This window comes from Populus alba, chromosome 14 (assembly GCF_005239225.2).
Source record: "Populus alba chromosome 14, ASM523922v2, whole genome shotgun sequence".
Lineage (NCBI taxonomy): Eukaryota > Viridiplantae > Streptophyta > Magnoliopsida > Malpighiales > Salicaceae > Populus > Populus alba.
Window position 1 is genome coordinate 2,924,167 of NC_133297.1, and position 142,903 is coordinate 3,067,069.

At 34.4% G+C, this 142,903-nt stretch overlaps 13 protein-coding genes across 19 annotated transcripts; 8 read left to right on the forward strand and 5 right to left on the reverse strand.

Annotated features, from left to right (window-relative positions):
• The first annotated feature begins 5,574 nt into the window (after window positions 1-5,574).
• LOC118034190 (protein NRT1/ PTR FAMILY 4.5) lies at window positions 5,575-9,895 on the forward strand. Its single transcript, XM_035039415.2, has 6 exons — window positions 5,575-5,675; window positions 5,883-5,961; window positions 6,106-6,323; window positions 8,130-8,567; window positions 8,683-8,807; window positions 8,896-9,895. The coding sequence occupies exons 1-6, from the start codon at window positions 5,673-5,675 to the stop codon at window positions 9,767-9,769; spliced, it is 1,737 nt and encodes a 578-aa protein (XP_034895306.1). The 5' UTR covers window positions 5,575-5,672; the 3' UTR covers window positions 9,770-9,895.
• Window positions 9,896-11,589: 1,694 nt separating this feature from the next.
• Window positions 11,590-13,360, reverse strand: LOC140954487 (protein TUNICAMYCIN INDUCED 1). Of its 2 annotated transcripts, none has more exons than XM_073404228.1 (3): window positions 13,144-13,360; window positions 12,777-13,058; window positions 11,590-12,643 (listed from the first exon to the last, which is right to left on the reverse strand). In XM_073404228.1, exons 1-3 carry the CDS (start codon window positions 13,267-13,269, stop codon window positions 11,891-11,893), a joined length of 1,161 nt encoding a protein of 386 aa, XP_073260329.1. In that variant the 5' UTR covers window positions 13,270-13,360; the 3' UTR covers window positions 11,590-11,890. The 2 variants fall into 2 exon arrangements, with proteins under 2 accessions (XP_073260329.1, XP_073260328.1); XM_073404227.1 differs by having other exon boundaries at window positions 12,741-13,058.
• Window positions 13,361-15,983: 2,623 nt separating this feature from the next.
• Window positions 15,984-19,270, reverse strand: LOC118034179 (thylakoidal processing peptidase 1, chloroplastic). Its single transcript, XM_073404534.1, has 6 exons — window positions 18,205-19,270; window positions 17,649-17,717; window positions 17,482-17,550; window positions 17,223-17,309; window positions 17,029-17,096; window positions 15,984-16,775 (listed from the first exon to the last, which is right to left on the reverse strand). Exons 1-6 carry the CDS (start codon window positions 18,943-18,945, stop codon window positions 16,661-16,663), a joined length of 1,149 nt encoding a protein of 382 aa, XP_073260635.1. The 5' UTR covers window positions 18,946-19,270; the 3' UTR covers window positions 15,984-16,660.
• Window positions 19,271-31,553: 12,283 nt separating this feature from the next.
• On the forward strand, window positions 31,554-35,948 carry LOC118034068 (lysine histidine transporter-like 8). The gene is made up of 5 exons (XM_035039242.2): window positions 31,554-32,333; window positions 33,643-33,776; window positions 34,079-34,506; window positions 34,606-34,737; window positions 35,189-35,948. The coding sequence occupies exons 1-5, from the start codon at window positions 31,951-31,953 to the stop codon at window positions 35,675-35,677; spliced, it is 1,566 nt and encodes a 521-aa protein (XP_034895133.1). The 5' UTR covers window positions 31,554-31,950; the 3' UTR covers window positions 35,678-35,948.
• A 2,201-nt stretch (window positions 35,949-38,149) lies between these two features.
• LOC118034201 (uncharacterized) lies at window positions 38,150-39,471 on the reverse strand. The gene has a single exon (XM_035039431.2). The coding sequence runs from the start codon at window positions 39,215-39,217 to the stop codon at window positions 38,432-38,434; it is 786 nt and encodes a 261-aa protein (XP_034895322.1). The 5' UTR covers window positions 39,218-39,471; the 3' UTR covers window positions 38,150-38,431.
• Window positions 39,472-48,135: 8,664 nt separating this feature from the next.
• On the reverse strand, window positions 48,136-50,785 carry LOC118034172 (pollen-specific leucine-rich repeat extensin-like protein 4). The gene has a single exon (XM_035039403.2). The coding sequence runs from the start codon at window positions 50,783-50,785 to the stop codon at window positions 48,590-48,592; it is 2,196 nt and encodes a 731-aa protein (XP_034895294.1). The 3' UTR covers window positions 48,136-48,589.
• A 6,638-nt stretch (window positions 50,786-57,423) lies between these two features.
• On the forward strand, window positions 57,424-61,784 carry LOC118034074 (B3 domain-containing protein Os01g0723500). Of its 4 annotated transcripts, none has more exons than XR_004684977.2 (7): window positions 57,424-57,737; window positions 58,057-58,633; window positions 58,932-59,104; window positions 59,303-59,819; window positions 60,209-60,366; window positions 60,626-61,014; window positions 61,405-61,784. XR_004684977.2 is itself a non-coding variant. In XM_035039254.2 (7 exons), exons 1-6 carry the CDS (start codon window positions 57,642-57,644, stop codon window positions 60,953-60,955), a joined length of 1,851 nt encoding a protein of 616 aa, XP_034895145.1. In that variant the 5' UTR covers window positions 57,424-57,641; the 3' UTR covers window position 60,956; window positions 61,405-61,784. The 4 variants fall into 4 exon arrangements, 3 of the variants coding, with proteins under 3 accessions (XP_034895145.1, XP_034895146.1, XP_073260737.1); XM_035039254.2 differs by having other exon boundaries at window positions 60,626-60,956; XM_035039255.2 differs by lacking the exon at window positions 61,405-61,784 and adding an exon at window positions 61,092-61,273 and having other exon boundaries at window positions 60,626-60,956.
• A 1,605-nt stretch (window positions 61,785-63,389) lies between these two features.
• Window positions 63,390-66,232, forward strand: LOC118034073 (B3 domain-containing protein REM16). Of its 3 annotated transcripts, none has more exons than XM_035039252.2 (5): window positions 63,390-63,532; window positions 63,759-63,890; window positions 64,524-65,079; window positions 65,403-65,644; window positions 65,734-66,232. In XM_035039252.2, the coding sequence occupies exons 2-5, from the start codon at window positions 63,777-63,779 to the stop codon at window positions 65,986-65,988; spliced, it is 1,167 nt and encodes a 388-aa protein (XP_034895143.1). In that variant the 5' UTR covers window positions 63,390-63,532; window positions 63,759-63,776; the 3' UTR covers window positions 65,989-66,232. The 3 variants fall into 3 exon arrangements, with proteins under 3 accessions (XP_034895143.1, XP_034895142.1, XP_034895144.1); XM_035039251.2 differs by having other exon boundaries at window positions 63,395-63,532; window positions 63,751-63,890; XM_035039253.2 differs by lacking the exon at window positions 63,390-63,532 and having other exon boundaries at window positions 63,548-63,890; window positions 65,403-65,563.
• Window positions 66,233-66,770: 538 nt separating this feature from the next.
• On the forward strand, window positions 66,771-67,541 carry LOC118034072 (uncharacterized). The gene is made up of 2 exons (XM_035039248.2): window positions 66,771-66,927; window positions 67,002-67,541. Exons 1-2 carry the CDS (start codon window positions 66,816-66,818, stop codon window positions 67,388-67,390), a joined length of 501 nt encoding a protein of 166 aa, XP_034895139.1. The 5' UTR covers window positions 66,771-66,815; the 3' UTR covers window positions 67,391-67,541.
• A 216-nt stretch (window positions 67,542-67,757) lies between these two features.
• On the reverse strand, window positions 67,758-70,601 carry LOC118034071 (uncharacterized). The gene is made up of 7 exons (XM_035039247.2): window positions 70,388-70,601; window positions 70,205-70,274; window positions 70,037-70,096; window positions 69,442-69,556; window positions 68,799-68,914; window positions 68,519-68,643; window positions 67,758-68,115 (listed from the first exon to the last, which is right to left on the reverse strand). Exons 1-7 carry the CDS (start codon window positions 70,462-70,464, stop codon window positions 67,992-67,994), a joined length of 687 nt encoding a protein of 228 aa, XP_034895138.1. The 5' UTR covers window positions 70,465-70,601; the 3' UTR covers window positions 67,758-67,991.
• A 10,495-nt stretch (window positions 70,602-81,096) lies between these two features.
• Window positions 81,097-84,769, forward strand: LOC118034204 (probable transcription factor KAN4). The gene is made up of 6 exons (XM_035039433.2): window positions 81,097-82,306; window positions 82,466-82,542; window positions 82,771-82,807; window positions 83,052-83,217; window positions 84,310-84,406; window positions 84,539-84,769. The coding sequence occupies exons 1-6, from the start codon at window positions 81,832-81,834 to the stop codon at window positions 84,710-84,712; spliced, it is 1,026 nt and encodes a 341-aa protein (XP_034895324.1). The 5' UTR covers window positions 81,097-81,831; the 3' UTR covers window positions 84,713-84,769.
• A 14,870-nt stretch (window positions 84,770-99,639) lies between these two features.
• Window positions 99,640-101,901, forward strand: LOC118034206 (xanthotoxin 5-hydroxylase CYP82C4-like). Its single transcript, XM_035039435.2, has 2 exons — window positions 99,640-100,671; window positions 100,990-101,901. Exons 1-2 carry the CDS (start codon window positions 99,718-99,720, stop codon window positions 101,614-101,616), a joined length of 1,581 nt encoding a protein of 526 aa, XP_034895326.1. The 5' UTR covers window positions 99,640-99,717; the 3' UTR covers window positions 101,617-101,901.
• A 31,480-nt stretch (window positions 101,902-133,381) lies between these two features.
• LOC118034205 (cytochrome P450 CYP82D47-like) lies at window positions 133,382-135,767 on the forward strand. The gene is made up of 2 exons (XM_035039434.2): window positions 133,382-134,365; window positions 135,073-135,767. Exons 1-2 carry the CDS (start codon window positions 133,406-133,408, stop codon window positions 135,700-135,702), a joined length of 1,590 nt encoding a protein of 529 aa, XP_034895325.1. The 5' UTR covers window positions 133,382-133,405; the 3' UTR covers window positions 135,703-135,767.
• Window positions 135,768-142,903: the final 7,136 nt, after the last annotated feature.

A 142,903-nucleotide genomic window follows, 5' to 3' on the forward strand; every position in this document is an offset into this window, starting at 1 on the left:
ATTCCTAGAATAACATTTCACTATTATAAGTGTTTTAGAACGGTTGTTTTATGAACGGAAGTAACTCAAGATGACATAAGCATCAAGTCATCAACCTTTTCTCTCATAATTTTTCAAGGTTAGATTATTTTAGTGATGTAATATGAAAAAAAGCTGATCCGTAAAATCCATAAGTTCGTAAAAAAACAAAGAAAAAAGAAAAAGAAAAAGAAAAAGAAAAACCACATAGCAAATGTATTACGAGAAAATAACAAGTGAGCACCCCGGTGAAGGCAAGGCACCATGGCAAAGGCAAAATACAATAATGAAATAAACAGCAATGCTTGTTATGGTTTTACACGCGAGTCTATTAGGACTGGTTCCCATGTTCTGTTTTACTGTGATGAAGATTTAACAACCATGCAAGGGACTGAACACTTGGCCACCGAAGAGAATCACCTCGGACTTGTCTTCTCTGATGAGGAAAAAGAAACGAGTGATCAGCTACAGAGTCCATCTTATCAACGAAAGCCGTCTTCTGAAGCAGCTGTAACTTCTGTGCTGCCTTCATTTACTACTTCGATGAAGGATTTATGGTATATGCTCGAAACATAAAGGTTCCCACCCCTGGAATCATCATCTCTGTGTCAAATCTGCCTCACCAGAGAAAAGCAACAGCAACTCTAATCCCTTCAGAGCTTTAAAAGCTTCAAAACCAAAGAAAATCTTAAACTTTGGAATCCTTAACTCTCAACACAAAATGTTAAGAAAATAGGATAATTATTTCCCTATAAAATTCCTATAAAAACTGGTTATATTTCAATCAATATTAATATTATTTTCTCATCACCATTAATATTGTGTAAAAAACTTTTCTATAAATATAAATGTTATATAAGAAGCATTTTTCCTTACTTATATATTCAAGAGAAAAAAACTTTTCATCTTTACAGGAAAGTAACAAGATTCAAGGTACAAAGACTATAAATATATTCTGAATATCAATGTAAAGGGTTTGTAATATTTATTTTTTAATCATATATTCTTAGAGTATTTATCACATGAAAACTGAAACAAAAATTATTGTTCTGGAATTTAAAGTTCTTTCTTTTATAATTTTCATTTAAAATTATTAACTTTATCATTTTAATATGCTAAATCTTACTGGAAAAAAAACTGTTTTGCTGATACCAAAATTTCTACCATTAATTATATATTTTATGGACAATGAAGAAGGAAATATTAAGATAAACATTTAATTAACTATTATCCAAACAATCAAAAACCTTATTCTTCATCATGTTGGTTCTAGAAAATCATCATCATTCAAAAGATAAAAAGCCATGGTCTTTAGTAGTTGATAAATCAAAATTCTCAATCCAAGCTCCTTTGAGGGAGGGCATTTGTCAGCACAAGCCTTGTGGTATTGTCAACCGATCCAGGAGGAAGGACCTCCATAACAATGCCATTAGTCTCCTAAGCAGCCCACTTATTCACTTGTTTTGGCACTTCAGCAGCCTTTATCACCACCATCAACACGACGGCTGTTGGCTTCCCTATTGAATTTACAGATTTCATAATTAACAGATGATTATTATAAGTTCCATTAACAGAAAAAATGTAACATAAGATTTGTCCATAAACGGATCGAGTAAGGGAGCTGAGCGGAGATTTAGACGTGGACTCAAGGAAGGAGGGTACCTGATCGAGTGTGAAGGCCTTGGACCCGGAAACGATGAGGCTGAGTAACATGCCTTTACGATACGACCCATTTATCATCGCACAGATGGCCTATATAGATTTCGAGGCCTTCTTCTTGTGTTCGGTGTGTTTTAAAGTCCAAATGTGGCATCTGTTTTGTTTTGTTTTTTCCTTCTACGGTGAGCCCTATGCCATTAATCCAATTTAAAGATTATACTATTATAGTGTCCATCTTGGGCTCCAAATTTTCTTCGACACTTTTGTCTGCTGATTATGGAATTGTGGGCTTATTTAAAAAAAAAAAAAATTATATTTTCATGTTAACTTAAAAAAACATTAAAAAAAATTTAAAATTTATAAAAACTCTAGTTGAAACGATATCCCAAACATTCTCTAAGATATATTTAAATTTGTTAAGATAGCTTAATGTATAGTAAATTAAAATGAATTATAATACTTAATTTTTTATTAATTTAACGTTGAAACATGAAATTAAAACAATATGAGTTAACTGGGTTAACTCGCTAAACACGCGGCCAGGATTATGATATTGGGATAATTCCATAAAAATCGTATCAAAAAAAGTTATGAAACTTAATTCTAATAAATCGATATTAAATGATGAAGTTTTTTAAAAAAATCTAAATTAAAAAAAAAGGAAAAAATAAATCACTTCTAGTGAATGATTATGGAATCAAGGTGGACTTTGTGGTAATGATAGTATTTATTTTTTAAAGTATTTTTATTTAAAAACATATTAAAAAATTATTATTTTTTATATTTGCATATCAAAACAACTCATAAAACATAAAAAAAAATAATTTAAAACAAAATAAATTCAAATTTTTTAAAAACTCCAGTTGAAACAATGTCTCAAACACCTTCTAAGATGCATTATGGTGTTTAAATTTGTTAAGATAGTTTGATAAACAACAAACTAAAATAGATTATGATGTTCAATTTTTCATTAATCTAACGTTGAAATATAAAATTTGAAAAAAATTAATTAAAAAAAAATATAAAAAAAAATTTGAGTTAACTAAGTTAATCCGTTGCAACCAGAGTCATGATGATGAGATAATTTTATAAAAGTATATCAAAATAAATTATGAAATTTAATGTTAAATAAACTCTAAATAAAAAAAAGAAAAAAAATAAATCACTTCTAGTGAAGTGAATGATTTGTGAAGACGGAACACGAATTCCCCTCCCCTAGTGTTGTTGTAATAATATTTAGTATTTTTTTAATTTTAATTTGAAAGAAAATTTGAGATTTGATGATAATTGAGGGCCCATCCACCAAAAACTCGAATACCCTGTAATAATAATAATAAACAAAAGATACCAGCACACTCAATTAAATTATAGTAGCTCGACATTCATATTAAAAAAATAATAAGATTGTTGTATTTCAAAGTTTATTTTGTAGAGGTATGGCTGCTTTCAACGTGATAAACGACACTCGAGTCAAAGAATCTCTTTGGCTACCCCACAAATCAGTTTGACTCGGACTTCGCATTGCTGTGCCTATGTGAGCAACTTGTCGAAAGGTAGTCTATATAATACTGTCCGTTACAAATCGAATTATTTTATTTGCCTTCAACCACCTCCTCGACTGAATTCTGTCGAGAGACTAATCTTACCGCCTCTCGGGATAGACCATACTCCCTGTTTGGTTCATTTTTTCTTTTTTGTCGTTTTAGTAACTTCTACTTTTCAAAGAGCCCTCATCTTATATTTTTTAAGGTGTTTTTTCAACGTTGATATTAAAAATAAAAAATATATTATTTTATTTTTTAAAAATTGAAAGGTATTTTTTTTAAATAGCGTGCATTAAATTATCAAATACAAAATTATATTATCACTAAACTACTAATTAAACCTGCTGTCATCACAATTTCACAAGTAAGGAATCCTTCTTGATTAATCTATCCTAAAGATGACAAACTATGTCAAGGCTGTGGAGGGAAGATACCGCTGCAGAAGAGACCATGACATGTTTTCTACTACAGTTTAAGGATTGGAACAAGAACAAGAACCAAATGCCAAAACTTCATTTTCATAGAAATGTTATGTTTCTTCCTAAAGCCTCACACAACTTCACACGAAACATATTAAATCCTTGAGTCTCTGTCTCCTTCAAATTCAGAAACATTGACCGAAATATAATTATATGAAGATGCTCTGTTGTCAAATGCGAGTAGTTTTATTATGATCGATCAATTGGTTGATTTTCGTTGTTGTTATTCACAAAGTCTTCTACTCGTGAGCCTCGATTAATTCTCTCTTTCTTTTGGCTGGAGCCCAGAATGTATCGAATTCTTTTTTCAAGTTTTATGTAACGAGTTAACTTTTTTTAAAAGATTAAATTTTTTTTTGATATTTATAAGTTTTTTTAAAAAAAAAACAAATAGCTCTAAATTATTGGGATTTTGTTTATTAAATTCAATATTTTTTTTAAATTATTTTGAAATTAACTTAAAAACAATCTAATTAGGTTATAAACTAATTAACATAACTAATTAAAACTAAAAACAAATTAAAATTTTCAAATCTAAATAGAAAACACATTCAAAAATAAAGAAAATTCAACTAGTTAGTTAATTTTGCAAGGAATTGAGTCGGTAAAATAAATTCATAAAATTTCAGCTTGATTCAATAATTAAATTAAAAATTATATCTATTATAGAATTTATTTGACATGTCTGTAATTTTTATTAGATTTAAATTTATTGATATACATCATCCTATTCCCTTTTAAAAACTATAAATTTGATAATGGATGAATCGCATTACAATTAATTATTTGGAAATCATCGAATCAGATATTCAATTCTGGTGATCAATATTTGATATATTTCCATGACAACATGAAGATCGACGCCACTAATCAATAAATCTGGCTAAAATGCATCAATGATTATGACAATGTATACGAAGGTGATCAATGCATTCTCTAGAAACCAAATATAAAAGACAGTAAATATCTCTTGCTTCGAAAACACCCTTTATGATCAAGACTCCTCTAGTGTCGATTTTCCCAAGAATGTTCATCCAACATAAGATTTCAACCTTGGATCAAGGAGCCAATCCTTTCCATATACCATTGAAAAGTTGCATAGATTAATTTTTCCCAAAGATAATATCGTACTGCCACGTACGCTTGGAATAGACTAAATAAACCCTTTTAGAATTAGATTTACAGACTAGTTTATCATCAACTTCACAATCTAGTACCACACAAGACAGTTTATTGAATAAATTCTCAAATGACCTGGTCTCTGTTCTTCTGTTCTTCTCAAGTTTCGGATATCGCACTCAAATTTGTTAAATACATCGATTAAAAGGAGAGTTTTGTTGAAATAAACCAGACTTTCACGAGAAGGGAAGATATATTAGATGCATAGATGAGCCCGGTAATTGTCACATGTTAAAAAGGAATGGAGAATAGAGGAGCTTATCTATAAAATATATCCATGACCTAAGAATTCTAAGTTTTTAAGTTAGAGGTGGCCGTATCCTTCTTTATATACGTGTAGCAAGGTCCTCGTAAATTCCATAAAAACGTAAAAGCCAATAAATCTCTGTCAGGATCCAGACAACTCACTCACTCACACACACACACACACACACACACACACACACACACATAATCAATTACAAGAGGATGGTTTGCGGAATATTAAAACACTCAAATCCCTCACGAACAGGAACGTGCCAACAAATTCAGGAGAGGCATTAAACAATACAGGTTGCCAGGTAGCAAATTAGTCAAAGTATAGGAAGAGATAGGGAGGTATCATAAGAAACAAAACCTACCTAAAATGTTGCTCATGCTACTGTAAGCCTTTTGATTCCTTCTCAACAAATTATATCTTTCAACTTGTCTGTCTGTCTCTCTCTCTGTATAAATATACATCTAAGTGTATGGTTTTAGATCATACCATCTCTTCTCAAGCAACATTTCCTCCACGCAAAAGGGACTCAACAAAATGGTAAAGCCAGCTGAATTATTTCAAGTCCTGTGTATATATACAACCTTTCTTCAACGATCCGATAGCCAACGGATTGTCTTTCTAATGGCTAATTAAACCGTCTAGTTCATTTGTTTTTTGCTCACTTTTCCCTTTCATTCTAGTATTGCATATTGTACTCTCTTTGGAAGCTTATTTATAGAGTTTTTTATTATTTTTCCTAAACAGGGCATCTCAAGAGATGTTAAAATCGAACCCAAGCCAGAAAGAAGGCTAGGAGGAAACAGAGCTGCATTCTTTGTATACAGTAAGAATGTTGTTAATTGCTACAAGCATGTGTGTGTCTACTTCTGTGTGTGTGTGTGAGCGCGTGCCATGCATATGTGCATAAAAGTGGATTTGATTCCCAGATTATGAGCTAAATGATGTTAGTTTTGGTGAATTTGCGCAGCTATGGAGGGACTAGAAAACATGGCATTCGTCTGTATGGTTGCGAGCCTGATGACTTATTTCTCTGGGTACATGAACTTCAGCCTAACCAAATCTGCCACTACACTTACCAACTTCGTTGGTACTTCTTTCCTAATGGCGCTGTTCGGAGGGTTCATATGTGATACCTACTGGACAAGATTCAAGACTTGTGTCTTGTTTGGATGCGTGGAGTTCTTGGTATGTTTATCAATTAATCTCCTAATCATGGCCATGCATTTCTAATCAATTATGCTATCATTGGAAAATCATGAAGTGTCAAACTTCTAGTTAAGAATCATGAATTATTCTGTATCATTTGGCCTATTTTATTGGAAAAAAGGCTTCCATGCATCTGCCACGATTTCCAAACTTGATAGAGTATGATGCAGACAACAGGCCATGCATGTCATTAAACGAAAATTGTGTAAATATGTATATTTTATCTCGTTTATAATTGTTATAATCAAGTTTATATTACATTTCATTAAGTAAACCAAGCTATCAATCATCTAGATAAATTAACTAAATTTAACAAGGTGAATATTTTTCTTTTTAAAAAAATCTTGGGTATCCAGGTTATTTTCTAAAAAATTTCAAAATATAAATCAAAAAATCCATTCAAGTATATTTATGTAAATAAAAACAATCATTAACAATAACCAAAAAAAAATTGAAAAAATTAAGAGATGGATGTAAGTCAGGATATTTAATATCACAATATGAGTTATTTACATGGTTGTATTTGATGAACTTATTTATAAAAATCAATTCATAGCAGAAATTGACACACACATAAAATTTATTAAATAAAATAAATTAAAAAATTTCATACAAGGCTGCACATATTAAAAAATTTATAAAAATATAAATGTTTTTTATTTTAAAAAATAAGTTTAATCTATATAAAATATATATATATATATATATAAAAAATAAACCACACTAACCTCATAAAAATATTAAACACTCTCTATATAATTAAAAAATAATTGTTATTTCAAAAAGACTAAATATACCAAAAGAATCACAAAGAAAGGGTATTAATCAAAACACAAATGCAAAAATTATTTTGAAAAATACATATAAAAAAGTAGTAAATTTTTTTTTAAAAGTAGAGAATAAAATGGGTGGACAACTCATTGTCCACCCCATTCTTTGTCAAAATAAAAAAGACAATTCATCATCCATCTCAGCAAACGATGTATTGTCTGTTAATTCTAAAATTTGGTCACTGGTGTAGCTGGAAAAACAAGATTTTTTTAATCAAAAACACCTAGAAAACATCATTGAAACCTTGTTAAACCAATCTATGACTTCCAAATACACAAAAAAAACACTTCAAAATCCAAAATCAACCTTAAACTAGAAACCTTTTCGAGCTCAGATTTGTTTTTATAGGTGTTTTCAAGGTTAAAAAAAAAAAACTAATCTTAATTATATAGAACCTTTTGATATAAAAATAGATTATTTTTGATAACTTAAATCTTCTCTAATAATAACTTTCTTTTTCTAAGATGGAATTTGGTGATCTCTTCTCCACCCAAAAAAAACTAAAAAAAAAAAAAATTAATAATAAAATGTATATTTTTAGAATTATAAGGATCTGTCACCTAGCAGATAAAAAAAAAGGAGGATAAAAATAAAATTTTGAAACAAACTTCAAAGCCATCATTTATGTTAACTTTATTTTTTACTTTAGTCTTTTATTTTTTAATTCAACCCTCACCCCTAAAAAATATATAATTAGGTTTGCTTTTAAAAGCTAAATAATGAAAATGAAAAATTCAAAAATAAAGTCATAATTTTTAAAAAATCTCAATATTACATTCCACAGTGAGGAAAAACAATAAAAGCGTCTACAGTCAAAGAGCCGCGTCTTTTTTTATATTATATGCAATACACACACACACACACAAATGCAAATTATGATGACGGATAGATTTTTTTGTTATATTTCTTAAAGATTGGAGAAAAGATGGTGTTTAAAAATGTTGTGTTTTCCAGGGATATGCCCTCCTAACGGTTCAAGCACACTTCCACCAACTAAGACCAATTCCTTGCAAAGGCGTTTCATCTGATCAGTGTGAGGCTGCTGATGGTATCCAATCTGCAATACTTTTCACCGGTCTTTACCTTATTGCATTTGGTACTAGTGGCATCAAAGCAGCTCTGCCATCTTTAGGAGCTGACCAATTCGACGAGAACGACCCCAAGGAGGCAATTCAACTGTCTAGTTTCTTCAACTGGTTCTTGCTTAGCCTCACCATTGGAGCTATAATAGGAGTCACTGTTATTGTATGGTTAAGTGCTAGCCAAGGCTGGGATTTGGGGTTTGGTGTGTGTGCCATAGCAGTCTTTTTCGCCATTATCTGTGTAAGCATGGGCAAGTCCTTGTATCGGAACAATGTACCTAAGGGAAGCCCCCTCGCACGCGTTGCACAGGTAATTTTAACTTCCTAAAAGAGCTTGTATTGATCGAGATTGTACCTTCCCTCTGATCATTAGTCTTGGTGTGTTAGATAAATGAACTTCTCCTTTAATTTGTTCATAAATGTAGGTATTTGTGGCTGCAATCCGGAATCGCGACCTTCCAATTCCAGAGAGGGCTGAGGAATTACATGAAATTCATGACAAAGAAGCGGGGGTGAAACAAGAAATTCTTCCGAGGACTGGCCAATTCAGGTATAAAAATATAAAATGGTCAACTTTGTTGCAACAAATCATAACCACAACGGGATACTAAAGCACATGTATTTCTGCCATATTCCAGGTTCTTGGACCGGGCAGCAATCGCGAACACTACTGACTGTGCATCAACATCAATCAACCCTTGGAAGCTGTGCACAGTGACACAAGTTGAAGAAACAAAGATCTTGCTTCGCATGCTTCCAGTTATACTTAGCACAGTTTTCATGAACACATGCTTAGCTCAGCTCCAAACTTTTTCGGTCCAACAAAGCACCACCATGGACACACGCGTCTTTGGCTTTAAAGTCCCTGGCCCCTCACTACCAGTAATCCCCCTACTGTTCATTTTTGTTATGATCCCAATATACGAACGCTTCTTTGTACCACTTGCTCGAAAGATCACAGGGATTCCAACTGGAATTCGACACCTTCAGCGCGTTGGAGTCGGGCTAGTGCTCTCAGCCATCTCCATGGCAGTTTCTGGAGTTGTGGAAACATGGCGCAAATCGGTGGCTATTGAACACAACATGGTTGATTCTACTGAGCCCCTGCCAATGAATTTCTTATGGCTTGGTTTCCAATTCGCCATTTTTGGAGCAGCTGATATGTTCACATTAGTTGGACTGCTAGAATTTTTCTATGCAGAGAGCTCGGCCGGAATGAAATCGCTGGGCACAGCTATCTCATGGTGTTCAGTGGCATTTGGCTACTTCTTGAGCTCTGTGGTGGTGCAGGTGGTAAACAAAGTTACTGGTGGATGGCTGGCTAGCGACAATTTAAATAGAGACAAGTTGAACTACTTTTACTGGCTATTAGCAGGCATCAGCACAGTGAATTTTGGAGTTTACTTGACGTGTGCATCTTGGTATAGATACAAGGACAGGGGGGCAATGAAGCAAATAGAAAACGGCGGTGAAGACGATGCCAAGGGAAATGTTCAAATGGTAGAAATTTAGAAATACAAGGTCTCATTTAATTCAAAAAAACAAAGAAAGAAAATAAGCATTTGTCATATTTGTGTGAGGAATGATGATTTCTTTCTAATGTTGTCTTGTGCATGTTGCCTTTGCTGATGTAATTAGTCTTTTGCACTGTGATTGTACCTGTGTTTTGCCAATAAAAACACAAAAATCATTAAAAAAAAAAAAAGTATGCTTTTGTTGAGATGCATGGTGTTGCCAAACAATACCTTAATTTATAGAATATTTAACTTGAACCTGTTAATTGTTTAAAAACATAATAATATTAGTTTTTGAGATGGAGATTACTGTATTGAAACAAAATTTTCGATTTTATATTTTTTTACTTCGATTTCTTTAAAGAATTAAAGTATTAGTCTGTTTTCGGACAGCCGAGATTTTTATTTTTTCATAACATTGGTCATTTTATATCTTGGCTAAGCATAAGGAGGGTTCCAAAATTTTAATGCCCCTTTTGGATACTTGTTAGCACCAACAAAATTCAAAAGAATCCGAACAAGGAAAGGAAACATTGAAAAAATTTAGTGAACATGCCAATTATGGTTATCCATGGAGATGTTAGGCCCAGGTAGGGAGAGCATGCGGTGGTCGGAGGGGAGAATGAGGGGGTACACGAGGCCTAAATTCAGAGTGTGCATGCATCGATTCTCACCGAAGATTTGTAAATCATAATGATTAAGAAAAAACAGAAAAGTTAGGGAACTACAGTTCCAGATAAGTACTTGTGAATATTAAATTAAATCTCTACCAAACTATCTCGAACTCCTCTTCTTCAATCTGATCATTTAAGAGTCAGAATCGGTGAACCACCCCCTTACGAAAGGGTCCATTGGTAGGATTCTACCGGCCTAGGCCACTTCAATTTGTGGCCCGATATGAACAGCAGAATTTTTCAGTAGCCGAAAGCATAGCAAAAAAATTATGCAGCCTGTAGCGGAAACATGACTCAATCCCCAAAAAAACTTGTGTTATTAGATCACTAGATCAATCTACAGGTTATCGAATTAATAATTTTTATCGAAACAAGATCTTTTCATTTTTATGTTTAAATTTTGTAGAGCTGACTAATCAAGTTCAACCTATTCAGTAAAGGCACGAATTAAGACAAGACGAGTAAAACTAGAAAATTCTCCTCATTCCATAAGCATAAGCAACTGGATAAGGATGTTGGGAAGCATGGCCAAATTTCCTTTTCAGAAAGTTTTTTAATTAAAAAATATTTTAAAATAATATTTTTTATTTTTTAAAATTTATTTTTAATATCAATATGTCAAAATAATTTAAAAATAAAAATATAATAATTTGAAGGGAAAAAATCAAGTTTTAATAAAAAACAGAATACTTGGCAGCCCAAAGATTCAAAACCTAATCGTCCCTGGGGATAGTTTCTGCAGAAAAAAACGTAAGTGGTCAACTATCTCGGAGGCCAGAAGTCAGAACCTCTCAGTGCTGATTCTGCTTCATGTGTAGTCAGTCAGAAACCTTGCCAACTTCTAACTTTATTGTTGATAAATTATTTATACGAACATGGGAGATCAATGGCATTCAATTAGCATGGTGATCAACTCCTACAGCTGCGGCCGAAATTGCTTTCCTCCCTTTGTATACAACAAAATGACAGGGGATCCGTTAAAAGTGTAAAAACTTCGATCCATGAAGATTAAACGGTCAAGATGATGCTGTATTCTCAGTGGGAGGACAATGCTGAAATTCAGTTAAATCAATGCAACAACTCGGTAGGAACAAGAGTAGCATTCCAGCAATTATTATTTCCGATAAGAAATTAAAGATTACTCTTCTACACAAAGCAATAAAATTCTCAGAGTGTTGAGCAATCATCGTGAGACGTAACTTTCCATGGTATACAACAGAACAGGCAAGGGGGGCATACTCCTAAAAGCCAGAGTCACAAAGCCAAAGCAAAATAACGGCAACACTGCTCTAATTCAAAGCCAGGACTGCAAAATGAAGCGGTTTGTGCAAAAACTGGACGTTGGTGATCCTATTTACATCATCAATTGAAGCTAAGCACAAATAACAGCTCGTTGCTTTGTTATGTAAACATTCTAAAATTACACTATTTACAAAAGTTCTGTCCTACCATTTCACATCCAGTGTTAGAGCCTCAGGAGGTACAAGAACAGATGGGAAATTTGTGAAGGAAATATTAGACATTAAATTACTCCAAGATGCAGAATCAACAGCGATAAAAGGCCTAACCTTCTTAACAATTACGGGTTTTAGCTTCTCACCCTCAACTCTTGCTATTACCTCAAACCAAACCCGTTCAACAGTAGGCCTCGTTCTCCACTCTGCCAACACTTCTTGAACAGTCTCGTTGCTCCCGAAACTCTTCTCCAGTTCTAATTGAAAACGAATCAGTGTTGATGCTTTAGCAGTTGCTCTAAGAAAGCTCGACAATCCATTTCGAGCAATTCTGTCACCAAGAAAACTTCTCAAAACTTGTTCCAGCCTAGCAATACTGGAACTTAAAAAGTGCATGGTGCTAGCCCGATTCTTGTACACATTCCTATCGTAACACTTATCAGATACCAACTCGATAGTCTTCTTTGATAACAATCTCGTTTCAATTTCAGCATCAGGGTCCCAATTCTTGTTGGCAACAAGCGATGCAGATCCAATAATTCTTATAGGTAATAACGGCGGGCAGATCGAATCCCCGAAAGGGTAGAAACCATGTCCCCCCTTATTATTATTAATATCACTTCCATTCAAAGCCAAACTAAGATCAAAATCTTGAAAAAGAGAAACCTCTTTAGCTCCTTTCACTTCTACAGTGATTCCTTCTCCCACTATTATTCGTTTCAGACCACCATATGAAGCATTCATCTAGAATTAACAGAACCAAAACCAACAACAAAACAAAACCCAGTTGAAAATAAAAAAAGAATCAGAAATATTTAAAAAGGTGAGCAGAGCTAGTTACCGGCAATAGCAAAGAGAAATTGTCATGGCCACTAACCCACAAATCAAAAGGACCTTGGAGTTTCAAAGTGTCAAGTACAGGCATGGAACCGAATTCCTTAATCAAGTCTCCAAAATGAATACTTGATTTTGGTTTGCTCAACTTCTTCCGAGAATCTACTTCATCAGGGAATATAAGTAGCATGTAACTTTTACCAACTCGGATCTTAAACTCATACCTCTGAGAACTAAAAATCCTAACTTTACTCACTCCCAGCTTCGAAATCTCAATTCCATCCAAATCCCAGTCTTGCTTCACCGATATCTCCTTCAAAACGTCCTGTAAAATCATTGCCAAGTTAAACAAAATCCATGAGAATAAAATAATATATATATATAAAGTGTACAGTTGAGAAACATAATACCTTAAGGAATTGAGTGTTGTTGTCATTAAGGTGATTAGGAGTAAATGATATAGTTAATGGTAGAATTTGGAAGATGAGTAAGGGGAGGAGAGGGGAGAGGAAACGACGACGACGAAGGCCACTCATCGGGTTTTTTTTTTTTTCTTCTTCAACCTTAATGGACTTAGACACGTGTGAAATCCGGACTGTGTGGATCTCCCTTCCCTCTTTCCTTTCTTGCATTGCAGGTGTTTTATCGAAGAAAAAGAGGATATGGAGATCAAAATGACGATTGTACCCCGAAATTCAGTGGATTTGCATTTTTTTCTTGAAAAATAATTTTTTATTAATAAAAAATAATCAGTGCATAACAACCTGTATTTCTATTTCTTAAAAATGTTTTTTTCTGATCTTGAAGATTATTTGTGGATTTGGATTCTCATTTTAAACCTTGCTTTAAGGTTTTTTTATTTATTAAATTTATTTTAAAAAATTATAATTTATAAATAAATATTTTTATGATTTAGATCACGAGTTTGAAAAATTAACATGAGGTAATATTTTTTTTGTTTTGCTCTTTTTTTCTAATCCCTCCCCTCTTTTTTAAAAAATAATTGACACCTTTTTAATGCCTTATTTTATAATTGATGTTTCAATCAATATTTCTCTTCTATGATTTTTTTTTATTTTTCTTATTTATCCATCTTTAAATAAATTTATTTCAAGAAAAAATTGTATATATTTACTTTTAAAAGATATAAAAATATTTATTTTTAGATAATGTTTGTAAACTTCAAGTCAAAAAAAAAATGATATGAAAAGTGCTAGTATAAACACCAGTGAGAAATCTGTAATGCTATTATGGCACAGGAATAAGCCATAAATAACTGAAAATGAAAAATAAATATATTAAAGTTGCTCCAAAGAGATAATAAAATAATTAGATGTTTTAAACAAAAATGAAATAACTAGAAATCAACTAATCTTATATTAAAAATTCATAACTCTTGATTGAATTGTTAGAAAAATATGAACATTTGCGTGGAGACTTCTAATATATTTTCTTAGTTTTAGTTAAAATTTTAGAATTTTTGAAGAAATTAAAATTTATTTTAAAAAATTACAATTTAACCAATTTTGCACTATTACTCATAACTTTAAATATAATTAACAAATTGAGTTGAAACTTTGTGTAGAGAACGCATGTGAATATGCTAGGCATTACAATGTTTCTAATCATTTAATGTTTATTTTTTTCTTATTTTGTTTTCTTATCTTTGTTTTTATTTTAATTGATACTTTTTTAATGGTTTTTATAATAATTTTTTTTATGTTTCAAATAATATTTTTCCTCTATGATTATTTTTTTATTTAGCCATTTTTAGACAAAGGTTTTTTTAAAAAACAATTGTGTGTATTTAATTTTTAAAGAAACTATTCTAATTGATCTATATATATATATATATATATATAGTTGAATTTTATTTTTTAAAATAAGAAAAAATTATTTTTAGATAATAGTTTTAACATGTTTGGGATATTTCTTTTCTTTTATTTTATTCATTTAGTTTTATATGGGTGTCTATTTTTATTATTTTTTTATTTAATAAATAAATTCAGTAAATATAACTTGGTAAATATCTTATGTTGCAGAATTAAATATTTTAATCTATATTCATGTCTTGATTTTTTAAGTTTCACTTTTAATTGCCGTAAATGATTTATTTTAGAGTTGTTTACACAAATAGTTACCAATTTATTTAATTAAAAGTTTATTCTTTTTTCACTTACACATAAAAATTTTTTGTTTTAAAAAAGGCATTAAAAAAGCTCGCATATTAATTTTTTTTTTTAAAAAAAAAAGTATTTGGCCCTCAGCAAAAAAACGGATCAAATAATTAAATAATAGCTATCATGACTTCAATTTTGTTTCTAAGAAATAGGGTGGCCTTTGTTGCAAATTTTGTTCTCCTATTAGTTTTCATGTTTTGAGATTCGGATCGTTCTATATTTAAACTGTTGCATTAAAAAAAACAATTGTTTTTTTAACTCTCTGTTTTTTTTTTTTTTCAAATTAAGTTAACCACCAACTTGCGTGTTCACGATCTAGTTTTATCATGGATATCAACATTAAAGTTGAAATTAGGTTATGAATCTACTCGGAACACTTTTATAATATATGAAGCAAGAAATCATGCACTTAAATTCCAAGGGAATGTTTTCCTTTATATATATATATATATATATATATATATATATATATATATATATATATATATATATATATATATATATATATATAAAACTCCATCAACGATTTATAATTAAGTTCTAATTTTTTTATTTTTTAAAAATATTTTTAATTCATAAAATTCAATATTTTGCCATCAATAATCTATTCATTACATCATTCAAATATTTCAAACACCATCAAACTTCACCACCTTCATCTTGACCACAAACATATCCACCACCTCCACCATTTCTTGTCCTTTTTTTACTGCTATCAACCCTGGTAAGAAAAACCTAATTAGAGTGATTTTGTTTTGGAAGTAGAAGCTAACTGCAGCTGAGTCAGAACTCAGAAGATGCAAAAATGACCACCAAAAACAACCGATGGTTCAGCACCAGTCTCTCCCTGCATCCTGGAGCAGCATCGAGGGGAAGAGAGAACATCAATTCCACGGTAGATTTAGAGGGGTTCATCAAATGCGTACAGGAAACAACTGACCAACCCACGCTAACAAGCTTAAACAAGGGCAATAAAAGATACCATCAAACAAGAGAGATTCAGGGTATGATTTTCAATACCACAAACCCGGCTGCAATAAAAGATAATTGAAACAAACCGGAGGAAAAGATGAAATAACACCACAGTAGATTTTTCAGTCTAAATCAGCCTTCTTTAAAGGCAAAATTTATCAAGCGTTCAAGCAACTGAAGAAAAATATTAGAAACAATCTGAAATAATGAAGCTCTGTTTATTGACCAGCAATATGTATGATCAACTCCAGGAGGTTCTCCAGTGCAAGCTGGATTGCAAGGCCTCCAAATGACCAAAATCCTGCTGCACTTCCCTGCCCCCAACAACCACATCTTCAAGAGGAACCGCATCAAGAACCATGGCACCAAAGGAAACCAATACCAGGAGCTTTCCATAATTCGTCAACCTCAGGCATAAAAAGACAATACACGCACTGAAGTGGGCACAGCAATAGTTGCAGAAATCCATGCAGGTCGCTTGGTGCATTGCTGAATTCCCCAGGAAACAAGAACAATAAATAAAGATACAAAGCAATGAACATGTCTATTACTTCTTCCACTTGACTTTTGTTTTGGAAATATGATTTACAAGAAAGAATGTGTCATAAACCACGGTTAGGTCATCAACAAAGAAATGAACAGATGGATGAGATGATGATCCATCATCTGATACATTCAAGATAAGCAGAACCGTGATGATAGCAGTGAGGTAATCACAATTGCTCAACCAGGAGCCAAAAATATTAGTTATCAGAGATCCTTGCGAAGACCAGTGTCAAGAGATTGCATTCTTTGCCACGTGTGGATCGTAAATGGTGTCGGATACTTTGGTGGGAGGCCAATAGCGAAATACTGACCTACCAACAATGTTCTTGATAGGAAGCGGGCCCCTGAAAAGAGTTTGAAACACCAACGTTAAGAGTTTGTGTTTTCAGAATAAACATCAATAGAAATTGTGCTGATTTACATTTATATTCCTTTGTGTTACTTCAGATGATACAGACATTGCCAAATGCATGTTTGTGATATTTGCGAAAAGCACCATCAAATTGTCGACACCCAAAAGAGAATATTTTTTTTCTTTCCAAACCTATTATAGCATGTTCTCAAACCAAATCAGCATTAGAAAGATTCTCAACTTACCAGTTGTGAGAGTCAAAACTATTATTTCGATTGTCCCCCATCACAAAGACATAACCTTCAGGGACAAGCTGCAAAAGAAACCAAAGTAATTTCGTTAGCTAATATGGGAGCACTTGGCCAAGTGAAACAAATATATATAGATGAACATGGTACAAATGTGCAAAATACAACCATAAATCAACAAAATCCATTACCACTAATTCCATCTCATAAGCAAGTGGCTCCTTGATGAATTCTTCATCCTGAACAACACCATTCACATATAATTTGCCCTCTCGAACCTATAAATAGTCCACAAATAACACAAGAAGTCAGCAGCAGGGATGATGCTTTATGTTTTTGGCTGAAACTTGCCAGCATCTAATGAAAATGGGAGGAAAAGGAAGAAAGAAGACAAAGAACAAACACCTCCATTCCTAATAGGATCAGTTATATATTCATATAGAGGCTTACTTCAACATAGTCTCCAGCCTTTGCCACAATTCGCTTTATGAATACATCGCCTGAACTGAAACCAAACTCCTGCAAATTACATATAAAACACAAGTTAGCGATCTATGATTTAATAGGAAATAACAAAATCTTATACAAATTCATCAAAAACTTAATCTAGTTTATACCTGCAAGATTGGAGGAGCTTTAAAAATGACTATATCTGAGACTTCAGGATTTCTGAAAACGTATGAAACCTATGACAAGAAAGAAGGGGAAAAAACAATATCAATATCATGAAAGAAAGAAAGAGAGTTTATCTAGCTTAACAAGTCTCAAATTTTCACCAGAATTTTCATAAATGAACAAATATCATATCCTACTTCAAAAGCGTATATGAAAACAAATAAATGCATCAACAATCAATACCAACACAAGAGTCTCGCTTGGTTTTTGAGCATTATAAATTTCGTTTCAACTCTACATAGGACAGTGTTTCGATATCAACTCCATTTCCTACTTTTTAAATATACCTCAAAATATCATCAAATTAGTCACCACATTAGCTAACCATGGATCAGAATTATCAATCAATCATCCAAACATGGTGACAGAGGTCAAAAAGGATAGCCAGATATGATCTAAGGCCATCACTCTCGAAAGGGTCTTTAAAACATACACAATTTCACATGAATACACCAAAAATAAACACGAAAATATGCTAAAGTGTGTGTTCGCTCTCACCTTCTCTGCTAAAATACGGTCGCCCACGTCCAGAGTAGGAGACATAGAACTTGAAGGAATGGATCGAGGCTCGGCCAAGGTGGACCTGAACAACAAACTAACAGTAGCAGCAGTAAACATAGCCTTGGCATCCTCCGAGCAAACATTAAAAACCCTTGAAAACCAACTTCCTGTCCTCTCAAACTCCTTCCCATTAATCTGGAAGCTCACACTAGTACTGCTCTTGCACTCACTCACCTTCTCCACAGACTTCACTGTCCCTGTCCCTGTCCCTGTCCCTCCTCTATCCACCTCAGGACTCCTCGATCCAAGAACCGCCTCATTACACGGAAGCCACCTCGATCCTTGCAAGAACGGAAGGATCGAGACGGCTTTAAATGGTGAAATTCCACAAGCACCCATGTTAGAACAAGAAACCCCAGCCGTTGACTTCATTAGAGAAACTAATCCAACCGCAATCGCACTCCCTTTACAATTATCTCCAAAAATCTCACCAGCCATCGTACTATACATCGCCGCCGAATTACTATAATTCCTCTTCAGGTTTCGGCGGCGAAAATCTGTTCCCGTTCTCGGGCCAGGGGGTTCAATATCAGAATTGTGTGTTGTGGTGGTTGTTGCTGGTGAAGCAAATATCCGTGACCGGATAAAACATTCGTTGAGATACCGACAGTTACCGACACGAACACCTAGGTTTTGGGCAACGTAGCCGGAGAAAGAAAAGGTAACTCTGATCGCCATGATAGCAATTTCGAATAACAAGATAAAGATTTGGTAAATAGTGACTTCGGGTACTAAGAGGGTTGATGATCTAGGTAAGCCTAGCAAGAAATAGACAACATTTCTACCGGAAAAATCAGTGAACTGAAGATGTGAGTTACGAATTGAGAGGCTGAGCTAGTTTGTGAGGTCAAAATTGAGCGTGATTGAGATTCGAATCGGAGGATTGGGGTATGGCAATGGGAGGAGATGGAGACCCTGAGCTCTGAGAGAGAGGCTCAGGAGAGAGGGGATGGGGTTTGGTGAAGGGAACGCAAGCAATGACTAGAGGAAAATTGAAAAACGCCAGTTACTTGGAAGGTTTGGGTTTTAATAGGCGGCGGCTGTGGAGGAGTAATGAAAGTGGACTTTTCTTGTACTTTATTTACGGAGCTACCACTGTGTGTTTGATGAGGGGTAGTTTAGGTTTTTAAGGTATGGGGTAGTTGGATTTTGGTTGGGTATTATTTTTTTCAATCCTCCCCTTTAAAAATATTAAAATAGGAGATACATGGTCTTGTTTATTTGCTTTAAAGTTTTTTTTAAGTGAATTTTAAAAAAATAAATTATTTTTTGATATTTTATAGTGTTTAGTTATGTTATGAAAAATAAACTGGAAAATAACTTATTAATATTTTATTTTTTTCAAGTTTATTAAAATAATAAAAAATAAATCTTACAAATTAAAAAGTCGAATGATAATGAAATTAAAAATATATATAATTTCATTAATTATCTTAAATAAAATAAATAATAATCAAAATAATAAAGGTCAAATCTAAAAAAAAAAAAATATATGAAGAAATTAAAATAATAACAATTAACATTTCATAAATTATTTTAAATAAAATAAGTAATAATCAAAAGAATAGGGATCAAATTTGATAGATAAAAATTTTCAATTAAAAAATAATAAGAAAAAAAGCAAATAACAATTATAAAAATGATGACAAAAGTTAATATAAAAATTAAATTCTAAGCAATGAAATTGAAAAAAAAAATATTTGAAACAAATATATATATATATATATATATATATATATAACAATTAAAAGTTTGAGAATCAAATTTGATATAATCAGCAAATAATATGACATTTTTATATTTTTCATAATTTTCAGAAAATGTTTTTTCGTTTACCAACTTTTATAATAGCAAATAAACACAAAAAAATTTAAATATTTTTTTTAAAAAAATCACTTTTCAAAAACAAATGCTTCCATAATCAAATATAAAAATTACTTTAACTTTTTTTCTTGTAGGGCTAGGGCATGGTTTTTAACATGATTATGTATATACTCCAGCCATAAATAATTATTGTTAGTGATCTTATTTAAACTTATTAGAAACTTTCAAAAAAAAAAAAAAATAACAACAACAACTACTACTTATGAGGTAAGAAAGAGCGAGGGGTTTAATAAATCCATTGTGTATAATTTATTCATAACAGGGATATGATAAATCTTGTTTCATGTTAACTGTGTTGTTTTATAGAATATATTGTGTCGTATCAGCTTTTTTTTTTAGTATTTTTAGTTAATTTACGCTGATTTTGTTATTGTTTTTATAATTTATAATTTTTAAGTGACTGTTTATTTATTTACCATGAAAAAAAATTCAAAAAAATTATGTTATTAATAAAAATATTGATTTGTAATGAAACATGCTTGCTTCAATTTCTTTAATTTTTTTTAAATGCATGTTTTTCCAATTCGGTTTCTTGTGAGTTTTTATTTTACATGTTTGAGATTTTATAATTCTTAACATAAAATTTATTTATTTTCTGATGTTTCCTTAGCTTTTGAAAAAAAAAAACTTAGTTATAAAACTAAAAATATAAACTTTTTTATCTAATATTTTCATCTTCTTTCTGTCTTTTTAACATATATTGGATAATTATTTAATTTTTTTATTTTAGTTATATAATTTTTTTGTTGGTCACTATGGTCGGTGCTTAATAAATTAAGGTGATTGGTAGTAGATATTTTCAAAAAGTTCATTTCCATAAATTTTAAATCTCTCTTGTGTTTACATAAATATTATATATATATATAAAAAGATACTCCAAAAATACGTATGAAATAAATAATAGAAATTATGAGTTCAAAACTTGAATGACTCATGAGACATTTACAGCCTGTGAGTCATGTTTATAAAATGAGCGTCTAAAAAATTATTTTTTTCGTATTGAATTGATGAAGGATAAATATCGTTAACATATATATTTAACAAGGGATAAGTACATCTTGTATAGACATTAATAATATGAAAATGTGGTAAATTATTAAAAGATATTTTATACATCCAAGAAGCTAGAGAAAGTAGAATCTAAAATGTATTAAATTAGTAACCATGGGAGTTGAGCTATTTTCATAGATTGGCCCATGAAGGCTATATTATTTCACATTGAGTCCATGGGGTACAAATTATCAAATACATATTTTTTTAAGGGTTTGTGATCGATTTTATAAACATTTAATTTTATTATAAAATGAAATAAAAATAATTAAAAAAACAAAAAATTTACTAAACTCATTGAAATCCATGATTTAGGTTGCATAGTAACTAATATCGATCTAATTTGATATCGTCTCAATATTTTTTAAAAAATATATCATAATTTTTTTTGAAGATATGTCATGTTTTTTTATTGATCATTCAAGTTGTCTCTTGACCCATTAAATTAAATGATTTACTTTGAGTCAGTTCTTAGACAGTTTAATTCAAAACTCAAGCTAAATAAAAAATCAAATTAATAAATTTTAAAATTAAACTGTTTAATTGGATTTAATAATACTATTAAATAAAACTTCAAATTCCTTTAAAAAAAAAAAAAACTGACCTCCAATGAAGTATAATAAAATGTACCAGTAAATTTAAATCTCTGTGTTGGTTCGTATAAAAAAATGAAGAAAGAAATCTCTATATTGGTTGAGAGACAACGTTTTTTCAACTCTTTCTTGCTCAGATACTTTTCTTTCAAAGACCCCCAATCTCCTGGTCACCGAATGGAGGGCAAACTCGTCACTTGACGATGATTCCGACTTCCGAGGATAAACCACATAAAAAAAGGAAGCCAGGCTGGTCGTCGAGCAATTTGGTACAAGATGGAGGGCATTCCACTATCTTTTGTTTTGACTTTTACCGAACATGCGCTTGCCTCTTTGCTTCCTTCCCAGCTCCCATGACCTTCCTCCTTTGTGGCCGCCTCACATTCGAAATTGCAATTACCGAGAGACAAAAGCAACCCTCATTTTTTCTCGCAAGGCAGGCGGTGCTTCTAAATTTTAGCGAAAAAGAATTTTCTTCCCAGATTATTAATTCTCGAGCCAGGAGAAATTATGAAAGGTAAATCATAAATGTGAAAATTTATCATAGCTCAAAACGCTGCATCTCTACCAAAGTGCTGTTTATTTTCGTAGTTAAAATTTCTTGTTTTGTGATTATTTTTTTAAAAACATTTACTTGAAATTTTAAAAAAATAAATAAATATTATTTTTATATATTAAAAAAAAACTTTGAAAACCAACTGCTATTATCATTCACACCCCGAGAGCCCTAACCCTGAGCAAGAGATGTTGCGTTAAATAATACCTAATACCTATAATAATAATAATAATAATAATATATTGTACCACCTTTTTTCTTAACCTCCAAATAATATCTTTAGACATGAAATATTAATAATAGTAATAATAATAGTATTGCAACAAATTTTTAAAAATATACGAAAACTTATCCAACAACTCTACAGTGTCAATAAATTGCAACTCAAATTACCTTGGTATCATTTATTCTTAAAAAGTTTCAATTTCAAAACTTTTTTTGAAAAAAGAAAACTCTTATGTTCTCTAACTAGCAATTAAAAATTTAAGCTATGACTATGTTTTAAATTGAAACTCCTTCAAAACTTTCCTATTTATTTTTGTACTAACAAAAAAATAATTTTTTTAAAATTAATAAATTTTTAGTGTTGTTAGATTTTTTGAACATGCTAATATCAAAAATAATTCTAAAAAAAATAAAAAAAAATTATTTTGATATATCTTTTTTTAAAAATACTTTAAAAAATAAAATCTACCATACTTTTAAAAAGGAAGCGTTTAGGAACGCGTGTCCCACCAAATTTGAATTTTTTTTATTTTTTTACTAAAATATAATACGGTTTGTATTTTTTGGATCGTTTTGATGTGCTGATGTTAAAAATAATTTTTAAAAAATAAAAAAATTATTGACATGTATTTCGGCATGAAAAGTTATTTGAAAAATAACTGTAATCACACTGACAAACACGCTCAAAGTATATGAAAAGCAGTGGCAGACGTGCAAATAAGAAGGAAGGTCAGGGGCAAGAAGATGTCTATAACTCCTGGACAAGAGGCGTCTTCTATAACCAGCAAGTCAAACCCACGGTGACCGCTTGCCACGCGATCCAACGAGTAAAACGTAAGCGCATACATCAGCCCAAATTTGCCCCTGTCGTTCATTTCAAAAAGCAGAACTAGTTAATAAAAAATACCAATAATTCTAATTAACTTAGTTCCTATCATTGAATCTAACAATTAGATTGTTGTTCATGCAAATTAGGGATTTTTCTTCTTTTTTTATGATTGCAGAGAGACTGGGGATTTTACAGGGCAGGAGAAGGAGGAAGGTCTAGAATACGCTACTTCAGGGGATAGTAGGGGGTGGTTGAAATGACTGTTGTGGGCTTTAAGGAAATTGATTTTGGTGACGTGGTGGTTGTTTATTGGGTGGATGATGGGAAGGAAAGTAAACGTCATTAAACCAGTCCGGCTTGAAAATTAATCCGGTCCAAGCCTTACTTAAGACGCATTTGTTAAAAATTAACTTGAACTTGGTGAATAATTCTCTGATTAAAATTTTATTTGATTTTAAAAAAATAAAATAATATTATTTTAATTTAAAATTAATCTGAATTAACTTATCTTGTTAAATAGCTTGAGTTTAAACTGATAAAGAGCCCAACAAATTTATTAACAAAAAAAATCATTTTTTTGTTTATGTTTTTTGTTTCATAGACGAATACAAAATCTAATAATTTTGAGGTAAAAGTAAAAATTATATTATGTTTTGATAGAAAAAAACTATAAAGAGATGGGAGTTAAATAATAACAAAAATATATATTTATAATAGTTCTTTAATTTTCTTATATATATTATTATAAAGTAGAATTTATTCTTGAATATATATAGTAAGTTTCTAACCTACCATCCGGGCAAGATTTCCACATCAGACTTGTGATTTTTACATGAAATCTTTTCATCTGGAAATTAAAAAAAAAAAATGTGTAAAACACGTGACTAATTTCAATGATCCGGCTTGAAAATGATAGATTAAAAATTTAATAAAATAAAATTTACTTAATTAGCGATACAAAGACAAGTTATAAAGTTGCCTGAACACATTGACTCACTAGCCCTAAAGTATATAATATCATACAAATATATCTTTAATTCAAAACTCGTATACGTTATAGGTTTATTTTTTCTTCGGTCAATTATCTATCTTTATTAAATGTTACATTAATTCTTATGAAATTTTAATATGGAAATTTTGTAAATCATTTTCCATGAATCAATATACATACAAAACAACTCAAATTTTTTTTATTTATTTACGTGAGTGTCCGGGCCAACTTGCGTGCACCACGACTAATCCCACGACTCACTGAATATCCTGCAAACCCAGTAAGCATGTAAGGCACCGCGGGGGTGACAGGAGTCCACGGTGAGGTTTGAAGCCAGGATGCAGAGGAAGGGAACAGGTCCCTTCAACCGCTGGGCCAAGACCTCAAGTGTAAAAGCCTGCGAAGGAAGTGGAAGTTTTTAAATATTTTATTTTTAAAAAAATTAATTTTTTTATATTTTGATATAATAATATTAAAAATAAATTTTAAAAAATAAAAAATATTATTTTAATATATTTTAAAATAATATATATTTAAAAAAATAATCATTTCTATACTACTCAACACGTAAAATAACTGCTTGTGTGCTTAATTTTACCGATAACAAGCCGTTGTTTGTGTGCTGGGAGCAATTTAATTAATAAAAAAATCTCCTCTCTGTTCTCTAGAGGAGCAGCTGTCTATCACGACGGTAGACAGGACAAGAAATTAACGATATCTGGCTTGGTTCAATGTATCTCAGTCCGTTCAAAAATCGTTGCCATTTGGTCAACAGAAAAACGGAAATTGTTGAGCACTTTGGGAAATGTGGAGAGAAGTTTATAAAGATAATGGATAAGTTCACAAAACGACAGTACTATAAAATGCATTTGGATCACTGGCCACGAATTTCGTGTTAATTATAAAATGATATTATTTTTTATAAAATTAAACAAGTGTTTCGTACGTGCTATGTCGTAGAAGGATAAAAAAGATATATTACTTGAGACAATTTAAATTAAATTAATTAAAATATAATCTAGGATATAATACCAAAGCAGCTTGTAAGAAAAAAAACTAGAGGAAATTATAAAATTTAAGGCGTAATAACCTAGTGTTATAAATGAAAAAAAAAAAAACTTCAAAACATGCATTTTTAAAGAAGAAAACTCAAGTCACCTCAGGGTAATTTGATAAACTTTTTTTTTTTTATTTGAGAAAACCCCACCCTCCGGAAAGTGCACTTTGTGAGCTCAAATAAGCGAGTAAAACCCCGACTGTCTCGGACTTTTACAAGAAATGCACGTCCTAACTCGAACTCGAAACCTACTGTGCAGATCTCAAGCCCTTTGCCACCACGCTACACCCCTTGAGGGTAATTTGATAAACCGATAACCCGCAATATGATATCAAGATAAAAAAAATAATTTCAAGAGAATGACATAATAAAAAAAACCAAAGTTTTAAAAAAAATCAAAAACCCATGAGTCAAATTAGGTTGGCTTTACCAACTTGTTATTGGAATAACAAAACAAAAAGAGAAGCTAAAAAATGACAAAGTTCAAAGACAGATAATTTAATGCAAAATGATGAAGTTAAAAAAAGAATAAAGTCATAAAAAATTAAGGGAAAAAACAAGTCAACTTAACTGAATTGCCACTTGTAACATGAGATCGAGATAAAAAAAATTAAGCTTCCAAAAGAGTGACCTAGTAAAAAGACCGAAGTTAAATAAAAAAAAACAATGAGTAAGAAAATGCAAGCTAACCTGGATTAATTTGATTAACCTGCACTAATGATAACCCAGCAGAAATAAAAGTGAAAAAATTATATAGCTCAAGGGCCAATAATTTAATGTCAAGGTATAAAATTGTTAAAATAATATTAAAAAAATAAAAAAATGATAAAAAAGTTATTAAAAGAACGATGACCAAAACTAGATAAAAAAAACTAAATTAAATTAAATATTGAGGAATAAAATTAAAAAAAAAAGATAAATCAAGAAAATGTTAAGAATATAGCAATCAAAAGAACGAGGACTAATAATGAATTAAAAATGCAATAAAATTAAAAGGGATGAAATTTTAAAAATAATAAAAAAAAAGTATAAAGCACATAAATAAAGCAATTAAAAGTAGAGGGACCAAGTCGAATTAAAAAAATCAAATTGAATAAAATACCGATGGATGAAATTGAAAACATTCCAAACTTCAAAAAGCATCAAGTACTAGATAAATAACAATTAAAACAAAAAAGATCAAAATCGATAAGATTATAAACCAGATGATATAATTATTTTTTTAGAAGTTCATGTTTTTTTTCCAAGAAATAAGAGGGAAAGAAAATATCTCTATCATATCCCAACCAGATCTTCTCACACATCATATCACTAGAAAGAGAATGACGCGCCGCTTCATACACCACAATATAGGTCCTTCACACGCCACCAAAAGGATAGAGAAGTCCATCCATGTATGTATATTTTTTTCTCTTTCAAGGAAAAGATGAAAAATCCCCTCACCAAAAATGTATTTTTTTTGCTTTGTGGGCAAAATAATCATTGCGCTGTAAGAAAAAAAAGCTTGTCCAGATCATTTTGTTCCAAATCAATTTTACAATGATGAATATATCCTAATAAAAAAGACAGCTTTACCTTTAATTGCAAGTTTAATCAGTTTTTCTGCCAATAATAAAATTATATTTACACTATTACAATTCATATATTATTTAAATATAATCAAATCAATATTTAAAATGATTTGAAATTTTTTAAGTCAAACCAAACTTCATTGTCAAATCAAATTTATCCATTAAATCCGATCGAGTTTAATAGCGGAGTAACTATTGATTTAGTAAGAGGGGAGATTCCTTTCTCTAACTTCTTACGCAAGCATGGACGTCGCTAATTGAAGCACTATTTTCATAATATTTTGAATATTTAATGACACACCAAACGAGGTCAGGAATCAGATTGTTGGACTGTCATCTATCAAACACGTTTTTTTCACACGACTACACCCCTTCAACATAAATAAAGTAAAACACAAAACTGAAGTTGATAGTCTTACGAAATTAATTAAATGATTAATGTTGAACTCTCGAGCCTTAGCACTTAAGATTTGGAGAAATTGTTTCAATTTTTAGGAATGTTTGGACACTAGTAACCTTCGAAAGAGTCCACCAATCGAGGAAAACAGAGTCTTCAAAACAAAGCCCACCGTCCTGCATCTACCACCGATCTTAATTTCAAAACCTAACTTAGAAGAAAAAATTAGAATTATAAATTAGAAGGATCAATATGAATTCTCTTAATTTTCATAAAATTAAAAATATATAGTTTTGATATTTTTTTTAAATCAACAAATTGATGACACGGATTTTATTTGAATTACATCCAAGTTAATCGAATCACCAAATTATTCTGAATTTTTAATCAGGGCGACCAAGTTTTGTTTTTATTATTATTATTATTTTAACCCATACCGGTTCAGAATTCTGGGTTAATTTCCCGGGCTGGTATGGGTTTTAAAACAATCCTCACGTCCCCAGACAAGCAAATGAATGCCATCCCAGCTATTAACAATCCTGTTGAAATGTATGGGCCTATATAGGCCTGTAGAAAGCAGCAAAGCTATCACACAGCCGATTAATACATTCATGGATAATAATAAGTTGGGCTTGAACTTTGAAACCCTTAATAGAGTGGGCATGTAAATGGGCTGCGAGTTCTAGAGTAGAGCCCAAGAAAAAAACTCAAGTTTGCCTTCAAGGATAAACAAGCATGATTTTCCATGAGCTAAGATTACCATGTTTAGGGCTTGTAGCCTTTTGATTTGTCCTTCTCGCGAGCTAAGCTACAAGGATATATATTGTTTGATTGATTTGATTTATCTCGTTAAGAAATAAATCTTATATAATTTTATGATATCTGTGTGTTTATGCCTATTGAATTAATCCATGGATTTCTCTAAAAACAAATCTAACAAGATTTAATTAATTCCTGGACTTCTTTAAAGCTCTAATAGATAAATAACTCATAAGAAATTCCCACAAACCCTGCACCATACAACTTTCGGTTGACCAAAATGATTAGTTATAGGCAACGGTTTAAAAGGGACCTCAATTTAAAAATAAATGGAGTCGGAAGAACAACCGGAACAGCAGCGCCGATTCAACTTTCGGCGAGCAAGCCCTGGTGCGCTGTGGTCCATCTCTTTGCTTCGGAAAATAATAATCATCCGTTACAGAATATTAGAAAGCTCTAAAAAACCTATAAATTTAATATTTTTTAAAATTAAAAATATTTTTTAAAAACATGTAAAGATAAAAATAGAAGTTATGCCAAAAATCCTCTAAATTTCAATGATAATTGCCATCGAGAAAAAAAAAATAATTGAAAGGACTATATAGAACAGTATTATGTTGACTAAGCATGCAAAACGAACAAAAAAAAAAAAAAAAAAAAAAACGAAATGATATGCTGTTCGACATGCTAGTTTTTCATCATTAATCAAAGACGGTCATTAGATATAACTTCTAGATTGATTTGAAAAAAAAATACTCGGATTATCAAGTTAAATAATCCAAATCATTTTTTTTTATTTTTATAGTGATGTTATTTTTTTATATTTTTTTAAATTTAATTAATTCAGTTTGAAATGAGTTTTATCAAATTATTAATACTATGTTTGGAAAACGGGATAACGTGTATTCAATAATTTTAATTTTTTTAATGAAAAATTAATTTTTTTTATATGTTTTGTATTTTTTTAATACTTCAGTTTTAAAAATAATTTTTTAAAAATAAAAAAATATCATTTTAATATATTTTAACACAAAAAATATTTTAAAAAATAATTATAATTACTTTCTCAAACAGTCTATAAAGAGGTAAATTAAATTTATTCAACCAATCAATATTTTTTATAATTTAACCTCAAATCTAATTTAAATTACTTTCAAATCATCGAATCACGTCGATTTTAATGATAATGATAGAAGCTAAGCATGGGATGAACTTCTCCAGTGTGATGTTACCAAAAATGTCAAAAAAAAAAAAAAATCCACTGAAAATGGAGATCTCTTCTATTTTGCAAAATTTCAAATTTTTTTACAATTTTTTTTTTTAAATTAAGTTCAGTTTGTACTTTTTGAATCATTTTGATATGCTGATATTAAAAATAATTTTAAAAAAATAAAAAAACATTATTAACATACTTTTCAGCATGAAAAACTATTTAAAAAGCAACCGTTACCACATTACCAAACACTCTCTGTCCCGGACTTCAAATTCTGTAGACAGACACCATGCGTGGTTAACAAATATGGCAAGGCTAATAATCGCATGGGCGCACAAGCCACGCGAGATGAGTGGCACGTGGTGGTGTCGAACAAACCTGACACTGTGTGAGTGTGTGTCCCTACTTTTTTTCAAAGTTACCGCCGCGCAGTAATCGATGACTGTGGGACCCTTCAATGTTCCTCTTCCTTACTTTATTGAGTGGTCTCGGATCTTTATAACTTATCCCACGCGCGCGGCGTTCCTTTTTCGTATGAATTTCAAGACCTTTTCTTTTTAAATTAATGGAATGTGTAATTTTATATTTTTAAAATTAAAATACCTCTTTCAATACTCTTTGTTTATAAGATTAAGATTAAAATTCTCACGTATATTAAAATTTTCTTTAAAATAATAAATTTTTTGAGAATATAAAACACATATTTTTACCTGTAAGATATATAACAACTTAAATCAAATTTTGTTTATCAATACTTACATATCGAAATCTAAAACAAATTATTTTATTTATACATAAAAATCATCCTAGAATCTTATGGTACAGGGTCCATAAAAAAAATATAAAATTAGATGATTTTTTATAGTATTGCATGAATTTCAATTTATCACATATTGTTTGAATAAGCTAGAAAAACCATAATTTTCAGACCCTACTTGGATTCCGTGTTTTGATCGGGTCGCTAGATCAAACTTTTAAAAAATAAAATTAAAATAGTTTTGTTTTAATAGAAAAACAAAAGTCAATGGTTTTTTACTGGATCTTGCTGGGTCAACGGGGTCACACCGGGTTTTCTTTCTTTTATTTTTTCTTCAACTTGATCTGGTTTCAGTCCTGGATTAATCAGGTTTCATGTTGACCCGTCAGGTCTAGTCATTTCTTAAAACTAAAAGAAAAACTATCTAAAACATTAAGGTGATATTAAAGCATAGGTATAGACAAAGACAAAAAAAAATTGTTTTATTAAGTATATCAAATCAAATATATAAAAAAATTCTTAAAAATATTTACAAATAAAATCTAATCTTAATTAATATATAAATTGATGGCAGAATAGCTTAAATATCATAGAAAAATCACAATAATCTTCCTTAACAAGTAAAAAATAATAGTAAAACCTTGAAAATTAGTCTGCTAATAGCCAAATAACACTTTTAGCCTTTAGGGTTATCTAGCAATCGGTACAAAACCAGATACTTTGACATCCCAATACCAACGCGCCACGCATCCATTATTCAAGCCCAGACAACGGAAAATCCGGGGCAAGGGCTGGGACCCACTCTAAAATGATCATTCATCAAACACTCTGATTGAAATGATCGATGCACTCTTTGACCTACCCCCATGCCCCACCCCATACTAGTCATACACTCATACCAAACCCGGCCGGCATAAGTTAAGGCTCTGTTTGTCTACGTGATATTATATCGTGTGATTTGGGATATACTTCATTTACAATTTAAAAATGTCTTTTTAATTAATATACACTGTAGATTTATATTGATTTGCCTAAAAGTTTTTTTTAGAATTTTGGCTTTGAGAAGCTGTAAATACTTTTTTTTTAATCAAAACATAAAAGTTATCATACACTAACTTCTTGATTGGTTTACTTATTATACGGACTAATTTTCATATAAAATTAGATAAAAATTAAGCTGGTAAAATCTATGCAATTCAGTTAACCTTCTCAAAATTCAAGAAAAATGATTTGTTTTCTTTTCAGAACTAGATTCAATGTTTTTTTTTAATTTTAAATAATATTATTTTAAATTGAAGAGGTTAACCCACCGGACAAATAATAGACGGGTTTTTATAATCATCCCCCACCATCCATTACACTTTCCCTCTCCTCTCCCCTCACTATATATAATAGTATATATCTCATCAGCATTGCATCGCTTATCCCTCAGACACTCACACAAACACAAAAAAATAAAACCCATCAATCGAAATCAAAACCAGTCAACTTCACGCCTGTAAGTTCAGAAACCTTGTTCACGTTACCCGAGAAACACGTATCACAACCAACCTTTTTACAACCATCCTGCTCCGTTCGTTTCCACTTCCATGCAAAATCAACGGCTGCGATCATAAATTTTCAAACTTTCATGCTCTCTGTTTACACCCCCTCACATTCCTCCTCACAGCCACTCGGGTTCAGACACAACTGAAAAAGATAAACATACGTAAAGTAACAAAGAAAGCAAAATCTCGTACACACACTTTACTTCTATTTCAACGCAAAGAGGGTCGAGTGTGCACCGAGAGAGTATTCAAGAATGGAGGAGAGACCAGAGACGGAGTTGATATCCATTCCAGCAACGCCACGTGCATCGACGCCGGAGATACTGACTCCGTCAGGTCAAAGGTCACCAAGGCCAGCTTCAAAGGAAGCGAAATCATCGACAGCATGGACACCGACATCGTTTATCTCGCCGAGGTTTTTGAGTCCAATAGGGACGCCAATGAAGAGGGTGTTGATTAACATGAAGGGTTATTTAGAGGAAGTGGGTCATTTGACTAAGCTAAATCCGCAAGATGCTTGGCTTCCTATCACCGAGTCTCGTAATGGGAATGCTCATTATGCGGCGTTTCATAACTTGAATGCCGGTGTTGGGTTTCAAGCCCTTGTTTTGCCTGTTGCCTTTGCTTTTCTTGGCTGGTAATCACTACTCCTTGATCTTTTGCTTTACATTTTGTATGTCTGAAGAGCATATATAGAAGTACTAAACTATACTTCTTGCTTGATGCATTTATTATGTTGAAGTACTTAACTAATAATGCATCTGATGGACACTGGTTTCTAGTTATGTTCATGGGTTGATTCTTGCTTTCAGTCTATGCCCTACACGCCCTCAAATTGCTCATCTTGATCATGTTTTCAGCTTTGGACTTCATTTCTTTTTCCTTCTGTTGATGCGTTCGAGTTTCTAGTACCACTACCCAATTATATCCTAAACATTTTGTTGATTTTTACCCTATTTCGATTTCTTTCAGTTGTGTATATAAAATGTGAGGTGTGAGTTTTTCTCTTTTTATTTCAAAAAATGAGAAAGTGTGACTGTACTCTGCAGCACTGGCTTCACATGGTGGTCAGAAGAATTTTGCTAAAAGTTTATGGACTGTGGGTCTACAAAGTGATCTTCTTTTATCTTTTTATAATGTTCTTGAAGATTTGTTTTTGAATAGAAGATATTAGAAACATACTAGAAAGCTGAAGCTGGTCATTCATGTTTTGGTTTTATGCATATTCAATTATTCTAGAGAGGGGATACCACATTTGTTATTGGGCCGCTCATAATTCTGTTTTTTACCTTCGGCCAATTTCAGAGGTCCCCTTTATATTTGATTGTTGCTTTTGTAGCTTTTTGCCCATTCATGATCAAGATTGTTGATATTTTAAATTGTGCAGTTCTCAACATTGAAACCTATCACTTCCATCGAAGCTTGATGACCAAAAAAAATACAGAAACAGTGTTAAAATTATGCTTTTTAATATATTACTACCTTTAGCTCTGAAATATCTTGGTTCTGACCAGAGCCGGGATGCGTTCAGTTTGACACCTGGCTTTGACTGATTTTAGAGGGAGTAGAAAGGACCAGTCAAGTACTTTAGACACTGTAAAGAGACTGATTTGAGCATGTTTGCAGCTCCTAGAAAGTTATAAGGTGAAGAGGAGCTAAAATGACCAAATTTACCACTCTGATTTTGGTCCTTGCAATTGATTGTTTGGTTACTTAATTCAGCATTTTCTATCCTACCAACAAAGCTAGGTAAAAGAGGAGTTAAATGCTCAAATTCAGAGGCAAAATTAAAACAGAAAAAGATTCGCAGCGCTTCTGCTGCCGTATTCCTTAATTGGAGCTTCTAGAAAATTTGAAAATATGAGAATGGAAATTGGATTAGTTGCTTAGAGGCACAGAAGCAACTGAATTTGGTTGATTTACCTTCTTTTTTTCTGTTTCTCCAGGAGTTGGGGAATACTGTCCTTAACCATAGCCTACTGCTGGCAACTTTACACTCTATGGATTCTGGTTCAGCTGCATGAAGCTGTTCCCGGGAAGAGATACAACAGATATGTGGAACTTGCACAAGCTGCATTCGGTGAGAATCATGTCACGCTCAGTTGAAAATCTGATGCATGCCCAATAAACTGTTAAATTCGTAAGCTCAGAAATAATGAAGCACGGGTATAGATTCAGACATTCAATCATAAAGTAAATTGTAAGAGTGTTACTTGAACTATAACCTGCTGAAATTGATTGGAATCAATATTTCACAGTGCTTGATTGGCATCTCTGTTTATTTTGTCAATTGTAGTTCAATGGCATGGTGATTGAAGCTGGAGAAGTTTTTGTCTTTTGCAATTTCTGTTCTATATTGAATCTGTATTGTTGTGGTTGCAGGGGAAAGATTAGGCCTCTGGCTTGCGCTCTTCCCAACAGTTTATTTGTCAGCTGGAACCGCAACAGCTTTGATTCTTATAGGAGGGGAGACAATGAAATTATTCTTCCAAATAGTTTGTGGGCCACTCTGTTCATCAAATCCCCTAACAACAGTTGAGTGGTACCTGGTTTTCACTTCTCTATGCATCGTTCTGTCCCAGCTCCCAAATCTGAATTCAATTGCGGGACTTTCACTTATCGGTGCCATAACAGCTATCACCTACTCTACCATGGTGTGGGTTCTTTCTGTTAGCCAACAAAGGCCACCTTCAATCTCTTATGAACCCCTTTCTTTGCCATCCTTTAGTGCTTCTGTCTTTTCAGTCATGAATGCTCTTGGGATTGTTGCCTTTGCTTTCAGAGGGCACAATCTAGCCATGGAGATTCAGGTATGCACTCTGAGTTTCGAAGCAATGATTTTGTATGAAAAAATCATTATCATTTCAGGGTTTATTTTTATCTGAAGGAGTTTATTTGATTTTCTTCAGGCAACAATGCCATCAACATTTAAGCACCCAGCTCATGTGCCCATGTGGAAAGGAGCCAAAGTTGCCTATTTCTTTATTGCTCTGTGCCTGTTTCCAGTCGCCATTGGAGGCTTTTGGGCTTATGGAAACCTTGTGAGTTCATCATCGTGACACATTTTATTCCCTCTTTTACTTTAGTGGTTGACCAGTGAAAAATGTAAAGGGAGCAAAACAATAAACATTCAGGAAAATAAAAGCAAAATAAAATTAAGCTGTGCTGTAAATCTCACAAGATTGTTCTGACTAAAGGTTTGGCTGCAAGTATTTAAAGGTTTGGCTGCAAGTATTGTGTTAGGATAGCCTTCACTTACCAATTCCTGATAGAATGGCTATGGCTTGGATTTCGTCAGAAACTAAAATCTCACCATTACCATACAATCAAGTTTTTCTCAATTGCCTTGGGGAATCTAGTACCTCAACAACTGTTCATAACTTGTCTGTCCTGTGTTTTGTTCATGACTTTTCCGTTGCTTGATTCCACTCTGCCTGCATTCCCTTGCATCCATTCTCTGTAGTTTTGAATCATGTCTGTTCTCTTGTTTAGATGCCTTCAGGAGGAATTCTCAATGCCCTGTATGGGTTTCACAGCCACGACATTCCTCGAGGACTTCTTGCAATGACTTTTCTTCTCGTGGTGTTCAATTGCCTAAGCAGCTTCCAGATATATTCAATGCCTGTTTTTGACAGTTTTGAAGCTAGCTATACCACCCGGACAAACCGACCATGCTCCATTTGGGTTCGATCCGGCTTCCGGGTGTTCTATGGATTCATCTCTTTCTTCATTGGGGTAGCACTCCCTTTCCTCTCCAGTCTTGCTGGTCTCTTAGGAGGATTAACACTTCCAGTCACATTCGCTTACCCTTGCTTCATGTGGGTTCTCATAAAAAAACCTTCCAAATACAGTTTCAATTGGTACTTCAACTGGATCCTTGGTTGGTTAGGTATTGCTTTTAGCTTGGCCTTCTCCATTGGAGGTGTCTGGAGCATGGTGAACAGTGGACTTAAATTAAAATTCTTCAAGCCACCAAATTAAGAATCCTATGCAGGGGCAGCAATGAAACCTTGTAAACATTATATAGGTTTACGTTGTATGTTGTTTTTGTACCTGCTGATGCTGAGAAATCTACACTTAAATGTATGGATATGTTGCTTTTGGAAGTTGAATGGGGGTAAGCTTATCCTGATCAATTGCCTGTGCAAGATTTTACCTGGCTTTACTAGGGGTTATCTACTTGTCTTTGATTCAATACTGTCTTGTCTTCAAAAGAATGTAGAGAAATATCAAAATATGATTGTGTTTGTTATACCTTGGAATTGGACTGCACTTTTTTCTTTCTGATTGTTAAGCCAAACTTCTCAATAAATTTAACAAGAGGAGCAACAAGATCTAGGTATCGGATGCAGCAATGATAGCCTATAGGCGAGTATAGTGAATGTGACCCATCGATTCTGAACTTGTTCCAAAGTGGATGTGGATGTTGACTGACTAGTCTGGTCTAGTTAACTACAAGAATTATTTTTTAAAAAAATCATCTTTGTTGTGTTTAAGATGGATTCAGATTAACTCGTCGACTTGTGTATTGATTTATGATAGATTTGGATTGACTTGTCGACTTGTGTATTGATCTAAGATAGATTCGACTTGACCCGTCGACTACTTGCGATGCTAATGACTAGATGTATACCTTGACAGCTGCGCAATGTTGATCCCTCCTTTATCATCAAATCTCCACTTTTTTGAAAATGCAGTGTTTGTGTATTTTAGAATGCAAGCAAGCATTCAAAATAATCAGAAAGCTCTGGTATCCAAAGGGTCAAAAGGTCTTCAAAGGAAATGATTCGAGGCATAATTGATTTTGCACATTACAGCGACTGTGGAGGTTAAAATACTTCGTGTCTAGGAAAATAACAAAAAGCTTGAAGTGAAACGCGACTAAAACATCATGCTGCATGGGGTTCCATTGTCACGCATGCCAAACCACCGATCTCGATAATAATAGCATGAGGTCTCTTCCAGACCGAGAGATGTTGCTGTCCACTCCGAGGAACAACGGTTCCTCGAAGCTTCATGCTTGTAATGGGGCAAGGCAGGCCTCAGCTTTGTGTACTCCATAAGCTAAACATGATCATGGTCAGGGTCCACGTTTCCAAAGTAGGTCAAATAGCAAGGAAACAGCGGGCTTATACCATGTGGTGACCTTGCTACACCACCAATATGGAAACTTAGTAGGTGTTTGCACATGCCACTTAATTGGCTTCAATTTAAAGCTAGAACTAAACATTCATGATGACAGAAATGGCATGATGACGCATGGTGCAATATTGAATTATTTGCAGCACTAATTCAAAAGTCCTTACCTGTTTTTTTGCGGTGGGTTATGATAAAGCTTGTGCCCTAAAAATTCAAAATTTATTAACGGTAAAGTACTTGATTGGGCCCAACTTAATAATGCTTCTCATGTTCCTTAATCCGTTCCTTAATGCTATGATTCGGATTTAGCTCCCTTGCATGTGTTTTTATCTTGTAATTGAAAAAATAAGTATAATTGGGATTTTTGTTTTTTAAAAATAAAAATCTATTATAAAATTGCATGGACAGACAAATTCATATATATTCATCCTCGTTCTTCCAATCACATGTTTTTATCATTCCATGTTTTTCTATTCTAAAACACCAACCATGTGGCCATATTTGGGTGGCATTTGGTTAGTGATAATATAACCTATCATGTTAAATGAATCTAAATGGTTGATTTTAAAATTATTTTTTTAGATTTTTTTTTATAAAAAACAATAACTATTAATTTTAATACAATTTAAAAGGATTTTAACCACTCACTAACATAACATGATTAAATAGTATCATTGTCATTGATTGAATTTATCTACATGATAGATCATGTTCCCTGATTTGAGGGGGATCCAAATCTAATCCCAAAGAGATCATTTATTTAGTTAGGTGACAGCCGACAACATGCACAAAAACCTTTGACCTTCGGTAACCCATCTAGACATGTTCCATGAATTCATCGAATTAATTACCATCCACTACTTTGTGAAAATGATGCTGCTAATTCAGTGCTAATTATGCCATTCAACATTTCTGCGAGCTGGTTAGGTTTTGACTCGTGAATGAAAACGGATGCCTGTCAAACTAATTAGCACAAGCATTAACCTTGAACTGTCAATAACGGGCCATGTCTAGCAGCTCTATTGCTACCCCCATTAATGAGCATAATCAGGCATTTTCAAAACAAACACGGGAAGGAACCAGAAAAAGAAGAGCCAGACGAAAGATGAACTGGATGTTTTGGCTTGATAGTGGAGGCAACCCAGCACACAGGATGAAGTTGGGTGTTTCTTGGATAGACGAGTGGCTAAAATATCGAAAATCGAGATAATACCAGAGTCTAGACATTCTTCGAAAACCGGAACTCAGTTTTCATGCGTCATGTCAGATTCTTCTGTTACTTGTTCACGACAATCCAAGACAAGCACGGATAAATAAACAACAAAAAAGCATATTTTTTCTATATTTTCTTCGAAAGATTTGTTCGAGCAAGAACCCAAAAGCTTTACAAAGACCTTAAGAAATCACTTACACAAGAGGTATGCTTCGAACTTCTTCATCTTCTATACCATAACCCTATAGTCTATACGGTCTTGCTCAGTAAACAAAAAACACAACTTGAAATTAACATAAGTTGCAGCAATCAATAAAACTAAACCTCCGAGAACATCAAAAGGGAACATGTTTTTTTCTTTTTGTGAAAAGAAAAGACCAGTATCAGTTCAAACCTTTTCCTGCTGGAGCAGACATAACAAGATCAGGCCAAGAACCAAAGTAATTTTCAGTATCTGCTGTAAATCCAGCTTGAAGCCCCCCTCCTTCAACATGATCGCAATCAAGTTGCCAGGGATGGCATCCAGAAGTACCGCCATTAACAAGAACATTATCCATTACAGGACAGGACCAAGATCCTCTTCCACCAAATCCAATACCCACTTCACTAGGCCCGAATCCAAAACCTGAAGCGTATCCGTACCCGCCAAGACCAGTAAACCCATGCTGATCGTTAGAGTTCATGAGCGAAATGAAGTTTCCATCTTCAGAAGGTAATCCGTCATTCAGATTTAACCCGGCCGGCACCTCAGTTTTCACAGCTGCTAAACCAGAGTCAGTAGTCGAGGATAAAACCACGGGCATGGATTCTGGTTCATGAGTGGTGGTGAAAGCAGTCAAAGTTGCAGAATTCGAGGAAGTAGAATTAGAAGATGAGGTAGATATTGATGAAGAATTATTTGAAGTTGAGCGAGAGCGCTTGGAATTCTTGCGTGTACCGCCACCAACAGGGACATCACGGAGAGTTCCACCTTGTGTCCAGTAACGGCGGCATGACTTGCAGAAATGGCGAGGTTGAGAGAGGTTATAGTTGTTGTAGTAGCAAAACTTCGTGGTGGTGGAGTTACACCTTGGACAAGGCAGTGGCTCAGTCGTTTTTGGTGGTTGGTGTGCAGTCCCCATGGTGTTTTGGGCTTCTGTTGGGTGTCCCTGGCTTATTTCTGATGGCATTCTTGGTCTCTCTCTGGCCTTTCTTTCTCTTGTTGGAGAAAAATTCTATCCTGAATTGTTCTCGAGGGTTTTGCTTTCGTTGTTAGGTTGAGGCGATGTTCTAAAAGGTTTTCTCGACAGGCGGTGGGTTCTGCACTGTGTACGATGTTTTTGACGGCTTGACGCGTGGTTTCGCGTGGGTCGTTTGTTTCTTCTGAAATAATAAAAAAATAAGAAAAGAGAGAGAGACTGAAGTGGGATTTGGTGTGAGGGTTTTTGAATGGTTAGGTGGTTCTGTTAACGTGTTGGAATTTAATTTGCAGGGAATTGTATTCTGATGGACGAATCAAGATTGCTTCTCTGCCTTTTGATTTCTCGAGGCAGCGCATAAAAAACAAAATTCCTGGTCGAGTTTAGATTTTTAACGAAATTGGAGTTCCTTAACAGTATGTTTGAATATTCTTCTCTTGGTTTAAAAATTTTAATGAAATTTTACATTTTGAATTATTTTCAATTTTGATAGTTAAATTTTAAATAGATTCTAATCTCTATAAATTATATAACAATAAATCAAAGGTTAACTAATACAGATGAGAGTGAAAGAAAACAGGCAAGCATATAATACATAAATTTGACAAGTAAAAAGAGTTGCAAATATAGACCTGAATTCATAATTTTATTCTCTCTAGAAAAATATTGATAAAGTGTGTTTCATTGTGAGGTTTACAAAACCTTAATTGAGTCAGGAATCATACATCAACTATAAAACACAATAAAAAATTTAAAATCACAAAAAAAAATTATGAAAAAAAAAAAAAAAAACATAGAACAAGGAAAATAAGAAAATTAGGCCACACAGGGACAATGGGGCAGATTTTTGATATCTCGAGGAAAAAACCAATGAACAGTGCCGAATAAGTTATTGTTGTGAAAACAACTTTCAAAAATTTTTGTAAATATTTTAGTATGATTGAATGATTGGATAAAAATATCATAGTCTTTATAGACTATCATTCTAGTCTAGAATGACTAGATTTTTTATTGGATCTCAGCTTAGACTTGTCTTACTGGTTCATAAATATATATTAGACTATCTACTAATTTTTATATAATATATCATCATCTTATTGTAACAGGTTTATATATAACTATTCAAAAGCACATGTTATATCAAGTCCGACTACATCTAAACCTTTTGATTAACCACACTAAAAAATAAAAGTTAATGATAAAACAAATTGTTTCTTTCAAAATACTTACATGACAATGTTTTTATTAGAGACATTTAAATGAATAAAGATGAAAGTGATAAAATTAATATTAAAAAATAAAATTATTTAAATTTTATCTCTTCTAAATATGTAAATTTAATCAATTTATTAATTGAATTAAAATTAAATATTATTATCAAATTTAATTGCAGTGGAAAATTAATATAGAAAATTAATCACAAACCGTCCATAATAATTTCTTATCAGAGTGATGTTGGCAGTAAACTAGCCAGGCATTAACTCGATCCCACTAAAGAGACCTGGCTATATTGTTAGATCAAATTAAACTAAGATGTCCTGCAACATTGCTCCAGATATTTAGATCTTGTATACAGCGAACGGGATCCATCCAACAGTGCTGTAAAGGGCTTTAAATGACGTCAAGACAATGTACACTTGTATTTACGAGGCAGATCAACTTCGTTTAATAGACTGTTTTTTTTTTTTTTTTTGGGTCTAGATCTTTAAGGAAGGATCAACTAAAATATTAATTTGATAATAATTAAACTAAAAAGGAATAACATCTCAAACTTGATAGGATATTTTAAATAAAAAAGTAAATTATTAATAAATATTTGATATTATATAAATATATATTTTATAAAGAAATCAATTTAAAACACGTGTATTAATTTATATCAAGCGAAACAAATTTAAAAATATTTTTTAATTAAAAAAACTTTAATTATAATTGTTATCTTCAAGTTTTTATATTTTTTTTTAAAAATTATAATGATTTTATTATTAATTTTCTTAGTATATACAATTAAACTATAATTAAATAGGCACTTACAACTAGTAAAAATAATGATATTTTGATAAGCATATATATCAATTTAAAAATATATTTCCAAGACTAACATTCTTTATTAGTATCATTATGCATGTAAGACTGATAATATTTTTAATACCAATACCAGATAACTCATCGTCATTTTAATAAATATATTTTTTATTGTTTAATATCAGTGTTAGTGTTTGCATGAAAAAGTTTGTAATTACAGTTTTTTAAAATTAATTTTTGAAAAAGCGATAAATGATATTTTTTTCATAACCACAAGTTTTTTAAAAAAGTTTTCAACTGCGAGAATATGGTGCGTTGACTAAGTGCGCGTGTAGTGTCTTAGTAGTTTTCAAAAGTTTTGTTTTTTGTTTTTTAATGCTAGTTTTAGTGTGTTTTTAGTATCAAACAACATTTACAGTTATTACTTTAAAAGTAATTTTTAAAAAAGCTATAAATGATAATTTTTTTACCAACAAAAGTTTTTTTAATTTTTTTTTTGATAGAATACATGTAAGACCATGATGTGTTGACCGTATGCTTTGTTTTTTGTATTACTATGTATATTACTTATTAAGAATATTTTTTATTGAAAAATTCATCAAAAAAATTTTCCTAAAATTTTTATCTCTGCTTTATAGTATCAAAACTATAAAAAAACATTAATTTTATATTTTTTAATATATTTAGATTAAAAATAAATTTTAAAAAATAAAAAATATTATTTAAATAACTTTTTTTGAAAAAACATGAGGATAAAATAACTATAAAAAGCAAAACACTTTAGAAAACCATGACGGAGATAAAAAACAAAACACTTTAGAAAACCATCTAGGTGATGGCCTAGTGGTAAGAGCTTGGGATCAAGAGGTTTGCTTCCTCTGTGGTTTCAGGTTCGAGCCCTAGGTTGCTCATATGATGGTCAATGGAGGCTTACATGGTCGTTGACTTCAGGGCTCGTGGGATTAGTCGAGGTACGCGCAAACTGGCCCGAACACCTACGTTAAACTTAAAAAAAAAAAAAAAAAAAAAAGAAAGAAAGTACACACAGGAACATCCTCCAAAACGGACCATGACCTGAGAAGGTGAGGGATAGAGGGTCCGAGAAGGCCATCTATCGGGAATGGAGAAGGACAAATTATAGATGAGAGAGAAGTTTTTTAGATTTAGAAAAAACGAAAACCGACAGCATCATTGGAGCTGGGCAGCGTGGGAAGCAATAACTGGGCTTTGCCTGCTCGAAGCCTTCTTACGCACTGTACAGAATCAAGATTCTCTCGGAGGACTACTGACACTGACACTTTCCTGTTGCCTGATTTATCGGGTAGCGTGATATCTGCTCCTTTGATTTTGCTCTCCTACCATTCCATGCTCCAGAGCGGCAGAGCCCTGACTCCCTGCACACATTTGTTCATGTCTCCTTTTCTTGGATTACTAGGGGCAACTTAGCTACATCTTGTTTTTTGTGTTTGGACCTCGGGTCAATTATCAGTTTTTCAAACAAGTTGTTTATAGATTTTTAAAATAATTTTATTTTAAAATAATTTTTTTTTATATTCTATCATTATTTTAATAGTTTAATATCAAAAATAATTTTTTAAAAATAAAAAATATTATTTTGATATATTTTCAAGTAAAAAGCAACCACAATCATATTATATAGTATTTTTTATATAAAAAATAGTTTTTTTATTTAAAAACATATTAAAATAATTTTTTTAATTATTTTTATACGGATACATTAAAACCTTAAAACAAACACACTAAAAAAAATCAATATAATATACTTTCAGGTTAACAATTGTTAAAATATACTTTTTTAAAAACTATAGTTAAATTTTTTTTGTTAATTTTTTTTTTAAAAAATCTCAATTCCTAATCCTATCACCATGCCAGACACATTTTTAGATGAGTTAATTTGTATATTGATGACTTAATTTAAATTATGATTTAAAAAAATAAAAAATATTATTTTATTAAAAAAAAATTAAAAATAAAACTTGGTTTGTACTACATTAATTAGAGTGGGCCCTATAATTTATTCAAAAACAAGCAAGTTGTAATATTTTTGGAAAACTTATGTGCTACATTTTGATTACCGTTTATAATTTTTTTTTATTTTTGTTAGATTTATTTTACTAAATTTTTTTTTTAAAATATTAATAATATCATTATTGAAACTTTAGCGTGTTTTCAGCATCATTTTTTTTACTTGTTATTTTTTTTCTTTTCTTGCCTCCAAAATATGGCTAGAGTTACATGTCTTGTCTTTGAGCTACTCATGTGATTTACTTTAATAGTGATCATTATTACTGATCTTTTCTTATATAATTAGATTCATTTAATAAAAAAAAAAATTACAATATTAATAATATTATCATTATAGTTCCGGTGTACCTGCAGACTCTTTTAATTCGCTGTTTCTCACCTCTCTTCTCTTCCTCGCATTTTATTGAACATCATGTCAAACAACGCATGTCACATTGTGACTTGCAAATCGAATATGTCATGTGCTGATTTTTTAAAATGTGTTATTTTTTTAAAAATAATTTTTTCACTGCATTATCTTAATATATTTTTATTATTATATTAGAATCCAAAAAAAACTCGTTCTATCTAAGATCTGAACGTACCTAGCAGGCCAGACCCCGGCTCGGTACTTGGCATGGTGGAGTGACACGTTACAATTTCCACGTGACTAGCAAGGGAGCCGCTGGAGCCTCAAGTCGGTAAAACAGCAGTTAGCCGAATAAGGTAACTGAGTCTAAGGCTACATCTCTTCCCTGTCTCTGTCAAAATTACCTCGACGAGATAACATAAAGTTAGCCACCGGCTTCCCTTTTCAAACTTGTTTTGGCGGTCTCCCAGGCAGAATAATTAATGGGTCCTCGTTGGAATAAACGAAGCAATCCATGCCGACACAATCCAATTTTCTCCAGTAAAAGACCGTGTTTGGCATTGTATTATTGTTTACTTTTTTTTTTTTAAATATCTTTTACTTAAAAATAAACTAAAATATTAATTTTTACAAACTATTTTTAATATTAACATGTTAAAATAATTTAAAAATACTAGAAAAATTAATTTTAAATAAAAAAATAAAACATTTTGGATTGTTGCTTTTTAAATATTTTTTATAAATTAATTTTTAAAATGACTTGCTTTTTATTTTTTATTTTTTATTTTTTTAAACTACTCGTTTTAAAAATACACCAAAAAAGTTACTAGACTCTCAACCAGTCACTTGGATTATTACTGGGATCTTGGATTGTTGCTTCTTTTTTTTTCCCAGTTCCCATCACGTATTTTTTTAGTAAATCAGCGCAAACATTAAATAGAAAAAAATAAATATTGTACTGTTTGATAATACCGTTTAATTTTATTTTTTATAGTGTCTTTCAATTATTTTTATAATAAAAAACAATAAATTTATATTTTTAAAGTGTTTTTAAATAGTTTTGTTACAGTATATATATATATATATATATATATATAGTGCCAATAATTTATATCATATCAGTGGCTTGTTTGTTAAGTTCCTACATTGACATCGGCGACCCGCATCTCTATCAGGTCAAGGTCTAATCCGATTTTCATGAGACTGCTTTATATTTAAATTAAATTGTAATTCTTTTTCGTACATAAAAGAAACAGTAGATTCTAAATATAATTAAAAAAATGAAGACTGGTTTAACTGTTTATGAAAACAAGATAGGTTAATATACATCGCATTAATATTAAATTAATTTTTATGTTTTTTTATTATATAAAAAAATAAAAAAATAATTTGACCCAATAAATTTCATATATTTCAGTTGAGAATATAATGTTAAATTAACTTTTATATAATTTATTTAAAATTTTAGCTCAGCAAAGGATTTTGAAGTTCGAACCATTATTCCACCTCTAATGACATGACATGCTGATTTTTTTTCACTGTCTAGATATTTTTATATACTTTTTAATTTTTTTATCCTACCCGCAATGATAAGGCTGGAAAAAAACCAGTTTCATGGTATAAAAGAAAAGGGGCTGAAATTAGAAATGTGAAAATTCAGCCGTTTATGGTTGAAGATAGTCGACGTCTTGAAGTGCCTGTCTCGGAGAGGCTGCCGAGGAGAGATATTTTTCCAAGTTAGACACGTAGGTGGTCCAGTACCACCGAAGACTGACGAGGCACCTGTAAGAGCTGTCTTGATCAATCCTGGTCGAGGCATGTAAATATGAGATCCGCCTGGGGTCGCTGTTTTGTTGAGTCCACTCAGTATTAGGAGCGTTCACAGAAATGATAGAAGAATCTGTCCGGGGTGCGGATGGTGATTGAAGAAAAACATGGAAGCTAATATTTCAAACCTATTAGATTTTTCAGTACTTCCAAACAATCTGGTGGACCTGTTTCGTTGAATTAATACAATTCTTACTGTTCCCAATTTCCAAATGTTGTGTGGTTTTCTATATATATCGAGATTGAGGTTTTCGAGTAAAAATTTAACTTGAAAATCAATAATAACTACACTCTCAGATATACCTTGATATGGTAACTTCTTCTTCCTGAAAAAATATACTTATAGCAGCCCTATTTTGCTCGAAAATCGACTGGCGGTTAATTGTTTTTATTAAAATGGTGGTTTTTCTTTTTTAAATGTTAACCCAATTGATTTTGATAAGATAAATAAGACTCTATCCAAATTATTATTATTATTTTTAATTTAATGAAACATCGGGTTAGAAACAGGCTCTATATTAACCCGACGACTGGCAACGTCCAACAAATATGCATGCATCTGGCTACTGGTCAAATTTGCCCTCTTGTGTGTTTTTCTTCACAATCACGCATGGTGTTACGTTCGGGGAAGTTTTCAACTCTGCACTGCCATCTGACATTAAATTTTCTCACCCATCTATCTAAAATAGAGATGGCCTGTTCCAGGGCAGGGGGCGGTTTGACTTATTGGCCATGTTGTCATCTTGGACTCAAGGAGTGGCTCCACCAAAGCCAGGTAGGATGTGACCAGCAGCACCGGCACTGGTATTTTGGTCTTAGAGAGCAGAAAAAAAAATGGTTTTTGCCTGTCAAATACCCTGCAGAAATTACAGTGACTAGGAGAATAGACTACAATCTACTGTTAGAAAAACAGAACAGCACAGCACAGCACACTCCGATGCCCACGACAGACAGCTTAATTCTTCTCGGAAGGTGCATTGCAAATACCCGTTCGGACATCCAATGGCTAATCTGTGTCTTTTTCTGTAATTGCCTTGCATGGTGGTCTGGGTTATCGTAATTAATTATTAATATTGATATAAAAAACAAAAATAATGTTGTTTTACTGTTTACTTCGAAACAGATCACGATTAACATACTGTCTGTTCATCATGGCATCTGATTTTTTTTTTTATTATTGATTTTGGAGGTTATTATTAGCTGCCAATTTTTTTTGTTTTTCTTTTTATTTTTGTTGGAACTAGCCACAGTTTATGATTGCTTTGAAAAGTTTTTATCTGTTGCCAAGGTTTGTGTTTACAAATAAGCTCTCATTTTTTTTTTAATATAACATTCATGTTTAAGTGCTGATATTTCATTTGATTTGTATTTTGATCCTTGATAATTGAGAGAGAGAGGAGAGAATTGAGGAGATAATGCCTTTTGCAGTCATAATATTTATATTTAAGTTTCCATTTTTTAATCCAAAGGCATATGGGCCTGGCCCTAGCCCATGCCCATTTCTTTTTTCTATTTTTAAAATCCTAAATTTGATTTCTCATCTGATCAAATAATTAAAATAATACTTTTTTAAAAATAACTAGAGTATTTTGATGCTAATATGCACATATTGTTTCATGAAAACAATATTTTATATATATAATGAAATATTGAATTAAAAGACTAACGGCTTGAGATATGATTATTGAAGAAAATTTATATGATATAAAATAAACACATATATTTGAATTTAATTCTTTGACTATATTATCACATTTCTTGATGGTGGTCAACCAATTGTACAACAATTTAGTTATTTGACCATTTTATAAAATATATTGATCTTATCAATCTTTTTTAAATTAATAAAATTAAATTTTAGAAACCCATAAAATTATATTACTAGTTACAAGTAAAAAACAATTATCGTAGATGATAAGTGTTGTACAAACATTATCTTTGCAATACAAGGTATATTGAATAAATGAATTTACCAGTTAAGAAAAAGTTTTTCAATTTAAATAAATAAAAAAAAGGCTATGGATGCTACAATACGTGATTTATGAATTTACTGGCCCTTTCAATTTTTTTATTTTTTTTTTATTTTAGGATATTCCAAAATCAATTTATCTTCGATTAGAATGAAAATGGGAAAATTTAAATGTGGAGTTTTTTTAAAAAATTTGTAACCCCTCCTATAATCCATATGGAAAATTTAAATTAAAAAAAAAAGACTCAAAAGGCTATGGATGCTACGATACGTGTTTTATGAATTTATTGGCCCTTTCAATTTTGGGGCACTAAATTTTCTATTCAATGATAATTCAAGGACCGACTCGAAAAATAGATATTAATTCAACTGGATTTTGACTAGGGTCAACCTGATATTTACTTAACCTACGTGAATTAATTGAGTTTGACTGCATAAACATTTTTTTTATTCATCTTAACATCTAACAGGGAACAAACTTTAAATCGTTACACCAACTATGTCTTCAATGTCTTATTGGATGCTTCGGCATTAAAATAGGGTGTGATTTTTCAAGTGGGTCGGTGACTAGGCCCGTAACAAATAAACTTCTTTAGGCTCGTTGTCGTTGTCTAATGGAAAAAAGGCTACAGTAAAAAGACGTCAATGGATTAAATTATTTATAAACAATTTTGCAAATTTCCTGTTGTTTGCGTATTTGAAAATTAAGAAAAATCCCAAGTTGAATCCTGTAGATTGTAGAAGATTGATAGCAATCATTAGACATGGAGAGGGGGTTGAAGATTAAGAGTTAAAACATAATATCAGCAACGTTAAACTAAGTTATGCACCATCGTCTCACTTATGATCTTAATTCTGATACTCGTTGCCTGAGATAGAATTCAAGCAGTGTATTATGATAACTCAGACCACAAGAGAAAACCAGAATTGAAATTGCTTGACATCTTTGCTTGATACAATTTGATAATTCTCTATCAACTGCTTAAACTAATTTAAGGAAAAAGATGGGAGAAGAGGGCAATTACATTTTATAGACTACCAGAGTTAAAACTACGGACTAACAAAAGTGGCCATATGATGTAAAACTATCATAAAAGGTGTTTTTTTTTTTTTAAAAAAAAGAAAGTTGAAATGGGTTCAAGTGTTTTTAGTATCCTGAAAACGTTGGTGGAGGTGGCGATGAGTATGAGAAGCCGAGATTTGGTGGAACAACGACCTTTGGAGGTGGTGGAGAGACCATAGGAGGAGGTGGGGAATGGACAAGTGGTGATGGTGGGGGAGAGTGGACAGGTGGTGGTGGGGAATGAACAGGTGGAGGTGGAGAGTGTACCGGAGGAGGTGGTGAATGAATTTGTGGCGGTGGAGAGTGAACTGGAGGAGGCGGGGAATGGATTAGTGGAGGAGGGGACGAAAGAAAATGGTCGACAGGTGATTTGTCAGAAGGATTATCAGCAGGTGCTGGAACTGGAGCTGCTGTTGGTGGAGAATGAACTGGCGGCAGAGGTGAGTGAACCAGTGGAGGTGCTAAATGAGCTGTTGGTGGCGAAGAGTAAGCAGGAGGAGGTGGGGAATAGACTAATGGAGGTGGAGATGAAGTAGAATGGTCGACAGGTGATTTGTCAGAAGGATTATCAGTAGGTGCTGGTGCTGGAACTGGAGCTGCTGTTGGTGGAGAATGAACTGGCGGCAGAGGTGAGTGAACCAGTGAAGGTGTTAAATGAGCTGTTGGTGGCGAAGAGTAAGCAGGAGGAGGTGGGGAATTGACTAATGGAGGTGGAGATGAAGTAGAATGGCTGATTGGTGATTCTTCACGAGGATCATCAGTAGGTGCTGGTGCTGGAACTGGAGCTGCTGTTGGTGGAGAATGAACTGGCGGCAGAGGTGAATGAACCAGTGGAGGTGCTAAATGAGCTGTTGGTTGTGAAGAGTAAGCAGGAGGAGGTGGGGAATAGACTAATGGAGGTGGAGATGAAGGAGAATGGCTGGTTGTTGATTCTTCATGTGGATCATCAGTAGGTGCTGGTGCAGGAGCTGGAGCTGGTTTTGGATGCAATTTTAATTTAGGTGGACAAGGTGCTGGCTTTGGTACCTTTGGCGGATGTGCCTTAGGTGATGGTGACGGTTGTGCAGGTGGCTTTGGCAAGGACGAACTGGATTGTGATCCTCCACACATTGCCTTGTTGCAATCAACAGGTTTCCTCACAACTGGGTGGCATATTTTCGGTGATTTCTGTTTAGGCCTGTCTGGTAAACAATTGCTTGTGTCATCCATGGCAATGTCCTTTCTCTTTGGTGGGCTGCACGCTTGTGCCTCGCCATTGAAATAGTTATATGAGAATGTGAAGTTCACCAAGTTAGGCAATTTACATATTCCTTGAGGAACAAAACCTGTAAGCAGGTTGTGGGAAACATCAAGGCGCTCGACCTGACTCAGACCTTCGAAACACCGTGGCAATACCCCACTGAATAAATTTGAGCCAACATCAAGAACTGTTGCATTTCCAAGTTTTCCAATCTCGGACGGTAAACAACCTGAAAGGCTGTTGTTCAAGAAAATAAATTCGTTCAATGTGCTGCCCATCTTGCCAATGCTACTTGGAATGCAGCCTGTTAGCTTGTTATTGGCAATCACCACAACAGAAGCAGGGGATGATCCAAGAGTTTCAGGAATTGTTGACGTGAACCTATTGTTGTTCAAGAACAACGCATCAAGATCCTTTTCGAAAACCTCAGGTGGCAATCCACCCTCAAAATCATTATATCTAATATCAAGGTACTTAAGTGAAGGCAATGACATAACAACTTCTGGGAATGGTCCAACGAGACGGTTGTTGCTCACATCTAGCTCATGGAGAAGAGTTAGCCTCGAGAAACTTTTAGGAATAATCCCGCTGAACCTGTTGGAATTGACGTGAAATAGAGCAATGTCTGTCAATAGACCCAACTCCACAGGAAGATAGCCGACGATGTCAAAATGGTTGAGATCAATTCCAGCTACAACGTTTTGTTTCGGGTCATCAAGAGCCGGAGCACAAAAGACACCATTGTAATCACAAACTCTTAGCCCTTCCCAGTTTCCTGTGATATTGAGAGGGTCTGAACGTATAGCTTTTTTCCATGCTTGAAGTGCAATGTATGCTTTTCTAAGCCTTGGATTAGGAAAGGTAATGTTAAGCTCAATTTTCAATTCGAAGTAATCTGGCAAATTCACATTCTTTTTAAGGGACGATGGTTGGCGTCGAGCAATGAACGAGGCTTCGGAAAGAGACAGAGCTACGGAGAGAGATGAGAAGGAAGACAAAAGGAGGAGACAGATTACTAAGAAGCAGGTAGAGGCCTGCATTTTTTCTAACTTCTGTATTGCGACGCCACCATAGGTTGCTTATAGGTGAAATAGAAACGTTTTAGGGGTGATATTTAGAGGCTCCTCAGCAATCTGTCTAGAGATAATTACAGCAATAAAAAAAAGAGAGGTGGATTTACCATGCACCATATGATTGTTCCGATGTTGTTAGCTTGTTGGATTTTGATGCCATCTCCTAAATTTTAGAAAAAAGGTGGATTTACCATGCACCACATGCTGCTGTCTTGATTGGCAGCTTTGCCTGTATTTAGGCCAAGATTCAAGTGTTGTTTCTGACTTTGTATTGCCTGTTTGATTTTGAGGGTGAGTCTAATTATAGAGAAGGTTGGCATTGAAATGATCAGCATCAGGATTTTTAGCTGCCCAATTTTATACCTGGCAGTTGTGACTCATTAACTAGCAACGATCAAGGTGTGCTTTTTTCTTGAAAATAATTTCTGATATATTATTTTTTAAATTTTTTCATGTTTGTTTACTTGCTATTAAAAAAATTAATCAACGGAAAACACTTTTCAGTTAATAAAAAATATTTTCAGTCAAAGAAAAATCTGATTTAGTTTTCAGAAAAGTGTTTTCCTTTTATTTTTTTTTAAATTATAAAAAATTTAGAAATATCATATTATTTGCTGATTATATCAAATTTGATCATCAAACTTTTGATTGCTATATATATTTTGTTTTGAATATTTGTTTTTCAATTTCATTTTCATTCAACCTTTTAATTTGTAAGATTTGTTTCTTATTATTTTAATAAACTTGAAAAAAATAAAATATCAATAAGTTATTTTTCAGCTTATTTTTCATGACATAACCAAATACTGAAAATTATTTTTCAACTTATTTTTCATTACATTATCAAATATCAAAAAATAATTCACTTATTTGATAGTGTAATAGGATTATATCCTTCCATAAATATGAGTTAAATTATAATTTGTGGGATTAAACTAAATATGAAGGGGAAAAAAAGAGGAGGGGACAAAGTCTAAATGCAAGAAAAGAAGGGCTAATGTGCAATTAACCCAAAAATTTGCACATTGAACCCATTTCTTCTCTCTTGGCTGACGGATTGGGGGGCAAATTTGGAGGTTAGGGATTTTTCTTCATCTATTTTGAATTCTTCTACAAAATCTTGAACAAATTTCCACGGTTAAGAATAGATTTAAATAATAAAAAAAATCTCTAAGCGGTGAAACAAGAGAAACAATTGTGTAAATTAGAAATTTAGTGTGAGAAAGTGTTGGGTAGAGTGGAGGTGAAGAAGGAGAAGGTTAAAGGATGTGTGATTCTGAATGATGATTTAATGATAATTTACACGATAAATTAGTGGGTTTATTAGTGTTAATTGCATAAAAAAATAATGAAAGAAATCCCTTGCCTAGAACTTTGGGGGTTTAAGCCAAGCTTAAATTGAGGGGGAGGGGAGTTTTATTTGATATAATCGACCATGTAATTGTTGTGTAGGGAGGGTAAAAAAAATAAATGGAGACTTGTTAATTCAAAAAAAAAAAAAGATTTGCACCCCAATATTAGGAGAGGTTTCGGCCTAGAACATGAATGTCATAAGAGTAGGGATTGTTTTGGTGCAAGTGTGGGGTGATTATGGTGTTGGTGAGATAGTAATGATAATCCAGGGGTGATTTTGTAATTTAGATGTATTATATTAAGTTGGAAAATGAGGGGGGGGGAATAACTTTTTATGAAATTGATAATAATTAAATGATATTAATTTATATTAAATAAGTTTGAATTGAACAAGTGATACATAATTAGTTGGGTACTGATTATTTATTGTTAATTTGATTTATTTAGTTCATATTTTAATGTAATATTGAATTTTTATACAAATAATAATTGGTTATTAGATTTTGAATTCATTTTTAATTACCAAATTTAAATTTTAAATTGGTAGTTATATTATTTATAAATATTGTTATCAATATTCTAGATAGGTTTCCTTGAGTAATTAATGATTGTTATTTAATGTATCAAGATTTACCCCAATAATTGTATAATTAATTACACATTTTTAAATATGAAGAATATTAGTGAATGTAGAATTAGATGTTTATATGTGAAGTGTAAAAATAAAAAGTTTCACTAATTAGATGTTGTAATGATGCATTATAAAAAAAGATTTGCAAATAAATATTTATATTGGTTAACATATGAATAACCTTATCCTTACAAACTATTAGAAAGGATTGCTTCCTTCCATTAACCATGCAAAGTGTATAGTAAAAGCATGTTTTATTTTTAAGTATTTTTTTTAAATAATAGTTAATTACATGTGACAATATTTAACTAATGATTTATTTTAAAGGTTACACAACTTAGGCGTGAGCCAACTCCAATGGAGTCATGTGTGAAAACACATATACGAAGGGAAGATAGACAAAAAATGATGCAACAATTCATGGACAGCCGAACAAAGGTGTTTGTTGTATGTAAACTTTAAAACTTATATATTTTTTTTGTTGACATCTTTAACTTTTTTTTTTCCTGTAATAACAATATAATACTAACATGCATGTCAAACACAGAGAGGATCCTTCAACCTATTCAGAATACAATCTGGATTTATAGTTGGAGGCTGTAGCAATTGGTGGACCCTGATAGAAATCATGTTTATGGTATTTTCATGACAATGACCTGAAAATATAAGATTGAGATGTGGTGTCTCAACTGTAAGCACCCAACAATCCGGCCCAAGACAACCATCATCATCCGATGAGAAGTTGGTTGAACAACGAGTTAATGATTTGAGGACCAAAATGAAGGTAAAGTATGAGGAACAAAAAAAGCAGTTGGAAAAGATTGAGACATTCTTTTCTAGTCACTATCCTCCCCTTTACGGACCCTACAAGATCCCCCTCACCTTCATATGCAGCTGGAGCTTGTAATTGATTTGTATATACATTTGTAGTTGATTCTTGCATTATATAAAATTTGTTCTTCAATTTAAATTAGATATTTGATGTTGTTTAATGCTATTATGAAATTGTTTGATAACATTTTTTAACAAGTACTTATTTAAATACCGACAAGATTATTGCCAGGAAATGATCGAACTTTTCATCGGAGAATTAGAGAGTTTTTAATTGTTTTGGTGTGCATCAATGGAAATTCTGTTAGTAAATGTTCAACCTTTTCATTGGAGAATTATAAAAAGTTATTAATTGTTTTGATCCATACCAATGGATTTTTCATTGGTAAATAATCATTATTTTTCTCGGTGAATTAAAGAGAGTTGTTAATGACTAAAATATTATGTTGGTGTTTTGCTATTTTATAATTGTGAGCATGAAAATCATTGTTTAATATGAGTAAATTCAAATCATTGTAATTTTTTTTTCAAACAAATAGCATTTGCAATTCTAGTAACGCAACTTACTAATTCATACTAGCATCAACAATTTAGGAACCTATAACTAGAGCACTCACCAGGCAAAATCCTTATAAACTGTAAACTGTAATCTGTTACTGTTTCGAGGGATGTGCCCTTTATGGTTATTCTGTGCTTTTCAATTATTCTCGGAGGCTTGCTTCTTACATAGCCATCCCTGTCATTACTATTCTTGGCAAGCAATGAATGTGGTCCATCAAATGCGTCGAGCAGATCGAAGATTGAACATATTCCAAGTCCCTTTATCAAGTTCTGTAAGAGTTTGCTTCTGCTGTTGGTGCTCGAGGTCTGAAAACTTGAGAACCGACTTTCCGACATGGTTATGGAGCTCCCAATTACCTGTTTTTTTTTTCCTTCAGAATTACGACGCCCGGTTTTTTGGCAAAACTTGTGTTTGGTATAGTTTCTCTGCTTTCGTTTTTAATTTTAAAAAAATATTAAATTAATATTTTTTTTAGTATTTTTTTTATGATTTTGATGTATTAATAAAAAAATTTATTTTAATTTATATTAAAATAAAAACCTATTTTGAAAAACATTTTCCATGTTAAACACTCTCTTTATTTCATATATATGTGTGTGTGTGTGTGTGTGTGTGTGTGTGTGTGTGTTATATCAAATAGTGTCTTTTGCATACCAGATTATATTGAAGAAAGTAACACTGAATTTTATTTTTCTCATATAGTGAATATAGTAATTTTTTAATAATAGCAAAATGAAATTGAAAAGCTTTACTATCAAAGACTTGATTAAAACGGCGGGTAAACCATCAAGTAGGTGGCATTGTGGTAAGAACTTGGGATAAAGAGATTTGCTTCTCCTAGAGTTTCAGGTTCGAGCTAGTCTTGTGGTTACTAATATTGATGGTCACTGGAGACCTACCTTGTCATTAACTCAAGGATCCGCAGTAAAGATTAGCTGAGATATGCGCGAGCTAGTCTAGACACCCTATATAAATAATAATAATAATAAAAAACCGTGGGTGATGCTCGGGAACCACTGATGCTTAGCTTATCACTTCCGCGCCATGTGTTAACGTGAATACACTCTCCATAATATCAATCAATGATCTCGATACATAATTGTAAAACTTAGTTCAAGAACTAATTTGAAAAAAACCTTAAATTATTAGGAGTCAATTTGTAAATCACTATATCAATTGGATTGATATTTTATTTAAGACAATATCATTTTGACATTCCAATAAGAAATTTCTTAGAATTGACATGTTTAAATTTAATAAGCATTTAAAAATGTGGTAGCTTATGCTTTTGAATGTGTGTTAAAAGTATATTTTACTTAAAAAACATCAAATTGATGTTTTTAGTGTTTTTTTGACAGTTTTGATGTGTTATTGTAAAAAATAAAAAATTATTTTAGTGTATTTCTATGAGTAAAAAACATTTTTTAAAAGTACTATACACAATAATACTAAATACATTCTTAAACCGTGTCATTAAAATCCTGATTGAATTAATCATGTTACACCGAATCAGTTAAATTTTAAGTTAAAAGACTCAACATGAGTCAAATTTTAAGTTAATAGTTTCAATCTTGGGCCAAGTTAAATTAACAGAAACAAAGCCTTGTGAGCAAAACACTATTGTTGTAAACACTGTTTATTATCTCATAAATCATTGTGGATTATAATAGTAATTTTTTTTTTTTTTAAATTAATTTGGTCCTTGATATTTTTTCTTGCATAATTGAGCCATTCTAAGCTCAAATTAGCACTCAATTACATTTTTTTTTGGAAGAAAAGGTTGGATTGAAAGAGGACCAAAATGAAAATCATAGGTAAAATAGGCAATGACTTTGAATTTCATATAAAAAATTTACTTTGATCTCTTATCATTTTTAGTTTATTTAGTTGTTAAAAAAATATTTTTTGTACCAAAATTCACTACTTTATCTTTCAATCATTTTTTGTGAGAAAAGAAAGAGAAAAAGAGGATACCAAACTCTAGAGTAAAGAGAGAAAGTGACCACTAATGATGATTATAGTCACCAAAAAAATTGAAATCAGTGTCAATAATTTTTTTTTCATAAAGATAGTCTTATCTAAGTCTTTTGTTTTTTTCTCCTTACTCGAGGAGGCATATCTGATTGTGAGAAGTATCTAGGTTGATTTTGATTTTTAAGCTATTTGTTTTTTGGTCTTTTAGGCTATGGACAAGTTTAGCAAGGCATTTCAGATATTTTCTAAATATTTATGATAAAAAAAGGTTTTTAAGCTAAAAAACTGAAGCCTTGTTTTTCAAAAGAATAAAGGTTGTTGTATTTTGTAGAAAGTAAACAACACATCATGTGTTGTATTTTTTTAAAAAAATATAGGGCAAGCGAAGACATGCTCATGCACTCAAGTTGGGCTAAAAGCCCCCCACACTTGGGCTGTTTTCTTTTTAATGTCCAGGCTTCTTTTATGTGTTTTTATTTATTTTATATTTGGGTTAAAAATTTGATAATTTTTTCTTTTTTGAATACGATTGAGTTCATAAGTTAGCTTGCAAGTTTAATAAGTTAATTCGTAGCATCTAGACTATCACTTTTTTTTTTAATGATTTTTTTACCTATTATTTTTTCAAATACAATTTCATCATTTGTTATTGATGATTTGTTTTTTTTTTTTTAGCTCAAATCTAAAAAAATATAAATTCATCATTTGTTATTAATGATGTACTTTTACTATATCGGCACCATGTTCATGATTTTTTGTAATTTTTTAAAAAATATTTGATATAAAAAAATTATTATGTGTTTTATTGTCGTATAATTAAATAAAAAATAATTTTGAATAAATTTTTTTATTAAATCTGATGATGTACATGACTTACGCTGCGAGCTTGATTGGTTGACTTAATTCACTTAAGTTTTTTTTTTAAAAAATAAATATTATTTTTTATCGATTTTATCCTTTAACGTTGAGTTAATTTAAAATAGTATTTTTTAATTTGTGTTGTTTACAAGATTATCCCTATAAATTTACAAGTCAATTTATATTAATCTAGGTAAATTAAACATTTTTTTTTATCTCAATATTAGATAAAAAATATTTAAATCAGAATTAAAACCTAAATTATTTTTAATTGTATCTAAAAGAAAACTTACCCCGACTACCTGAATTTTTTTTTTGTGTATCTAAAAGAAAACTTACCCCGACTCGCAATCTTGCGCAGGCCAATGTAAGTTTAATAACTAAGTCTGGTCGTGGCAAAGGCACTCCAATTCGAAATACGACCATGCCATTTCCTACCCTGTTTTCCCCGCAATCAAACTAAAAGAACATCTCTCTCTCTCTCTCTCTCTCTCTAAAAATGACTTTTGTGTTTGGTTCCTAACAATAATTTACTTAGATTTCAATTTTTTTTATTGTAAATTAATTATCAATGGTTTTTCTTGTTTGATGTTGTAATTTCGAGAGAAGCAGAAATGACCAAAGAGAATCAATCGGAGAAGATGGTGAATGTTGTCAGGCGTCCATGCTTCTTTGTGATTTTCTCTTCTAATTTAAGCTCAGAGCGACTGGTAATTTTTTTTTTTTTTCATTTCACATGCTCCATTTCCCCCATAAATGAAATTCCCATATTTCTTTTTGGATTTCCTTTCATAGTTCGTTGAATCAAACTAGGGTTTAGACCCTACTTGAGTTTCGGATTGCTACTCCCTGGTGGGAAAAAAGAAAAGAGTTCATTTTCTGCTATTCAATGCACGCATTAGTTCTTGCTAATATTTTTCTTTTATGTGTATGATTGAAGTAGTAGTTTTTTACTGGTTGAAGATTTTGGATTTGCTTGATATCAGTTTAATTACAGGATTAACGCTATCCAAATTGTTCACATGGCAGAGAATCCCTGTCAGTTTCATCAAGCATATGGAAGGGAAAACGCCGGGATCAGCTTCTTTGTTGGGCCCTAGTGGGGATGTTTGGACAGCTGACTTAACTCAGGAGAATGACGATGTGTTATTCAGTAATGGGTGGTCGGAATTTGCGAGAGATCATTTCTTGGAATGCGGTGACCTTTTGGTTTTTAGGTATCATGGCGAGTTGTGTTTCTCTGTGCAAGTGTTTGATCAAAGTGCGTGTGAGAAAGAGGCTGCGTTTCATTCCAAATGCAGCCAAGGTTGTAGTGAATTTTGTGGAAGTACAGGGAAGAAGAGAGAAAGAGAGGAGGATGCTGCATCATTAGAGAAAGATTTTGTTTGTGCACGGAAAAAGGTTAGAGAGGGCTCTTCTGAATTCCATTCAGCATACATAGAAAAGAACCGGGAAGCTCATATCAGCGCCTGTGATGTGGGAGGGTGCCAGCATGATGGGGTCCTTACAACTGAAGAAAGTTTATCTCGAGAAACAAATCAATGTGGGAATCCAGCCAATTGTTTTGCCACTCCCTCTCAATCAAAAGCATGCTCTGAAAAGCAAGGTAAGGATGAAAACTTTCAGTCGTGGGTCCTTTGCAGATAAGAATCTGTTTCATCTTTTTTTGCGTTTCTGCTTGGACGAGTAGGCATGGGAGCCAACTATGTTTCTATCAAACTTTGGTTTGAATCCAAGTTTGCATTAAAAATTAATGGAACTGAATACTATTATAGATATTTGCGCAAACATGTCTTATTCTGGTTCCTTTGTGATTTCAAAAATAATTCAATGAAGTTAGATTTTCATGAAATGTCCAAACATCTTCCATGTCCTAATCAATGGGTTACTATGTCTTAAAACAGAGGTACCCATCTGGAAAAGATTTGGCAAAGATGATGACTTGAAGCTGCATGACAGAGGTCATGTGTCAATTTTTTCAGAACGTGAGAAAAGAGTTGCTGAATCTTTTATCTCTTGCTTTCCGTACTTCGTGAGGATCATGAAACGGTTTAACGTCAGTGGTTCATACACTCTGGTAAGCTTTTTCCTTATTTTTATCTTTCTGGATTTTTGACCGCAAGACATCATTCTTAGATTCTGTATATTAATGTTCCTAGAGAATCGCAGATTGGATTGGACCATGCTAGGACTCCTTCGCATCCATTTTGCATGTAGTCGAACAAAAACAGGGCATTTTCCTAATTATCTTTTGATGTCTGTTTCTATGCTGCAGAATATACCATATCAATTTTCAATGGCACATCTTCCTAATTGCAGAACAGAAATTATCCTTCGTACTATCAAAGGAGCGTGTTGGAGTGTGAATTCTGTACCAGCTACAAGAGTGCATACAAGCCATACCTTATGTGGAGGATGGATGGCCTTTGTTCGTAGCAATGACATCAATGTGGGAGATGTTTGTATTTTTGAACTTGTGCGCAAATATGAATTGCGTGTTTTTATTCTTCGAGTTGGAAAGGAGGGCCCAGATATGGAAACAGGAAAAGTAGTTTTTAGTGGGGAAAACACTGGGTGTCCTGCCATTGCACATAAAACTGAAAGTTTTCCAAAGAAATCGAGAAGAAACTGCTTGAAGGTCCATTCTAAACTCATTAAAAAAGCAGAAATATGTGATAAAAAAGAGTTTGAGAAGAGTCAAGCAACTGGCATTTTAAGGCATGGAAATGCAACAAAGGATTCTGCCAGTGCTGTGCTCTTCTCTATGTCACGAATTGGAGATGGAAAGAAGCGTAAGGGCACTGATGTTCTTATTCTTGGTCTTCCAATTAAAGAATCTCCTTTCTAAATATATGCGCTGCCTTGCATCTAGCCCAGATTTTCATTTGTTTTTTTGCCCTTCTCTCAGTGAATTTCTGGTGAAGTTGGCTCATCTTTGCTAAGCATAACTTGTGAAACAAAGTTTAGTTCCATCTAAGTTTGCACGCATGCTTTTATTTATGCACATTAGAATCTCCTTTCTAATTATATGTAGCGTTCACCTTTAGAATTTATCATGTTTAACAGAAACTTGGGATATTCTTCTCTTTAATCTTCAGAAGGATCTTGGTAGTTTTATATCAACTTGCCTTATCTAATCGTTCCATTTGTAACATAAAGTGGATTCTTAATTATAAAACAGAGGCATCAATTCAGAATGGAAAGGGTGTAGAAGCTGAAGCTGGTCTGAGAAGGTTGGTAGCACTGGATGAAGAAAGAGCAGCCAAGGCCTTTACGTCTGGTTTTCCTAATTTTGTTAGAATCATGAGGAAGTTCAATGTTAGTGGTTCATATACTTTGGTGAGTGTTCTCCTTTTTTCCTTGCATCTTTCAATGTTTTTTACTGACTGACATATTAGTGATTAATGATGAAATCTAAGGGTGCACCATTACTTTAAGTACTCAAGCTTAGCAAAAACCAAACAAAAACGACTATCCCAAAAACCTAAATGAAATCACAATCATTTGACAAAACAAGACCACAGCATTCAAGAGTATCTCCTGTTTTGCTATCTTTTGTCAAGATTGATGTTTGACAATCTCTGTTGCCATCGTGCAGAAAATCCCCCACCAGTTTTCAGCAGCATATCTTCCGAACTGTAAGGCCGAGGTCATCCTTTGTAATTTACAAGGGCAATGCTGGACTGTGAATTCTCTCCCAGACTCAAAAGGTAGAGCAGTGCACACTTTTTGTGGAGGGTGGATGGCCTTTGTTCGTGACAACAATATCAAGATAGGGGATATCTGCATGTTTGAGCTTGTTGGCAAGTGTCAAATGCGGGTACAGATATCTGGGGTTGGACATGACGTGGTCAATCATCAAATTGGAAATCCAGCATCCAATGACTTACCTCTTCTGGCAGTGCCTCGCAATGATCCTCCCTCATGAGGTACATGGAAGAGTCCAGCCTTCGCTGAACATATATGAATTTTATGTGTCTATTTTTGGTGAGCATTACAATGCCCGTGTCTCCCTGCTTGTGAGATTTTTTTTATATGAATTTTATGTCGGATTTTCCAACCAGGTATACATACCGAGTAAAATTCACTCTTAAAAAGAACGCCATCTATGAGTTTCTGAATGCCATTGCCGGGTGTTGAATTGAAGAAACCCATTGCAATTTCATTCATCCCGTAGTAGAAATATGATGAAAAACAAAAGCAATCTGTACAATAGGTTTTATATGCCATCCCAGATGTTGCCCTCTCCCTCTCCTTTTCTCCCTCTCACACGCACGCACACACTTCTTAATGTTGTATAAATAGTTTATGGACAATCAACTTGTCCAACGACACGGTGAAGCTTTTTATTCGTTCAATTTCGTATACTATGTACAGGCTGAGCTTCTTTTTGCACGTGTTTACCAAAGTGTGATACTCGTGTTTGAGCCAAGGGGCAGTACTCGAAGGTGGCTGAAGGAAGCGGAGACGTTCTTCAAGGCTCGGTCTGTTATCGGCGTTTTTGGGGATTCAAGACTCTGCCGCCACTAATTTTTCATGTAACAGGGAGTCGTCCTTGTAACTGCAGTGTACATGCTATGTTTTCTGGTTAGTTTTGTTTATCTGTAGCTTGCACTTGCAGCTTAGCATGCAGTGGAAACAATTAGAGTGTAGGATGGAACTGTAAGATCAGGCCCTTTGCTCAAACAACTTGGCTGATAATTAATTCTTTGCGGACATGAATGAATGAAGACGATGGAACCTAACTTGCTTGGAACGATATATCTATGCCTATAGTAAAAGGCCTTCAATATTAGAACTCATCCTGGCTGGCCTGGTGATGCTCTACACGTGTCTAGAGTGATTGAGGTAAAAGCTAGACCCTATTTTTTCTCGTTCCTTTATTTGGTTACAAGGTACTCTTTAAGTGTAATGATAATGGAGATGTGACGCTATCATGATAAGAACATCATAGAGATGGAAGAATGTCTCCACTTGAAAATAAAAATAGAAATGTTATTTCCTTTAAATATAAACACTATAAAAGTCTATTGAATATAAGAGAAAAAAACTTGGGAAAAATATTTATTTTCCTAAAAGTTTCATGCTTCATTCTCTCTGAATTATAATGAACTTGTTCTTGAATTCAAAACTCAAACAACAGCAGTACTCCACGAACATTCTTTATGTGTAAGTTGTTATATCATGAGTTTTTAATATTATTGTGAGAGCCATCTCATCATATATTTTTAATAAATTATTGTGTGTATCTGTCTATCATGAATTTCTAAAACAATGTACGGGTCGTTTTATCGCAAGTTTCCCACCAAGATTTTTAATAACATTTGATACAAATAAAAATAACACACTTGTTAGATCAATAACACATAACAACTAACAAATGAAATCGTTTGGCTCTATTGCACATGCTCTACAAACTAACAAAAATCACTAGGAATTATTTAGTCCATGCATTTTAATTTCATTTACAAATTGGTCCTTATTCAAAAGTTTTTTGGTCCTGGTATTTTTAAAAATTTATCGTATAGTCTCTATGATAAAAAAAAATTTGTAATTAGATTCATGTCTAATTAATCTTAATCTTCATCACATAGGTTTTTTTTTTTTTTTTTTTCCATGTAATGCTTGCATGATCATTAATGGATAGATCTTAAACCAAACCTGATTCTACCGATGAAATTAAATGGATTTGATATATAATTTATTAATTTGCCAATTACATAGATCAAATATAAATTTATCTCAATTTGGTTTGATAATAATTTGATTTGAAATTAATATTAATATTAAATTATTTCTAGTAACTATAATATTTTAAAATGTAAAAAAAAGTTTAAATATAAAAGACAAGAAATAACATGGCCCAAGGTTTAGATTTAGGGTTTATTTACCTAAAATGCTAAATAATATCTTACACTTCTGTTCTCTTTTTTTCTTTCTATATTTATGGCTATTTTTTCACATGATAAGTTTTATTTTCATCGTTTTTCAAGTCCGAAATTATTCTTTTAAAATATGTTGAAAACATATTAAAAAATTAATTAACAAGTTGTTATTATTAATTTATAACGTCTTGATGCAATCTATTTTTTTCCCATTAAAACTTTATTCTTTATAAAACACTGGGATTTTGTTTCATGTTAGCCAGGTTGTATTAAAGTAGTATTTTAATTATTTTTATTTAACTAATTATAATTTACCTATTATATTATAACCGTAAAAATTATATAATTAAATATAGAAATACAATGAATCATTATTATATGTCCAATTAAATTTTATTATGTTGAATTAGTGGCGATGGCGACGGCATTATTAAAACCCGAAGAGTCCAGTAAGGCCCAAGGGTGCGAGCGTGCGACGCATGTTGGCTCTTCGTTTCATGAGCCTGTCTTGTCATTGCAAGTCTCTCCGCACTGACTTCTTGTCCGCAGTTATGTTCTAACAAAACTGTCTCCTTCGCTGTCCTTCTGTGTCTCTCCTCCTCCTTCCTTTTATTGAAAAGGTAATTCCTTTCCTTCTTCTTTACCCAAAATAATCAGAAGCACTTATCACGGAAAACAGTAGTAGTCGGTGCAACCTCAAAAAGTCCATCAATGTTGTTTGTATGCAGTAAAAGAAAGTACTTATGAACAAATTTACTGCCTCTCTTAATTTTGGAGATTTGTTGTTGTTGAATTGCTGTCGTTGTTCAGCTCATTCTTGTTAGCTTCTAATTTCTAGAACTGCAGTAAGTTCAGCAAGTGAAAATGGGGGAAGAAACATGTGAAGATTGCAGAGGCTGGGAAGAGGAACTATACTGGACTCATTTCCAGTGCACCCATTTTTTTCAAATTCTCAGTGCTGGCTTTGATCATCTGCTTGTAAGTGTTCTTTGCTATGATCCCATTTTATTTTTATGGGTTTAGGCTTCCGGGGCTCTCTCTGATTTCGTGTTGTGTTTTTGTTTTAGGCTTTCAGGGGTGGTTCTGTATTCTGCTTTATTAAAAGAACTTTATGGTTTATCTGGTTTTTTATCGCAATACTTGCATGAAAATGAGTTGGAAAGTCTTGAAATGAGCAACATAGTCTGCTCTTGCCATTATGCACCCAACTCAACAAAATTTTACTCATAAAAAAACGTTCCTTTACTTGATTTCGGTGTCCCTTGCCAAAAGCATGTAATCCTGCATGCTGATAAGCGTAACCTGATTCTGTCCCTTAATTGAACCAGGTTGTGGATATTCTTTTCCCTCTAGCCTCCGTGACTGTTTTCTTAGCTTCCTTGTAGACTTCATACGCAGATTTTAGCACTTGGATTCTTGGGCTATCCCATTGTGGCCTTAATAAATTTGAAGTTGTAGAAACGTAAATGTTCATGTGATGTTATTTTACAACTAATATTTTTAACTTTCACCAAGGATATGGAAAGGTTTGTGATCATGGCCGACACTTTTTTTTTATTCATTATGCTAAATTATGTTTGACCACATTGCCTCTTTTTGTTTAAATTGCAGCCGATCCCTGAAAAATTTTCTAATCATTTGAAGAACAAACTGCTTGAAAACGTGACTCTTAAAGGTCCTAGTGGCAGCACATGGCAAGTTGAACTGACTACAGATGATAACACCATGTTTTTCAAACATGGTTGGGAAGAATTTGTGAAGGACCATTTTCTGGAGGAAAAGGATTTATTGATCTTTAAGTACAATGGGGAGTCATATTTTGACGTTCTAATTTTTGATGGACAAAGCTTCTGTGAGAAAGCAGCATCGTATTTTGTCAGAAAATGTGGGCACCGAGAAGGCGACAGTTTTGTCCAAACAAAGAGGAAAGCTGTACAAGATTCTGTTGAAGTTACTGATGCCTGCCCCCATAATGGTCTTGGAGGCACTCCAGAGAAATCTGCAGATGGTTACATTTACGAAACTCCTGTAAGAAACAGTGCTGTCTCAAAAGCTATTAACAAAAAGACTCGGAGGGAAATCAAGTTTAGTAGGCCTATCCAAACTAGGAAGAGAGTGAGATATGAAGGACCTTCTTCTACTGCCGAGGAAATAGAAACCAAACCTGGTAAGTCCTAGTTTACTGCCCTTTGGCACTCACTAGACTTGTTCGCATAGCAATCTACTGGTGTTCTGGGTATAAGAAGTATTTCCGGTGGATCCAACACCTTGCTAAGCATCCATCTTCTAAGCTTGCCTTGCTAATGTAAAATAAAATAAGTTGCTTGCCTTTTCTTTTTTTCTTCTTTGTTTGCTACTCCTATTGATTAACTGACTTTGCGGTGAAGTGTATGGTCGTTAATGAAGTTTCTTTGCGTTGCTAGATGCATAGAATTGTGCAGTGATGGGATGCCTTGCCTCTTAAATTGTTATGGTTTGTTAATGAATCAGATGTCCAGCATTTACCTGTCGGCACTGCATATGGATCAAGTAGAAGGATGGTAACAGAGCAAGACAAACTCAATGCATTGCGGTTAGCACAAACAGTACAAACCAATGAGGGCTTCGTTGTGGTTATGAAACCCACACATGTATACAGGAAATTTTACATGGTACAAGTGTCTTTTTCAGTTATTGCATGTTCGAATTTCTCACTATTTTATCTCCCTGTCCCTGTTTCTTTTTATCCAGAGGTAAGTGTCAATTGTTTCCATTGTCAGGATTGATTGGAAGCTTTGAAGTTTGGTCTTACTTGTTATACTTACTGTTCTGCTTCATTCAGGTAATCCCTTCAGCATGGTCAACTAGACATTTCAGAACCCTGGAAAAAAAAGTCGTGATTCTTCGTGTGAAAGAAAATACATGGAACACCAACTTCTTATATTATAAATCTAAGAACAGTGGAGGGCTTTCTTCTGGGTGGAAGAGTTTTGCTCTGGATAACAATTTACAGGAGTTCGATGTGTGCCTCTTCGAACCTTGTGGCACAATGAACAACTCTTTTGTCTTGGATGTTAATATCTTTCGTGTTCTCTAGCAAACTTGTCTTCTGCGGATCATGAAAACTACTCAAATCTTGTTTCAATTGAGTTGTTGACTGATGTAGAGTTTTAGCTAAAGCTTCGGAGTATTGTAAACTATATCAACTGGTGACTTGTGTTAAAGTTTAGTGTAAAGTTGGCTATTAGAACACATATTGCTGTTTTGCCATGACAACTCGTTCTTCTCATGATCTATGGAGACCATATGTATATAGTTTAGATTGCTTCTGTTCTGTTAAATCTATGTCGGGCCTTTGATGACCTGTACTTTCAGTTGTGATGGGTGGGATTTGCCTTCTGATTAGATTTCAGTTGAGGTTGTATCCAGTAATCAAGGCAAAAAACAAAAGAAAAAAGAAAGGGAAAGGACGACACCTGATTAGCTTTGCCACGCTCATCTTTCACTTCCAATTCACAAGTGAGAAGAATTTGTGCCGTATCAATGGAGACCTCTCACAATAGCTTGGGCATGAAAGAATGGTGGGTTGTATTCGCCCTCGTTCACAGCTATGTGTTGCCAGTTCATATACTGGGTTTAGGGGAAAGGGGCCAACCGGCCAAGGGCTATACCCATTCAAGTCTCGAACAATTAATTATACATTACGGGCTATTATTTCGACAAAATAGGTGACAAGTCACGAACTCTTTTATGGGCTTGCATGGTCTACAGGATACAAACGTTAGCATCTGTATTTGCGTCTTTTCGGCTCTAGTTCCCTTTACCCTCATCGGCCTTCAATAAGATGCTTACCCATTCAAGAGTCTCTTTCGAACCTAAAAAAACGATCCACTTTTGGGTCGGCTCCTATATCTCATCTCAATTATGCGTCAGCCAATCATATCATTTCTCACCTTATCCAATTTCATCTCTCTACAAAAACTTTCCTTTGTGCCTTCCTCTTCTTGTTCGCAAGCTTTTCCAATCCAAGATACAGGTGATCCCACTAACCCCTCAACTTCATTCGAAGGTTTCATAATCTAAGTAACCTCTAACTTGTGCTCATTGCAGACATGGCAACAACAGCCGCTGCCTTCACTCCTGCAACAATCACTGGTGCAGTCGTGGATTTTGGCAGCAAGATCCCCAAGAGAACGAACAAGGTGGTTTACATGGGAGGAATGAATTCATATGGGGGTCTTAAAGCCCATAACAGTGTGCTTTCTCTGAACATGCCCGTGTCCACTGAACAATGCTTTGCAAAGGTGGTTAGCTCATTGAGAGCAGCATCAAATGGGAAAGGAGGAGGAGGAGGAGGTGGAGGCGCACTCTCCTCTAAATGCAGCGATGTGGGTGAGATATTCAGGATTGCTGCAGTCATGAATGGCCTTGTTTTGGTTGGGGTTGCTGTTGGATTTGTACTCCTCCGAGTTGAAGCGTGGTATGAGGAAAATGAGTGAGTCTTTTGTTTAGCTAACTAGCAAAAGAATTATGTTCGGCTAGAGTCGCTAGACATCGGTTGATTTGTTAATCTTTAACATGTAGTGTATAACTAAATATATTTGCTTCAAAACTTCTGGCATACCTTGCTTTAGATGTTAATCAATGTCATCCTTTACCCGAGAAAAAAAAGATGATCAATTACCCAGTAATGGAAGTTTTGTTATCATCCTGAACAATCAAGGCTGAAGTCCCATTTCATGGTACTGAACTAGTGGGAATAAATGGATGCCAAGGCTTCAATATCAATCCTTCCTCGAGTCATATGCGGACAAGCAAGTCCCACGAAAATATAGACAGCAACTGATTCCATTGTGTTCGAATCACTAATAAAAAAGTGCTGCTAATTTTCTGCGATTGCAGGTAACGGAGTCACAGTGGGAACTCAATTGTTTCTCAGTAATCCCTAGAGGTTAATATAGAAGACACTGCAAGTTAAAAGCAACACCACAACCTCCCGGGACAAAAATTGGCAGTGATTATTGACAGTAATTCCTTCAATATGCTTCAAGAGCTTTTCTTCAGCCAACGATCTGCTGTTGGATAACATACTGGATTTCCTCAAGAAGAGGGTCTCTGACATGCAGAAAAGAGCTGCCAGCTAATAAAAGCCATCACAAGAGATGTGAACAGTTCAAAGCCTACAACCTTTGGAAAATGCCATCCCAATCCTCTTCTCAGGTAGCTGCAAAAGCCATAATTTAGCAAAATAGATGAAAAACGAAGCTCTTCCAGACGCACAAGAGTGAAACCATAAACATACAAAACACATGATGCTTTCTTTGCTAATCATCCTTGGGTTGTAATGAAACTATAAGATGAATTTCATTACACTTGCTAAAGAAAATAGTTTTCAAGGAGAAAGGATATCAGACATCTAAAAGGGTTTTAAGAAACATTAAATGCATGGAGCTAGTAGCATCCAGTCTCTCTGATTTCAAACAGACTTAAATTTTAGGGTGACTGTTGAATCTAACACATTCCTAAATTGCTATAAAGTTTAAATTTAGATTGTGTTAAAAAAAAAAAAAACACATGCACAGACGACCTTTTGGCCATATGCTAGGAACAACAGGTGAGTAGCAGACCTTGTGATGGATGGCATGGTGGCCACAATTCCTGCACATGCGTATATGATGGGAATCAAAGTCTTGGGCTTATTTTTCCGAAGCCACATCAGAGATCCCAAAGCAGCAAGGGATATACTCAACACCTGAAATTCATTGAAGATAAAAAATTCCACTATGAGTATCAGACACGTATAATCCCATTTAAAATTTTTATTTTTTTAATCTTTTGAAGTTTCAAATTAATCTCAGCAAATGATATGAAAAGCAATAAAAGAGATTAACAAGAAAATAGACGCACCAGGTTTGCATTTGCTTCAAGACCTTGCAGAATGAAATCCCATGTGAATTCTAGTCCTCTAGCTCCCACCCAAAGCGGTGCCAGTCTATGTAAAACAGAATCAGCAAAAGCCCACCCTGCAAATGGGGAAATTATGTTGTAAAGTTAAGAGGATTAAGATCGCATAACCAATGCCAAGCGAAAAGAAAAGGACGAGGATGGTTTCATTCACTCCTACTTGCAAGCGAGCACGAAGAGAAGAGACGATGCGCAGCATATATAAATATCGCACCCTTATTACATTCCCTATCGTTTACAACATCACAAATCAGTTATAGTTTTTATAAATTTTTGTGTAAGAAAGTCCTAAAGTGGTTTGAAGAAATTCCGAAGTTTTACGATCAACGAGAGGAAAGGTTCAAAAAATGTCCATAAAGAAAAAGAGGAAACAGTCTAAACACACACACCCCCTTTCTCCTTAAAGAAGTATACCACAAGTTGAGGCCATAAATTTTCAAAGACCTATAGACATGGTATAAAAGAATCTCACATAAGATTATGGAGAAGAAACTAACAATCAATTTAACATTAGAAATGAGCTTAATTTTTTTAGGGAAAAACATGATGCCATTCAAATGAAATGACCCGGACAAGTCAAACTCACCAAGTCCAACAGCTTGAAATTTATGATTTTGAGAGATGTTCCTGTGAGTCAACTGGGTCAAGGCAAAGTAAAGCCCAGCAACATCTATAAATCCAATCAGTGCTTTCAATAGTTCCTGCGTATAAGTGGGGTTGGTGACAAGTGATTCACAAATCAGAATGCACATGTTATCAGAACAGAGAAGAAAATTTGATAGCAAGTGCAACTAGCACGAAAGGAAGATTCATTTACACGTTAGACACCTCACCTCACGAGTTAAATTCAGCAAAATGATGAATTTCAAACAAAAAACTAGCGGAAAAAACATCAAATTCTACATCATTTGATTTTGTCATACACCAAACTTGATCAACAGCCGCGCAAGAATATAGTAATACAACAAAAAGCTTCTTCTTTGTTCATCAATAAGTTTGTTTACAGAAGGGTTTTCATATCTAACCATATAAAATGCAAGGGTCGACATAGAGGCATTTTATTTCCACTCTAACACCGTCTGGCCTTCTTATAGATACATCAAAACTCAGCTAATACAAAACAAATATAAATTACTCCATCTCAACTTCAAAAATGTTAAAAATAAAGCTATATAAAGAACCTGATACGGATCAAAGCTATCATTCTCGGACACCTTGAGAAACGTTGCCAAGCAAACCAGCTGCAAACATACATACAAGAATCTAAGCTAAAAGACACCAACCTTAAATTCATAAAATAGAAGTACTAATAATTCAAGAAATTACAGATACTAAGTAACTCAGCAAACCTTAACAAGAGCAGTTCCGAGATAAACAAGAGCAGCCTTAATAGAAGTACCGAGTGTGTCATACTCGGACCTGCAAACATTAAATTTCAACAAAAATTAATAAAAAAACACAGAAATTATAATGGGTTTTTCAGGAAGAAGATTATTCGAATTTAGGAAGGTTCTTTTCAGAGAGAGGGGTACAAAGGAGTGGCGGAGTAATAGACGGCGTGGGGGCCGAAGGTGAGAATCGCGCAGTTGAAGAAGTGAAACAACGTCATCTCTCTGTTAACTTCCCTCTCTCTCTCTCTTCGTCTCGGAAGAGAAGTGAGAGATCCAAAGTGAATCGAAGAAGAGAAATTTGGAACAGAGGAGGAAGAACAAGTAATTCACGGAAATACCACTCAGAGCTGGGCTTGGTTAAAGCAGAGATAGAGATAAGAGTTAGGAAGGAATGAAGGACCTGCGTGTTGGGCCCTTTGAGCAGTTAATTCGACTAGTCATGGGCTTATAATTTTCTTCTCATAACCATAGTCGTCCGGCCCGGAGACCGACTAGAAAAAAAGTACCATATCGAGTAAACACGAGTTAGAGGTCAATAGAGATTAATTATTTTTATTAAAATAGTATTTTTTTAGTTGACCTATTGAATTTAAAATATGTTTGATTAGATCAACAAGTCAGTAAAAATTTGTTTGAATTATTTGAGTTTTGTTGTATCAACATCTTACTTAATTTAATTAAATATTTATCGAAGTCAAACTCTAAATTTAAAAATTTCCGAGTTAATCTACTAGGGCTAACTAAGTTTATCCGCTAAGGAGTGTTAAACAAAGAATTCCTAAAATGACGTGGTGAAATCATGTGAAATTTTAGTTCTAATTTAAGCTTTGAGCTAAATTTTATGTTTATATATGGATTTGGATATTTAAAAAACACATGAGCATGAACTTCATATCTTCTTCCTGAAAAGATGCATGTCAATTAATTAATTTGTTATGTTTTGTTTATTCGAAGAGTGGCTATCAAAATCATCTCGAAGGAAGAGAACGAAAGTTTGTGTTGTCAATTGTGTTCCCAAGGTGAGACCAATCTCGAACTCCTGTTAATAATTCTCTCTAGCTTTTGCTTAAAAATTTACTCGAGCTTCGTTAAATACATGGAAATTGAGATTATTTACAAATTCATCTCCGTGTTCTCAGATATAGCCATAACTAAGCTTTCAAGCTGAGACAATTACTAAAACGAGGTCAGCAACGATGATTTTTAACAAGGCAGGGAAATAACTTTTCTAGATGTGCTTCCTTTTATTAAAAAAAATAAAAATAAAACAATGGTACATGGACGTTTGTAAGTTTTTTTGGCTCTTCATGTGAACCATTGGGCCTCTGAAGTTTCTTGGAATTGATGGATCCAAACGAGGGTCCATTTTATACTGGGCTAAATTTCATTGGGCTTTTGAAATCATTTTTTGTGTAAAAAAACCTAGACTCTTTTCAGTATCGAACACCCCTTGCTTTATTTGTGAGTTCCCACTGGATCATCTAGGTTTACTGTAAAGGTTGCACATGCATAGCCACAGAGTCGGTCCAATATCAAAACCCACATATTTCCGATCCTCTTCAGCTTTACACGAGGCACAAAGCCCCTCAATAATAGATTTTTAATTTTTAAAAATCTTTTTAATACTAACCTAATTAGATTGAAACCAAGTTTAACCAAGTTATGATTTATTTTTTATTAATATGGAATATTCGAGTCAGTTTATACACACTTCAACTAATTTTATAAGTCTTGAAATTAATAACTATGTAAGTTTCCAATACCTTTGAAATTTGTGAAATTCAAATCAGTAATTTTTAAAAAATAAATTCAAATCAGGTTATGATATAATAGCATTAGGTATAGTTGGTATAAAAACCAATTCATCTTAAAATCTATTCCAGATTAGGTTTTAAGTTGTGAATTTTCTAAATAGATCCACCAATCAAGCCGAGTTTAGAAAATATAGAATTGATTGAATAGACGGAGCATGATGCCTTGGACATTATTACCAACCATAAACTATTCTTGTTCTGTATACTGCCAGTATTAGAACTTGACAATGCCATCCCAACTGTATCACACCAGCTACCGCCTGATTTTTCCTTCTAAAATCAGATTCCAGGAATGTCTTATATCCCTAGTCCCTATCTCTGTTTGAATAATTTCTATCTTTTACTATTCATCTTTCTCCAGTTATTTTACTGCAACCTCCTTTCCAGGTTCCACCTGGTTGCAATCTGCAAAATGTGATCCTGTCATGTGTAATTCGAATTTCTCAACCCAGAACCACACATTTCCATGACCTGAAAAACAGCCTTTACACATGGTTGATTTGCACCTTGCAGCCCGTGGTCCCGAGAATTTTTTGTTGGCCGGATGATTCAAACTCGAGACTTGAAGAGAACGAACCCCAAACCCCAAACCCTAGTAATAGCCGACAAGACCGAGCTCTACAAGTTCTCTCAAAGTCTCTAGATTCCTAGCACATTTTCAACCTTATCGTAAAGCTTTGATCGTGGCCGGTAGGTCTTTTAGTACGAGAACAACATCATAACAACCAATTTCTTTCTTCTTCAAAGAAAGATTTTTCCTTTTAACTTGGACCCATAAAAAAGAAACATGTTCATTACTTTATTGTTTTCTCCAATGGCCCATATGGATTTGGACACAACATTCTGGCTGGAACGAAACTATTTCCAAGCAGAAAAGGTGAGTTCTATCCCTAATAATAACACTCGACACATCATTTTCATATTCATTTTGTTCTAACAATATTGTTAAATGAGAATCATTGTAATTAACATAACAAGTATTGTCGAAAGGGAATTAGGTATGGAGTTCCAACCATTATTACATATGTATTCTACGTCGAGGAGAGCTTTTATTCCTGGTGAAAGAGAGATCTATAGGGATTTATTTGTTGATGTAGACATAAAGGGGTTCGGTTTCTTCTCTATATATTCCATCGATGAGGAGCTTTGAGTGCTTGACAAGTGACAAGCAAAAAGGGCATTCTCTCTATCAATGTAAGAAAGGGTCAAAACAAGGAAGATATTGGGGGGAGATGCATCATTGAGCTTTGGACAAACTATAAAAATCTAAGCTTGTGGTCCATGAGAAAACTATCAGGAAATGAGAGTGCGACAGAGTCACGAGAATATTGTTAAACAGGCACCTTCCTAAACATGTAGAAATGGAATTGATCAAGGAAGCCAAAACAAAAGATAAATACAAGGGGAGAGCATGCAAGAGCGATTGGGATGGGTATATCTTACCATAGCACTCGCTACAAAACTTGGTTTCAAAAATCCATTTTCACCATATAAGTATGTGCAAAAGTACATTTAGATGATCTACCGTGGATAGAAATCTAGGAAATTGAAAATGATAGAAAATGACAAATACTAGTTTAGTACCAACTTGAAGACACAAATGCTAGGATTTAATTTTAGTTTTTGTTTCAATGATGTTCACCAAAATATTATATTGTCCCCTCCCTTATGGCCTCCTCGCATATTCCCCGGTGAAAATACCATGGCTTCAGGTAATTTCAAGTAAAGCATGGGTTGATCTATCAGCTCGTTAGAATTTAGTCGGATGGTATTAAAATTAGTTTAAATTAAAAAAACTTCAACTCGTCTAATCAAATCGAGTTGAATAACTCTACGTTTCAAGCTTTAGTGCCCAGTCTGCAATTCTCAGCAACTACTGATTGGAGGCACATGATCTATTCTGGATGTGGGTCCTGCGATATTTGGTACAATATTTTCGTTTGCAGTGATCCAGATCAATAAATTGATCAAGAGGGTTGCTGAATTTAGAAGCTACATAACACCCCCCCCGTACGCACGCCACTGGTAATTTACAAGTAAAACACAACTTTCTTCACTCGACGAATCATGCACCAGACATAACCTCTCAACTTTTTGTTTTTTCAGAGATTGGTTCTTGGACTTTTACATCATACGGCCCGGCTCGGCCCTGTCTAATTTAATTTTCATGGCTCCACTACTTGCAGTTCCTGCAAAAGATTAATAAAAAGAACTGTGCATGTACCTTCTTCTCTGCATTAAAATTCCAAAAAAAATTGATGTCGAAGGAGAATGGACTGGTCTGGTTATTGATGTTGGCAGCAGGAGCTTGGCACCCGTCCATCACCTTCAGTTCACTCAACCCGGTGAGGATATATCGGGGCTTTCAACGTAGTCAATGTACTGTTGCAGTGGGAATGTAAAATTTGTGCCTGTTGTTCACATCTCTCTAATGAAATCTCATTTTCATCTGAGCAACCCCATCCGAGGAGAGAAAAAGTGGTAAATTTTCAGGGGCAAAGAAAAAACAACCCTTCTCTAGCTACAGCTAAGCTAGTATAGTTATAACACCTAGCTCAAAACTTACATAATAAATCAGGTAAACATATCTAAATTTTAATATCTAATAAAAAAACCCCTGTTTTTTCTATTTACAATTTTCCAACTAGATTCGGAGTCGCAACACTGCATCAATCTGCCGACCGACTGGGACATTCCAAGTTGCAAATCACTGGACCGACCGACCAGGACATTCCGAGTTGTAAATCACTGGATCAATTTGCCGACCGACCGGGACGGGTCTTATTACACTACTAGTGAGTAGTGCCAACTAGGATCCAATATGCATTAAATGGCTTGACCGACCTTGTAATTGCTGCATCGTCTTATAATTTCATTTGAAGTAGAGCAGCAATAATTATCTGTGGCTAACATTAATACTATTGACTGGATGGGGTCGAATGAGTCGTAAGATTCATCGAAGATATTGTGTATGTTGTCCCCACCCTTCAATTATTCTCTTGCTTCTCTCCTATTTTTGTTCCCTTTTTAAATAAACAGTCAATTAAGTAATCTAATAGGTCTTGACTCTGCAGTAGCCTTGTCCTATGTATCTTTTTAATTGTTCACTCGTTAATTTAAAACCTTGATTGGGGATTTTCCGTAATTATATAATTTGATTTTTTTTTCATTTTTGCCTTAATTTGATAGAGAATTTAGTTGCTGGACCAACTCTTTGGGGACAAAAACTCACTCTTTGGAGATTAAATAATTTGTTGTCACTTTGAATATCGGTGGCCGCAAAATGGAGGCATATATATATATATAAGGAGGCATCTATGTAAAGTGATGTTGGTTTGTATTGTGTTAATTTTTATTTTTTTAAAGTGTTTTTTAAATTATTTTTTATTTAAAAATATTAAATTATTATTTTTATAATTTTTTTTTAAAATAATTTTAATATGTTAATATTTAAAATATTTAAAAAGAACGCACAAAACTCTGAGCACTTAATTCAAAATTTGCTAGAAAAATAGACAGGATCAATAGGTTCCGAGGCTGTCTGACTTGGTTCTACTTTAAACCAATTCATTGCAGATAAATTGACACCTTTGTACTTCATCATAGGTATATATTTGCCCCCTTATTGCTTGGGGACGGAGTCCCTTGCCTGATCCCTGAAACTGCCATGTTGAATTTCTGATCATCTGCTCTGGTGGCGCGTGGGTACCTGTGTATCTTCGTTTGTGATACAAAACGTTGCTTTCAATTACGCTCCTCCAAAAGAGTGTCAAGTGCCCCTTTAAGTTCACCAATAAATAACCTTTTTTAGTATTTTGAACCGAGTTTTGACCACGTAGTAGTTGTTAGCTGTTAACATTGACAGCCATACGTCTTAATTCTTTACTATTTTCATAAGGGTATCTTTTTATCTTGATTTGACAAATACCATAATTATTTAACTTGATCAATTTGATGTGTCAGTATGTAACTTGTTGGCTTTAAGCTTTTTTCTAGCCATATTTTTTATTTTTTAAAATAGTAGTGAATATTGACTTAATTAAATTTGAATGACTTAGTCAAACACATTTGATATTCAATTGAGTCTATTATATTGCTTTTTTTTAATTTTTTTTCAAAATGATAATATTGTTTCAATTTAATTTTTTTAAAATATCGTTTCACTAAAACAAGGAGATTTAGGATTGACCCGACCAATCTATTACCGGGATCTGACCTGATCCGATAACAATGGGTAATACTCCTAAAAATTAAAGACAAAGAAATTCTTCCGAACCTGCTGCGAAACAATCTGGTGGTGGTGGGAATTAGTAAAACCATGTTTATTCCATGCATGTCGTGGAGCACGTCAGCCTAAACTGCGTTAATTTCGGTGATTCCATCCTTTTTTTTTTTTTTTTGTCTTTCTTTTCGATACTCGAGGAGTGGGAGAAGGTGAAAAACCAAGTTTCAAAGCAACCCTGCCAGTATTCTGATCTCATGAATCACCATGAACAAGCTAATATTCTTCCAAAAAGGCATATAATTATTTAATCGTATCAACAGACAAAAAATGGGTTTGTAATTGAAGTCATCATCTCTGCTCAAAACCAAAAGTGAACGCTACTCAATTGCTTTCCAAATATGCTCATTAATTAGGCCACTGATCATATAAGAAAAATACCCGACACTTTAAGTATTAAACAAGGTATCATTTTCTATATATATATATATATATATATATATATATATACACTCATCGCGCGATAAATATTTATTTCAATTTGTTGCGATTTAAGAATATTCAAAATGGTTTCAAAGATGGATTTTATTTCAATTTGCACACACATGTGACTGAACAAGAACCCATTCAGCCATGTTTCAGTAATAAAAAGGGTGGTGGTATATGGGGAGTTGGGTACTTTCATTACGAAATTGCTGGCCATGGGCACCCACTAGCCTAAACTCTAGCTTAATTTTGTTGCAATGTGAAAAAGAATGGAGTCGTTTTCTGGGAAAAATATAAAATCAATGCAAAAGCTTTTAAATATAGTAATATACGAGAGAGAGGCGGGGGGAGGGTTAGGGTAGTTCTTATAAGACAAACACATGGAATATGGAATATAGCCGTAGCATTTGACAACATTAGAAGAGATCCATAGAGAGACATGTTGAGCGGATATTACCATGCTACAAACTGACTATTCAGGAATCCGTATAAAGAAAGATAGAGAATTAATTTATTAACCCGAATAAACTAACACTAGATATACAAAAATATTTCATTTCCCGGTGAATCTAGAGCGCATCAGGCGCTGACCATGGCTTCGAAAACTATAATTTAGAAATGATGAACACTTTCTAGTAATCATCTTGTTGTTATTGCCATCAAATATTCCCATAAACAAACAAATCATGAAAAGCAAAGCATGGGTTCTCGAGCATAATCAAATAGAGAATCAGCATTTTAAACGGGGGTTGGAGAAAAGTAAAGAAAGAACAAGAGAAGAGAACAAGAGAAGAGACTATATAACCTAGACAAGGTCACGTCCATAAGTCACGTGATGGGAACCCCATGTTGACGCCGAGGAATATGGTATGTTTTCCTTTCTTATACTATATTTCTTCCACGCCTGGGGAGGGGCTCCACAGCTGGGTTTAGGCATGGAATATTTGGACATGGAGAGGGAATATTGGAGGTAGACAGATTAGACAAATACTACACGGTGGTCATGACTTCAACATTAGGGCAGCTCTCCGTTTTCCATTTCTCACCTGCCACGCGCCTCTTCGATTTCAAATAAAGAATTAATTATAATTAGCAAGCTAAGTAATGTTCTTTTTATTAGATTTGTAGTGCTAGCTCTTGTGTGTGCTATTTATTGCTAATTCAAAAAACAATTATCTTGAATATAATTAGTTGAAGAATATTACTGATACATTAGTAAGATCAATTTTATTCAATCAATGAATGAATTAGTAATTAGTGTGCCCAAAATCATACACTGAAAACTTCTCCGATCGTTTAGATTTCCGAGATCCATTGGTAATATTAATTTTCATTCGATCAATGAGGGTTTTTTTTTTTTTTTTTTTTTTTTTTTTTAAAAAAAAAACAAAGATTAGGCTTACTTTTAAATAAAACTTTCTATTTTTTTTTTATCTGGACCAAGGCCCATCACTTATTATCCAAAAGGAAGATTTTATTTTTCAATTTCCCACTACATAGGCATACTTTATTCCTCTACCGGTCACCATTTGTTTTCTCATTCTTTTTTTAAACGGAGAAATCTTATTTGAGTTTGATCATACTGAGGTCACTATAAAGACTTTTGATCTGACAACACAATAGTTAATTAAAACTTTTAAATTTTAATTAAATAAAAAGATTGACTCACTTTTATAACAAATCTCTGATTCAAGTTAAATAGTAAAAGTTGAAATTAAAACAACCTAAATAATTTATAAATATCATATAAAAAATAACCTTTATAAATATTACCACTACAAGCAATGTTTTTAGAACCAAATCGGATAAGGAACTAGTTAAGGAGCTAGATCGTGGTTTTTTTTTTTGTTCAATCAATGGTTTATTGGTTCAACCAGTGATTCAATACTGGTTCAACCCAATAGCCAAGTAAATTATGTGATGATAGCTCCATTCAACCCAACAAAACCCACATACCCAACATCACAGTAATATTAATGTACAAACGCAACTGGCTAGCTCTTGAGTGACAGATTCAACTACATAAACTTTATACCTAGCAAGAACTTCTACATGATTATAAATTTGGAAAGAAAAAAAAAATTTAAGGAAGCCCGCGTGTTGTTTTAGGAGTAGAAATATTAAATGAATCATTTTATTTTTAATAAGGAAAAATTGCAGATGACCACTATACATAGACTTCAATTCTTGTGATCTTTGTATGAAAATATGAGAAGCCCACAAAAGATACCATGAGATTTGAAGGAAAAAAAATCCCAAAAGGTGATGAACTATCGATGGCTTTCGGATTTGAAAGTTTATTATTAAAATGATGGGTGGTGAAGATATAAAAATCAAATCGATTCAAATGTAGAAACTATGGTTATTTAACCTAATTTGATGAATAGATTTAATGATACAAAACCTAACCTTAATCAGGTTTTATTTTAATTGTTTTGATATTAATTTAATTAAATTAAAGTTATACACAATGAATAGATTAAGAATTTGATTAAATTGATCAAACTTCACAGTGTCAAAACTAATAATTTAAAAAAATTAAAATAAAATCGTTTTAAACAAAAATAATAAAGACTTGCAAAATAATCGTATAATTCAATGATAGGAGCACCAAATTGTATCAGACCTTACATCCAGTCTTATATGTATAAAAGAAACTATATATATATATATATATATATATATATATATATATATAGCCGAAGCAAACAAAAGCTCGGTTGGTCGTACAATAATTTTGACCCGGATTTTCATGGGGGCATTAATTGGAGTAATTAAAGCGCGTGGGGTATCAACTTTTTTTTGGAAATTTAAAGGGAAAGTGGGTCAGAGAGAGTTTTGCATGTGGGTCTGCGACCCTGGTGTCGCCGGACACCCTAGCCACTCTGACACCCTTCTTCTCTCACAATTCCCCTTACCGATTTCAATTTTACTAGACTAGTATATTTTCCTGCTTGAAAGGGCCTTCTCACGTGTACAGCTCGATATTAATCGACAATTTAGTTGCTACGTGCGCACCGAGGCTAGAAGAGACCCAAAGAGAGTCTTCCCCTTCCCCTTTCCCTCGTGGCTTATCTTGTGTCCATTGTGAAGTCGGACAAAGGACAAACACTTGATTGACTTGACTCGAGCTGGCTAAATAATGGTCGGTTTAGGCAAAGAGAATTAAGATTGGGTTGGAACTGCTAGAGCAAATTGTGTTTGATGTTTTCTTATGCCCGTCTTTGCAAATGATCAAAACCTTAATTAATTGATTGTGCTATTCTTTTTCGAGGAAGGAAAGGGGTCGGTCGTGCTCATCCTTACTGTGTCATGATAATGACTTTTATTAATTATTTAATTAAGTTTGATAAGTTTCCATTGACGTCCTCAGAAAGGAACATCTAGTTCTTAAATTCTCGAGACATTGTTTAGCTTTTAATTATGTTTCTCTTAATTATTAATCACACAAAGATAAATGCAGGAAAGATTTATGATGCATAGGAATAACTAGTGGTGGCATTTAATTATATATTTTACATGGAGGAGAGAGGAGATCAAATCCAAAATCCATTAAGTATCGGTTTATTTTGTGTATCATGTATATATATATATAATGTTTCATTGTAAAGTATTTTTCAATGGTGAAGGAGAAAGTGGTGGGGGAGGCATTGTTGGTTGTGGGGATGGTGAAAGAGAAGGTGATTGTGAGATGACAATGGTGGTAAAGAGGTGGTGGCAGTGAGATGAAGATAATTGTTAAAATAATTAGATGATGTTGTACTATAGATTACTATTTGTAAAATATTTTGTAGAATTTCATGAGTGAAAAATATTTTTAAGCAAATGAATTAAATTTAAAGGTTGAATATAAAATATATATATTGAAAAGTTTTTTTATAAAATATTTAATGAGAAACAAACATAGAAAAATATTTTCTGAAATCAAACACGGAAAATTTAGAAAATATTACGTAAACTTTCTTTCCTCCTAGTATCTATATATTTTCTTAAAAAAATCCAGGAAAATAACTAATGCAGAAACTTTGTAATAAAAGAATAAGCATGGAAGAGGCCATAATTGCAGCTTTTGAACAAGACTTTTTTTTCATTATTATTATATATTTTTTAATTTGGGCCTGCCAAATAAAACAGGAATATTCTCATTGAAGCAAAAGCTCACGAAAATCACCATTGATTAAATTAAAATAAAATCTAAAACAAAAATCTTACAGAGGAAACATAAGGAGGGAATAGCTCTAGGGAATCTAAAAGGGTCACGATCCATCAACGTATAGAGATGGTGAGAGCTAGCTAGAAAGAGAAAGATAGAAAACAAAAGAAAAAATAAAAGAAAAAAGAATTCATCATCAATTAGACTCACTCAATTCCCTTCCAATATTCCTTGAACAGTACCTTTTTTGTTATCTGAAATTTCATCCATTTTCCCTGCAAACACCACCATTAATATATCCTCTGCAAAGCTTCCTTTTATTCATTGTCAATTATAAAAGTTAAGGCAAGAAAAAGGGTCCCCTCCTCCAGCTCTCTCTGAAGAAATGTCTCTGACCTTTCTGCATCCTTAAATACATAACTTTCTCTTTTTACAAACTTTTCATCCAGGCCATCATCCCCGGAGAGACGGTGTTACTTTCTCTTTTCGTTTACCTTTTTTTAATCTCTCTCACTACTACTCTGATCACTCTCTGCAATGCCTTCAATCACCTCACTATTTATACTTCTTTCTCTGATCTTCTATTGGATCAACCCTAGAGTGATCCTACTGAAAGAAAGCTAGCCTACTGATCATTTCGAATTCTCTCTACTTTAACATTTCTATATATTCATCTCTCAACACCCATGCAAATCATAAGGCACTCATGATATAATCATTATATAATCACAACGACCCATTTTCTTTTCAAGCTGCTTATCCCCATAGCTCTTCCTTCAAAGATCTCACCTATTCACTTGCTTTCTGTTTTACAATCTCCTTATTTGTACTATTTTAAAACTCTTTCATTCTTTCTCCCTTGCCACTCCCAAACCTGGCTTAATTAGATATATAGATCCCCGTCTTCTTCATGTTCTCAAGTTCAAAACACATAATTATGAGAAGTGTATCACCTTTTCCTGATCTTTCACTGCAGATCAGCCCGCCATCAGTGGAAGCTAAAGAAACGGGCTATGATGGAGGATTAACAAGAAAAGCCCTTTGTAGTGATAGGAGCTCAACTACAGATTCTGGTAGTAGTGGAAGTGATTTAAGCCATGAAAATGGCTTTCTCAATCAAGAAAGGAGTTATAATCTTGGTCCTAGTGAACCAACTTTGAGCTTAGGGTTTGATATGGCAGATTTGAGTTCTCAAACACTTCAACTACCAAGAAATCTTAATCACCACCACCACCACCAACCCCAAATCTATGGGCGTGATTTCAAGAGAAGTGCAAGAATGATTAATGGAGTGAAGAGAAGCGTAAGGGCTCCTAGAATGAGATGGACCACAACTCTCCATGCCCATTTTGTTCATGCGGTCCAGCTTCTTGGTGGCCATGAAAGTAATATTCTTAAAAACTTGCACTCACTAGTACATTTCTGCATCTGAAGTTTGTTTCCTGTGTTTTTCCTCTTCTTAATTATTTGACACGATAGTAGAGATTATTTGTTGATATAAAAGAGAAGAAGTTTACACCTTCTCTTGGCGAATATTGTTACAGGAGCAACACCAAAATCAGTCTTAGAGTTGATGAATGTGAAGGATCTTACCCTAGCTCATGTGAAGAGTCACTTGCAGGTGGGGTTACTGTGTTGAATCTGCATTTCCTTGAATTTGTGTATTTGTTAGGAGATTTTCAAGATTTTTCAACTTTGTTTTAGCACTTTTATCGTTACATGTATCTGTGTATTGCTGTGACTAATTCGTAGTGGGGAGGGAAAACAAGGGGTAAGGACAAAAGGGCATCTCTAAAGTAATCTTAACAATGTGGACTTTTTCTCATTTTTCCTGTGGGTGTTCATGCAGATGTATAGAACAGTGAAGAGCACTGACAGAGGATCAGGTAAATTATATTGTCCTTAAGAACTCGATATTTACTCTCTTCCATGAAATAATTGTCTTGCTAGAGAGAGCTTGGTGATTCAAGTGTGGCCAAAAACTCTATCATTAATTTGATTTACTATTTTCGAGTTAAAAAAATATATGTTGTTGGGATCTGACTGACTGAATTAATCAGTCCATATATGAATTATTTTTCTGAGTGTCTGATAAAGCTGGAGCCATGGTTCAATATATGATGATTGCAGGTCAAGAGCTGACAGATATGGGTTTGAGCCAAAGGGCAGGGATTCTTGAGGTGGACGCTTTAGGTTTATCTAGTGGAAAAGCTGATGCCAACAACCTTCCTCAACCTCTCAATAATCCACCACCACCACCATCACCACCACTATCTTCTATACAAAAAAATCAAAGGTCACTTGTGCTTCTCCTTCCTCCTTATCTCTTGTTTCTTCTTTTGTTTTTTCACAATAAGGTGCATCTTATCCTCTAAAATTTTTTAAAACGGTAAAGTACAATTCCATATTCAATGAATGCATTAAATCGACGCAAACATATATACATGCACGCATTCACACAAATACCTTTGGTGATGAACTTCAATTTGATCCAACATGTTCTGTCTTAGTTATTCGTGTAGACAATAGGTTTCACTAATAGAGTCTCTATACAGATCATAATTAATGAAGCTTGCCTAGGGTTTCTAGGTTAAGTGTGTGATTTACGTACGTGTACCTTTCATAGCAATATATACGTGCCCTAGCATGCTCTTCATCCGTTAGATTATGAACGTTTCTTCATCCCAATGTATGTAAAAAGTCAAGGGCTTGGTTGCAATCTCAATGCTACTTTATTCTAAGGGTTCTTTGGTTTGGTTTCCAGTGCACAACTCAGAACCTCAAATAGTCATGTTAACGTTTATAGTTCCCCGAGTCATTAATATTTCATCGATGGCTGGATTCTGTTGACTAATTCCCGTGGACAATCAATTCAAAACCAGAAGACAGACCTTTGCTTCCCGTATTTGAATCTTCAGTATGGATTAATATTTTTTTTTCTTAACTATACAATATGATCTTATATATGTTATCTTACTCAGGACATAAGAGAAATAAAGCAAAAATAAAATCAACCCTCTCTTCAAAAATTATCCTATGCAGTGGAATTGCTTCTCTAGTAGTAGCTGATAACATAAAAGAATGATTTAACTTCTGAGATATTGCAGTAAATTTCACATCTTCTTGTTCTAAGAGCTTTTAATGCATATTGTATTCAACTTTGAACAATTTTTCTCATTGATTTTCCACTGCAAATCAAAATCTTCCAATTAGTTGAGCCTAGATATGTATACCTAAATCTCAATTGATTATATCATGATTTTTATTTCCTCACATGTAGAAGGAAAAGAAACGAGAGAAAGGAGACACCTTTTTGCCTGCAATTATTTGTTTTAACGTATTCACTAGTAATAATTAAATATTGATTTCTTGGTGATTTTTTGAACAGAAATTCAGGGCCATCGTCAATGGAGGGAGATGAGAAAAATATATCAAGTCTTGAGGCTCTGACATATTTTAATTTCGAAGCACATGACCATTTTAAGGTATATGACTTATCATCAAAAACAAAAAATTCATGGATTACACACACACACACACACACACACACACACACATCAATTATCTTCCTAATTAACTTCTAGCTGATAATATTATCTGTTTCTATCCTTGATTAGGAGGACGGACATACGGAAGCCCTCCACATGGCTGCTAATTTGAAGGAGAGATTGGACTCTAGCTCCTCGTCATCTTCAGATATGTTGCTTAACCTAGAGTTCACCCTTGGAAGGCCAAGTTGGCAATTGGACTATGCTGAAACTACAAATGAGCTAACCCTTCTCAAGTGTTAATTAATAAGGCTAACAAACTATGAATTTATGATTTATCTAATCCTCCTTTTAATGGACCACATATCTACTAATCTTTATGCATCTTCCATGTTTCTTGGATTCTGTCTCAAATGTGAAAGGGCGGAAACAAAAAAAAAAGGAGACAACTTTATCATATGGTTAATTAATTGTGATAATGAGATTTTCCTTCCAAACGGGATGCTAAAAAAAACCATGAATTAATTATAAAGTAGGGGCAGCTTTCACCATGTCCTAAATCTCCACCCATCATCCTTAAAGGTTGTGCGTATATAGCACCTCTTAATCGAAGTGCCTAAGTTCTAACTGTCGGGATGTCTCTTAACTTAAATATATCAGTGTAGATATAAGTTGTAAATATATTAGAATAATGTGTACATATGCCTAGTTTATCATGAATTGGTAGTTTATTATCATAAAAACTTGCTAAATAAAAAATATTTTAGGAAAAACTAGAGTTTATACATGTAATTAATCAACCTATAAATTAACTTAAGATAAAAAAACTTAAATCAACTACGTTTAAATTAAAATAAAAATGGTATTTATTTCTTAAAACACTTTAAAGTAATGATTTTTTTATTGTTTTCAAGTATGAATCATTTATTCTTAAGATTTTATTACTCTTTACTTATGCAACTAGGATGTATATAATATACCTTTCAAGATTCTAACAATACCATCTTGGTTTAGATGCACTTCTAAATAAATATTTTTTAAACTAAAAAAAATATAAAACTTAAATATTTCTCTATAATATGAACTTAAGCTCTAAATTTTAGAGGAAAACCAAAGCATAAAATGAGAATAAAATATTAAAACAAAAAAATGAAAAAAATGTATAAAAATCTAAAAACTTTACGTGTTAAACTCTTCCTTCACCCCTTGTGAAAATTCAAAGCTAAAAGATTGAAAAATTAATAAAAGTTAATTCTCTTCATTATCAATTATTGATTAACTACCATAAATTAAGAATTAAATTTTAAAAAATTAATAGTTCTTTTAGCAGAAAAACCAAAAGATTTTTGAAATTAATTTCTTAATTCACTTATAATTTATCTACTTAAAACAAATGTCCAACAATTAGCACCATCGACGTATACATATGACAATTTTGGGACATGGTCTAGTTAATTTGTCCTTGCCTGTCCCATGCCATACCCATGGAGGGTCCGGATTGATAAGTTACTTGGAGAAGAGAGATCATTTACTAGTATGTTGAGTGTGCAATATTGTTCCTTCACCGGCGTATTTGACCTTTGATCAAAGGTAAAAAATAACCTGAAAATACCTAAAAATTCCCAGGACCCATTGACCCAATAAAATCTGTCATGGTCATTGCCATCTTCGAGCGATGTTACTGTGTGCAAAGAGGGGGGCCAAAATGGACTACGTACTATGCAATCCTTTGCATTTGCGTGTGCTAAATGTTTCTGCTTCCTTTAAACTTAAGCTTCTTTTTACAAGGCAGTACTCAGCAGCAACAACGAAAGGTTTAAAGTTCGAATGGCCCTTTTGTGTTGTGATTGATCCATCGAGGAAGCAAAGCTTCAAAAGCATGCATGTGCATGTACTGATATATATATATCGTCGAATGTCAAGGTGTATATATGTATTAACTGTGCAGGCACGTTAGCGTTGTTGACGTCTTCTCCTTCGACGTAGCTGTGTCTCTGGGACCATTTTCAAAACTTGAAGCTACCATTTCTCGCAAGATTTACCTAAAATCCACCGAAAAATGTCATAAAAGTTAGAACACAAACAGTTAATTGCCAACAATTACTTGTAGTGTCTTATTGTCAATCCACAATGATTGATGCTGTGTCCCTTGTTTTGAATTTTGATTGCAGACAAGATGGAGAACAGAAAGTATACAGAGACTAAAAAGATGGAACCTTCTTTTCGGCTTTCTCATCCACTCAGCCATGCGCACGGTGCACGTCTAGCTCCCAGTTGGGATTAGAGATGGTGGTGGCATTGTCAATTCGCCATCACCTCAACCTCACATTTATTGTTTATAGTCCAAAACCGACTGATGAGCTCCGACAGGACCACCACGTAAATAACAATAATGTGGATGTGGATCAGCTACGCCATTTTAATATCACCATTTGGCCCATGACTCCTCGATTCATCTAATGGGTTAATCTATACGAATATTTTGGACTGACTTAGGGGCCCAGTCTTCCCTTTTCCTATTTCCAGCCTTCTTCGTCTTTGACCATGTGCACTTAGGATCTGGAGTTGATTAACATATAGTATTTTTTTATTTATTTATAAAGATTCATTTTATAAGCAAAAATCAATTTTTTACTATGTATTTGACACTGCATTTCAAATTTTTTAAAAAATTTGAATTTTTTTTTTAAATTAATATATTTTTAACATTTTTAAATTGATGTACTGATCTGAAAAATAATTTTTTTAAAAAATAAAAAAATATTATTAATTTATTTTTTAAATAAAAAATATTTTAAAAATAACAATAACACACTCTTAATCATTTTAATTAAATTTATATTTGTTTTAAAAAATTATGTTAATATATATTTTTTTAAGAGAAACGAATTAAAGAAGAAAGCGTGGTCCAACAATCATTAAGGGGGTTGTCTCTTGCTTGAAATTTCTCTTTTGAGGTACCTCCCTATAGGCTATAGCCAGAAACAAATAGCCCAGACAATATAGACATTTCGATATCCTTCTTGAATTTCTACAACCTTCATCATTACATGATATCTTGTAAGAGATCTTGTGACAAAATATGTGAACCTGTGTTTGCCTCACTAATTATCTTTTTGTCCCACATCTTTCTTCCACCATCAGTTTAATTCACTCTTTCAACGTTTCTTCCTCCTTTTTTTTTTTAAAAAAAAAAAAAAACACAATATTTTATTTTTCTCCTTCTTATACGGTACAATGTTGGAATTTGGGACCGCCATAACCATCAAACGGAAAGCTTGGTTGTCAAATCGGTGGCTCGATGGATTAATTCAGTTATCTATTAATCTAGACCTAACTTGCCTTTAAATTATTTGGAGAGTTGATTTTGTTAAATTTTTAGTGATTAGGTGCATTAACCCTCGATCTAAGTGAATTAAATCGGTGGCTCGATGGATTTCAACTTGTGCGCCTATAAATTATGCAACTGCGGCTCGGTTTGGTGTTTTGGGCCGAGCCTCGCCACACCTGAAAGGATAGCTTGATGTCCTGTCTTTCTTTTGAGTCAACTACCACCAAACCCAATTGTTTTGGGCTAAAGCCCATCAAATCTGACTAAACAACTTTGCTGTTTGGTTTGCTGTTTTGGGCCGAGCCCCACCACACCAGACTGTACAACTTGCTCTTTAGGCTCTTTTTTTTTTTTTTTTTTAATTGGTATTATCAGATATGAATATATTTCCTCTTATTTGATGGAACAAAAACATTATGTTCTGGCTATAGTCAAATGTCATTAAAATATAGCTCACTGTCGAAACAAAGGCAGGCAATTGTGGTTGAGTTGTAAGAGAATGTTTCAACTCTTAAACGCCTTATATTTTGCACTGTCATTAATTTAATGATAACTCTCCACATTGTGATTTTCGCTAAATTATTAGCTCACATGCATGAGCTTTGAATATAAAAAAGAAATTTATTTCCTATATTTTATTGCATTGCAGTATCTGCAGCAACCTGATGTAAAGAACATAGTGGCATGTTAAAGTGGGCATGATCCTTGCATATCAGTCATGTTTGCTGACAAGCTCTCCCTCCCCAGGTAGTACCTATGTTGTGAAGAAACTGAACCAATAAAATATACTAAACAAAGTCGACATTGTAGATCAATAATTATAATGTCTAGAATAGAGAAACTATTTCACCTAATAGTTTTTTTTTTTTTTTGATGCAAGATTGAGTTGAGTGACTTGATGATATCGTATGCGCATTTGAACTTCTCTTCTCACCTTGCAAGAAGTCATCTGTCAACATGTTGGTTGGAGAAACTAAATAAATTTAAATTCTTATTAAGTATCACACGTGTGTGGCGTCATGGTGATCATTCACCCTCAAGTATATTGTATTGTCTATCTGGCAAATATGAAGAGATAAGAAATTCCTGCCTTTTATTAGTAGAAAATTTGAATGGAAGTTGCCATTTAGTATTATGGTCACTAAAAACCCTAATTAGTTTCAGAGATTGGGTACAAAGACTGGTTGCATAAATGAAAGGTATTAGCACCCCAACTACGCTCTTCATAAGGTAAGCTGTATTGTTTTGTTGTCTGATAAAATTTAAGGTCTTGTTGTGGTTTTTAATTGTTGGTCTGTCTACGATTTAAGAAAAGTTCTCCTTCTAATTTCTAATTTCAAAGCTATTTCAAACACATAAATCATTTTGACATCAATTCAAAGCAAACTTATTCTGAAGAAATTCAGGTGATTCTTATGAAAAGGTTTTCAGAAATGACGAAAACCTTTTGTTTTGCTTTTGGTGAAAAACATAAAGTGACATTTGGCTGGTCAAAAATGGTTTAAGATTTAATTTGATGGTTTAGAGAATCAGTCTTGAAAGCACTGATCATTTTATTTGCATGAATAATGATTTAGTTCGCATGAGAAAGCATTGCATATCAATGCAGATTGCTTGCCTTTGATCAGAAAGGGCTTGTTTAGGCATGTAATGTAGGCATGAGCTATTGGTTATGAAGAAAGAGGATACTTGCAGGGTCAAAAGGTGTTTAAGGGATTTCAAAACCGAGGATCACTAGTACTTGTTTCACAACAAGAATTCACAGTTTTACCGACAGAAATATTCCGTCGGTATATTATTGAGAGTACGTCGGAAAAACTTTTACCGACTAAATTGCCGACGGAATAAGTCCGTCGGCTTACCTTTCGTCGGTGATTCCCCATTCCGTCGCTATATCGGTCGGCAAAACAAAAAAACCATTTACCGATGATTTTACAGATGGAATTTGCGCGCAAAAAAAAAAGTTCCCGCTTCAAAAATACCGACGGATTGTTATTCCGTCGGTGATATACAATTCACCGACGGTTACATTCCGTCGGTAAAGTAGTCGGTGAATTGTTGGAATACCGATAGAATGTACCGTCTGTAAATGCGTCGATAAGTTATAATACCGACGGAATTAATCCGTCGGTGAATCTGTTGGTGAGTCATGAAAACACCGACCGAATTTCTCCGTCTGGAAATTTGTCGGTCATGGTCGCTGCTACTGTCTAATGCTGACAGGTGTTTTCCGTCGATAAATCCCTTTGTAATAATTTTTTTTTAATAATTATTTAGAATACATAATATAAAATGATATAAATTAATGGTAATAAAACTAATTATGCAAATAAAAATTATATTAAGCATCAAAAACAAAAAAATGAAAGATAAATAATATTCATTACAAAATGAAATTGTTCAAAAAAACATTAAATGAAATTTTAAATGTAAATAATATTTATCAAAAATTAATATAAAGGAGGTTGAGGAGGATCAGGAGGAGGAGGAGGCTGACTGTTATGCGACCAACTTGGATTGGGTGCACATGTTCCACCTTGTGACATGTTTATGACCATTTGACGAAGCTCTTCATAGGCCGCTTTTTGTTGTGTAGATTCTGTTGTGTATTGTTCTTTGAGTTGTGTGTACGCCTTTGATAGGTGGTTGTACCTTTGCTGCAAGGCCACAAACTCCTTAGATTTGGAGCTCGATACTGATTGGGAGCTCCCGATGGTTGAAGCAGTACAGGTCATTCGCAAGGTGTCGGCCCTAGTGTTGGAGAGCCCGTAAACCCGATTCTTATCGGGTCCACCTAACGATCCAGCCTCCATCTATAAATCCAGATCGAATTCCGGATGGGTCGAAGGGTCGTCCCCGTATGTCTCCCTCAATCGATTATTATAAGTGTCCTGAAAATAAAAAAAAGTAATCATCATATTCAATTCAATAAACATAATAATAACTTACAAAATAAAATGGATGAATAAACATACCACAAAATGTTGAGCGCGGCTGTCAACGAACTGTTGCACCCCCTTTTGGCGGTCTTGACTCCGCACGTGCGTCTCCACAAACAGCTCCATAGGGCTCAGCTCACGTCCAAGAGACGTAGCCTATAATGAAAAAAATTTATTAACAACAAATTAATTGAACAATATATTTCATTTAAATTAATCTTACCATCTGTTTCGCATGAGCAGCAAACGGAATGGAGCCGCCGGTGTGTGTTGTGACCGAGCCATGAATTGGCCAATTCCGGTTCCCAGCACCGGACTGTGAGCGTCGTGTGAACCGCTCCGAGGTCACGTGCTCAAGATAGTGCGGCCATATATCCTCCGGGATGTATATCGGTTTGAAATCCCTCCAAACCGCAACATCGTTCCAGCCTTGGAACCCCTTATCCCTCTCAGGTTTTTTTGCCTTTTTTTGGGCTTCGTACCAAAAATCACGCAACCTACTTAACACAATAAAAAATTACATTTCGAAACATAAATTTTTTTATAAAAAAAAATTGTATTGTTTTCGATGTTACCTAGTTGCCGCGTGATTTTCCCACACCCTCCTCACAACATTGTTATGTTCCTCGTCCCAGCAAAATCGATTCTGTGTATAAAAAATAATTTTTAAAAATGTTAATAATTTATTTACAATTATATTAAGAATTTATTAGAAATAAGCTGAAAATTAAATATTAACACGAACCTCAAATCTGGAAAACCATGCATTGATTTGAGGCATCCATTCAGGATGCCTGGATATCTGACTCCATTGAAACAATGGAATCTCCATCAACGCTTTAAACGCCGATGATATTACTCGGGTGGCTTCAATGTTTGTGAACCTGAAAAGAATTGAAATTAATTAAATAGTGACTTCATAAATTTGTTTTAAATTTGTTTTTTTATTTTAAAAAAATTAAAACCTTAACAAACTTACATTGAAAGATCGTCCTTCCATTGTGCCTCGTACTTGCGGGTCCATCGATTCCGCTGCGAAGGCATGCCATTTCTGCGACGTGAAACATCGTTGGAAGAGGTAGCATCAGCTGACGACGCAAGTGGTGTAGGTGCCTCTTCTTTAGAGGCACCTAAGGAAATGTCTTCGTCGCTGCTAGACGAACTAGCTGCGACCGCACGAGAAGCTCTGGTTTTCATTATCTGCATCTAACCAATTTTATATAAATAATTATATAATTCAATTGAAATGTTAAAAAAAATTCGGCAGCACCTCCCCTATACTTGGATACTACCCAAATCCACAAACCTGCAAATATTAACAATAGCCACAACCAATTGACCCAATCTATACTAATTATTCCAACATATTCAATTATTAATCCTAAGGTAAATTCTACATTAACAATTACAATTCAACAAATTATTCAATAATTATGTCAATACAACAAAACATAAATTCAAAATAAATAGAAACAATTAAACACAAATCATCAAGTTAGAGTTAAATTAATAATTCTTCCAACATATTCAATTACTAAATCTAAGATAAATTCAACATTAACAATATTAATTCAACAAATTATTAAATATTCATTATGGCAATACAACAATAAAATTATTCTAAGGTAAATTCGACATTTACAATATTAATTCAAAACATTAATCAATAATTATTTATGGCAATACAACAATAAATTATATATTCAATAAATTAAAAAAAAATATAGACTAACAATTAAAATCAATGGAAATAATTAAATACAAATCATGCAATAATAGAGTAAAATTACTAATTATTTCTAACATAGTCAATTACTAATTCTAAGTTAGATTCAACTTTAACAACAAACATCCAATAAATTAACTAATACCAATTATAACAACACAACAATAAAAAATATTCAAAAAATTAAAAAAAAAACCTACATCAAGAAAAGGAACGAAATATACATACCTTAATAATATGTCCAATTCAAAACTTTATCTACATTACAAAAAAATACAACAAAACAACAAAATAAAAAAAATAAAAACAACTACAACTAAAATAAATAAAATAAAATAAAATAGAAAACACCACATACCTTTATTCAAATCTTGCAAGAGATTCAAGGTGAAGGATTGAGAGCAAAAAACTGGAAATCACAGCGCAGCGGAGGAGAAGAAAAAATGAGGGGTCAGAAAATTTTTAATTGCGCTCCAAAATTTTTGCGGTCCGTCGGTAATCTGACGCGGTCAGAGGTGCATTTAATTCACACCCTTTGGAATTCGCGCATTCCGTTGGTATTTTTGTCGGTAAAATTTGCCACCGACAACTTACCGACGGATAAGTCCGTCGGTATGGATGTCGGTGATTGTGGCATTGGGGTGTAATTATTTTCGAACTCTTTATGAGATGCCGATGGATTTCAGTCCATCGGTATGGACGTCGGTGGTTGTGGCATTTTGGTGTAATTATTTTCGAACTCTCTGTGAGATGCCGACGGACTGAAGTCCGTCGGTATGGACGTCGGTGATTGTGGCATTTTGGTGTAATTATTTTCAAACTCTCTGTGAGATGCCGACGGACTGAAGTCCATCGGTGATTGTGGCATTTTGGTGTAATTATTTTCGAATTCTCTGTTAGAGGCCGACGGACGGCTGTCTGTCGGTATGAATGTCGGTGAATGTGCAATGTACAAAGGTGTTGTGTTTGTATTTTCTATTTACCTTCCTGCAAAAAAATCAATGATAAACTGTCCATCGCACAAAAAAATAGCAACGGTGCTTAAACAATAGATATATATATATATATATATATATATATATATATATATTATATAAACTGTCCATCGCACAAAACAATAGCAACGGTGCTTAAAACAATAGCAACGGTGCTTAAACAATATATATATATATATATATATCATGTTACAAAATATATCATCCATAATGTAAATTACATGAAGAAAAGGGTTTTACACAGGGCTTCGTTTCGATAGTTAGTCAGAATTATCTTCTTCTTCGTCATTAGTTGAATAGTCATCACCTTCATCGCAATCTTCAATATGGATATCATCTTCTTCATCGACATTTGCTTGTCTGCTAGAGCTCAAAACAACGTTCAACTCTACGTCAACATCAACAAGACTATCATCGGAAACACAAAAATTTGAATTTTCTTCCAATTCAATCGAAGGAGCAACTTAATATGGTTCAACCAACTCACTAACTTGAAAGACTTCATTCCACACACTTGTTTCTTCGTTCTCATCCTGAACAACCTCGACACGACCCCGTGGTTTCGTTTTTAAAACGGACAACCAATCAACTCTTGATCGATCCTTTCTAAATAAAGAGGTGTATGTGTAATAAACCTGTTGACATTGCTTTGCGAAAACAAAGACATCGTTTATGTTGCAGAGTCTAGCTTTTAAGTTGATTTCGACCAGACCATGGTGTAGATCAACTCTGATTCCTCTGTCCGTCGTGTCATACCAATAACATTTGAATAAAAATACTGTATTCTGCTCGCTATGATATTATAGTTCGACCACCTCTTCTAATCTACCATAGTAGTCAACTTCTAACTCACTACTTGTGGATCCTTTAACACAAACACCGCAGTTGTACGTCTTTCTTCCTTGCCCGTATTCTTCATATGGAAAACGTATCCATTGACAAAATACCTGTTGTAGCACTTAACTTTTCTTTCAGGCCCGAGGCTTAGTGAAGACAATGACTTAGACGCATTTCTTCCCATTTGATAAACCTTGTATATATATATATATATGTAATGTACATCAATAAACGGTAAATGAACGAGAATCTCGTAATGGCATGCATACGTATAGTAATTTTGCAAGTTAGAATGAGTTTGTGATAGTGCTTACATGTGTTCTGAACCATGTGGCAAATTTTTCATCTTGTAATTGAAAGATCTGAGAGTCGGTCAGCTGCGAGTTATTGGAGAGCAAATATTGTCGATGTTGCATGCAAGTGATAATGAGTGTATAATTTCACAATATATAATTACCAATATTTTACTGACAAAACACATATATAAACTTACTGGATAAATGGTCTCAGCTCATCACAGTTAAATAGAACATAGTTGTGTGCTTGTTTGAATTCTATTTCCGACAAATATCTTCCTTGTACGGCATTTTTAGGTGTGGGTCGTCCAGTTTTGGAGAATATTGTCAAGTTCCCACTAGCAGGCACTTCACCGCCATCGTAATGCCGTGGAACGCGATTAATTCTTGTTTTCATATGAGGTTCGAAATAGTACGAGATAAATGTTGATATCTCTTCAACAATATAGGCCTCACATATCGAAGCCTCAACATGCGCCTTGTTCTTAACCTTTTTCTTGAGATTAAACAAGTACCTGCATTGAATTACAATTCAAGTATTTCCAATTAAGAAAAACATAGAAAAAACTTTTAGATATGAATTCCATTGCAACTGTAATATCTCACCGTTCGAATGGGTACATCCATCTATACTGAACCGGTCCTCCAGCTTTTACCTCGAACGGTAGATGTATAGGGAGATGCTCCATTGAGTCAAAAAATGAAGGAGGGAATATCATCTCAAGTTTGCATAGTGTCTCGATAATATTCGTTTAAAGCCTCTCAATGTGCTCAACATTCAACTTGATATATCTCTAAAGAAATGACTGATCTCCGTCAGTGCATCCCATATTCCCTTTGGCAACAAATCACGAAAAGCTAATGGGATGAGTGTTTGCATAAACACGTGGCAATCATGACTCTTCATTCCATACAATCTGCAGTCCTCTAAGTTAACAAGCCTTGATATGTTCAATGCATGTCCATCCGGAAAACGCAGACTCTTAAGCCATTTGTAGACTAGTAGCTGTGCGTTTTTTTCTAACACAAAGCTTGCCCTTGGTTTTGCGACCCGTGACTCCTCATAAACCAACTCCATATTTTTACGGTTACAATATAAAGCTATATCCAATCTAGCCTTGATGTTGTCCTTTGTCTTCCCCTTCACATCCATGATGGTGTTCAAAATATTCTCAAACACGTTCTTTTTTATGTGCATGACGTCAAGGTTATGGCGGAGAAGATTGGTCTTCCAATAAGAAAGATCCCAAAAGATACTTCGCTTTACCCAATTATGGGTCAAACCAAAACCAGGAAACTTTTGCTTACCTGATTGAAGGCCAAACACAATGTCATCGTACTCTGATACAACATGATGCAATTCTTCACCAGAAAGACGCGGGGATGCAACATCTTTTTCAACTCTGCCAACAAAGAAATCTTTTCTGTTCTTTCTAAACCTATGATTAAGTGGTAAGAAGCGACGGTGACAGTAAAAAAAAAGAAGCTTTACCTCTGTTTGCTAGCGTGAATGCCTTGTTGTTTTCCATGCAGTATGGACATGCGAGCTTCCTATGTGTGCTCCAACCAGAAAGCATTCCATAAGCTGGAAAATCATTGATAGTCCACATCAAAGCTACCCTCATAAGAAAATTTTGTTTCCTCGATATATCATAAGTCAGAGCTCCGGAGGACCACAACTGCGCCAGCTCATCAATTAACGGTCTAAGACAAACATCTATATTTCGCCCCGGGCTGTTTGGACCGGGTATGACAGTAGATAAAAACATGAACTCCGGCCTCATATACATTCCCGGTGGCAAGTTATAAACTGTGAGTATGACTGGCCAACAAGAATAGGGAGCAGCAAATGACCCAAATGGGTTGAATCCGTCTGTACACAACCCAAGACGCACATTCCTTGATTCAGCTGAAAAGTCAGGATGCACACTGTTAAAGCGTTTCCACGCTTCGCCGTCTGAAGGATGCACCATCACACCATCAACCTCATCATGTGTTTGGTGCCATGTCATGTGCTCAGCAGTCCTTCGTGACATGAATAACCTCTGCAGTCTAGGTGTGATCGGGAAATATCTAAGTTTTTTATACGCCACTAGAGTCTTTCCCCTGCCAGTTCTGGGTTTGTAACGCGAATGCCCGCATGTCATGCACTCGGTCATCTTAACATTTTCAAGGTAGTATAACATGCAAAAGTTAGGGCACATGTCAATTTTCTAGTATCCTAACCCGAGGGGTTTCATCATGGACTTCACAGCATAAAAGTTCTCTTTGATCCTGTTCCCTTCAGGTAAAATGCTTCTTGCCCAATCAATAATCTTGTCATACCCGGCCTCACTCAGCCTGTGATCTGACTTGATGGTAAATACATGTGCCACGGCCGATAATTTACTGTGGTTTTTGCAGCCATCCCATAATGGTTCGTCAGAATCTTTCAATAAATCAAAAAACCTAGCTGCCTCTGTATTAGGTTCTTCTTCTACGATTGGACATTGATTGACATTACCTTGATTCATTCTCATTGCATCCATAACCATGTTTCTGTAAGGATTAGTGTTGTCATTTGCCGCTTCATGCACGTTGCTACCACTAGAAGTTGACCCAACCACCGTTTCTCTCATTCTCCTATTACTAACAAATACCTCTCTATGTGCATACCAGCACTGGTAATCCTCCACAAACCCTTTGTGTAGAAGATGCATCATTACAACATTTGGATGCAGATACTTTTTATTTTGACACTTCCTGCATGGACATCTAATACCACCTCCAGTAAAATTTTGGGAATAGATGTTGCGAAATTAATAAAACCCTGAACCCCGTTACAATAATCCATCCTCCGCAATCCTTGGGGTGAATCTAGATACATCCATGAACGATCATCCATGACTTCTATCAAACCTCTATAAAATTATGATGACATCATGTATATATTAATTAACTAAGTTAGGTTAATAAACTTGTAAATATATTACTTTACCTCGAAATTATCCAACAAACCAATCACAACTTATTAAATATTCATTATCATTTATCAACGTCCATACTATATATATATATATATATATATATATTAACATAAATTACCACTCTACAATACCATCGATAAAACTTAAAAAGGACCCATTAAGCAAGCTATTAATTATTTCAAAACTACAAGTTTGTTTGAGAAATAATAATAAAACATGTACATCTACTAATAAAAATACATATACTAAAAAAAACAATAAAATTGACATTTAAATGTTAAAATTTAAAAAGATAGAATTACTTACAAAAATTGATAAAATCCGTCGGTAAATCAGAACACGGATGCTGTGACCACAAAACTTCAAGAAATACAACTGCTGAGATGAGAAAGATTTTTGTTTGGGGGCGGGGGGGCTGGTTATTTGCAGATGGGGAGACTTAGGATTAGGAAGAAGAAGGAGAAATGGGGGAGGAGAGTGTCGGCAGGGAGCCATATATTCACTTTTTCCGACGGACTCACCAACGGAATAACACCGTCGGTGAATCCGTCGCTAATTGTCACGGGGAATCGACACATCACCGCACTTTCAAATCCCTCGGTGATTCCGTCGGTATTTTTTGATGGTGTACCGGTCACATCACACGTACGGATCTGGCTTTCAAATCCGTCGGTATTTTTGACGGTGAACCGGTCGCGTCACCCGTACGGGTCCCAGGGTTTGAATTTGTTGGTGATTCTGTCGGAAAAATCACCCACCACAGGTACCCTGCCCTTTTTTCATTAATTCGGAATATTTTCGTCCGTAATTCGGTCGGTAATTACCGACGAAATATAACCATCGGTAATTACCGACCGAATTACGGACGGAAATATTCTGTCGGTAATTTCGACCGAAAAATACTGACGAAATATTTTCGTCGGGGATTCCGTTGGTATTTAGCGAATTTCTGGTAGTGTTTCCTGACTTTTTGTCTTTGGAACATCTTGCCAAAATGGTGTATCATGCCCCCCCAGTGTTGTGTTAGAGCTCTCCATTTGTTTTTTCTTTCTTCACTTGGTCGAGCATCATTATATCAGTTATTTTTATAAGAAGCTCAATTCTTTTGGACCATTTGGTTTTTTTTTCATGCCCCCAGTTTTGTTTGGGCGCTTTTGATCATTGAAAATTTTCTTTTATGCCCCTCAGTGTTGCTTAGCACTTTCAATCAGCAAGGTTTTTTGTATATCTTTCGCACTTGTCCCCCAGTATAGGGTGTGATTCTAGCCAAGGTTATTACAAAAAATATTATTAGGCTCAAAAGGGGTTTGCAAAGGATATATTTCAGCCTCGTGAAAGGATTATCAAAGATGACATTTCTTCATCTTAAATGCATGCATTTAGGAGCGGTAAACCTTGCTTTCATGCAAGTATGCAAAATGATTATTCATTCAAATAAAATTCAGCTTTGGAGTCTACTCATGGTAACTCTCCGCATTGTGATTTTCACTAACTTAGTAGCTCACATGCATGAGCTTTGAATATAGAAAAGAAATTTATTTCCTAGATTTTATTGCATTGCAGTATCTGCAGCAACCTGATGTAAAGAAGAACATAGTGGCATGTTAAACCTGATGTAAAGAACATAGTGGCATGTTAAAGTGGGCATGATCCCTGCATATCAGTCATGTTTGCCGACCAGCTCTCCTTCCCCAGGTAGTACCTATGTTGTGAAGAAACTGAACCCACTGACCAAGAACAATGAACCTTTTGTATAGCATCATCGTACAAGATTCTTTAATAAAATATACTAAACAAAGTCATTTGTAGATCAATAATTATAATGTCTAGAATAGAGTAAACTATTTCACCTAATAGTTGTTTTTTTTTTTTTTGTTGATGTAAGATTGAGTTGAGTGACTTGATCATGATATCGTATGCATTTGAACTTCTCTTCTCACCTTGCAAGAAGTCATCTGTCAACATGTTGGTTGGAGAAACTGAAAAAATTTAAATCCTTACTAAGAGTGAAACGGGGATCGATAATTTATTATGAAAGCATAAATCAGAATTTTCTGTTCTCATAGACACCCTCGCTCACAGGGGCAAGCCAAGGCCCTTGCCACAAACTGTTAGGAAGTGGCCTGCTTCTTGCTGAATTTAGTTGAATTGTTGTCTGGAGGTGGCTTATAAATTGACTGGGATGTCAGTTTCACAATTGTGCATCTCTCTATAGAACATGGATCCTTCTCCTCAATTAATTGCGATTGCTTTGTTTTTTTCATGTATACTTCTCTACAATGCACTGATTAAAAAAAACAGTATTAAAGGTAACCAAATTAAAGAGGCTCCTGAACCAGCCGGAGCATGGCCAGTTATTGGCCATCTACATCTGTTAGGTGGGGGTGATCAGCTTCTTTACCGAACTCTTGGTGCAATGGCTGATAATCATGGTTCAGCATTCACTATCCGTCTCGGAAGTCGCCGGGCTTTTGTGGTGAGTAGTTGGGAGGTAGTAAAGGAATGCTTCACAATTAACGACAAGGCGCTAGCTTCACGTCCGACTACAGTTGCAGCAAAGCATATGGGCTACAACTATGCTGTTTTTGGATTTGCTCCATACAGCTCTTTCTGGCGTGAGATGAGAAAGATCGCAACCCTTGAACTTCTTTCTAACCGACGGCTTGAGATGCTTAAGCATGTTCGAGCTTCTGAAGTTGACATAGGGATAAGGGAGCTATACAATTCGTGGGCTAACAATAGCTCCAGTCCTGTGGCTGTTGAACTTAAACAATGGCTAGAAGACTTGACACTTAATGTGGTCGTCAGAATGGTGGCTGGAAAGCGTTATTTTGGTTCTGCTGCCGCCTCTGATGATGGAGAGGCAAGACGGTGCCAGAAGGCGATCAATCAATTCTTTCGTCTGATTGGTATTTTTGTGGTTTCAGATGCACTTCCATTTCTTGGGTGGTTAGATTTGCAGGGACATGAAAGGGCAATGAAGAATACAGCCAAAGAGTTGGATGCTATTCTCGAAGGCTGGCTGGATGAACATCGCCAAAGGAGAGTTTCTGCTGGAATCAAGGATGAGGGTGAGCAGGACTTCATCGATGTGATGTTGTCACTTAAAGAGGGAGGCCAACTGTCGAATTTTCAGTATGATGCAAATACCATCATCAAGTCTACCTGCCTAGTAAGTTGATATGCAAAATAACCATGGAATACAATTTACAGAGCCAGTTCAAGCAATTTTTTATTTTTGTTGATGAGAATAAAAAAACTAATTGCGAATTGGAGTTTGCCAATAGTGAGATTTCAGGTTTTCCCAGCCGTTCTCATCTTAGATTACATTTAATTGGGATGGTTCACATTTTGGGCCTACACTTAAATAAAGTGGTTGTTGGAATATATTAATTTCATAATTCATGCCCACGAAGTATTGTAAAATGTTCGTAGGACTCCTCCAGGTGAAGATAATGACTGAATTTTTTGAGTTCATCATTTTTTGCAGGCTCTTATCCTTGGTGGTAGTGACACCACAGCAGGCACACTAACCTGGGCCATCTCATTACTTCTGAACAATCGCCACATGTTGAAGAAGGCACAAGAAGAGCTAGACCTCCATGTTGGCAAGGAGCGGCAAGTTGAAGATTCAGATGTCAAGAATCTTGTTTATCTACAAGCAATCATCAAAGAAACCCTCCGACTATATCCAGCTGGTCCCTTGTTAGGACCCCGAGAAGCAATGGAGGATTGCAAAGTTGCTGGTTACCATGTCCCTGCTGGCACCCGCTTGATAGTAAATGTATGGAAGATTCAAAGGGATCCGAGAGTTTGGACAAATCCATCTGCATTCCTGCCAGAGAGGTTTCTCACTAGCCATGGAGATGTTGATGTTAGAGGCCAGCAGTTTGAACTCATTCCTTTTGGTTCTGGTAGGAGGTCCTGTCCAGGTGTGTCGTTTGCACTCCAAGTCCTTCACCTGACACTTGCCCGTCTTCTTCACTCTTTTGAATTGGCTACCCCAATGGACCAGCCTGTTGACTTGACTGAAAGTTCAGGTTTAACCATTCCAAAAGCTACCCCATTAGAGGCTGTTCTTACCCCACGCTTACCTCCCAAGCTCTATGGCTATTGAACCGAGCACTGAAGGAAGGTTGGATGCCATTTAAATTTTAAGGAAACAAAGGAGTTTTTGGACCAGGTAGTTAATAATTGTTTCTACTTTGTTATTGTCTGTTGTCTCGTGTGGAAACTTATCTTGATCGATCAGTATGTAACGTCCATTTATATTTCAAGCACTGCTGTAGTCTCTGCTGTCCGAATTTGTGTCTTTTTTAGGTTGGTTAGTTAGTGTTTGGTTGGTGAATAATATTGATTAGAGTGGACTAGAGAGCGTTGAACAACGTCTTATTTTGTATTTGATTGATGATTTAGCTTGCCCACCATTCCAAGTTTAAAAAAAAATAAAAAAAAAATTGATCAACTTAACCCGGTAAAAAACTCGGGTCAACTTGCAACCTAAGATAAAAAGGGTAAAAAATCCATTAATTTTTTTTTTACATATATTATTTGTCAAAATGAGGTTGATTTGATTTTTTCCTCAATTTAGATCAACCCGGGTTGACCCTCACAAGCCATAACTCAAGCTTACCCCAAGTGAACATCGACTAAGATTTTAAAACTATAATAATAATAATTTTTTTTTTTTTGCTTCGGATAAACCCGGGTTAACCATCCCGATCCATGGTTTGAGCTTTTCCCAAGTCAACCCTTTAGTTGGGTTTTTTAAACTATTATAATAACAATTTTTGTTTTTATATTGACATGAGTCAATAGTCAACTTGGGTCTGGCTCCTAGTTGACACTCGAGTCGGTTTTTAAACTATGATGATAATAAATTTTATCTTTATTTTGACATGAATTAATAGTCACCTCAGGTCTAACCTTAGTTCAATTTCTGAGTTAGGTTTTAAAACTATATGATAACATGGTCAATCCGATTTGTAATCCGGGTTGACCCCTAATTGAGTTTTAAAACTATAATTATAATAATTTGTGTATTATATAAAGATACACCAAAGAATTTCACAAAAAAACATTATTTTGTCTAGTCCATTATATATTATCAAACATACCAAACACAACCTTATTATGACATATTTTGTATGTATTTTCATGAATTTCCTTGCAAGACATTTGGATCATGCAAGACACAAAGCTCCTTTGTTTCAGCCTTTCACCGAGTTTAGAAATCACAAATCACCCACAAACTTTTTTATAAATAGATTATAGAATAAAATAAACTATCATATTCCAATAAAAATTCTAAATAATCATTTAATAAGAATAGGATTATAATTAATTAATTAAAAAGAATTTAAATACAAATCTTTTTAATCTAGAAACGTCCTTTTCTTGTTTTAATTAAGGGTTCTCATTCACTAATTAAATAATAATTCTAAACACAAATCTTTTTAATCCAGAAACCTTTTCTTATCTCAAAATGAGTGTTTAGCAATGAGGGACTACATTTGAGTCTTTATAAGTAAAATTAATGTATTTAACCCTACAAGTTATTATTCATTGATATTCAACACACAAGATTCTAAATACATGTCCTTAATTTATAAAGAGATTATAGGAAGAAGATAATCTTAAATTATTTTATTGCAATAAAGATTCTAAATAATAGTTCAATAAAAATTCTAATTAACTAGTTAAACAAGGATTTTAAACACAAATTGATATAGAAAACCTTTTATCATCTCAACAGTTTGGATACACTTGCAAGACATTTGGATCTTGCAAACTTAACTGAGCAAGGGGAAGGTTTTTTCTCTATGATTTGGTGATTGAATATAGTAGGAGTATGGTCACTCTGCCTGTCACTAAGAATTTCTGCTACTTTGTTATTGGAATTTGAATTGGCTGACTGTGTGTTTGTTAAAAAATTGATTTTTTTTGTTTAAAGTTAATATTTTAAAATTGTTTTGATGTGTTGACATGAAAGATAAATTTTAAAAGATAAAAAAATATTAATACAATATATTTTTAAATAAAAAATACTTTGAAAAATAACCCCTATAACAATACTAAACACTAATCAAATCATAGAAATATCAAGTTAGTTGGTGGGATTACCATATCAATTATTTTTATTAAAATATCATTTATACCTTTTGTTTTTTTTATAGTTGATACATCATAATGTATAAATGACACGACCAAAAGCTTGATGTCTTTCCCAAGTGCAGGGAGTGTCGAAGTAATAAATAACCCGGCAAGACCGGGGATCGAACCACAGAGAGGTTAATTGTATAAATTATAAATAACAAGACAACAAAACAACAACAAACAATAACAATAACAACAATAACACTCAGTACGTGGCGTTGTTACACCTGAGAATGATCCAAAAGATCGGGTCACAGGTTTCCAGCCTATATACTAAGTTTTATGAAAAGATCAAGAGGATATATTACAGAATGTAAATAATAATAATAATAATAATAACAATAATAACAATAATAAAAGCAGAAGATGAAGAAATTAATGAGAACTTTGAGATGAAAGATTAACGTAAGGATTAAACAATGATAAAAACAAAGGTCAAGGTTAGAGGATCCACTAATGGTACTTCAAACAAGTATAATATAAACTCTTATTACTCAATTGGAAACCACACATAAAGGAGGTTCCAATCAGATTATAAATTGTTAACATGATTACATTAGTTATCTTATTCGAATAAAGCTAATACTTGTAAATGTTGGCAGGCATTCATGATTATAACTTATGTTAACAACAAATCAAGTTCCTTTCACAGCTCAGGTGTCGGTTATACCATACAATATGAGCTATGAAAGTGCCAAGTATTTGTTGTACCAAGTGTTATACAACATAAATCTAGATTAACCATTTAACAAGCAAAGTATTAAAAGTGAACAAGATAACAAATATAAAACATGTTAGTATCCAACGTTAAGGTCCATGTTAAGTTTATATTATACTTATTCTTACACCATTAGTGTACCCTTTTCACCTTGACATAATTAACTTAGCTGAACATAATGAAAGAAAGAAACATAAATGAACAAGATAAGAACATAAATGAGAAAGACGTTAACTAAGTAAAGGAAAGGAAATAAAGTGCATAAACTTGATATTAATGAAAGCAAAACATAAGCAATACAAAGAGAGAAAGCAAGAGCATGATCTTGATCTGGAAACCAAGATGCCTCAATACATGGTAAGTGCCTCCTTTTATAGGCCAAAATTTGGAACTATTGATTTGTTGACTAATTGATGAGTGGGTGGCCATATCTTGACTTGATAACAATCCTTATCTTCTTGTCTGAACAAGACGTCATTGCTAACATCATAATTTGCCCAGAATCCTCAGGAATGTTCTAGGAAATTGTATCAGCTTTCCAACAAAAAAAAAGATGAGGTCATTTGGACTTCTAGAACTCAAGATATGGGCTGAACACTAAATAGTGTCTGGGCTGCAGGACAGCTTCGGACTTCTTCGTTGTTCCTATATTTTGGACTTGAAAACGGCCTTCTTAGATCTTGGTGTCCAAATGAAAGTTGTAGGCCTATGTTTTACCTTTCCATCCATATAAAATGGACCTAAATCCGAGATCTAGAGCTCCAGATATGATCCAATTACCGAGCACTGTTTCGGTTTGGACTGCACCGACATCTCTTTTCTAAGTTTGGCCATCTCTTTGTCCTTTAACTTTCAATGCTTAAACTCATCAATCAATCCTTTTATTTATGTGATAGTCCTGCATTTAAAATGAGCATTTACCATAAATTAAGGTATCTTATAATATCAAACTTGTTATTATAAAAACATACTTTAGTTAAGGAGTTATTGATACTTCAAGTGCAAAATGATGATATAAAACCTTGATAAACATGCACTTTTAAGTACTAATCACACCCCCCAACCAGCTTATTACTAGTCCCTAGTAATCTAAAGCGTTAAAATAGAGAAACAATTTGCAAGTTCCACAAAGCAAGGCATTCATCATTCAACTTCCATTAATCTATCCAGATAAACAAACTCTCATTAAATTTATATTCCTGCTTCATACTTCTTAAACAAGATATTAATAAACCTTCTTTTTGTGTGCTCAATGAAAACATAGATGATGGGGCTTTTGTTGGAAGAAAACAATATTATGTTCAAATGTTTAAGGTGAACTTCCTTGGGTTGGGATTATTTTTTTTTTCTTTTTATTTATATACACATACAACTTAAAACACAATGTATCTTTAACCCATGTTAACGAGTTTTAGACTAATGACTCCCAGACCAGTTGGTCTTAGGGCATTAGGTGTTGAGACACCCCTACGAGCTTAACAACTCGGGTTGCAGATACTAATACGTAGATAGTGCAATGTTTGATTCCCTTAAGCTTTTCTCCTTAACCCATGTAACAAGCTTTGGGCCAATAGCTCCCAAGTCAGTTGACTTTAGGGTATTAGGTGTTAAAACACCCCTTCGGGCTTAATTGCTTAGGTTATGGAGGCTACGAAACCAAACTTATCCACGTTTTATTATCATCAATACTATTTTTTTTTTCTTTTTTGTTTTTTTTGTTTTTTTTGTTTTTTTTTTTCTTCTTCTTCTTTCTTTTTTGTTTTTTTTGCAAATTATATACTATCCTTTACCCTTAGTTGTTACCTTCAACAAAAGAACATAATTACTGTAATAATCCAATGTGCAACCCACAATCATATGTTAAAGTGTGTGTGTGAAAATGAAGGTTTAATAATACTTGTTAAATGAGTATATGAGCAGAATCAAGTGATAACAATGTGAGAGTTTGTAAACCTGAATATTTCAAGAAGTATTATAATAGACCTTGGTAATGAAACTTACTAAGATGCGTCTCTAGAGTCAATAAAATTGATTCCATACTCTGCCATCCTAATAACAATTTTGTCAAATGGTTTTAATAATAGCAAAAACAGTTAGCAAGTTAGTTTTTTTTTTTTTTTGAAGTACTTACCCCTCCCCCCCCAACCAAAACGAGACATTGTCCTCAATGTTCGAAGGTAGAAAGATAGAGTATAGAAGACATCACCTGAAACAACGAACAATGACAAACCTGAAATACACTTAAACAAACATAAGAAGTAACAAAACAAAATAATATGCTATTAAAAAACCAAAAAGACACAAGTTTTCACAGATGAAGGCTCAAATCTAATCTAAAGCTTTTTTACGGCTTTCCTTAGTTGACCAATCTAGGCGACTCATGCAGGGATCAATGATAGGGATGAAAGATTGTAGTTGGTCAATCAATTTTCAGCAGTAGCAGCAGAGATTATGATTTGTCGTGCCGAAGATGTTAGAAATTCCTGTTCCACAGCTTGATCAAGGAAAAGACAGCAACTTATCATAAAAACCATTAACGTTTAACAAAACCTATAGGTTTATGGTGAATGTGCAGTTGGGCCCAAGATGAAATATGAAAGATCTCTTCCAATGTGCCCAGACCACCTGGTAAGGCAATGAAGGCATCAACATGGTTAAACATGGTATTCAGTCGATCAGACATTGTTGGGACCTGTAGTTCTTCTCCAATTGTTTTTCCAATGATGTCCCCATTTGCTAAAGCTTTGGGGACAACCCCCAAAACTTGACTGCCTCCCAAAAATGCAGCCATTGACACACCTCCCATTAACCCAAGGCTACCTCCCCCATACACTAAATGAATCTTTCTCTCAGCTAGTACCCGACCAAGATGATTTGCTGATTCTAAAAACTCTTTTTCTTTCCCAGAACTGGATCCACCGAAAACACATATATTTCTTATATGATGACTTGAGGAACCTGCCATTTCTACACACTTCTATATTTGATGAATATATGGGATGAGTAGAAATGAAGGGAAGGAAGAGAAGAATTTATAGATGAAAAAGTGAAAATGCAATCATACCACCTATATGTAGGCCAACTGTAGTCTCACAAACTCTCTCTCTTTATTAATTATTTATTTTGAAAAAGCATGTACATACAGGTAGTTGTGATTGTGGCTCACATCTTCCCTTGGTTTTACGTCCAAGAACGGCTTAAACGCCCTCTATGGGTCGGGGATAGGCTTCCCATCCAGTTTTCTTAAAAACTGGCAAACAGGGTCTTTTTTAGTCAGATTCCCAAGACTAAGTCGATCATGTTCTTTATGGAATTGTGGCCATAAATCATGAATTACACGATGCACATCTCCACTAGGATGCGTCTCAAGGGTCAACAAAAGATTATCTAAAGACCCCTTACTCAGGCCATCCTTAATGAATTGTATCTTATCTTCACGGTTTACAGATACCATTCCTAAAAGAACGACATGTCGCATTACAAGTCCATCTGGCACATCTGTGACAGACTTTTCAGTCGTTTTGCACGACGTTTCTTTGCAAAAGTGCTTTTTACCTGTTCCAGGCATGTGTGAAATGAAAAGAATTGGAGGACTCACCTGATAATCGGACCTTTGCTTCAATCAGCCAACGAATATCTTCAGGAATTCCATGATTCATTAACAACCTCAATCTTGCACACCTAGCACGGTAAATTTTATTAATCGCATGTGGAGGCAAAGCGGGAAAATACCTTTTCAACTTTTCAAGAGTGGTGTCCATTTTCAAAAGAGAATTAGAATTGGGGAAAATATTCAAAGAAGGGAGAAAGAGCAGAGAATTGTACAAATATATACAAATATCAGTTATTTGGGAAACTGAAAGAACCGACTTAAGAGTCACGGAGTACCGTTATCCGCCATTTGACCGGGGTGAGAGACTAGCAAAACAAAAGTCACACTAAAAAGCAACAAAAAAAAATGTGAGAAAAACAAAATAATCAACCTTTATCAATAAGATTATTCAAACCAATGGATTCATTTTCACTAGGAAACTCATCAAAGTAAGCTTTTAAACGATGTTCATTTACCTTCAAAACATTGTCATTCTTTGGATTCTCAATATCAAGGGCCCCATAAGGATACACATGTTTCAAAATAAATGGACCGCTCCATCTTGATCTTAGTTTTTCAGGAAATAAATGGAGTTGAGAATTATAAAGCAAAACTTTTTTGACCAGTATCAACTTTTTTGACAATTTTCACAAGTTTAGCAGAATGCATGTGTGTCCTTGAACATGGTGGGCCAATAAAAATCCATTTTGTAAAGATTTTTGCAGTTGTCTCTCTTGATGAGAATTGACTCCCACATGCTTCAGAATGACAAAGTTTAATAACATTACTTACCTCATTGTCGGGAATGCATTTTTGAAATATTTGATCAGGACAATTTTTTGAATAAGTAAGGGTCATCTAAGTAAAAGTTCTTCACTTCGTTCAAAAACTTTCCTTTGTCTTCGGTACTCCAGTGAGCTGGCAAATCTCCTGTTGCAAGAAAATTGATATTTTTAGCAAACCAAGGCATTGAACTGAGAGAAAGTAAGGATTCTTCAGGAAAGTAATCATCGATTGGTGTGATGTCAGATATCAAATCTGTTGTCACTCTTGACAAAAGATCGGCATCAATATTTTCGGTGCCTTTTTCATCCGTGATTCTTCCTGAGAATAAATCATTTGCAAATCTTTCATATTCATCCAACTCAATTTTACTCAAAGTAGATTCAAGTTGATCATGAACTAATTCTTCAATATGATCTACTTCTTGTAAATCATTATCATCTCCAGGCTGCTTGCAAACGTTGAAAATATTCATCTCTAATGTCATGTTTCCAAAAGATAACTTCATGAGTCCATTCCTACAATTAATCAATGCATTAGAAGTTGCAAGAAAACGGACGTCCTAAAATAATAGGAAATGAATTACATGCTTCAACAGGTTGCGTGTCCAAGACAATAAAATCCACAGGATAAATGAATTTATTGACTTGTACTAACACATCTTCAATTATTCCTCTAGGCACTTTTACAGATCTATCGGCGAGTAAAAGAGTTACAGAAGTTGGTTTTAACTCACCTAGATTGAGACTTTGAAAAACTGAATATGGAAGTAAATTCACACTAGCTCCAAGATCAAGTAAGGCTCTTTCAATTTTATGTTCTCCAATAAAGCAAGAAATTGTAGGACAACCAGGGTCTTTATATTTCAAAGCATTATTGTTTTGAAGAATGGCACTTACTTGTTCGGCTAAAAAGGCTTTCTTTTTCACATTCAGTTTTCTCTTCACAGTGCACAAATCTTTCAAAAATTTAGCATAGGAAGGAACCTGTTTAATAGCATCCAACAAAGGTATATTGATCCTTACCTGTTTGAAAATTTCAAAGATTTCAGAGTTGTGATTGACTTTCCTTTGTTTGGTCATGGCATGAGGAAATGGAAGTGCTGGCGAGGAATCAGCCTTCTCTTCGCAATGTTCAGGTTCAACCCCTTCCTTACCCTCAGAGATAGACTCATCATCTTTCTCACAAGGTTCAAGAATAGGTTTTTCAATAACCTTACCACTACGAAGAGTGATGACTGATTTGACTTGATCCATGTGTTGGCTTCCAGAACTACTTGCATTTGCATTGTATTGCCCCTTTGGATTTTGCTGTGGTTGAGAAGGAAACTTACCTTTCTCTTGGAAACTGAGAGCAGATGTTAATTTTGCAAGAGCATCTTTAAAATCGGTCATGCTTTGAGCAAGTTGAGTGTTGATTGTCTCCTGCTTTTCAATGAATGCATGCAATGTTTCCTCAAAATTTCTTCTAGGAGGTGGAGCATAAGGAGGTGCATATCCATGAGAATTTTGGAAATTATGGTGTGCTTGAAACGGTGGCTGTGAAGTTTGTGTATTATTGTTGTCACTCTTCCAACTGAAATTTGGGTGATTTCTCCAACCAGGGTTATATGTTTGTGAGTATGGGTTATGGTTGGGTCTTTGGAAACTGTTTAAAGCATGGGCTTGTTCATGGAGGCATTCCTTGAAAGAAGGCAAAGTTGGACAATCATTGGTTGCATGCTCATTTGTTTCACAGATTTGACACACAATGTCTTGAACAGATTTTAATTGACCACTCTTTTTTAATTCTAGTGCCTCGACTTTTCTAGCTAAAGATGCAAACTTGGCTTGGAGGTCATGATCTTCCCTAAGGTTGTGCATACCTCCACTAGATGTATGGGGTTGAGTTTTACTTGGTGCCTCATAAGTACCTGTGGTGTCCCAATTTTGAGCATTTTCGGCTAGCAAGTCTAGGTACTCCATTGCTTCATTAGGGTCTTTATCTTCGAAAGTTCCATTGCACATCAATTCAACCATTTGCCTATTTCTAGGTGTTAAACCTTCATAAAAATGTGAAACCAATCTCCATGTTTCAAAACCATGATGTGGGCAAGTATTAAGCAAATCTCGATACCTATCCCAACATTGGTAAAATGTTTCTCCTGGTTTTTGAGTGAAAGTGATGATTTGTCTTTTGAAAGAGTTTGTTCTGTGAGATGGAAAAAACTTCTTTAAAAATTGTTGTTGCATTTCATCCCAAGCACGAATGGATCCCGGTCTCAAATTTTGTAGCCATGTTTTAGCTTTATCTTTTAATGAAAAAGGAAAAAGCTTTAATCGAATGGTGTTCATGCTACAATTTGAGTTATTATAGGTATTACAGACCTCCTCAAATTCCCTTAAATGCAAGTATGGATTTTCTAAGTCTAAGCCATGAAAAGATGGTAAAAGTTGAATAATGCCTGGCTTAAAATTAAAATGAGATGCATCAGGAGGGAAAACTATGTATGAGGGTGCACTTGTTCTTGTAGGATTCATGTGATCTCTAAGTGTTCTCATACGGTTATTCTCATTATTCTCATTATGAAGCGATTGATTATCTTCTTCGGCCATATTTTCTGAAAATGATGAAGATACCCTACAAAGTCGACCACTTAATGTACGTGACCAAACTCTCATGCACGTGTAAGAAGAGAATAAAAGCAAGAAAAGAAAATAGAAGAAAAAGAAACAAAACAAAACAAAGGAAACAAAAATAGATTAAAATGAAAAGTGAAAAGAGAAAATAAATTAAATATTATAATTTATACAAGAATTTACCTCCCCGGCAACGGCGCCAAAAAAACTTGACACGACCAAAAAGCTTGATGTCTTTTCCCAAGTGCAGGAGTGTCGAAGTAATAAATAACCCGGCAAGACCGGGGTCGAACCACAGAGAGGTTAATTGTATAAATTATAAATAACAAGACAACAAAACAACAACAACAATAACAATAACAACAATAACCACTCAGTACGTGGCGTTGTTACACCTGAGAATGATCCAAAAGATCGGGTCACAGGTTTCCAGCCTATATACTAAGTTTATGAAAAGATCAAGAGGATATATTACAGAATGTAAATAATAATAATAATAATAATAATAACAATAATAACAATAATAAAAGCAGAAGATGAAGAAATTAATGAGAACTTTGAGATGAAAGATTAACGTAAGGATTAAACAATGATTAAAACAAATGTCAAGGTTAGAGGATCCACTAATGGTACTTCAAACAAGTATAATATAAACTCTTATTACTCAATTGGAAACCACACATAAAGGAGGTTCCAATCAGATTATAAATTGTTAACATGATTACATTAGTTATCTTATTCGAATAAAGCTAATACTTGTAAATGTTGGCAGGCATTCATGATTATAACTTATGTTTAACAACAAATCAAGTTCCTTTCACAGCTCAGGTGATCGGTTATACCATACAGTATGAGCTATGAAAGTGCCAAGTATTTGTTGTACCAAGTGTTATACAACATAAATCTAGATTAACCATTTAACAAGCAAAGTATTAAAAGTGAACAAGATAACAAATATAAAACATGTTAGTATCCAACGTTAAGGTCCATGTTAAGTTTATATTATACTTATTCTTACACCATTAGTGTACCCTTTTCACCTTGACATAATTAACTTAGCTGAACATAATGAAAGAAAGAAACATAAATGAACAAGATAAGAACATAAATGAGAAAGACGTTAACTAAGTAAAGGAAAGGAAATAAAGTGCATAAACTTGATATTAATGAAAGCAAAAACATAAGCAATACAAAGAGAGAAAGCAAGAGCATGATCTTGATCTGGAAACCAAGATGCCTCAAATACATGGTAAGTGCCTCCTTTTATAGGCCAAAATTTGGAACTATTGATTTGTTGACTAATTGATGAGTGGGTGGCCATATCTTGACTTGATAACAATCCTTATCTTCTTGTCTGAAACAAGACGTCATTGCTAACATCATAATTTGCCCAGAATCCTCAGGAATGTTCTAGGAAATTGTATCAGCTTTCCAACAAAAAAAAAAGATGAGGTCATTTGGACTTTCTAGAACTCAAGATATGGGCTGAACACTAAATAGTGTCTGGGCTGCAGGACAGCTTCGGACTTCTTCGTTGTTCCTATATTTTGGACTTGAAAACGGCCTTCTTAGATCTTGGTGTCCAAATGAAAGTTGTAGGCCTATGTTTTACCTTTTCCATCCATATAAAATGGACCTAAATCCGAGATCTAGAGCTCCAGATATGATCCAATTACCGAGCACTGTTTCGGTTTGGACTGCACCGACATCTCTTTTCTAAGTTTGGCCATCTCTTTGTCCTTTAACTTTCAATGCTTAAACTCATCAATCAATCCTTTTATTTATGTGATAGTCCTGCATTTAAAATGAGCATTTACCATAAATTAAGGTATCTTATAATATCAAACTTGTTATTATAAAACATACTTTAGTTAAGGAGTTATTGATACTTCAAGTGCAAAATGATGATATAAAACCTTGATAAACATGCACTTTTAAGTACTAATCAATAAACATTGACGGACCAATTATGCTTTATGCTTGAGCAGGCCAATATTATCAGGCTTCAAGTTGCAGCTTTACCCAATCAACATGGCAGGCAGATTTTTAATTATCATGGTTGAAAGTGAGGTTTTATGATTAATAAGATAAATAAATAGTGGCCGGCTGATTAACTTGCAGGAACAGCAATAAGGTATGGTGTACGCTGAATTGGGAATTCATCTAGTTTTTTAAAATATTGTTTTTGATTTAAGTATATTAAAATGATTTAAACATATTAAAAAATTAATTTAAAATAAAATAATAAAATAATTTTTTTTAAAAGTATTTTAAAATATAAAAATAAATGAATTTTTTTAACTAGCATTGGAGTTGTGTAATAAATTAACTGAAATCTCTCCTAATATTTGTTCATCTCTTAATTGAGCCATGAATTCATATGACCTGTAATTAATTGCAATTTATACAAGCAATACCAAAATTTAAAGATCAAATGCATTTGAAATTGGAATTTAAAAGATCTGGACTGGTTTTGACCATGTCCCAGATCTGCACCTCAATACCATGTCTTTTTTCCTCCAATAATTGCCTGGTCTTTAAACGCTGCCGTTTTCAATGAACTGGTATTTCAAAACGTAGCCGTTGCCTCCTAGTTAGCAGGGATAATTCCATGCGTCAGCCATGGAGAGTGTTCTTGCATAATCACCATCCAATTGTCGTTAGTTTTTCCAGACACCACCTCAGCCATTGTTGCTTGTTCTTATCTTATGTCTTCCTCTTCTATCCATTTTCCTACCCAACCCTTTTTAAGCAGATGAACTGGGAGAGAAAGAGAGTGAACAATTCATCTTCTTCCCTAGTCAATCAATCACAACATATGCTGATGCCGCTGCCAGACCCAAGTTATTTGGATTTGCCCAAGTAACTTGGATCGGGTAGAAAGCTAGTCGACCCTCCAACACCAAATCTAAAAACATTGAGTCCGACTGTAAAGCCTGATCGAAGAGCCTTGGGTCTAGCATTAGGTCCGGTTGCAACACTAGACCCAAGAGACTCGGGTCCGCCTACATCACCAGAATCAAGAGCATTGTAGCCTGACCCAAGAGAATTGTGCCATGTTGCAAAGCCATTGTATTTATTTCAATGATTAAAGTCTCTTTACATGTCAATTTTTAGTGTCAAAACTAAACATTTTCTAATTGGATTTTATACAAATTATTTATATCTAAAATGGCATAATCTCAAAAGATTATTTATTTATAAACTTGGGTCTGGCAGAAGCGCCACTGCCAGGCCTAAGTTCTTAGCCACACTCAAGCTCCTTGGATATGACATCCCCTCACAAACCCAAGGAACTTGAGTTTGGCGCCCTGCTAGACTCATGACGCCTAGATCTGACAACTTTTCTAGATCCAAGGCGTAGGGGGAACTTGGGTATGACATCCCCTCCCAAACCCAAAGAACTTGGGTCTGATGCCTTTGCCATACCCAATGCCATACCCATGCCACCTAGGTGTGACAACTTTTTTGGATCCAAGGCGCTGAGGTTTGGCTACCATGCTTGACCCGAGCGCCTTGGGTTTGGCAGCCATGCCAAGCCTTAGTGCCTAGGGTCTGGTAGCCATACCACCAGGCCTAATATGGGTTTAACAAGCCATCAGATTCAATATTCTTGGGTTTAACTACACATTAAGCCTAAGAAGACATGAATCTAGAGAGTTGTTAAACCCAACATCCTGGGTTTAGCTGTGCGCTAAGCCTGAGCGGACATGAGTCTAGCAAGTTGCCAGACTCGATGTCCTTGGGTCCAACTACTTGCTGATCCCAAGTAGGCATGAGTCTGTGTTAAGTTACACATTGAGCCTAAATAGACATGAGTATGACGAATTGCTAAATCAAACATCATTAGGTTTAGCTACACGCTAAGCCTAAAAAGACATGAGTCTAACCAGCTGTCAGATCTAACATTCTTGGGTTTATCTACACGTCAAGCCCAAGTGAACATGAATCTGGTGAATTGCCAGATCCAACATTCTTAGGTTCAATTACGCGCCGAGCCCAAGCAAACATGGATCTAGTGAGTTGCTGGATCTAATATTCTTTGGTTCAGCTACGTGCGAAACCCAAATAAACATGGGTCTGCCGAGCTGCTGAACCCAATCTCATTAGGTTCAATTACATACTGAGCCTAAGCGAACATGAGTCTGATAAACTGCCACAAAAAGAGACTGAAGGTTTCTAAACCTCACAAAAAGAGACTGTTTTGCAAGTGTTAGGTCTTCTACCACCAATCATCCATTTTCTAAGTTTTGAAAAATTAAATATTGACATGAACATATAATTGCCTATTATCCAAACACAAAAAAACCCTATTTTCAAGCATACTTTATTTTAAAATATCATCACCATATATGATTTGTCATAACCCATTTTTGGGTTCTTCCTAAATTACATTTAAAAAAAAAAAAACAGAACACTAAAACAATGCCGTTTTGAACGACATTGTTCTCCTTCTTCGCTGCACATGCAGAGGCAGCGAGGAAGAAGATTTTATATCATTTTTTCCCTCTCTCCACCCCACTTGCCCAAAAAACCCGTATGACCCATACCCACACAACCATACCCTACAAGTATTATGGAAGAAAAATGAGATGGAAACCATGCCCTGCCAGCAGCTCCCATCACCCACCTTACCCTACACCATGGCAGGGGTAAGGTGATCCTCTCCCCCGGCTGCCTATAAATTAAGGGGAAATGAAGAAGAAATGGAGGGGGGGTGAAGCTCGGGCAAAACAGAAAAAAAGAAGGAAGCTGAGGCAAAAGAGAAGAAAAAGAGCGAAAGACAAAGGAGGGAGGAATAAAAAATAGAGACCAGATAGAAGAGAGGAAAAACAGAAAAAGAGAAGGAACGAAGAAGAAACAGGGGGGATTTTCGGGTTCCCAACAGTTGCTCCTCTCCCTCCACAGTGGCCTTCGGTCACCACCACCACAACAACTCCATTTTGAGCCACCGAAGACAACAACAACTATACCGGCTAGAAGAAGAAAGAATAGAGGCAAAGAGAACAAAAAACAGAGGAAGAAAACAGCACAGTAAAGCAGAGTGGAGAAGAAGAAAGACCGCCGCCTCAGCCACCATCTGCCACCACCGCTTCCCTTCACGCCAGCCAGACCACCGCCATCGCAGGTCAGCCTTCTTTCCCTCTTCTTCTTCGTCTTCTTCTTCTTCTTCTTCTTCTTCTTCTTCTTCTTCGTCTTCGTCTTCTTCTTTTTTCTTCCTCGCTGTTCACTGCATGAACAGCGGGCGTGAATTATAATTCACGTCCACTGTTCATGCAGCAATGGACTTCGGCCCCGATTTTTGATTTTTTTTGGCCAAGTCTGGCCCAGTTCCAAAAACTTTCAAAAAAAATATTTTCAAAAAAATTTGTGATTTCCCCATGTATTTTCTACTAAATTTTGCTTAATATTGATTTGTATTTTTACATCGTAAAAATACACATCTGATATTAAAATACCCGGTTTTCGTCAAAGCAAAAAAAAAAATGTTTTTGTTTTCATGCATACGGCCAAGCCTCTAAAAGTAAAAACTCATATTATATTTTCATACAACAAAGAAAACTTCAATATATATATATATAATGCATGCATTTTGGCTTTAATAACCAGTTTATTAAAGTCACGAGAACTTGGCCAAAATTTCAAAAAATCCAAAAAAATATATTTTGTTTGGTTCTAATGTCTGGGATTACAAATTTATACGTAAAATGTATTCCCGATATTCAAAAGGTAGTTCTTTCATAGATATTAGAACGGTTAGGCTTTACCCGATAAGATAAGGACCTTCTTACCTAGGAGGACTTTTCTTAAATCGTAGACAGACTAACAATTAGAAATACAATGAAACCTTAGCATTTATCAGACAATTAAACAATGCAGCTTACCTTAGGTAAGGCGTACTTGGGGTGCTAATACCTTCCCTTTACGCAACCAGTCTTCGTATATGATCTCTAAGACCAGTTAGGGTTTCTAGTGACCAGAATACTAGGTGGCGACTCCCGGTCTATTTTTCACTGCTAAGAGACAAAGAATTCCTTGTCTCACCATATTTTCCACCATAGATAGATACATCTCACACCTTCATGAAAGTTTGGTGTTGGGCGATCGCTGCAGCGTCGTACACGTGCGACAGAATGACGACTCCACTGGGGACCTTGTGGACTAAGCTTTGTTTTTGTCTGATAATTGTATTTTATTGTTTGGTCTTGCGTTATTGTTAATTTTCATTCTCATTTGCTCATACGCTTTAATTTTGTACATATTTGTTCATGCATTGTATAAAATTATTTCATGCATCATTCACATTTGAGGGGAAATATACTGAAAAAAAAAACTTTAGGTTAAGTGGGGGACTAACAACTTACCTTACGACTTTTAGTCAAGGTTTAAGTTTGTGTAAACCCAACTCTTCGCTGAGTGCTTAGACTGGTAAGGATTGGTGCATATGCCATCTCATTACCTACTGAGCCCCTAAATTGCCTTCACGAGGGTGATCACTGGGACAACAAGAGACCCTTTTGAGACTAGGTAGAAAGCCACCCATAATGTAATGGCCCAAACCTATCATTAGAGTATGAACTCCCTAATATGCATGTACATACATTTGCATCGTACACATACACCCATTCATTGTAAATAACATACATACATGCATCAGGTTGAAATATAGGTCCCCCAAAGAGTCTATAACACCCGATTTCGAGTGAGAAACATGGAATATGAAGAACACGCTCATCGTGATGCCCATTTTCAAGAAGAGTTGGAGTCTCTAAAGACAAGTGTGGCTCGCCTTACTAGCTTACTCGAGCAAACACTGAGAAATGCCTCTGGTAAAGGTCCTTCTAACCGACCAGTCACCTTTAATCAGACTCCAATAATAGCTCAGCCTGAAGAAAGAATGAGTGAACATGGTCAAGAGCCTCAACATAATCCAGCATTTGTGCAGTCAACGACACCTACACCGGCCCCGACAGTCATGGATGCATTTGCTAACGAGTCCCACCAGGCCATGTCATCTGATAGCCTTGATCAAGAAAAGATAGCGGCGCTGGAAGCCAGAATCAAAGTCATTGAAGGGGTAGACTTATATGATCCAGTACGGGCAGCGGAGATGTGTCTAGTCCCAAATGTGGTTGTCCCAAAGAAGTTTCGTGTTCTTGAGTTCATCAAATATAGTGGAACACAATGCCCCATGACTCATCTCAAGTCCTATTGCAATAAAATGGCAGAAGTAGTGCATGATGAAAAACTACTAATGCATTTTTTTCAAGACAGCTTAAGCGGGGCAACATTGAGCTGGTACATGAGGTTGGACAACACAAAGATCCGGAGATGGAAAGACTTGATGGATGCTTTTATCAAGCAATACAAGTATAATATGGACATTGCTCCTGACAGAACCAGCTTGCCCAATCTTGAGAAAAGGGACAAAGAAAGCATAAGGGAGTATGCTCAAAGATGACAAGAATCAGCTGCTCAAGTCCATCCTCCACTTTTGGATAAGGAGATGGTCACTTTATTTGCCAACACACTCAAAGCACCATATTATGAGCATGTGATGGGTAGTTCGACTCAGCAATTCACTAACGCTGTGGTAGTGTGTGAATATAGAGCAAGGCGTACCACAGCGTCAAGAGTGGTAGAATTTCTGCACCCACCGAGAAAAGAGGTTTTGAAAGGAAAGAGGTCAACCATGTTGGAGATGGCTATAGGGGTAGGAAAACCTCGTCCCAAAATTACCATACTCCATCCCAAGTTACCGACATCAAAAAACCTGAGCCCCAAAACTTTCAAGCCAAAAGCCAAATTGAAAATTACTAAAGGGTCCAAGAACAACTACCTCCATTACCGCTACCCTTGAATGAAATGTACCATAAGCTATTAAGCATTGGGTAGGTAGCTTCCGAACCTTTGACGCCTGTACAACCACCTTACCCTAACTGGTACAAGCCAGAGCTCACTTGCAAATACCATGCTAGTGTCGCTGGACATAGTATCCATACTTGCAATGCCTTCAAGAGAAAACTTTTGCAATTAATCAAGGCAGGGTGGATAGAGTTGGAAGACGCTCCTAATGTGAACACGAACCCTCTACCTAATCATGTTTGAAGAGGTGGATCAATAAAAGCACTAGAGACAGAATGCTCAGAAAGCACCGATGGTCAAGGTATGGTGCGAAAAAGACAACATAAATTTTGAAGGACTTGAATTTTGACCACAGTTTTTTTGTCCCTATCGTCAAGGAGACATCTACAAGAGCCGTGGTGGGGAGGCTAGCCTAAGAGAAGATTTACCAAATTGGAAGAATGAAGCCGACCCTGTTATTTCCTTTTGTTTGATCATGTATGTTTTAACTTGTTTCAGTCTTGTTGGTAACTTGGCTCATAATGCAACAAGACTTTCTTTGTCAAAAGAGCCTTCTTGTTAATAAGATCAAGTGCTTTCCTGTGTTCATGACATGTCTTCATTTTTGTTGTTTCATGAAAATAACACTCTGAGCACAATATTTACTCACAAAACCACTGCACCAAGAATCTTTCGATGTGTTTCCCTTGTCTTCCAAAGAATTTTCGGGAATTTAAAGTGTAGTACAAAAACAAAAATCATTTTGGTGTTTGTTCAAACAAACAAGTTTTGGAAATTCAAGTGATTCCTTAGAAAGGTAACCATACTTCAAGAAAACCTGAAAAAAAAAAAACACCATGAAGTGACTCTAAAGCTGAGTTTTATTTGAATGAATAATGAGAAATCACTTTGCATACTTGCATGAAAGCAAGGCTTACCGATCCTAAATGCATGCATTTGAGATGAAGAAAGGCCATCTTTGATAATCCTTTCACAAGGCTGAAATATATCCTTTACATTCCTCTTTTGAGCCTGGTAATGTTTTTTGAAAATAACCTTGACTAGGATCACACCCTATACTGGGGGGCAAGTGCGAGAGACATATAAAAAAAAAAACCCTCAACGTTTGAAAGTGCCCGAACAATACTAGGGGGCATGAAAGAAAATTCTCAATCTTCAAAGCTGCCCACACAAAGCTAGGGCATGATAAAGAAAATCCAAAAGATCCAAAAGATTTGAGCTTTTCATAAAAACAACTGAGGTGATTATGCTCAACCAAACAAAATAAAGAAAACAAAGAGAGACAAAACCCGACACAAGGGGGCATGGAAAATCTTTTTGGAAAGAAATTCAAAAGAAAAAGGTTAGGAAACAAGCACAAGTGATTCTTAGTCTTAAAATCCCTTAAACACCTTTTGAGCCTGCAAAATATCCTTTTCTTCATAACCAAGAGCCTAAGCATACATTACGTGCCTAATCAAGCCCTTTCTGATCAACATCAAGCAATCTGGATCGGTAGACAGTGTTTTCTCATGCGAACCAAATCATTATTCATGCAAATAAAATGAATGCTTTCAACACTAGATCTTTGAAACTCTCATATTAAATCTTGAACCATTTTGACCAGCCAAATGTCACTTCATATTTTTCACCAAAAGCCAAAACAAAAAGTTTTCATCACTTCTGATAACCTCTCCATAGGAATCACTTGAATTTCTTCAGAATAAGTTTGCTTTGAATCGATGTCAAAATGATTTTTGTGTCTGGAATAGCTTTGAAATTCAAAAAAATTCTGCATAAAAACAATTCTTTGTCAAACCTTTTTTTCATATAGCCTCATCCCTAAAGAAAACAACATTTGAATACTTAGGGGCATGATCAAGTTGGGGGGCAATAAAAAAAAATGCATGATAGGGTTGTCTCCATGATTCCCTTTCTAGAAAACAATATCGGGCAAAATTAGCAACCCTTGAGATAAATGATGGGGAACAAAGAAGTATGATGATATCAAGCCCTTCCTAGAGGTCAAGATCACAAGAGATGACTCGAGTAAGCAAGAGCGAAAAAGCCATCAAAGTTCACTGCCAACACTCCAACTTTCGAGAAAAGAGAGACACCATAAAGAAATCAGGACCTATATTTCTTAGGTAAGTATACATGCATATCCATCATAATGCATTGCTTTCATCATTAACAGATTGGTGTTACACCACATTTCGAGTGCGCCTTTGAGCCCTCACACATTCTTTTTTTGAGTGCGCCTTTGAGCCCTCACTTTTCAGGTAGTGCGTTTTCTAATCCTACCTCCTTTCGAGTGCGCCTTTGGGCCCTCGCCATTTTTTTGGATAGGTCACCCATTACAACTTGACCATTCTCCATGTTTTTTTTTTTATTTGGGTAGGTCACCCATTACAATGAGACCATTCCTCCATTTGGGTAGGTCACCTATTACAACACGACCACTCTTTCTTTTTTCCATTTCTGGGTAGGTCACCCATTACAACGTGACCAATTCTCCATTTTTTTTAGTTCGGTAGGTCACCCATTACAATGAGACCATTCTTTCACCTGGGTAGGTCACCCATTACAACATGACCACTCTTCATTCATTCCATTTTTGGGTAGGTCACCCATTACAATTCGACCATTCTCCATGTTCTTTTTATCTGGGTAGGTCACCCATTACAATGACACCATTCCTCCACTGGGGTAGGTCACCCATTACAACTCGACCACTCTCTCTTATTCTCATCTTGGGAAGGTCACCCTTTACAACTCGACCATTCTCCATGTTTTTTTTTTATTTGGGTAGGTCACCCATTACAATGAGACTATTCCTTCACCTGGGTAGGTCACCCATTACAATGAGACCACTCTTTTTCTACTTGGGCAGGCCCCCCATGAAAATAGACCAAGACCAGTGTGAGTGTGTGGGCTAGTCGCCCTTGAAAATAGACTACTGTGAGCATGTGTGGCCAGGTTGCCCAAGATAATCAGATCATTTTATGTCCTTTTGTTTTCTTTACAAACTTACTACACAAAGTCTTTGCTCCGTAAGTATTGTAAAGAGGGGGGCAACTGTCATAACCCATTTTTGGGTTCTTCTCAAATTACATTAAAAAAAAAAAAAACAGAACACTGAAACAGTGCCGTTTTGAACGACACTGTTCTCCTTCTTCGTTACACATGCAGAGGCTGCGAGGAAGAAGATTTTATATCATTTTTTCCCTCTCTCCACCCCACTTGCCCAAAAAACCCGCATGACCCATACCCACACAACCATACCCTACAAGTATTATGGAAGAAAAATGAGATGGAAACCATGCCCTGCCAGCAGCTCCCATCACCCACCTTACCCTACACCATGGCAGGGGTAAGGTGATCCTCTCCCCTGGCTGCCTATAAATACAGGGGAAATGAAGAAGAAATGGAGGGGGGGTGAAGCTCGGGCAAAACAGAAAAAAAGAAGGAAGCTGAGGCAAAAGAGAAGAAAAAGAGCGAAAGACAGAGGAGGGAGGAATAAAAAACAGAGACTAGATAGAAGAGAGGAAAAACAGAAAAAGAGAAGGAACAAAGCAGAAATAAGAGGGATTTCCGGGTTCCTAGCAGCTGCTCCTCTCCCTCCACAGTGGCCTTCGATCACCACCACCACAGCAACTCCATTTTGAGCCACCGAAGACAACAACAACTATACCGGCTGGAAGAAGAAAGAACAGAGGTAGAGAGAACGAAAAACAGAGAAAGAAAACAGCACAGCGAAGCAGAGTGGAGAAGAAGAAAGACCGCCGCCTCAGCCACCATCTACCACCACCGCTTCCCTTCACGCCGGCCAGACCACCGCCGTCGCAGGTTAGCCTTCTTTCCCTCTTCTTCTTCTTCTTCGTCTTTTTCTTTTTTCTTCCCCACTGTTCACTGCATGAACAACGGGCGTGAATTAATTCACGCCTTCTGTTCATGCAGCAGTGGACTTTGGCCCTAATTTTTGATTTTTTTTTTGGCTGAGTCTGGCCCAGTTCCAAAAACTTTCAAAAAAATATTTTCGGAAAAATTTGTGATTTCCCCATGTATTTTCTACTAAATTTTGCTTAATATTGATTTGTATTTTTACATCGTAAAAATACATATCCGGTATTAAAATACCCGATTTTCGTCAAAGAAAAAAAAAAGTTTTTGTTTTCATGCATACTGATGTAACCATATTATTCGATAGTTTCACCCGCATTTAACTAGTGTTTTGCATATGTTATTTATATAAAATGCCTTGATATTCTTTGTTTTATGTTTTGAAGGCATTTTTGGATGAAAGATGCAAAAAGGAGTAAATTGGAGGTAATTGGCAGATTTGACGTTCAGTCGGTATTTTGTGCAGAGCGTGAGTTCCAGAGATCGAAATGAAGTGATTCCAGTGGCATTAAAAAGCTAACATCCATACCTTTTTGGAAATGTAATGCAAGAAAAATAAAAAGAGAAAGATCATGGAAATCACATCCTTCAAAGTCAAATCTCGCAGTCTGCTAATGTTGACCTTTGCCCATTCAAAATTCAATATATGGAGCTTCAGAAGTCCAATTGATGCAAACTCAATTTTCTTGGATTCCTTACTCAAAGATCTATAAACGCTCCAAATTTCAGCCAAAAACGATGTCATATGAGGGATATATGATTTTTCAAAGATGACAGCTGAATTCTGCCAGCAAGCAGGTTGCGTGAAGAAACGAATCCAAATTTCATCTAGAAGCATCCAAACCGACCAGCAATTTAGCTCCTCTAGTAAATATTCTAGAAGGTCAAGGAAGACAGCCACCAACCTCAAGGAAGGCAGCCACCAACCTCAAGGCAGCCACCAACCTCATGGCAGCCACCAACCTCAGCCAGCAGCCAGCAGCCAGCAGCCAGCAGCCTTCACACTACCACCATCTATTGATGTTCACACTTGAACTTTGATTTTCTTACTTACAATTTGTGTATAAATAGAGGGTGAGTAGAAGGAGGTAGCAAGAAGAAATAGAGGGTGAGTAGAAGGAGGTAGCAAGAAGAAGAAGAAGAAGAAGAAGAAGAAGTAGAAGGAGGTAGCAAGAAGAAGAAGAAGAAGGAGGAGGAAACACAAACTCTCCTCTCTACAAATCAGAAATTATGTATTCTTTCATCTTTAGGAGTAGTTGTTCAATAGATAACCAAGGCCAAGGTTTGTTTTCTTGATATATTTCAGTTTCAATTGATTTTGTTTGCTAGTTTAATTTCTGCCATAGTTTAAATCATTTCAAATCAATCCCCCCCAATTACATAACGTACAACATAAAAATCTAACTTCAAACTTCCTCGTGGGATCGACCCCTTGCTTGCTCTATACTATCTTGTGTGTTTTAAGCTAGGGTAATTAATTTGTGCGACCGCGACATCGCAACAAATTTTGGCGCCGTTGCCGGGGACGTAATTTTAGTTGATTCTTGTGCTTGTACTGTTATTTTTAGTTTCTGTGATTGTTATTTACATTTCTGAAAAAAAAAAAAAAAAAAACAGAATTTTTGCTTGCGGTGTTACTGTTCACTTGCCGCAGCGGTACTGTTGAAGACAAAATTGTTTGTGGAATTAGGTTTCTAACCTTCGTTTTCTGAAGTGAAATGACGTTCTGAACAAGACTAGTGGTAAACCACTAGCCCCACCCTATCGAGGCCAAATTCCACTGTTTTCTACGGTTTTTAGGTAGTTTTTAGTTTTTCTAGCATAGGATTTTCATATAATTTGCATTATTATTATTATTATTATTATTATTATTATTATTATTATTATTTTTATCGCTTGTGTGGTTTCTTTCTTTTGAGTTTTCTTAGCGATTGATGCCAGTAACCCGTTCTACTAATCAGAGTCTAGTGCAGGTTGATCTTGAAAGAAAGGAAGTTCACCTCAACACCATGGCGGTTGCACGACAACAAACACTCAAGGAGCTTGCTTCTCCTAACGTGGAGAATCAACCATTGTGCATAAACATTGACAATAATGTAAACTTTGAGCTCAAATCTGGTTTTATACATTTGTTACCAACATTTAATGGTCTTGCAGGAGAAGATCCTCATACTCATCTCAAGGAGTTCCATATGGTTTGTGTTGGCATGAAACCGAATGGAGTTGATGAAGAACAAGTTAAGTTGAAAGCTTTCCCTTTCTCTTTAAAAGGGGCAGCAAAGGCATGGCTTTTCTCTATTCTCCCAGGATCTATTAGAACTTGGAACGCCATGAAGAAGATTTTCCTTGAGAAGTATTTCCCAGCATCTCGAGTTGCCAACATAAGGAAAGAAATATGTGGGATTCGGCAATCTCATGGAGAGACACTTTCAGAGTATTGGGAAAGATTTGAGCAATTGTGTATTCAATGCCCTCATCATCAAATACCCGATCAGCTACTCATTCAATATTTCTATGAAGGATTGATGCCTACTGACCGTAGTATCATTGATGCTGCAAGTGGAGGCGCATTGGTAGATAAGACACCTGAGGCTGCACGCCAATTGATCTCAAACATGGCAGCCAACTCAAAACAATTTGGCACTCGTGGAGACTTCTCCAACAAACGAGTAAATGAGGTAAGTATTTCTAACCTTGAAAATAAAGTTAATGATCTTACTTCTCTTGTGCGTTCTTTGGCTTGTGGAAATGTGCAGCAGGTGAAAGTTTGTAGCATATGCTCCTCACAAGGACATGCTTCGAATATGTGCCCAACAATGCAAGAAGATTACATTGAACAAGCTCATGCAATTGATGGAGCATTCAACGGACAACCTCAGCGTAAGTATGATCCTTTTTCCCACACGTACAATCCTGGATGGAGAGATCATCCTAACCTACGATATGGGAACCAACCTCAACAAGGCAATCAAGGCCAACAATTCCATCCCAATGGATTTCAACCCCAACAGAATTATCAAGCAAGACAATCGTCATCCAATGATGATCTTCGTGAGATGATGAAAACTTTGGCTTCTAATACTGTTACTTTGCAACAAAATATCATGTCTTTTCAACAGGAAACAAGGTCAAGTATTCACAACTTGGAAAAGCAAATGGGGCAAGTAGCTTCAAGTGTGGGAAAATTGGAAGCACAAATGAATGGAAAATTGCCCTCCCAAGCATTGAATCCAATAGAGCATGTTAGTGCGATCATGTTGCGAAGTGGGAAAGAAATTGAAGAGAAAAGGTCAAAACAAATTGAGATGGAGGAAGAAGAAGAGATAGAAACTGAATTGAGTACAAAGAAGATACATCATCCTTCTCCTCCACAAACTGAAACAAAGACCAACACTCCAAAGGTAACTCCTCACTCAATGAATTCCAGTTTTACAACAATTCCACCCTTTCCCGTGAGTTCTTCTAGGTCAAAGAAAGAGGACAAGGAAAAAGAGATTCTAGAGGTTTTTAAGAAAGTAGAACTCAACATTCCTTTGCTTGATGCTATCAAGCAAATTCCCAAGTATGCCAAATTCTTGAAGGAGTTGTGTACTACCAAGAGAGCTTTCAAACTGAAAGGTCATGAAACGGTAAGTATTGGTGAAGTTGTATCAGCTGTTGTTCAAAAGAATCTGCCTTTGAAACAAAAAGACCCAGGTGCGTTTACTATCCCATGTGTTATTGGTAATGCTAGTTTTAAAAGTGCTTTATGCGATTTAGGTGCATCCATTAGTGTTATGCCTAAACATGTTTATGATTCTCTTAGTCTAGAGCCTTTGAATAAAACTAGTATTGTAATACAACTTGCGGATCGTAGTTTTGTTTACCCACTTGGTGTGATTGAAGATGTCCTAGTCAAGATTGATAGTTTGGTCATTCCATGCGACTTTTATATTCTTGATATGGAACATGATTCTTGTGATTCATCAAACAGCACTCCTATATTGTTTGGGAGACCATTCTTGAAAACTGCTAACATGAAGATTGATTGTGGTAAGGATACCTTGTCTATGGAGGTAGGAGATGAAAAAATTGAATTTAATTTTCATGATGCAATGACATATCCTTATAGCAATGTTTATTCTATCACATGTTATGACCAAGTTGATAAGTGTGTGCAGCCAGTTTGTGATTTTGATGATGAGTATGGATTAAGCATGGCTTTGAGCAATGACTATGATTTTACCAAGATAGAAGAGATGGAGAGGCACGTGTGTATTCCCAAAAACATACATGAATCAGAATTGGATTTGCAAGCTTTGCAAATTGTTCCCAATGATGCAATAGTCATTTACCCCATCACAAACAGTGAATGGGTGGCGCCTATCCTTTTGGTGCCTAAAAAGATTGGAATTACGGTGGAAGAGATTCGAAATGATGCTTACGAGAATGCAAGGATTTACAAAGACAAGACTAAGAATCTTCATGACCGAATGCTTACAAGAAAGGAGTTTCATGTTGGAGACAAAGTCCTTCTTTATCATTCGCGTTTGAAACTTTTTCCTGGAAAGTTACGCTCTCGTTGGATTGGACCATTTGTTGTTTCTAATGTTTTTCCTTATGGTGCAGTTGAAATTACAAGTTTAGAAACGAACAAAGTACTCAAGGTCAATGGGCATCGTTTGAAACCTTTCTATGAAGGTTGGACGACAGAAATCACCGCTTCTGCAAAGTTAGCTGAACCAATCTATGAAGAATGAGCATGCAATATGTCAAGCCAATGACATAAAACAAAAGCGCTTACTGGGAGGCAACCCAGCACAAAAGAAAAGAAAAATCAGATTTGCTTTCTTTTTCCTTATCTTTTATTTTTCGTATTTTACTTTATCTTTGTCATTCTCTTATGTTCCTTTGCTTTTATTTCAACATTGAGGACAATGTTGTGTTTTAAGTGTGGGGGTATTGAGAGAATTTTGGTTTTCTTATTTTAGTTTTCTTTGTTGTTCTTTTAAAAAAAAAAATTATGTTTGATCTTTTTAACTCCCATTGGTTTTTGAGAATATCAGTATTATGTATGAGAATTAATTGAGATAGATGAAGATATAAATCAAATGAAGGAGTATGCATGCAAATTTTAAGGTTTAATTGGTATAGGGATTGACTTTGAGAATATGCCATGTTGACTTTATAGTGTTATACCAATGCAAGCTTTTGAGCCTTCAACATTATATTCTTTGAGTGTGCATTCTTTCAATGATATGTATCTCTAGAACTTGCTTCATATCTTATTAAGATTATTTACAAATATACATGAAGATGATAAAGGCATTAGGAATTTTTACCCTTCGAGCCAAAAAGCCAACCTAAAGCATATTATCCTTAGTGAGCCCGTTTTGAGCTTGGTTATCTTTTTTTTGCTTTATCCATGTATAAGCCTTAACTTTATATATGTTTTTCTTTTCCCCTGGCCAAGGATTAGTAGAGCATATACTTGTAATATCTCATGGAATTATGGTTGGAAATTATATGAAAAGAAAGAAGTGATGCTTGATGAAAAGATGGGAAAAGTTGCCAAAGAAAAAAAAAAAAAAAAAAAAAGAAAAAAAAGAAAAAAAAAAGTATTCCTTTATGTTCTTAAGGTTTTATGTTGAAAGAGCTTGAAATCAAAAGGAGTTAAGCATTTGTGATTAAAGATGAAAAATTTATGTGCTTTAATGGAATTATATTGTTTGAAGTATTATTTTTCAAAATGCTCTACTTTCTTTGGTTTGAACCTTTCCTTTTACTTTCTTTTACCTCACCTTAACCTCAGCCCTATTACAATCGGAAAATAAGACCTTTTGATTCATGTAATACTTGTAATAAGTTGCTAATGGAGATGAGATTGAAAAGCAAGCTTATGGTAGAACATACTCTTTGATTGAATTTGAGAGATTTAAACACATAAACCCTAAACACATGAGTTTGGAGTGTATATCAATGAGAGACCTATCACTTTGGCATGGCATAGATTTCATTTAAATCCAGATGATTGATTGAGTTTTTGAAGTTTGCATGTAAATAAATTCATGAGAATTATATTATTTATCCTTCATGATTGTATTCTTGTTTATAATGCTTGTACTCTTAGACATTGATGGGAGATTAAGAAATTGATCATAGTTATTTTTAATTTAATTTTATTTATCCTTTCTCGAGGACGAGCAAGAGCTAAGTGTGGGGTATTTGATGTAACCATATTATTCGATAGTTTCACCCGCATTTAACTAGTGTTTTGCATATGTTATTTATATAAAATGCCTTGATATTCTTTGTTTTATGTTTTGAAGGCATTTTTGGATGAAAGATGCAAAAAGGAGTAAATTGGAGGTAATTGGCAGATTTGACGTTCAGTCGGTATTTTGTGCAGAGCGTGAGTTCCAGAGATCGAAATGAAGTGATTCCAGTGGCATTAAAAAGCTAACATCCATACCTTTTTGGAAATGTAATGCAAGAAAAATAAAAAGAGAAAGATCATGGAAATCACATCCTTCAAAGTCAAATCTCGCAGTCTGCTAATGTTGACCTTTGCCCATTCAAAATTCAATATATGGAGCTTCAGAAGTCCAATTGATGCAAACTCAATTTTCTTGGATTCCTTACTCAAAGATCTATAAACGCTCCAAATTTCAGCCAAAAACGATGTCATATGAGGGATATATGATTTTTCAAAGATGACAGCTGAATTCTGCCAGCAAGCAGGTTGCGTGAAGAAACGAATCCAAATTTCATCTAGAAGCATCCAAACCGACCAGAAATTTAGCTCCTCTAGTAAATATTCTAGAAGGTCAAGGAAGGCAGCCACCAACCTCAAGGAAGGCAGCCACCAACCTCAAGGCAGCCACCAACCTCATGGCAGCCACCAACCTCAGCCAGCAGCCAGCAGCCAGCAGCCAGCAGCCTTCACACTACCACCATCTATTGATGTTCACACTTGAACTTTGATTTTCTTACTTACAATTTGTGTATAAATAGAGGGTGAGTAGAAGGAGGTAGCAAGAAGAAATAGAGGGTGAGTAGAAGGAGGTAGCAAGAAGAAGAAGAAGAAGAAGAAGAAGAAGTAGAAGGAGGTAGCAAGAAGAAGAAGAAGAAGGAGGAGGAAACACAAACTCTCCTCTCTACAAATCAGAAATTATGTATTCTTTCATCTTTAGGAGTAGTTGTTCAATAGATAACCAAGGCCAAGGTTTGTTTTCTTGATATATTTCAGTTTCAATTGATTTTGTTTGCTAGTTTAATTTTTGCCATAGTTTAAATCATTTCAAATCAATCCCCCCCAATTACATAACGTACAACATAAAAATCTAACTTCAAACTTCCTCGTGGGATCGACCCCTTGCTTGCTCTATACTATCTTGTGTGTTTTAAGCTAGGGTAATTAATTTGTGCGACCGCGACATCGCAACACATACGGCCAAGCCTGTAAAAGTAAAAACTCATATTATATTTTCATACAACAAAGAAAACTTCAATATATATATATATATATATATATATATATATATATATATATAATGCATGCATTTTGGCTTTAATAACCAGTTTATTAAAGTCACGAGAACTTGGCCAAAATTTCAAAAAATCCAAAAAAATATATTTTGTTTGGTTTTAATGTCTGAGATTACGAATTTATACGTAAAACGTAGTCCCGATATTCAAAAGGTAGTTCTTTTGTAGACATTAGAACGATTAGGCTTTACCCGATAAGATAAGGACCTCCGTACCGAGGAGGACTTTTCTTAAACCGTAGACAGACTAACAATTAGAAATACAATGAAACCTTAGCATTTATCAGACAATTAGACAATGCAGCTTACTTTAGGTAAGGCGTACTTGGGATACTAATACCTTCCCTTTACGCAACCAGTCTCCGTACTTGATCTCTAAGACCAATTAGGGTTCCTAGTGACCAGAATACTAGGTGGCGACTCTCGGTCCATTTTTCATTGCTAAGAGACAGAATTCATTTTCTCACCATATTTTCCACCATAGATAGATACATCTCACACCTTCATGAAAGTTTGGTGTTAGGCGATCGCCGCAGCGTCATACACGTGCGACATGATTTATAAGTTCTAGAGTACCGAGTTAAACTTTGTCCTCCTAAGTTGTAAGGAATTTACACTGCACAGAAGTCATTAAACCATTTGTTATAATCCCCTCCATGAAATACTTGTTTTTTTTTTTTTTTTTAATATGAGGCATCACAATTTTTTTTTTCTTGGGATAACCTAGTGGATGCATACCTAAGACGAAAACGAGATAACAATAAAGAACAAAAAACCTACAAAGCGAAAGAAAGAAAAATGAATATATAAAAAAACCAAAATATAAGAGGGCAAAGTAGCAAGTGAGTAGCTAAACTGATAATAGTCAATTGATAAAGATTCAATTAGAAAAATTAAATATTTTTGCATCGAATCCTGCTAATTAAATTTTTCAATTATATATAAATGTGTGATTAAATGTGGACCTCAAATTAACAGATTTGTTTTTCATGGTATACTTATAAAAATGATCATCCATTTATTGATCGCATCCAATAGTATATTCATGGTTAAAAAAAAAAAAAATAGGACAAATGAATTTTTTTTAATAGTGGGATCTTACTCAGGCACCAACTATAATTGCGATTGCCCGTAATCTAGGGTAGGATTCATCCAAAATCAGCTTAAATGGAAATTATTCAGAGAATGGCTATTGGCATCACTAAATTAATTGTTTTACCGCTGAAATGTCTAAAATAGCTTTATTAATTTTTGTTTGACTAATTTAACAAAAATAATAAAAAATCAAAGCTTTTTAAAAATTCAAAATAAGTTTTTTCTTCTCAGTTATCTCTCACTAAGAGCCCGTTTGGCTTTGCGGCTGCGGCTGCGTTTTATTGAAAACGCAGCGCGCAGCCGTTTGGTTAAAGAAAAAATCACTTTACTGTTCACTGGACCCCACTTAAATTCTGCGTTTCTAACGCAGGAAACGGAAAGCAGCCATTTCATGCTTTTTTTACTGTTCATGTTAATTACACTGTTTAATGAACAGTGCAATTAACATGAATAGTATATAGTGTATACTGTTCACTTAAAAACCAGTGATAATATTTTATCTAATTTTATTACATGCTAAAAATATTATAAAAACTGTAGTTTTTGTTTGATGTATTTCGTACGTAATGAAATTATAAATGGTTTCATGGAATAATAAAAAATATTTTATATAAAAGTATGATTTATTTCATGATAAAATAGCAATAGTTAAATTTACAATATTTAAATTAAAAATCATAAGTACTAATATATATTTTTAAAATTATTTTATAACCTCAATTTTAAAAGCATTTTTAACCAAACACATTAAACTATATTTTCTTCAACTTCAATTTCAACCACAGTTTTAACCAAACACCTATTTTTTCAAACCAAACTCAACTAAAAGTACTTTTTATAAAACAACTTTTTTTAAACCACAACCACAACAGCTACCGCAATATCAAACACACTCTAAATTTAAGCAAGACACAAGTTCGAACAAAAGTCCAAATTCTTTTGCCGGCATTAATACTTGAACAAAAGTCCAAATTCTTTTGCCGGCATTACTTGAACAACATTGCTCAAGAAAAGATTCTAAATAAATCCATGTAAAGATTTTCAATAATACCTGTCAAATCAAGGAATCCAATCCAAAATCGAAGCCACCATGAAATTCAAAACCCACTTATTTGTTTAATGAAACACAAAGAGTTTTCCTGACTGTAAGAAAGAAAGCTAGGCAGACCGTAGGCCTCATTGGTTAATTCTCAATTCTCTTCTACCTAGGTATAATAAGTTAATTGCCAAATCAATTTTGTGAGCACGTTTTCCAATAAATTATAGTATCTTGCTGCCGTCGGCTAATGCTAGTTCGAAAATATCAACGCTAATTAAATTCTATATTACCCTTATATCTTTTAACAAGGATACTTTCTACGTATTAGTATTAAAGTCTAGTGCAGGAATAAATAGAACTGTTTAATTTATTTTTTAAAATAATTAACAATTATTGACATTTATAATTTATTAAATCAAATCTACTGATACCGCATCTCTTATTGAAATCCTAGATGTCAAATTATCGATATATACGCAGTAAAGACAAACAAGATGATAGGTATGCATGGCTGACGCGGGACCCGTTTATCAAATATCGAATCGAAAATCTTATACACATCCACAATATCATAGGTACTATATATAATTTTGAATGTTTGATCGATCACTATATAGCTCCAAACCAATTCATGGATTTCCCCTTTCAGTTCTCAGCAACTGCTGTACTTATTCTGTTTGCCTTTATTACGCCCTCGATCTACTATTTGTTTCGGATTCCAGGAAAGGAGATAAGCAAGAAGAGAGCACCGCCGGAAGCTGCCGGTGCATGGCCCCTTAGTGGCCATCTCCATCTACTAGCAGGCTCACAACCGCCCCATATAACGTTGGGAAACTTGGCTGACAAGTATGGTCCGATATTCACCGTCAAGCTTGGAGTCCATCGAACTTTGATAGTGAGTAACTGGGAGATGGCCAAGGAGTGTCTAAGGACCAATGACAAAGCTTTCGCTACTCGACCTAAAACTCTTGCAATGGATATCTTGGGCTACAATTACAGCATTCTTAGTTTTAGCCCCTACGGAACTTATTGGCGTCTGATACGCAAGATAGTCACTCTTGAGGTTCTCTCTAATCATCGACTGGAGATGTTCAGACATGTTCGAGAGGATGAGGTGAGGGATGCTGTAGGAGCGTTATACCAGCAATGGATCGGGAACAAAAGTAATTCACAAAAGCTTTTGGTGGAGATGAAGAGATGGTTTAGTGACATAACTTTAAACGTTATATTGAAGATAATTGTTAGCAAGCGATATGTGGATTATGCAAGCCCTGGAGAGGAAAAGCCGGGCGATGAATGGAGAGATTCACTGAGGAAATTTTTAGAATTGTCAGGAATGTTTGTAGTGTCTGACGCACTTCCATTTTTAAGATGGTTGGATTTGGGAGGAGCTGAGAAGGCAATGAAAAGGACAGCAAAAAATCTAGACCATGCGGTTGAAAAATGGTTAGAAGAGCACAAGCAGAAGAAAGCTTCTGGGACAGCTAAGGGAGAAGATGATTTCATGGATTTGATGCTTTCCGTCGACTTGGATGATGCTAAAGAGCTTTCTAATCGCAGTGCTGATACCATCAATAAGGCTACATGTCTGGTATGCTGTTTTTCTATAAACTTATGGTATAACATTAATGGACTGGTGTGTGTGTGTATACATATATATAAATTTAATATTAAAAAAATGAATAGCTCATACCTTGTTTTGATGATGATGCCATATTAATTTATAATGAAACTCCGCTAAGGAGTACCATCCTCAGCGAAAGATAAACTTGCTAAATTAAGATATACGTAGGTTGCCATGATAACTAAAAGCCACAAGCTTTCTCCACAACTATTCCTGACGTTAAAACTTGCGGGCTTGCTGGCGTGTAATTTTATCCAGTGATAAACACTGATCTAGAAATAAAAATTCAAAACTAAATAGAAAAAATAATTAAAATTCAAAATTAATTAGAAAAAATATATTAAAACAACAATTTCTAGTTCTGATTTTAGTGTCTTCTCAATTTTGGCTGGTTATAGCCAACCAATACCCTATGGAAACGAACTTTTAGAATCTCCTGTCGGATTAAAAGTAGTTATTGTTTTTGTTATAATCCATGTTTGATGGATTTAGGCTTCTTCTTCTTCTTCTTCTTCTTCTTTTTTTTTTTTAAGTTTAGCTTTGTTTACACAAATCCACAATTGAGTTACATACATTGGTAATCATTAAAACTCTTCATTAATTAGTTAATTTAACTCGGACATTACTTTAAACAAGTAAATTTACAAATAATTATTTTCTTGAATTTTTCACAGACTCTTATTCTGGCAGCATCAGACACTACATCAGTTACATTAACTTGGACTCTCTCTTTACTACTAAACAATCGCGAGGTCTTAAAGAAAGCACAAGATGAACTAGACATCCATGTTGGTAGAGAAAGGCAAGTGAAGGAGTCTGACATGAAAAACTTGGTCTACTTACAAGCTATTATCAAGGAAACCTTTCGTTTATATCCCGCTGCACCACTGTCTGTACCCCATGAATCCATAGAGGAATGTACCGTAGGTGGCTACCATATTCCTGCTGGCACGCGCCTATTCACAAATCTCTCAAAGATTCATCGAGATCCACAAGTGTGGTCGAACCCTGATGAGTTTCAACCAGAAAGGTTTCTGACTACTCAGAAGGATTGTGATTTTCGAGGCCAACATTTTGAGTTGATTCCATTTGGTAGCGGAAGAAGAATGTGCCCTGGAGTCTCGTTTGCCCTTCAAGTCCTGAACCTTGCACTTGCTACTTTGCTGCATGGGTTCAACATAGAGACTGTGGATGATGCACCGATTGATATGACCGAAACAGGTGGAATAACCAACGTCAAAGCCACACCTCTAAAAGCCCTTCTCACTCCTCGTCTTTCTCCTACCTTGTATAATCTGCAATAAATATGGAGAGCCCCGTCCTTCCCTGGCTTCTGCTGCATCTAAATCCTTACTATATATACTAGCGTGCTAATTAATGTAATTAACTTCTGTATATAAATAAAAATCATTAGCACTCATCCATTCGTCCTTGTATCTGCTCTCTCCCCTATCATTCCGTCACTTGTACACACGAAATATAATTGACAGCCCTAGGAGAAAAAAGAAAAAACTCCAAATAGCTTAATTGACAGCCGTAAAATATTGAACTCTGAATTCAAATTTCCATCTTATAAATAGAATATCATATAATATATCACTTAGGCAGCTAAAGTCCCCAAAAAAAATTAAAGAAGCTTTGTCTTTTCATAAATAAGGTATTTTTTTTACTTAAAAACATGTTTTTCAATCCATTTTTTTTACCTAAAACACATAAAATATTTTAGAAACCGTGATAAATCTATCCCTACTGAAAAAAAACAAAATCAATCTGAAATGAAAAATCTACTCGAGATTGAATGTCTTTTCATGAACTTTAAAGGTGAAAAAAACATCTAACATGAACTTTTCTCATTAAATGGAACTATTTGACATAAATATCGACCTTTTTGGTGGTCTAAGTTGATGCCAACATATTTTTTTTTTTTATCTCTACCACGCATCCTCTCTCTCTTCTCTTTCAAATGAGGGACTAAAAAATAATAAAAATATACTTTTATACCAAAATTATATTGAAAAAATATTAAGGTACCAGATATGTATAATTTTTAAAGTATAAGGACTAAATTAATTTTTTTATGTTAACTTTGAAACCATTACCTATTTATAGTGTGTTTTCTACTTTGTTTCTCTGTCTTTTAATTTTATTCTTAGTCAACAAGTTCAATTCAATTGCTTATGAATTTGGCTTAGAAAGGATGCAATCACATAAAAAAATGTAAGAATTAAATTGAAGAAAAAGAAAATTTATAGATCTACCTATCTATAATAAAATATGAGAGGATGTATAATGTTAGCTGTGGAAAACACATGCATTTTAATTTCTTACTTAATGATTGGTCACAAACAACGAAGACAAATCACAATATATGCATGTGTTTTCCATAGCTAACACTATACATCCTCTCATATTTTATTATGGATAGGTAGATTCATAAATTTTCTATATATATATATATATATATATATATATATATATATTTGTTAATTACGAGCATAAGTTATTCTTACTATTGTAGGTTTGATTAATACAATTCCATCTTTTTATATTTCAGGTTTATCTCATTTTGAAAAAGTTATATAAGTATGCCCCTGATTATTCTCGCTTTAGAGTTTTTAGTTGTACTTGTTTTGTTCTTTGTCCTCATGTAAAATGCAGTAAGTTATCATCTTAATCTTCTATTTGTGTCTTTCTTGGTTATGGTGAAGATAAAAAGGAGTATCTTTGTTTTAATCTAATAACTTAGAAATTTTATGTATAACGTCATGTTATCTTTTTTGAGCATATATTTTTCTTTTCCATTCCATCCACTAATTATAGCTTGACTAAATTTGATCTTATTCGTATAGATCTTTTTTCTAAGGATTCTAATTGTCGTACCCTGAAGAGAGCTCGATGTCGCGGTGACCCTTCCTGGTAGCAGGGATTGATGTTGGGGTCTTTGTTTTGTGAAAAGGGAGTCGCCACCTAGTATTATGGTCACTAGGAAACCTAAATGGTCTTTCAGAGATTCTAAGACAAGGGACTGGTTGCGTAAATGGAAGATTTTAGTACCCCTAGTACGCCCTACCTAAGGTAAGCTGCTTGGTGTTTGGTTTGCCTATAATTGCTATGGTGTTGGTGTTCTCATCAGTTTCCTAGGATACATCTGATATGATGTACGAACTTGGGTTCAAAGTCTAAGGGAAAGAATTATTGGCCAATATAGATTGTCATAACCCAATTTTTGAATAAATAATAAAAATTAAATATAGTTGATAATTGGGTTAAGACAACAAATCTTGAAGTTTAGGAATAAAATTATCAGATTTAAGAATAAATTGATCAGAAATTGAAGAATTAATAAGTTTGGAAATTTACTTAAAATTTGGATTAGCTTAATTAATGAAATTAGAAGAATTAATAAGTTTATGGACTTAATTAAACTTTGATTTAATTAATTAAATAAATTCATGGACTTAATTGAAATTTATCCAAAAAGGGAAAAATTAAAAGGAATTTTTATTTAATTGAGATCCAACGGTTACAATTCCAAAGTTCAGGGGTCAAAATAAAAATGCCACTGTTGCCGAAACGGTGCCGTTGATACTGGGAATCCAGTGGAACAGCCGTGTTCGTCTTCTCCATCCCGATTCAACAGGCTGAAAATCTGCAACGGATTTGATCCAATCGTGGATCATGGCTCTCGCCCACGATCTCGTTCGTGGAAGACCAATCATGGATCATGGCTCTCGCCCACGATTTCGTTCGTGGAAGATAACAGTCCTGCAAAGGCAGGACTGATTAGCGGCTGGGTCTCTATAAAAGGAGGAGAAAACCCAGAGAAAAGATGGAGATCAATCCAAAAAAAAGAGAGGAAACCTAGAAAAAACAGAGGAAAAACCAGTGAAGAACAACCCAGAACATAGAGAAGAGGAGGAGGAGACGAAATAAAGCAAAATACTAGTAACCAGAAACAGAAGAAAAGCAGGGGAAACAGGGGAAAAACAGAGAGACGCGCAGAAATAAATACACAGAGACACAGAGAACAGCAAAACATAGAGACAAGATTGGCCCTCATTGCCTTCGTCCCTGCAAACAACGAAAACCCTGAATCAAAAACAAGTTCCCATCAGGCCGGCCTCTTTATCATCTTCTCGACTGGAAAACCAAAAAAAACACAAGAGCAGAGGAAAGTCACGAGATCGCTGCCACTGCCTTCAGCATTTCCAGAACCTGAAGAGAAAGTAAAGGAAAGCAGAAGAAGGAGTAGAGGAGAGGAGTCAGTGTCGGCCAGCCAGAGCTTCGCCATCGTGTCCATCGATTCCAGCAGACCAGGTAAGTGGTTTCTTCTTCTGCATTTATTTCAAATGCCTTATGCATTGTGCAAGTGAATTTTAATTCACTTGCACAGTGCAGCAGCACGCATGTGTTGCTGCACTGTGCGCTAACGCTCACGTGCTGCTGAGCCCAGCCCATGTGGGCTGAGCTAGGCCCAGCCAGCCCCAAAAATATATATGCTGGGCTAGGTCTAGCCCAGCCCAGCCCAAAAAAATAAAATAAAATAAAATAATAATAATAAAAATAATAAAAAATGCATATGCATGAATAAAAATAATGTAAATTTATTGGTTTATTCACTGATGCCAGAGTCAGGAGTAAAAACATCGGTTTAAATTTATATTATTTTTATTTGTTGCATTTTATTTAGCTAAAAAAATAAAAATTGCTTGCAAAAAAATATAATAGCATAAAATAAAATAAATTTATTGGTTTATTCACTGACGCCAGAGTCAGGAATAAAAAATACTAATAAAAATTTATTTTATTTTATTTTATTGTATTTTTACTTTTATTTAGCTACGTAAAAATAAAAATAATCTGCATGAGTAAAAAATAAAAAATAAATTGATTTTTATTTGTTTATTCACCAACGTCAGAGTCAGGATTAAAAAAGGTAATTATTTAAATTTATTCACTCTGATATCTACGTAATATTTACCAACGCCAGAGTTGGAAATATCTGTAGTTTAATATTCACTGGCGCCAGAGTCAGGAATATTATATGCAAACCATCATGGTATAAAAAAAATATATGTTAGAAATAAATGACAAATAATAGAAATGCAGCCTGCCTCAGGCAGGACGTTTAAGGCATGATAATATCTTCCCTTTTACGTAACCAGTCATGTACCATAGAATCTCTGTTGGCTAGTTAGGGTTCCTAGTGACCATAATACTAGGTGGCGACTCCTTAAACAAGAATATTCCCATCAAAGAACAGGATGCCAGAAATCCGTTCTTTCCAAAGATTTAAAAATAATTTTAAGGCCGCCGCAATATCGGGTGCGATGTTGGGGTCTTTGTTTTGTGAAAAGGGACTGGTTGCGTAAATGGAAGGTTTTAGCACCCCTAGTACGCCTTACCTAAGGTAAGCTGCTTGGTGTTTGATTTGCCTATAATTGCTATGGTGTTGGTGTTCTCATCAGTTTCCTAGGATACGTCTGCTATGATGTACGAACTTGGGTTCAAAATCTAAGGGAAAGAACCATTGGCCAATATAGATCATACCTTTAGGTTGTTAAACTAATTGAGATCAAACACAAAAAAAAAGGAGGCTAGAATTCTGAATAAACTGTATATTATGAATGCATTGTTTTAACCTAATTACAAATAAAGTATATAGAGGTTAAACTGAAAGTACTATTCTACCCTTAATAAATAAGACAACATAAATATTATTTAACATCTCCCCTCAAACTCACGATGCGGCAGCTACAAGCATCGAGAGTTTGCCAATTAGAAAACGAAAACGAGATATGGAATGCGCCTTGGTAAAGAAATCTGCAATTTGCAATGAAGAAGGAACAAAAGGCAAAGTAATGGTTCCATGCTTGAGATGATGACGAGTAAGATGACAATCAATTTCAATGTGCTTAGTCCGCTCATGAAAAACCGAGTTGTGAGCAATCTGAATAGAACTCTGGTTGTCACAATACATAGGAGTAGGATGGGAAAAGGAAACTCCCATATCAGCAAGTAACCAACGTAACCAAATAATCTCTTTGGTAGTAGATGCCATGGTACGATATTCTGCTTCGGTGGATGATTGAGAAACAATAGATTGTTTCTTGCTCTTCCAAGAAATAAGGGAATCACCTAAAAAGATACAAAACTCGGTAATAGACTTGCGATCTGTGGGATCACTACCATGATCAGCATCAGAGTATGCACGCAACTCCAAGGAAGAGGTGGATGAAAGTAAAAGACTTTGAAAAACTGTACCCTGAAGATATCGCAAAATACGAAGAACAGCTGCCCAATGAACAGTAGTAGGAGAAGCAACAAACTGACTAACAACATGAACAACATATGCAATATCTGGACGAGTAATGGTGAGATATACCAAACTCCCAACAATAGTGCGGTATAAAGTAGGATCTATCAAAGGTAAACCATCAGAAGAAGAGTACCTTGCGTTAACCTCAATAGGAGTATCCACAGTCTTGTTATCAGTAAGTCTAGCCCGCTCAAGAATATCTGCAACATATTTCGACTGAGAAAGAAGATAACCTCTAGGTGAGTATGCTACCTCAATACCCAGGAAATATCGAAGATAACCCAAATCCTTCATCTCAAATCGTCTAGCCAACTCTGTCTTCAAAACTGAAATACCATCAATGTCATCACCAGTAATAATCATGTCATCAACATATAAAGACAGAATGATACGACCTGCATCAGTGCACTTAATAAAAAGAGCAGAATCATGACTGCTAGAAACAAAGCCAAGTGACGAGATCACAATAGAGAATTTCTCAAACCAAGCACGGGGTGCTTGTTTGAGACCATATAATGCTTTCTTAAGCTTACAAACATATCCAGAGTCATGTGAAATACCAGGAGGGGGTGCCATATAAACTTTTTCTTGAAGATCTCCATTCAAGAAGGCATTTTTAACATCAAGTTGAGAAATATGCCATTGACGAATCGAAGCTACGACAATAAGAGTATGAATAGTAGTCATTTTTGCAACCGGAGCAAATGTCTCCTCATAGTCCATACCATACTGTTGAGAGTATCCTTTAGCAACCAACCTAGCTTTATATCGCTCAATAGACCCATCAGAATTAGTCTTGATCTTATACACCCAACGACAACCAACAACACTCTTACCAGGAGGTAGAGGAACCAGATCCCAAGTATCAAGAATTGCCTCTTTATAGGAAGAGGGCTCAACAAGACAATGAATAGAGGCTAAAAAAGAAGTAAATGATGAAGAATAACAAGAATAAGCAAAATCTGGTAGTTTTGTGGACTTACGAATATAGATGGACTGACGTGGAGGTGGATCCACAATCTCAGATGAAGCTTGAGGGGCTGTAGATGAGAATGGAGCTTCAGGTGTGCCAGAGAGTAAAGTACCAGTACCTGCAGAGTTATGAGTACAAATTGATCGAACATAGGGAGAGCTATCATTACCAGAATCCTCAGAAAATGGATCTATACTAATAAGATCAGATTTAGTCAGGTTATGAGTAGTGGATGGAATAGAAAAGAAAGGTATATGCTCAAGGAAGACAACATGACGAGACACATAAAGTTTCTGAGTTATTGGATCAAAACAACGATAACCCTTTTTACCTTCACCATAGCCCAAAAAGACACAACTAGCTGATCGAGAGGATAGCTTACTTCGTTCTACATGAGGACGAAGAACGAAACAAGTACAACCAAAGACTCTAAATGAGGAATAATCAGGGACATACCCATATAACTTTTCAAAAGGAGATAGACCCGAACTATGAGAAGATGGAATTGTATTAATCAAGCTTACAGTAGTAAGAACAACTTCTCCCCAAAACTCACTAGGAACAAAAGCAGACAACAAGAGAGAACGAGCAGTTTCGACAATGTGCCTATGTTTTCTTTCAGCAACACCATTTTGCTCAGGAGTATCTGTACATGAAGTTTGGTGGATGGTTCCATCTAGGGCAAGCAATTGGCAAAATTTATTAGAAGTGTATTCCCCACCTAAATCACACCTAAAGCATTTGATCACAGTAGAATATTGAGTTTTTATAAGAGCTCGAAAAGCTGCATATATCTCAAAGAATTCAGAACGATGTTTCATTAAATAAACCCAACAATAACGAGTATGATCATCAATAAAAGAGACATAATATCGAGACCCTCCTTTTGTGGCAATAGGAGAAGGTCCCCATACATCAGAATGAATCAAATCAAATGGTGAAGAAGAAATATAAATACTTCGATTAAAAGGTAAGGCGGAAAATTTTGCCAATTTACATCCACTACAATCAGAAATGTCACAAGTTTTCAAATTTTCTAAAGCTCCTGTGGATGCCAAAAATCTCAAACGAGAAGACAAAACATGACCTAGACGGGAATGCCATAAATAAAAACTAGAAGATGAAATACTCAAACGAAAGGAAGACAAATCAACTGTAGTAGTAGCAGTGGCAGCAGCAGCAATTGGCACTTTTAACTTATCCAAAATATATA

What these genes read in the sequence shown, in the direction of transcription:
- LOC118034190 (XM_035039415.2), top strand. An exon ending in AGCTGCATTCTTTGTATACA is followed by an intron (nt 5,962 to 6,105) that starts GTAAGAATGTTG and finishes GAATTTGCGCAG; the next exon opens with CTATGGAGGGACTAGAAAAC. An exon ending in TTGGATGCGTGGAGTTCTTG is followed by an intron (nt 6,324 to 8,129) that starts GTATGTTTATCA and finishes TGTGTTTTCCAG; the next exon opens with GGATATGCCCTCCTAACGGT.
- LOC140954487 (XM_073404227.1), bottom strand. Translation starts at nt 13,269, where the DNA reads ATGAGTGGCCTTCGTCGTCGTCGTTTCCTCTCCCCTCTCCTCCCCTTA. An exon ending in ACAACACTCAATTCCTTAAG is followed by an intron (nt 13,059 to 13,143) that starts GTATTATGTTTC and finishes ATGATTTTACAG; the next exon opens with GACGTTTTGAAGGAGATATC. An exon ending in ATTTCTCTTTGCTATTGCCG is followed by an intron (nt 12,644 to 12,740) that starts GTAACTAGCTCT and finishes TGTTAATTCTAG; the next exon opens with ATGAATGCTTCATATGGTGG.
- LOC118034179 (XM_073404534.1), bottom strand. Translation starts at nt 18,945, where the DNA reads ATGGCGATCAGAGTTACCTTTTCTTTCTCCGGCTACGTTGCCCAAAAC. An exon ending in ACCGTATTTTAGCAGAGAAG is followed by an intron (nt 17,718 to 18,204) that starts GTGAGAGCGAAC and finishes TTCTTGTCATAG; the next exon opens with GTTTCATACGTTTTCAGAAA. An exon ending in AGGCTGGAGACTATGTTGAA is followed by an intron (nt 17,310 to 17,481) that starts GTAAGCCTCTAT and finishes GACTATTTATAG; the next exon opens with GTTCGAGAGGGCAAATTATA.
- LOC118034068 (XM_035039242.2), top strand. Translation starts at nt 31,951, where the DNA reads ATGGAGGAGAGACCAGAGACGGAGTTGATATCCATTCCAGCAACGCCA. An exon ending in ACTTGCACAAGCTGCATTCG is followed by an intron (nt 33,777 to 34,078) that starts GTGAGAATCATG and finishes TTGTGGTTGCAG; the next exon opens with GGGAAAGATTAGGCCTCTGG. An exon ending in ATCTAGCCATGGAGATTCAG is followed by an intron (nt 34,507 to 34,605) that starts GTATGCACTCTG and finishes GATTTTCTTCAG; the next exon opens with GCAACAATGCCATCAACATT.
- LOC118034201 (XM_035039431.2), bottom strand. Translation starts at nt 39,217, where the DNA reads ATGCCATCAGAAATAAGCCAGGGACACCCAACAGAAGCCCAAAACACC.
- LOC118034172 (XM_035039403.2), bottom strand. Translation starts at nt 50,785, where the DNA reads ATGCAGGCCTCTACCTGCTTCTTAGTAATCTGTCTCCTCCTTTTGTCT.
- LOC118034074 (XM_035039254.2), top strand. Translation starts at nt 57,642, where the DNA reads ATGACCAAAGAGAATCAATCGGAGAAGATGGTGAATGTTGTCAGGCGT. An exon ending in ATTTAAGCTCAGAGCGACTG is followed by an intron (nt 57,738 to 58,056) that starts GTAATTTTTTTT and finishes TTCACATGGCAG; the next exon opens with AGAATCCCTGTCAGTTTCAT. An exon ending in AATTGGAGATGGAAAGAAGC is followed by an intron (nt 59,820 to 60,208) that starts GTAAGGGCACTG and finishes ATTATAAAACAG; the next exon opens with AGGCATCAATTCAGAATGGA.
- LOC118034073 (XM_035039252.2), top strand. Translation starts at nt 63,777, where the DNA reads ATGGGGGAAGAAACATGTGAAGATTGCAGAGGCTGGGAAGAGGAACTA. An exon ending in CTGGCTTTGATCATCTGCTT is followed by an intron (nt 63,891 to 64,523) that starts GTAAGTGTTCTT and finishes TTTAAATTGCAG; the next exon opens with CCGATCCCTGAAAAATTTTC. An exon ending in CTGTTTCTTTTTATCCAGAG is followed by an intron (nt 65,645 to 65,733) that starts GTAAGTGTCAAT and finishes TGCTTCATTCAG; the next exon opens with GTAATCCCTTCAGCATGGTC.
- LOC118034072 (XM_035039248.2), top strand. Translation starts at nt 66,816, where the DNA reads ATGCGTCAGCCAATCATATCATTTCTCACCTTATCCAATTTCATCTCT. An exon ending in TTTTCCAATCCAAGATACAG is followed by an intron (nt 66,928 to 67,001) that starts GTGATCCCACTA and finishes TGCTCATTGCAG; the next exon opens with ACATGGCAACAACAGCCGCT.
- LOC118034071 (XM_035039247.2), bottom strand. Translation starts at nt 70,464, where the DNA reads ATGACGTTGTTTCACTTCTTCAACTGCGCGATTCTCACCTTCGGCCCC. An exon ending in TCGGAACTGCTCTTGTTAAG is followed by an intron (nt 70,097 to 70,204) that starts GTTTGCTGAGTT and finishes GTATGTTTGCAG; the next exon opens with CTGGTTTGCTTGGCAACGTT. An exon ending in ACCATGCCATCCATCACAAG is followed by an intron (nt 68,116 to 68,518) that starts GTCTGCTACTCA and finishes TGGCTTTTGCAG; the next exon opens with CTACCTGAGAAGAGGATTGG.
- LOC118034204 (XM_035039433.2), top strand. Translation starts at nt 81,832, where the DNA reads ATGTTCTCAAGTTCAAAACACATAATTATGAGAAGTGTATCACCTTTT. An exon ending in GAGCACTGACAGAGGATCAG is followed by an intron (nt 82,808 to 83,051) that starts GTAAATTATATT and finishes TGATGATTGCAG; the next exon opens with GTCAAGAGCTGACAGATATG. An exon ending in TCTATACAAAAAAATCAAAG is followed by an intron (nt 83,218 to 84,309) that starts GTCACTTGTGCT and finishes TTTTTTGAACAG; the next exon opens with AAATTCAGGGCCATCGTCAA.
- LOC118034206 (XM_035039435.2), top strand. Translation starts at nt 99,718, where the DNA reads ATGGATCCTTCTCCTCAATTAATTGCGATTGCTTTGTTTTTTTCATGT. An exon ending in TCATCAAGTCTACCTGCCTA is followed by an intron (nt 100,672 to 100,989) that starts GTAAGTTGATAT and finishes CATTTTTTGCAG; the next exon opens with GCTCTTATCCTTGGTGGTAG.
- LOC118034205 (XM_035039434.2), top strand. Translation starts at nt 133,406, where the DNA reads ATGGATTTCCCCTTTCAGTTCTCAGCAACTGCTGTACTTATTCTGTTT. An exon ending in TCAATAAGGCTACATGTCTG is followed by an intron (nt 134,366 to 135,072) that starts GTATGCTGTTTT and finishes AATTTTTCACAG; the next exon opens with ACTCTTATTCTGGCAGCATC.